Source organism: Ochotona princeps, chromosome 15 (genome assembly GCF_030435755.1).
Source record: "Ochotona princeps isolate mOchPri1 chromosome 15, mOchPri1.hap1, whole genome shotgun sequence".
NCBI classification, from domain to species: domain Eukaryota; kingdom Metazoa; phylum Chordata; class Mammalia; order Lagomorpha; family Ochotonidae; genus Ochotona; species Ochotona princeps.
In genome coordinates, this window is record NC_080846.1 from 7,468,463 (window position 1) to 7,608,356 (window position 139,894).

Here is a 139,894-nt window from a genome sequence, read left to right on the forward strand (position 1 = left end):
AGACTGCAAGTCCTACTGGGTAAGCCACTGGTGCGGGCCTGATGGGAATGGGGGCACAGCAGGAATGTGTGTGGAAGCAAGAGATGAAGGGTATCCTCTCACGAGAACTCAAGGGTCCCTTAACCGTTCCTGAAGGCCCCACCCTGATAGGCCCCACCTCCTAATATCACCACACTAAAAGCTAGGCTCCCATTACAAGAAACCCAGGTTGAAGGCTGAGCCCCGCACAAGCCACAGCACTGGACAAACCATCAGTCCTTGGGACACACTGGCCAAGGCACAGTGATCTCAGCAGACACTCCAACAGAATACCTCTGTTGTGCTAAATCAGCATGGTTCATTTGAATGCTGTTAGGATTGAAACTGTGTTTCCTAGGTCATGTTTGTATTTTACGATTGTATTAGGGTTGTAAGCCTGAGAAATGCATGCTTGTGCTATGTTTTTACATTTAAGCAGAAAGACAGGAAGAGAATTTTCCATCTACTGACTTACTCTCCAGATGGTGCCAACAGCCAGGGCTGGGTCAGGCCAAAGCCAGGAGCCAGCAGCTTCTTACAGGTCTTGTACAAGCCTGTAGGGGCCCAAGCACCCAGGACACTAGCAGGGAGCTAGAGCAGAAATGGCACAGTCAGGACATGAACTGGAGCCCAAATGGAATGATGACACCGCAGGCTATGCCACTATGCCACAAGGCCAGCTGCCCACATCCAGTTTTTTCAAATCTGTCATCCTGTGTATGTGTGACACGAATACAATTCATCACTCATCTCCATGTTTGTCAAGTTTGAAGAGTCCTAAGGTGAGGGATTGAGCCTAGAACTGGGGGCCTGGCCCCAGCTGAGTTTTTGCCTCTGCCCAGAGCCATCCTGTGACCTGGCTGGTCCCTTAGCCTTTCTGGGCCTCCCAAGTTGACCATGAGAATTTACACAGAAAGTTCTAGAAGTCTGTCACCAGCCCTTCTGTGAGTTGCAGACTTAGCTGCATGCCCCAGCTTCCATTTCCCACCTTCTCCCACCACCCTGCAAGCCAAGGTCCAGGATCACGGCCTCAGTCAGTGTCAGGGCAGCTCCCGCCTGGTCAACATACATTGATTTCCTCCTTCCTGCCTTACCAGAACTGCAGGCAGGCAAGGTCTTGCGGCCAGCAGGAAGAGGCAAAGAGGGCACTTGGGGTCCACTGCTGCCACCTGCCTCCCCAGGAAGGGGAGAGCCAGCTCTCAGGCCTGGCAGCAGATTGGGGCAGCCTCTGCGGCCCAGGCAGTGTCAGAGGAGCAGCCGCCTGTGAGAAGCCCCCGCAGGCACACTTGGCTGATCTCCTCCGGGCTTCACCCGATTCCAGGCCAGCTGAAGACGAGGCCATATGGCAGCAAGCTCCTCTTTGGGAAGAGAGGGGAGGTCAGGCCTCCAACACCCGGCAGGGCAAAGACACAGAGCAGAGACTGGCAGTGCCCTGGACCCAGAGTCTCAGAACCAATCCAGAGCTGCCAGGTGTCACCAGAACAAAGCACAGAATCCACCAGCTACCTGCCCCTGCCCCCTGCTACCTCCTCCACATAACACTCACACTCAGCTGTGTTTATTGCTCAGTTGCTGCTATGACCTGATGTTGGTGTAGGTGTTGAATGCCACCCCAGGCCCAGGATGATAAGGGTCTTCTTTTGTTGCAATTAAGAGAGGGGGAAGTTAGCTCAATCACAGTGGACGTTTGGGAGGTGATGGATTGGATTCGGTCATTAGGATGGGCCCAGTGATTAAATAAATCCTCTTTCAAGGCTGTTTGTTTTGTGGGCAGAATTACAGAGAGAAAGGAGAGAGAGAGAGCCTGCCTGTTGATTCATTCCCTAATTGGCTGTAACAGTCAGGGCTGTAGTGGGCCAGTGGCAGGAGCCTAGAATTCCATCTGGGTTTCCCATGTTGGTGACAGGAACCCAGGTACCTAGGCCATCTTCCACTGCTTTCCCAATACATGAACAGGGAGCTAGACTGAAAGTGAAGCAGCTGGTACTTGAACTGGTGCTCATATGGGAGGCCAGAGTCCCAGTTGGTGGTGGCTTAACCCACTCTGGCACAGTGCCCACCCCATTCCAGAAGGTTCCTCTCCCCCAGAGACACAGTCCACACAGGCTTCCTCCTGCCAAGTGCCACCCTGCACCTCCTTGCACTCTGGCTGAAGGAAACTGTCACCAGAGGTCAAGCCAGTGGGGTCTTATTGATCTTAAACTGTGAATCTCCAAAACTAGGGGCAAAACAACAACAACAATAAGAAAAAACCCTGAGGTACTTCACTATGATGACAAATCTGACTCGCATAGCTCCTCTGACCAGATAGGCAGATGTGCAGCCCTTGTGTGTGTGTGCTCTTGGCAAGCAGTTGGCACACAGAGGGCATCTACGTTTTTTAGATCAATGGTCAGCCATTAGCAGCCCTGATGATGTGGCAGGAGGTCCACATTCATGGTCTTGAAGAATTTTCCAAGAAATCCTCAAAAGCAGGAATTGTCACTCACTTCCATAGGGAGAACCGAAGAGGGGTAATGAAGTCAGACTTCCAACCCTGACCTGTCTGGTTCAGAAGCTGTATTCTCTCCACCACAGGGCACTGGAGGGGGAAACAAGGCTGACATCTTATTGAATACCTACCAGGTACCAGCAGAAGGAATTTTTAAAGATTTATTTATTTGTATTGGAAAATCATAGTTACAGAGAAGGAGAGACAGAAAGATCTTCCATTCGCTGGTCCACAACAGCCTGAACTGAGATATCTGAAGACAGGAGCCAGGAACTTCTTCCAGGTCTCCTATGGTGGGCGCAGGGACCCAAGGCTTTGGGCCATTTTCCACTGCCCTCCCCAGACCACAAGTAGGGAGCTGGATGGGAAGTGAAGTAGCCGGAATATGAACTGGCACCCGTATTGGATCCCAGCGCATGAAGGCAAGGACTTTAGTCACTAGGCTACCATGCCAGGCCCAGTGGAATGGATTTTTACAAGGTTTTTTCCCTCTGTCTTCATAATAAGCCTCTAGGGTAGATGTGACTAGATGTCTTTTTCAGATGATGAAACAAATTCCAAGAGACCACGTAATGGGCTTAGCATGAACTAGCTGGTAAAGAACAGAGCCAGGATCCAACCCAGGTCGGATGTCTTCCCTCTCCCAAGCAAATGGCCAGATCCCAGCATGCCCAGAATGACTGGGTTAATACATTTGCTGCACCTGCCATCACTCAACCCACAAAAGGCACTCACTCTGCTTTCAGGCCTGCCCTGGCCCTGTTACAATTTGCTTCTATTCCTAGTGTTCCGGGAGCAGTCACCCACATGGAGGGGCATGTGACACGCACACAAGACATGACCTGGACAGCGGGCCGCACTCATGGGCTTCGCTGTGTGTGCTGTAGTGGGCATGTAGCTGTAAGTCCTTTACCCCATCCCTTTCCTAGGTGGCTGGTGGAGAAGGTAAAACACACCCAACTGTGTCTGTTCCAAAAACAGGTATCTGCTAGAGAGGCAAATGAAAGTAAACCGAGTCTCCATGCTTGGTGGCAGAGGTGCTTGTCATCCAGCTGGCACTGGTCAAAAGGGGAGGCAAGGACAAGAGAAGTTAGGCAAAGAGAAACTGGCTCTGCCTCCAGAGCTCTCCCCTGCTCTTTGGGCAGTGGGTCCAGGCCATTGGTCAGGGCTGCCAATTTCAGATCTCAGCTGGCGTTGGGGCAAATGAACCATTGCAAAACCATGGAGAGTTTGCAAACTCCATTGGCCTTGACTATTGCTGCCGTGGGCTGCACTAACCCATCACAATGGATTGATTGCCCCAGGCCCCACTAAGTATCACTGCTAGCAGCCTGTCGGCTCTCTGTGGCAGTGGAAACAGAAGCAGGTGGGCAGCCTACCTCCTGCATGAAGACTTCTGGTAAACACAGTACCCCTTCTAGGGGCTCATGCCCCCAGTGAAGGAGATAGCATGAAAGCAAGACACTAAGTCATTCCAGCACTCAATGTGTGGATGTGGAGGGTTGTGGGAGACAGTTTTTGCGGTGATGATGAGAGGAGAAGTCTCACCTAAAGCCTTTCTGGAGCAATTCAGATGTTGACAGAACACTAAAGGGCCAGGAGGAGGACTCCAGGAGCCAGGCAGAGAGAAGGGAGAGGGAAGGGCGGGATGGGCAGGAGCCACATAGAAGAATCCAGAGATCAAAATGAACACAGTGAATCCTGGCAGGGAAGCTAACAGGAGCAAGGCAGTGGCCAATTCGCGCTGGATCCCATGGGCCTCTGCACCCTGCAGGAATGGGAGGCATCCAGAGAGAGGCAGGCCAAATTTCACCTTGTGTAAATCAGGTGGTTGCGGAGTGGAGCTAGCTGGGTAAGAGGGAAGCAGGGATGTCAGCTGGGGACTTGGACAGGGTGACAGTGAAAGTTGGTCATGGTCAAGCATTCACCTGGGGTGGAGAGCTAAATCAGCCGTGAGTGCCAGGTCTGCAGCTTGGACCCAGGGCTGGATGGAGGTGTGCTTTGTTAAGAGTGGGCCTGTGGGAGGGAGCTGTGGGTGGCACAGAAGGCCACTCAGAGTGAGGTGCAGATACCTGTGGGATGGGTATCCATGGGGGAACAGCCAGCACACCAAGTAGTTGTGAGGGGGCGGCAGGAATAGGTCTGGGCTAGATATAGGGGACATGGACCATCAGTACATAGATGCAGGTGAAGTCATGGAAGGGGGAAAGGTGTTGGTGCCAAAGGGGAAAGAGGTGTTGGAAAGCTTTGTACTCTTGAAACTCAAGATTAATTTAGGACCATGTTTGCCAAAGGGTGTCCTGAAATTTCCCTAATGAGATAAAAGATGCACACACAAACACACAGAGCATCTGTAGTGAAGTGGATGTCACAAGGATAGTGTACTGCTCTCCCATGTTGGAGCTCAGTAATGACGATTTGCAGAGTAAAGGTTCAGAAAACCCTAATGTAAGGAAACCTATTTGACCCAGAATTTCCCAAACTCATTTGGCACCAGAACCCTTTGTATTGTGGCTCCACCTCCAGGGCTGGCATCAGCAAAACATACCTCAGGAACTTCAGTCTGAGTGGAAAGAGGTGTCTCTTCCTGTTGAAATGACAGAGCTGGAAGCCCATCGGAAAACCCCTGGGGAAAGACTGTCCTCTTTGAACTGAAAACAGAGATTTCTGGAGTCTGGGTTCCTTCATCCACTCTTTCACTAATCTGAAATTCATAAAGTCCCTATTAAGTTGTGACATAGGCTTCTCAAGGTGACAGAGAGGGTCTGTTTAGGGACATGAGAACAGAAGAGCCCTAGGCAGGCATTCTTAGGACAGATGTAGGATGCTCATTGTGGTCGCTGCCACATAACAGGCAGGTGCTGGCCACTTGGGAGAGAAAAACATTGCCATGAAGTGGTCAATAACAAATATTAGTCAGGCTCAGGGTTCTAGGGGGTCCAGGGGACTGAGGGATCTTACTCCAGGCAGAGTAGAACACCATTCTCAATGTACTTGCAAGTGTTACTACTTACTAAGTGCCTACTGTATACCAGGCACTTACATAATAGTAATACAATGATAGCTACCATTTCTAAAATTTCCTACACTACACCAATATTCCTCTAAGTCCTCTTCAAAGGTGATCATATCTGTCCTCCCAGCAACCCATCAAAACTCATTACAACACTCTCTGTTAAGAAAGTAAGGCATTGAGGGGTAAAATTTCTTGCCCAAGTCATACCTAGTTAAGTGGCAGTGCTGAGATGGGCACCCAGTCCTGTGCTCTTCAACACTGTATTCTGTGCACCTGAAAATGTCATGCTGATACTTGAACTTGGATTGCTGAAGTCTGAATTTAAAGTGCTAGCCGTTACACCCCAAACCACCCACATTATTTATGTTCTTTAATCTTCACAACCAGCATTTTACCATAGGCGTTGTCAACGGCACTTACAGGGGAGACTCAGAGTATTATTAACACAACTCATAGCAGGCAGTGCCGAGACTCCAGAATCCAGAGAGGGTGATCTAACTGCAAAGTTCATGCCTCCAGGTCTCCACTTTGCTGCTGTCAGTTTTAGGAGCCAGAATGAAGGCAATAGTCCATGTATTTCACTGCGAATATTCATGTCTGAGCTGGGCCAGCAACAGGGCACTGGGCAGGGTGCTGGGACTGTTTCCTACGGCCATGCTGAGACAAGTGCTCCAACTCTTTAGCTGCCTGGGGGGGTTCCAGAAATCCTGAAGGAGGGGGCAGAGTTGGGGTGGGATATCTGGAGTGGCTGCAGCAGCAGGCATTACATCAACTCCTGTCTGACAATCTGTGTAGCCATATTGGTGCATACCTGTGTAATGCTGGTCCTGGCTGAGCTTGAGAATACAGTAGTTTACCAGTTTCTCTCAGTCTTGACCTTCAATGCCCCTGTACCCAGAGCCAGTTGGGCTTTAAGACAGTTCCTCTGTCCAAGCTGGCTTCTGAGGAGCCCTCACCTGATCCATGGTCACGGCCTTGAGCCTCAAATAGGTCAAGTTCATTTGCTTCATGCTACAGTCATATACTGCAGCCTAACGCTAGGTTCCCAAGCACACACTGGGCTAGCCCCCTTCATCCCCTCCTCCAAAACTGCCAGAAAGCAGGTGCCCTTGAGGCTGGAAAGAGCCATGCAGCACTGCACTCCCCCCACCCCCAGCAATCCCTTCAGGCACTGCAGATCAGCACACACAAGACCCTTAAGTAGCTCCTAACTGAAGAGCTTGCAAAGCCCTCTGTGTATTGTGGATCTAATTAAGTTCCAACATCATATCCAATTGAATCCTTTTATTAAACATTTATCTCCAGATTCCAGTGTGTCACAACACCACATTGTTCTAAATGACAAATATGTGTGTGTGTGTGTGTGTGTGTGTGTGTGTATACAAACACTGTTGGCTTCCCAAGAAGCCACCGAAGCAGTCACTGCAGGCCGGAGTCGGATGCCATGCCTCTTCCCAGAGCCCACCCTGCGAGGGGAAGGGCCAGGGGCCTTGGCAGTGCCCCTCCCCCAGTCTCGCCAGCTCTCCCCAACATGTGCAGGGACTGGTGCAACCAGCCCATCCCCCTTTGTCCTCACTGCCCTGTCTCATCAGCTCCTCTTGGTAATTTTCCTCCTCCCTCAGGAACTCCTGGCCACTGGAGACTGTGTGCAGAAGCAGAGGTGGCTCGGCTGTCTCACCTGCTGCTCTCTCTGCACAGCCTAACTTTAGGGGAGCAGGATAGAGTTATCTGGGGGCCCATTTCTCTCTTTGCCCTCCCATCACACTACCCTCTCTCCCTGTGATGGCTTCAGAATAAAAATTCCAATGTCCTCCTCCTTACCCACAGTAAGTGTTAGCAGCACCTGGGCCAAAGATGCCTGCCAGGGTGTTCTTATTTAGTTAACAAGATTCGGCCTCTTTGCACTTGCTTCTCCCCACTCCCCACATTCCGAAGCAGGTCAAGTTCTGGGAGAACTGATTGCTGCCAATGAGGTTCACAAGAGACCCACATTTTTATTTCTCCAAGTAGCTGCTGGGCCAGGATGTCCTTTCCCGGAGAACAGGATGGAAGTGAGCAGAAGCTCTGCAGGTGGACAGCCCCTCTGTCCCCTGCATCACCCATATGGGGCCATTGAAACACAGACTCGCCTTCTGTCCATCTTTTGTAAATTTCACAAGGCTCACCATCCTTGTGATGGCCACTATTGTCATCACAGTAACATCACAGAGCTCACCCAGTGCTCTATTCTGGGAGTTTTACATGTATGTTGACTCCCTTAACCTCCACAAGACACTGTGCAATAGGCAAGTAAACTTCCAAGAGGGGAAGTAACCTGCTCTACCCCCACCCAGGTATTCTAGCAGCATGGATCCTAAATTTCTATCAAAAACAGCAACTAATATGTGTCAACTTCCAAGAGCCTCCAGTGCCTCACCTGTAAAATGGAACCCCTAAAAGGACCTACTGGATGCACTGGGGTGATAATGAAGTAATACATGGAGTATTAGCACAGATAGGGATTCTAATAAATAGAAGTCTCCCACCCACACTGAGAAGATCATCACTGTCCTCGATGTGATTCTGTTGGGGAACTGACACAGAAACTCATGAGGTCTGAAGCAATCAGCAAGACAGCAGTACAGGGGCTGACACAAGGCTGCCTGGGGAGTGATCTGAATGGTGCTGTAGAGACGAGAGGAGGGAGGAGTGGGTCCAGGCTATGAGGTCTGGGAAGGCTCCTTCCAAGGGCAGCTTCTAAGGGACAGAAGGAACCTCAGAATCCTAGGCACTGCGGACAGTCCCTCTTCTGCATCCCTAAGCACCAACAAAACCTTGTCCATGAGTCCCTCCCTTGACAGGGAGCTCATGCCCATCAGAGACAGCTCTGACAACCCCAACACTCACCAGGTTCTTGAGCTGGCACCAGGCATCTAGGTGCAGCCAGCGAGGTACTTTACACACAAGGCTTAGATGTCGTGTCCTGAACATGGCCAGAAATGGCTGGTGCCAAGCAGCAGGCAAGGGATGTGCTAAAGGACCATGTCAGTGCCTCTGACTGGGGGAAAAAACGGTGTGCTGTGGTGGGCTGACCAGGCCTGGGGCTCTTGGTGGCCTGAGCCATCCCCCACACCATGGCTCAGCAGTGGAAGTGCCACATGGCCGATTTGGCCTGGCTCTGAGCCACCTTAGTGATGAGGATGAACTGGTGGGGGCTGGGGAATCTGTGCTCAGAAAATTGGGTAGATTTTGTCAAGCAGAAAGGACTGCTGGCATTTGCTCACTCCACAGAGGATCGGGCACATGGCTTCTGGAATGGCCTTCCCAGTACCTTCCCCACACTGCCAGTGGGGCTGTCACCCTGATGCACAAATCTGGTCCCAGTGACCTTCTATTGAGAACTTGAGGGTGACTCCCTGGTGTTCCTAGGTTCCTATGCTGGATGGCTTCTTAGTACCTGAATGCTATGACCACTGCTGCCTTCTCTCCCAATTGGAGACATAGCCACATACCCACACATACCCACACATACCCACACATACCCACAAACATGCATACAGCACATATACATACATGCTCTTGACCTTGATCTCCTGTCCCCTCTGTCTGAGCATCCTTCTCCTAGCACCTCTGACCCCCCTTTCATCTGCCAGTTCCTACTTAGCCTCTAACCATCTGAGACCCAGCCTCTTCACGGAAGCCTTCCTGACAACTCACTCCAGGAGGTTGAGCCACACCCACTCACACTCCCCGGTCGGCCTGTGATCTGCACAGTGGTCACCCCACGCTTGGATCCCTGGCACTGGTGACAAATCCTCCGCTGTTTCCCCTCACTCCCTGCCCCTCCATGTCCCCATAAAGCAGAGATAACATTGGTTCCCACTCCAGCCATGTGCAGGGCTTCCCCCAGTGCCCAGTTCATGACGGCCTCTCCACTGTCGCTGCCCACATGGTGGTCGCTCTGGGTCACAGGCATTGATCACTCTGCAGGGGCCTCCTTTGCAGACAGACTTAGGGGCTGGGAAGTCCCCCTCTCGCATGGCAGCTGACTCCACTACAGCATCTAGTAGTTCCCTGATAAAAATTCAGGGAATGGGGGCACAATAGCCTAGTGGTTAAAGTCAGTGCCTTGCATCCACTGGGATCCCATATGGGCGCCAGTCCATACCCTGGTTGCTTCACTTCCCATCCAGCTCTCTGCTTGTGGTCTGGGGAGGGCAGTGGGGGACGGCCCAAGGCCTTGGGTCGCTGCACCCGTGTGGAAGACATGGAGGAAACTCCTGACTCCTGGCTTCGGATCAGCTCTGCTCAGGTCAGCTCAGCTGCAACTGTTGAGGCCACTTGGGGAGTGAACCAGCAGACCAAAGATCTTTTCCTCTGTCTCTCCTCTCTGTGAATCTGTCTTTGCAATAAAAATAAGTAAATCTTTTAAAGGGGAGCTGGATGGGAAGTGGGGCCACCAGCGTTAGAGCTGGCGCCCATATGGGATCCGAGGACATTCAAAGTGAGGACTTTAGCTGCTTGGCTACCACAATGGGCCCAAAATTTTAAAATCTTAAAAAAAAATTCAGGGGCTTGCTGGAACACTGGGTGGAACAATGAATGACTTGCCTAAGATCACACGGCATACAGTTGGCAGAAGCTAGGACTCGGCCTTCACAGCCATACCACAGAGCCACCAATGAGCTCAGAGTTGCTGGCCTGGGACAGTGCTGCTTCACTGTCAGCCTCCTGCAGGGACTACGGTCGGTCATATAGCATGCATTCAGAAGTTGTGTTAAATTAGCAGCTTATAGTTGCAGCTGCCCTGAGGAGGAAGGGAACATGAGTAACCCTGTGCCATTGTTACTCAGTCCCGTCAGAGTGGAAACATTTATATACACATTACAGCTATAGTAGACATTTATCAAATATATTACTACAACATCATAGTGCATACTTTAAATACACACCACCAAATTTTACAATAGGGTTTTAAAAGACTATTTTAACTCAAACAGTTGTGCTCAATAGGATTAAGTTGGGCTGTAAGTTTTTTTTCCTAAGATAAAAATGATGGCTTCCTTCTTTCACTGCACAGGCTGTGCAGGCCCAGGGTAACTCCCTGGCATTGGAGCCCAGACACCCGCTCTTGTCCTGCCATCCCTCAATACCCCATCCTCATGGTTGTTTATGGTCTAGTGTGGCAGCTGGTATGCCACCATCCACAATGGCAGCAGGAAAGGACCAAAAAGGGCACGGTCCATGCTCTGAAGGTCATTTCTCTCAAGCTGCTCCCCCCACCCACTTCCACTTACATCCCATTGGCCAGAACTTAATCACATGGCTGTATCTAGCTGCAACGGAACCCAACAATAAAATCTCCATTCTGAGAAGCCACATGCCCAGAAAGATGGAGAGAACAGGATAGGACAAGACACCCAGTAGGCTCTGTCACAAGCAGGTGCAAGGAGTAATAACATGTCCCCTCTCCACCAGGAAAGCATGGGGCATTCCAGGTGCCTTGAAGCATTCTGCCTCCTTCCTATTCATGCAAATGCTCTTAAATGTTGCTGTTTAATTACTCTTCGGTTTGACCTCACAGTCTTCCCACATTCACATGGACAGTTGGCCCTCTCTGTCCACAACCCAACCTCTGCTGGCAAGTGAGGAAAGTTGGGCATCCTCCTGTTTTTGTATCCTTGGGGATAAGGGCTGGAAGGCAGAGGGCTCGGGGGGGGGGGGTGGCGGAGGGGGGGATAGCCTATGTTTCCAGCCAGACTAGAACCTGGTGGTTCGTGTGTGCTTTCTACAGCTGGGTGCTGCTGTAAATTGGTGTGTTTGTGACATCCTTCCTTGTTGACACAGAGAGCCACAATCAGCTCATTTTCTCTGATGTTCAGTATCTCATTATGTGAAACATTGTCTAAATGGAGTTAAAGGATAGGTTTATCCTACTGCCAAAAAAAAAAAAATGTTTGAAGCCTTCACATACTACAAGGTACTAGCATTCTTGTGACAACAGAAATGGGGTTTGTTCCCAGGGTTGTTTGTTTTAAGGTTTACTTGTGATGGGACTGACATCGTGGCATATTAAGTAAAGCTACCACCTGCAATGCCAGCACCCCACATGGGTACTGGTTTGAATTGCACCTGTTCCACTTCCAACTCTGCTCCCTGCTAATAACCTGGCAAAAGCAACAGAGGATGGCCCAAGTGCTTGGGCCCCTGCCACCCATGTGGGAGACCCGGATGAAGTTCCTGGCTCTTTCCTCTACTGCTTTCCCAGGTGCATTAGCAGGGGGCTAGATTGGAAGGAGTGCAGCTAGAATGGCGGCCTTGCAGGTAGCAGCTTAAGCCACCATGCCACACTGTCAGTCCCCTGCTCCAGGCTCTAGGCAGCGCCACTGTGAGCATTCTCACTTACATCTCCTTCTGCATTTATGCAGTGAATTCTCCGCACATTTCAGAGCGTGATCACTAAGTACGAGGTGTCAAACAGGCTTTTCAGAGGGCAGCCACAGAGGATCCTATGTCTCCAGAGATCCCAGTATTTGGGCTTGATGTCCCTCTGCTTAGGAGACTGGAACTCTGCAACGCACCCCACGCTGACTCATTCATGGGTACATTCGTCTGTTCCATAAGCTTCTGCCAGGCAGCTCTCATCCTTCATTAAAAGTCATCCCAGGTGCCTGGGAGTCCAGAGGCCGCTTCAGTGGCTGAGCTGTCATTCTCAGGCCCACCCTGTCGTGGGCTTGAGAACATCGCAGAATCAAGGACAGCCAAGCGAACTTTCTAGAATTAATTGCGCCCTCGAGGGACTTGTAGACCTGCAGCTGTTTGTTCCTACACAACAATGCCAGAGTGCAGGCCAAGTGCCTAACAGCTTTGTCACCCACCCAAAGAACCTGCAGCCTGGGCATCACCCTGGGGCTTTGTCTCAGGCCCCTCCCTGGGCCACAGAATCAGGCTCTGGCTGAGCAGGATCCTGGTATACTTGATATACTTATATACCTGAGAAGCTTGGCTTGGGAGGAGCCCGGGGCAGGAAGAAACTCTTTGTAGCTGAGGGCAATCAAGAAAGGCTTCCTGTGGGCCATGTCCATCTCTGGCTCCATTTTAACCCTGTGCCGGGGGCTGCCCAGCACCTGGCACAACTTAAGCACTGAAAATTGTCCAGGAAACAAATGAAGGAAGGAAGGAATGAGGAGTTAATGGTTGCACCTTCGGCTGCTGCACGGGCTATCACTCAAACCATCCAACGGCCGCTGATGGCGACGCGGTACTGGTGGAGCTGGGAGGATTGGGGGGAGGCTGAGGACGCGGGGGAGGGCTCTGAATCCGGAGGAGCCTGCAACCTGCTGGGAAATGTTCACACGCAACTGCCACCCAGCCCTTCATTTGCTTCACTAACAAATTCCTGGGCCAGCCCCCTCCCCGGGTCTGGCGTGTTGCTCTGCCGCGCCCCCTCCTGGCTCCGCGGCTGCTCTTGCGGCTTCTCGTGCCCAAGTGGGAAATCAAACCGCGTCTCTCAGCCCCCTAATGACCAGGTACGCCGGGAGCTGATTGTAGCTGCGGCAATGAGGCAGCAGTTGGCATGGGGAGATATTAGTGTGCCTTTGTACAAAGCCGAGGAAATCTCCACGGAAACGACTTAGCACCTGCGAGGCCAGACGCCCAGCCCTCCAGGGCCAATTCCTAGAGGCAGAGCGGGAGCTGCCGGAGGCGCAGCCCTCGGGAGCTCGCTGGCTCTGCTTGGGCCTGAATCCCTTGGCCTGGAGGCTGGTGGGCACCAGTGCCCCCGGGAGGGGAGTTCAGGGCAGATCCCAGGCTGTAGGGGGTTGAGAGGGTGGACAAAGAGATGTCCCCTCCTGGATTCAGCATGAATCTTCAGGGTCTGGCCCCTGCCCTCATCGTGACTCACTCAGCCCTCTGCATGGGACCCATCTTTTGGCAAATCCCCACAGCATTCATTGGCTGGGACAGAGACCCATGGGGTCACCCTCTATCCAGGGCTGTGCTGCTAGTTAACGACTGGCTCTCGGACAGGCAGTGGAGATCTTATTTGTAATGCTGGTCACAGCCCTCAGAGCCATCACTCTTTCTCCCACCCCAGATGATTTCAAACTCCTACTATGAGTCAGGAAGAGAGACCCCCGTTTGGCCGCCCTGAGCAGACGCAAGCCAGCTCTATCTGGCCCATGCCACCCTCACACTACCTCTCAAGTCTTGCCACCACCCCACCCTCGCCCCGCAACTCTACACTGGGAGACCCCCTCTGACATCCTGTGTGTCCAGCCCATCCAGACTGCTATTGCTTGCTGATCACTCTTCCTAGAAAATGTTTCTCACCCACACCATGTCCTCAGCCTGCCCCAGAACGCCTGCGCACACACCCCCTTCCTGCTTCACCTGGCTGACTCCTCCTCTACCGTGTCTACACCCACATGCTCACATACCCAGGCAGACTCTGTGCTCCCCTCTGTCCCAAGGGGCACCTGCCATGCCATGTGTCCATTCCCACCTCAGACAGCCAAGAGGACAGAAACAATGTTTTTCCTGTGTCCTCAGCAGGTGCATAGTTGTTCTGACACACAGCAAGAGACACCTGTGCTCCCAGAAGGCTTTGTACCCTCCTGACACAAGGGCACTTCCAAACGTTTGCGTGGAGGAAATGGAAACAAAAGTTGTGTTTGTTTTGGTGGGAAAAAAAATTGAAATTTATGCTTAGATTTTTTTTTCCGTGACAGACACTTCTCACGAAATGTTTAAAATATTTTATTTCTTTATTTGAAGAGGCAGAGAAACTGTGTGAAAAAGAGCACTCCCGTCTTCTAATTCACTCCCCAAATGTCAGCAACAGCCACAGCCAGGGATGGGCTGGGGGGGGTGGCAAATCCAGGAGACCCAAGTACTGAAGCCATCACCAGCTGCTTCCCAGAGTGCATGGGCAGGAAGCTGAAATCAGGAGCCAGTGCTGAGCATCACACTGGGCACTCCAAGGTTGAGTTGAGGGCAAAAGCCCACCCTTTCCTTGCCCTTGCCGGGCAGCTCTCTTCCTGAGAACGTGTGCGCCAAAACAAGCTTCCCTGCTCACTCCCTTCCTCGCACAAGTGTCAAAGCCCCGTCTCACACAGCCAGGGAGACACTGTGCTCTGGACATCCCCTTCCATCCGTGTCCCCTGGAAGGGCAGAGGGCACGAGAGGGTTACTCTTACCTCCTCCCTGCCCCCCACCAGCCTTCAGGTCCCACACCGCAGGAGAGATCCTGCCCCAGAAAATGCCAACTGACAGGAGAGCCGACCAGAGACGGAGACGGACACCATGTCCATCTAAGCCTGGAGCCAGCACTGTCCCATGGGGCTCTGAGCTGGCATCTGGACCACAGCGTTGTCCACCAGCTGCCACAAGGCCATGCCTCCCCCACTGGCCTTCAAAGCCAAGTTCACCGGCAGTGATCAGGTGCCTCCAGTGCATCCCAGTGCCCTGCTGAGCCCCAGCACCGGCAGCCCTCAGTCAGCCTGCCTCCTGGGCCCCTGGAGACCCCATGCCTTTCCTAGCCTGTCACAATCAGCCTCAGAGGGCCCTGGGTCTTCTCTCATCCTCACCCCATCTCCCACTCCCCAAGTCCTAGCCCTGGGCCCTGTCAAATTTGTGACCCACAGTCAGCAGTGTGCTCCTGCCTCTCAGGTGTAAGAATTTCAAAATAGCCCTCTCCATTGAACCATCTCACACTGTTGCCTCCACCCCAGAACTACTGCTGGAACTCTCCCCAAGGAGTACACAGCCAGGCAGGCAGCCCCCTACTTCTGCCCTCGACCCCTCCTTCTCACCATCTTGAATGCAGCCAACATGTTCAGGTGCTGACTCGCAGTGGTTAAGCACTGCAACACTGTCCCAGGTACAGGGAGAGGGTTGGGGATACAGGTGGCTCCTGGCTTATGATGAGCAGAAAGGAGGGGCTAGGCTAGGACTTCCATCACCTCTCCCTCTGCCCAAGGTTAGATCCGGCCCTGGTGCACCTGGCTCTGCAGGGGCAAAAGCAGCAGGACCTTCATCATGGCTGAGGTCTCTGCCCTCCTCCCCATTCCTGGCTGGCCTCTAGGGAGAGGTCAGCCCCTTGGGCAACAGTCCTCCTGGCAGGGCAAAAGTGACACCTCCTCCAGCAGGAGTCTCCGTGTAGTTCCCTGAACACAGCCGGTCCTGATTTGGCTCGTGACAACCTTTCCATCCAAAGATAGTACCAGTTTTTTCTGAACACTGACCAATGGACCATGGGGGGCTGCTTGGAATCCCAGGTCAGTCATTTACATTTGGGCATTTAAGAGGATGGGAAGTCGTAACACACATATAGAGAAAACCAGAGTGAGTGTATCTCTTTGTCTCATTCATTCATTTCTGTGACTTTCTTTGGGTATCACCTCACCTCCATCTGGCATGAAATACCCAAGTTCAGGGTCTTAACCCCTGACCTTGGATTCACCAAAAACCATGCCCCCTCCACACTCTGTCTACTGCATCTTCTCCAAACACCATGTCCCCACCCCAAGATGCCCCGGCTCTGACAGTTCTTTGAGCCCCTCCACAAGGTTCCCACTGCATGGACAAGCCCCCACATGTGCTTGCACATGCACTCACACATGCACGCTCACACACTCCCGGCGTACACATGTGTGAATGTGTGCCATGCCTCTTGGGTCCCCTCAGGTTCTCACTTCCCCTTTTCCCAGCTTGGAACCTGGGATGTGTCTTTATAAACACCTTTCTTTCTTCCTGCTTCCCCTCTAAAGGGCACGCCCTGCCTGTACCAACCCCAAAGCACATGAAAGTGCTTTAAGGTGGAGGTGCCGTGATTAGATCTGTGCAATTACCGTGTAGGGAAGGATGGGAGTGGGTGCAAAGTGACAGGTGGGAAAGTCACGCAGTTATCTAGAGGAACAGTGACAGTCGCTTGGGTGTGGGCACTGCTGCAGATGGAGAGACACTGAACAACTGACCCAAGCAGGACATCACAATGGAGCGACACCATTGGCCACCTTGCCTGGACTTGGGCTGGCCTACAGGGAGCCTTGGACAGGCATTTGCTGAATCCAGGGCCTCCAAGTCATCAGGATTAAGCTAGAGTACAACCTGCTGAGCCAACAGTGCCTTGGCCACAGCTCCCAGGAGATGATCAACAGGCAGCTGGCGCCCCAGATTGGGCCTCAAAAGACAGTACCACGCTCCTGTCATTCCCCAAGGCCTCCTTCTGTACCAAGCCCTGTGCTGGGAACTACAGGTGTCGCAAGTGCTTCAACTCATGAGGGGCCCCTGGGACATCACCACGTGAGCATCTGCCCAAGGCCCAGTCCTGAGAACAGGTGCTGACGAAACAATTGTCAGAATGGACTGGAAGGAAGTGAAAGTGCTTTTCAAAGGTGCTGATTTGTGATGAGAACAATAGGGAGGGTTTCTTCCGCTCTTAGTAGCTGGTATGAGTGCAGAGCATGATGTGTGGCAGGATGGGCAGAGTGAGTCACTCACCAGGAGGGGAGCAGGGCACCTGGGAATGTCCCCAGACACAGGCGGGCTTGGGGGGGAGCTGTCCTCAGGGCCACAGGGGGTGGGTAAAAGGAGAGAAATGGGGAGAGAGTAGGGCACAGGGGCCAGCAGAGGGAGAGTTCAAACAGCATAGTAGGGACCATCCCCAGTGTGTCCAGGTTAAGAGACCCTCCAAGGCTTCCCTGGTACTCTGGGAATTGTTTTTCTCACAAAATCAAGAAAGTTGGTGAATGTGTGAATGGGGACCAGGGCTTCACCGCCACAGGTGGCCTCATCAGAGCAACTGGGCAGTGTGTACATTTGTACCCAATATCTTCCAAGAGTTCACAGGAAATGCACATCATGAAAAAAAAAAATATGCGTGGATTTTAACATTTTTTGAACCAAAATATACTTCTTTGTTCTGTTTTCCCATGAACTGTACATGGTAGGCCATGTGCATATTGACAAGGCCAGCTAATTGATCCAAGTAAGAATGCCTTGAGATGTCTCCAAGGTATCCATCATCCATCACCAAACCTACTGCTCCATCATGAGAAGCAGACTCTCAGTACCGTGTGGACAGATACATCACAGCAGGGACAGAGGCCTGCAGCAATGAGGCGCAAAGGTTGCCAGTGTCGTGGCAGCCTAGTGGCTAAAGTCCTTGCCTTGAACATGCCAGGATCCTTTATGGGCACCAGTTCTAATCCTGGCAGCCTTGCTTCCCATCCAGCTCCCTGCTTGTGGCCTGGGAAAGCAGTCAAGGACAGCCTAAAGCCTTGGAATCCTGCACCCACGTGGGAGACCTGGAAGAGGCTCCGGGCTGCTGGCTTTGCATTGGCACAGCTCCCGTCACTGTGGCCACTTGGGGAGTGAGTCAGTGGATGGAAGATCTTCCTCTCTGTCTCTCATCCTCTCTGTATCACTGACTTTGCAATAAAAATAATAAATAAATCTTAAAAAAAAAAAAGAATGCCAGTGTTGGGGGTTGAACACGTCCAAGTTCATGCCTCCCCTACGTCATGACCCCTGAGCACCAGGCTGCAGTCCTCACACCGTGTTAACTCGGTGCATTTCCCTGACAATCCTCGTGGGAAGAATTCTTATTCTCTCCACTTTCAGCAGAGGAAGCTACCAGCTCAGGGAAGCTGAGCGGAACCCAGGCTGCAGGGCCCACGTCCCTCCTGCCCTCTGTCATTGCCCCGAGGTTTGATTACTTTTCTAAACCACAGGCGCCATTTGTGCCTGCAGCTGGGGCCGGGGGCTATGACAGTGGACTGGGTGGCTGCACGCTTTGTTCCATTCATTGGTTTCCAGGAAGGCTGCGCTCCATGGTCCGTGCGTTTGCTCAGAGTGGAGCACTGTGCCTGATGGAGTCGGGTGGTAAGGCGGGGCTGCGCATCCATCACCAGGAAACGTCCAGAGTGGCCTCAGTCTAGACCCTGATGCCATCAATTTCCTACCACAAACCCTTATTCAGATCATTTGGCCTCTGCGAGCCTCAGTTTAGTCATCCATACAGTGGGGGTGATAGGATACCTCCTACAAGCCTGAGGTCAGACCTAACAAAGCCAGAATTTGACTCCAGGATCGGACCCAGGGCCCCATGCCCATCTCTTGCCTTCAGGATAATCCAAGTCAGAGCTGTCAAGGGCTCAGAGGTGCACACTAGCAGCAGCTGCACATGGAAAGCATGCAGCCCCAGTGGCAGGCATGGAAGGGGTTCCTGGCAACAGTCCTGGCTCTGCCTCCAGGGATAAACCACGGCTGTTTTCTCACCTTCAAAATGCACCATGACTCCTAGGCATGCCAGACATCCAGGCAGGCAGATGTTCATGGTGCAGCACCCTTAACGATGTCATCCCCGACCCAGAATCAAACCATAGCCAAGCTCCAGCCCGGGTCAGGCAAGGGAGGGGACAGAGGCAGGGTTTACCGGAACCTCTCTGCAGTGCTGGGAAACTGACAGGGGGAGGTCCCCCCCACCAGGCAAAAGTCCAAAGAGTACTGAGAAGCAGAGAGAAGCAGGTACACTGAGGTCTCATGCGCCCCCTCTACCCTTGCCTTGCAGGGAACTTCAAAGGCCTATGCAAGCAAATCGACCACTTTCCTGAGGATGCGGATTACGAAGCTGACACGGCCGAATATTTCCTCCGTGAGTGTGCCACAGGTTTTCATCTAACCCCTCTCCTGCCTTCCTGAGAGCCAAGGACCAGGCAGACCCAGAGGGCACTGTCACAGCAGAAGGCAGCAACATGCTTCCATGGGGGCATGCTGTTTTTTTCTGCATGCCGTGCCCACCCCTACCCTCACCCACGGCCTGAAGCACTCTTCCTCCCTTTCCTTGCCTGACAAACTGTCATTCATCTTAACTGAAATATCACCTTCTTCAGGAAGCCCTCCCTACCTGCTAAACAGGTTTCCAGAGCACAACACAAGATCATGCTTTGTAGATGACCAGCAGGGACCTTCCCTATCTCATAGACCACTGTTCCCACCATCAGCAGCCGCCTCGGCACATAATCAATATTTCTTGAGTAATATGCATATCAACAAGGCCAGGAGACACTGCGGAGGAGGACCTTCCGCTGGCCGCTGGGCGGGGATGGAGCTGGGGGAAACTAGTCCAGGGGAAGCTAACCCCAGGGGCCACCACTGCCATCTTAAATCTGCCTGAGCCACCTGCCTGTCAAGTGGGAGCATTTTTAGGCCCCAGGGAAATTTCTCAAGCATCAGCAAAAACTAACACAGTTACCGGCTCCCAGAGGAAGGGATTTCCCAGAGAGGGGCCAAGAGAGCCCTTAAGCGTTCAAGGCCCAGGGCCCGCTGAGCCTGCAGCAGCAGCTGCAGCTGGGTTTGCAGCCCAGCTTGGCCCTCCTCCCTGCAGCACCGCTGCCTCTGCCCTGTCTCTCCTCCCCCCTTCTGTCTGTCCTCCCCTTTCCACATAGCAAGGTTGGGGAGGGGAGGAGAGATGAACAATCTACAAGCCGCTTTGTAATACAGCTCAGGCCATCTCAGCCAGCTTTCAGAGGCTCAGCCACAGAGAGGCCCACACAATGTGAACAAGGGTGGCCAGGCAACTAGGAAGGCAGAGAAGGGATCAGGAGGTGATTTGTAGACTTAGTATTTTTTTTTTAGGAAGGCCCTGGGAACATAGCTCTTAAAGGCAGGGTGTCGATTCCTGTAAGGGCTCTCACCAACCCTGATCTTACAGTTGCAGATGCCTGGCAGTGCAGGAACCGTGGGTTGGGTACTGGCCAGATGTCTGGCCATGTGTGTGTCCAGCACCAGTGTCAGAGGTTGCCAAGGTAGGACACAGCACGGCCCCTGATCCCCAAGGAGAAGCTGGTGGCTGAGTGGGTTAGAGAACTGGCTAGACCCAAGGGATGCAGCAGGGATCAGAGGGCCAGCTTCGAGTCAACTTAATCCGGGGATTCATTTAGTTCTTCTGGACAGAACTAGACCCTGAGACTTTGTGGCCTATCTCCCTCCACTCATCCCTGCATGAACACAGCCACCATCCGCAGGGGAATGTGGTGGCTCCAGGGCAGCTCCACTGTCCTCAGACGGCAGCAGTGGTCTGAATTTGGCCGTGTGCTGAGCCAGCTGCGGGTCGTGCCCAGCCTGAATGGACAGCAGCGCCCGAGCTCTGCGCCTGGAAGACATGCACTCCTCTCCTTCTCTAGTAGGCTCTGTCCTGGCCGGTGAGAGAAACCAGAAGATAGAAGTTGTCTTTCTAGAAGGATCTCTGAGCCCTGCTCCCTACCCTACCCTCCTTTATCTGGGTTGGTAGCTGCCTTGGGGGCCTCCGCCACTTCCCAGCCTTCACCACACTTAGCTGTCATCAGTACACACTCGCATACTCACTAGATCCTGAGGTTTTGCCCACTCATGTGGATACCACAGGCACCAAGCTCAGGATCTGGCAGGGAGCTAGTGCCCCATCAAGTGCATTGTCCTCTCCGCAAGTGGTTAGTGAGTCATGATCAAGGGCCATGGAAGCCAGTATGGGCCAGGCAAGCTTGCAGAGAAACAGGGTGGGGGTGGAGCTTCTCCCATAGGCCCGTGGGGCTTCACTGAGGTGGGCAGAGCCTCCACCAATGGTTAGGGTATGTCAAGCCTACCTTATTTGCAAAGTTCACCAGCTACGTGAGAGGCTTTGAGAGAGACAGAAACAGGTTCTGTGCCTGAGGGCTAGCATGTAGAGACAAAACCAGGAACCTGATATTTCATAGAGATAGAAGGAGGCATGGGGGTCCACACCCAGGGGACTGCTTGCCCCCTGAGCCAGAATGACAGAAATCATTCCAGAAGGGCTCCTAGAGAAGGTGGCACCAGAACTGATTCTCAGACTCAAGGGATCCACTTAGAAGAGACTGAACAAGCACACACCCAGGGCTAACCACCACTGTCAGTACTGGGTGGATTATGGTGTCAGTATGGGATGGGACCTGGGGCCTCAAGGGAACCCATGTGCTGGCCAGGACATGGGGCAGGATCCAGTAGCAGCCCTGGGGACTAGGGTGCCCAGCAGAGGAGTGAGCAGAGGGAGGACAGGTATTTCCAGTCATGGAGCTCTGTGCACCCACCTAGGAGAGGCCCAGACACCAAGTCTTGGACACAGAGGTTTAGGCGAGGAGGCCCCAGGAGGGGAGGCATGGTCAGTGAAGGGTGACACCTGTTCACCTGGCATCACAGCTCAACCCAGCATGTAGGGCCAAGAGGGAGAAGAGGAGATGCCAGAAGGGCACTCTGGTCGGGCATCCAGGGTTTATTCTCCCAAGCCAGAAGCTGACGGAGCCACCCCATGGCATCTGACCAGTGAGTGAGTAAATGACTGATTGAATGAATGAATGAATAAATCAGTGGATGAATGGGTGAATGAATGAATAAATAATGAGTGAATGTATGACTGAGTGAATGAGTGAGTGAGTGAGCACTCACTCCCCACAGCCTCTCTTGAACCAGAGTCCAGAGGCCCCCTGAGGACTGAGGGAAAGAAACAGCCAAGACAGCCTCTGGATCCCTTGGGGGTGTGGCCAGTGCGGTGCTGAAACCTCTTCCCACTGGGGATGGGTCCAAGGCCTAATGGATGTGTCTATTCCCTCTTACCAAGGAACAGGTGAAGGATGGAGATGGAGGAGACTGGGGGTGACCTCGTATGAATTTCAGCCAGTGTCCATACATGTTGGCACATGTGGGTTCCTATTGGCATGTGTCCACACCAGTGTGTCTGTGTCCATGCCCAAAGTCATCACCTCAGAGCGTGTCACGTGGGCATGTGTCAGCATGTCTACAGTCATGCTCACAGGGTTGTTTTCCCATAGCCACATATCCCTGTATCTGAATGTGCTGGTTGCCTATATGTGGGTCCCTGCACATTGTGTCCAGGAGTGTGCAGTTGCCTGTCCCAACGGTTTCCAGCGTGGTTTGGAGGGGAGAGAGGATTCAGAACTTTGCCGTGCCCTCCCACAGTCCCACGTTGTCCCACATCTACTGTGCGTCAGAGTCCCACATCCCCTGTACAGCGGCCACTCCTCCATCCTAGGGTGGGAGAGGGCCTTCCATCCAGCTCTCAGAGCCCAGGTGGCAGCTACAGGTGGGGACTCTTGGGCTGGCTGCTGTTCCTACCCCCAGTCTCCAGGGACGCAGTAGAGGAGGATGGTGCCCACAGCACACAGGTGCACACACACAGCCTCAGTGTGGCTGTCACCAGTCCCACTGGTCCCACCGCAAGGTCAGAGTGGACAGAGGGGAAGGGAAGGAGGGTGGTGAACCAGGCCTCCTCCCTCCCCATGCACCAGACCACACCTGATATCCTCTGACCCCCCAGCAACAAGAACAGGCAATTGGAGAGGTCCCGGGGGCAGCAGGAGGCAGCCGGACGCGAGAACGGAGCAAGGGTTACTTGGTGGGAAGATGAAAATGTGAAAACAGGAGTCCCATGAGAGCATGAGGACTCCAGAGTCAGCTCCCAGACTCCAACACAGCTCTGCTTCTTTCGGAAAGGCTTCTCGGCCTGGGGGTGAAGGTCATGGTCATCCCTTCAGGGCTGTAATATGGACTAAATGAGCTAGAATGAGGCTGTGGTTCACACTGCTCAGTAAGCATCAACCATGGCTGCTGCTTAGCATGGTGCTCCATGTGGCTCAGTAGTGAGTGCAGAGGATACCCAGTTGAAAGAGCTGAGAGGTCAAGGTCACAGGATGGGAGGGGGGAGTCAGCTGCCCTGGAAGGGCACTTTGAGCAGAGCGAGCACCAGTGCAAAGTGTCTCGGCCCCACAGATTACGTGGCCTTGAATTTCCTGTGTGGGAACCAGGGGACTTGACACACTCTCAGTGAGCAGGCTGCGCCCAGACACCAATTTTACTAGGTTTGTTCTAATTCCTCATTACTTATTACAAAGATCTGAGGGTCTTGTAAAAACAAAAGATCATAGAAACATAGTAATGTAATTAGCAGGGTCTTGTTTATCCTATCTGTCCAAAGTCGGGTTGAAGGCAATCGAATTTCCTTCTACCTCCAGATTAGCACTCACTCAACAACAAAAGACTTCCCTGACACCCCAGCCAGCACACAGGTCGGCCACTCAGAGCCTGGGAATTCCCATGCATCTGATAAGGCTGCCAAGGGCAGCCCTGTGAAAAAAAGAGTGCCCAACCTTGAGAAGACAAGAAGAGGCCTCACACCTGCTCCCTACTTGCCACAGCCTCCTTAATTCCTAAGCCTAAGTATGCTGAACTGTAGAGCATTCCCAACAGCCCGGGTCTCCTGGCTCCTGCTGTAAGCTCTGTCCTGCTGTCCACCTGCTGTACCATTAGGAAAAGCCATGTCACAGCACCATGCGCCAGGGTCCCTTGGCGTGAGATCACAACTTGGTATGTCTGTGGGACTGGGCCCAGACAAGGGTTAAGACAGAACCTACCACTCGGGACATCCCTCCAGAGGACAAAATGTGATGTCATTTCTTTCACCCACCCCAACCCTACCCCCAGCGCCTGGGACATTCTTCCTGTTACTAGAGTTGAAAACTGTCAATCCATCAAAGGTTGCCAACAATCTGCATTTCTGCTAGATTCACATTCTTCTTCCTGGTCTATCACTGTAAACTGTAAAGTAGACTAGGCTAGGATTATCTTTAAATGATATTTTTTAAAGTATTTATTTGAAAGGCAGAGTTAGAGAGAGCAGGAGAGAGAGAGATCTTTCATATTTCTTTACTCTCTCAAATGGCTGCCACAGCCAGGGTTGGGGTCAGGTGAAATCCAAAAACCAGGAGCTTCTTCTGGCTCTCCCCACATGGGAACAGGGGTCCAAAGACTAGGACCCCCAGCTGCCTCCCCTCCTGTGGTGGTCCCAAGCCCCCTACCTGCCAGCTCCTCGGGATCCAACCTCTCCATCCTCAACTAGCCCTGACCTACGCTGCCCTATCAAGCTGCCTCCACCCCACCTAACTTGCCTCTCTGTGTCCATTCGGGTCAGCTCCACTCTCTCAAAGAGGCTCCCTCCCCTGTAATGCACTGAAAATGGGGCCTGGCCCCCAGGGGCAAAGCTGCATGTTTTTGCAGTGATAAAGGGCCAGGTATTCATTCATGGGTCACTGAATAAACCAGATGCCTTCTGCCCCTCGTGATGGGTCTTGGACCCTGCAGGAAGTCAGGACCAATGGTGAGGGAACTGTATCTGGAATGAATGTGAGGGTGTTGGGAGAAATCCTATACACTGCTGCCTTTAGCTGTGGATCTCCCAGGGTGAGAGATGGCATCCCGTGTCATCCTTACACTGGTGCTTCTCAGACCTTTATGTGCTTGCTACTCTTGTTTCGGGAATCTCACTAAGATGTAGACTCTCGTTTGAGAGACCCAGGGTAGGGCCTGGGAGTCTGCATCTCTAACCAGTTCCCAGCAAGGCAGGAGCACCAAGGCCTTACCAATGTTCCTGTGAGCTGCATGCAGTTTTCATCATTATTCCTGAAGCCCAGTGAGGTAAAGCCACTTGCCCAAGGGTCACACAGTCAGTAAGTGACAAAGCCAGGTTCACACTCAGGTGTGACTTGCTCTGAAATCCTCCATGCTGTCTGTAACATTGCCAAGGGACACTTTCCTCAGAGAGGCCCGCTCTCAAACCAGCTTCCTTCCCAGCCTGGCCCGGAGACCCTGCCAAGTCCAGCCTCCCTGGGTGTGCTGCTCCCCTTCTGGGAGAGGCTGCCAGGGTGGGGGACGGAAGCTGTCTGCTGTTTCCCTGCTGGTGGCAGTGATTTGGGGCATCCCAGGGACTGTACCTGTACCCCAGAAGCTGCTCTGCTCCCTTCCCACCAGACTACAACACATCAACCCCTCCCCTTGCCCACACGTGAACCCACACAGAAATGTATGTGTAGGTGTAGATACACACAGGTGCATCATGTGTGTGCACAGCTGGCATCCCAGCTTCCTCCACGGCTGCTGCATGGCTGGCATCCAGGCCTCCCAGCAGGAGAGGCTGGTGGCAGACACCCAGCCTCAAGCTGCTCCAAGGTTGCTCACTCTAAAAGTGCAGCCCGGGTCCGCTCCTTGCTGGGCAGGGAAGTCCTGGGCCCTCCCTCCACCTGGCCCATCGGACCAGCTGCTGTTGCACCCCAAGAGCCACAGCACCCTCTTCCTTGCTTGCTGGCATTCCCCCTTGAGCCAGCTGAAAACCTTCTCCATATAGAGAAGGCACAGCTTCCAGAAATCATTGGGCAATTCACACCCCATCTCACACCAAGGAAAACCAGAGAGGGTCAGGGACCTGCCTTAGCCACACAGCCAGGGAGGAGCACAGCCAGGCCCTAAGGCCCTGAAGCCCCCTTCCCAAAGAGGAAGTACAAGTGCTCATCTGATTCCGATCCTTACCAGTTGGGTGGCTTTGGGATCATGATCTCAGCTCTCCGAATCTGTTTTCTCATCTCTAAACTGGAGCAAATCACACAGCCTGTGGCACTGTTATGACGCTATTACGTAAACTTCTGTTTCAGGGTCCACTCAAGAGCTGAGAGTGGGGGGCTTACAGAGATTCTCTTTCAGACTACCTTCGGCAAACTCTCCCCAGCCCTATGTGATAAAGATGAGGATCACAGCAGCATTTAGCTATGCATATGTGTGTGTGTGTGTGTGTGTGCTGGCCGCTCAGTACACTGTCTTAGAAATGCTTTGCAGTGGCAGAACAGCCCATCCTTCCCCGGAGGGAGAAGGTACTAAGAATACCTGCTGTCCTGGCTGTCTGTGCCCTTGACTCCGGCCCATTGCTTCCACATTGGCAGCTGGGTTCTGCCCTGTGCTGCCTGCCTGGACACAGAGCCCTGCCCCTCAGGTCCCTCCCTCAGGTGACACCCAAGACCTCCACAGCAGGACTATGGAGGGGCAGACACAGAGCCGTAGCCAGCACGGAAGTCATCCAGGGAAAAGCCGTCCAGCTCGTCCCTTCTCACCCATCTGCTGGGCCACATCCATGGGTGGCAGGGACAAGCACTGGGAAAGGCTGAGCTCCTGGCACCTGTGCACCCCACATGCACCTTCCCAGATAGTCCTTGACCTTGGCCCCAAGGCCACCTCTTTGGAAGCCCCTTCTGCAGCCAAAACAGGCACCAGAGAATGCAGGCCTCATGCCCTGCCTGTGACACCCCCAGGAACCCTCAGGTCTCCTCGTGTCTGAATTTGCACAGAGACACACTTCACTCCGCACAGACACTTCCTCAGCGGCCTCACTCAGATACAACCCCACTGCCCACCTGCCCCAGCAACGTCTGCGCCCTCTGCCCATAAAACGGCCTTCTCGTCTCCCGTCCTGCCGGTCAGCTGTTCCCTCTCAGCTTGCCCCAGGGAGGTTTTGTCTCCTGTGTGCTGTTTTTGCTCTCTCGTTACAGCATGCTATATATCCATCAGACAAGCTTGGACTGGGGGCCTGTGATGTCCTTGGCCCTGAACAAGGTGCTGGGGATGGGAAAGAGGAGAAACTTAGCAAAAAGACAGCCCATGTCCCGGCCTCGTGGCTCAGGGTAGAAGCAAATATTTATTACAACATTGTTTTCCGGTGTGCCCACTGACTTACCCTGGTAAGCCTCACCTGAGTCAGCTCACTTAACCCTGGCTGCAGCCCCAGGAAGCAGACTCTTACCAACCCCATTTTACAGAAGAGAAAACTGAGACCAATGGTCCCAAACTTACCCAGCTTGCAGATTCCAATCTAAGTCCACATTGCCACACCTAACCACTGTAGTGCAGTTGTCTCTCCACAGTGCCCCACAAAGTCCTGTAGAGGGTGCTAATATGCTCACCAAAGGCAGTAGGGAGGCTTCACGGAGGAGGGGACTTTGTGGTGGGGTCCTGACAGATGGATAGGAGCTTGCTGAGTGACAGCAGGAAAGGCATTCCAGTGTTGGGAAGTTTGCCGAGGCTGGGGGTGGCTGAGTCCTACTGATCCCTAGTGCCCGGTGAGGAGTGGCTGGCTTCCTCCCCTGTTCCGTGGCTGCTCTGGGACAGCACGCAGGCTCACAGTCACCTGTTTGCCTCAGCCTGACCCTCTCATCGTGTCCACAGGGGCGGTGCGGGCCTCGAGCATCTTCCCGATACTGAGCGTGATCCTGCTCTTCATGGGCGGCCTGTGCGTGGCGGCCAGTGAGTTCTACAAGACGCGACACAACATCATCCTGAGTGCCGGCATCTTCTTCGTGTCCGCAGGTAGCCATCTCCGGGGTGTCTGGTGGGGTGTCTGGTGGGGCCGCAGTGCCCGTCCCCAGCACTGCCATGGTGACCCCAGAGACCCCTGCCCTGGCCCTCCTTCCACCTTCCTGCTGCCCCTGGAAAAGAGCCCCCCGAAAACTCACAGCCCTCTCAGATGCCAAGGCATGTGGCTACCTGCTGTCACCCCTTCCTGGTGCCAGAAAAAAAGGTGAGAAGGAAAGAGGGGTCAGCCAAGCTGTCCCTCCTCTCCCCTCCCTGCAGCCCCTGCCCAGTGCCCAGCTCCATCATGCCCTCCCAAACGTGTCCTCATGGGAGCAAGCAGGCCAGGCCACTATCCTGAGTCACTCTGGCCCTCTAGGCTCCGTGGGCACCCAGGAGACTGGCATGAAAGGAGCCCTGGCCACACCCATCATTAAGATGCACAGGCCCCAAGGACCGAGTACCAGGCCTGTCATCCCCCCCATTCCACCTCATCCCCTCAAACCCCCACCCCGGCTTTGCTAGATCCCAGAACTCCCCAGGCCAGCTTACCAAGGCTTTAGGTTCAGACACACACCTGAGCCGCTGGCTCAGCCCCTCTCCACTTCTGTCTCCCCGTGGGCCAAGTCCTGAGTGGTTGGAAGACCACAGCAACTATCTGTCTTGAGGCCCCTCCGAGGGTGGAGCGGCAGCGTCCTCACCCTCCCGGAGCCTCACTGCCTTCCTACCTGCCCCCCTACCAGGGCTGAGCAACATCATTGGCATCATCGTGTACATATCCGCCAACGCTGGGGACCCCTCCAAGAGCGACTCCAAGAAGAACAGCTACTCGTACGGCTGGTCCTTCTACTTCGGGGCCCTGTCCTTCATCATCGCCGAGATGGTCGGGGTGCTGGCCGTGCACATGTTTATCGACCGGCACAAACAGCTGCGGGCCACAGCCCGCGCCACGGACTACCTCCAGGCCTCGGCCATCACCCGCATCCCCAGCTACCGCTACCGCTACCAGCGCCGCAGCCGCTCCAGCTCGCGCTCCACCGAGCCCTCCCACTCCAGGGACGCCTCGCCCGTGGGCATCAAGGGCTTCAACACCCTGCCGTCCACGGAGATTTCCATGTACACCCTCAGCAGGGACCCCCTGAAGGCCGCCACCACGCCCACCGCCACCTACAACTCCGACAGGGACAACAGCTTCCTCCAGGTCCACAACTGTATTCAGAAGGAGAACAAAGACTCGCTTCACTCCAACACAGCCAACCGCCGGACCACCCCCGTGTAAAGACCCCGGGGAAGCGCTGGCGGGCTGGGGGGCGGGGAGCCCTTCCCAAAGCAAAAAACAACAACAACAACAACAACACACAACAACAACAAAAAACACAGACACACACAAAAAAAGAGAAAAACATAACACGTAAATTAAACAAAAAAAAAAAGCTAAGAGGAATCAACAAGTAAACTAACAGGAAATGTGGAGGAATAGAGAGAGAAGAAAAACTTTAAAAAAAAAAGCGAGAGAGATAATAAAAAATTTAAACTAGAAAATAAATCTAAAAGAAAATGCATGATTTCCCATGTACCATTATTTTAACATTTAAGAAAAAAAAAAGAAAACCATTAAAATGGAACACTAACGGGAACAGCCGCAGAGCGAGGGGCTGTTCTCCCGGTGGTCAGCCTTGGCTTCCTTTGCTTTCTTGAGTTTTTGGTTATTTTTATTTTTCAATGCGGGAGAGATTTCTTTCTTGTTCCCTTTAACCCCCAGTGCGGGGTGGAGCCTCAGGGGGTCACTGCCAGGTCCCTGGAGCCCGACCTCCCTGCCCCCCAACAAAGCCTGGGTGCCCCAGAAATGCTGGGAAAGCTCAAGGGGCCAGTGCAGGCCTCCAGGTGACCGAGTCTTGGGTCTCTCCTGTCTGTCCCTCACGTGCCTGGAGGGGGAAGCCCTTGTGGTGTGCCCAGCCCCAGGTGCCCAGTCCTGAATGGTCCTTAAGCCACTGTGATGACTTTCTAGGCCTTGAGGGAAGGGAAGGAGAGGGGGGTGGCTGCTGGGGACTTCCTGGGAGGCCAAACACCCCCCGGAATCCTCAGGGTAAGCCTCTTGGGGCCACTGTCCCCCTAAGCCCCTATCCTTGGGGCCTTCGGGGACATCCGCCCTCCAGGGGGTTACAAAGCAACTCTCTCTCCTCCCCCCTCACCACAGGGCCACCTGGTGACCCTGGGGTGATGGTGGACTCCTCCCACCCCCACTCATAGGCCCGCCCTGTCCCCTGGGAAGGAGCTCCAGGACCCTTTCTGGGGAGGGTCCTGGGACTCGCTGCCGCCCCCTAGGGGCCCTGGGCGGGTCCAACAATGACACTGCAAAAAGGTTTTCTTTTTACAAAAGAAAAAAAAAGGAAAAACAAGTGGTGATTTTTTTTAATAAAAAACCACAGACTATACATAAATGTAAATATATAATAAGTGGATTTACTTGCAAGAAAATCAGATAGTATTTTTCTTTTAATTCTTTTCCAGCTTTAAACTGTGAAATCAAAAAAAAAAGGTGGGATGGGGTGGGGTGGGGGACTTAAAAAATTTAGCAGGGAACTTGTAAAGAACAAAACAGAAAACAAATATACAAATCCATTTTAAAACAATAGAAACAATGCAGTGAGAGCTCGGAGCTGGGCGTAAAGCTGCTGTAGAGAGGGGAGCGAGGCCCCAGTCAGCTTGCAAGGAGTCTCTGGCCCGGAGGAAGGCCCTACCGTTGCTGAGGGGGGCAGAAACCACACACCCCGTTCACACACACAGCCACAGTCCTCCCAAGCCAGCGCCGTCGCGTTGATGGCTCATACGGACACGCGCTTGGCCCCAATCCTTCCATCACATTCACAGTCAGGGGCACGGCTCAGAGAAAGCAGACTCACCCCTCCAAAGCCATGGCCACAACCACAACTCCTTCACTTTGGCCTTTACGCTCATACCTCTCACCATGTCTCACACATCACACACACACGCACACACATACATGCTCACATGTGTTCTGGAACTCCTTGCTATGTGGTCTCAGCCTTCCCCCCTACCCTGACCCCCCACTGTGGGCTAACCCAATGAGCTCCCAAGGCTCATTTTCATTCTAGATGTTGGTGACTTTTCAGATCAGCCACCTACCCAGTGGAAGACACCAGGGAGGACCGGACAGCTGCCACCCAGGCCCCAGACACCAACAGTTCACCTTGTCCATCAGCCACACACACACACACACACACACACACACACACTGTATGCCTCCTCACTGTGCTCCCCATACCCTGCCCCCACATTCAGTGTCGAAGCAAAAATACAACCCGTGAGCCAACGTATGCTGCCCTCCCAAGAAAGGAGGTGGCAGAGGTCCCCAAACCCCCCGTTCATTTTGCATCTCCTTTCTGTGCTGCCATAGCCCCAGTCCCTGAGAGGGAGGGAGGCATCCAAGATGGGCCAACAGGTACTCTCACTGCCTTGGGGAGTTGGGTGGAAAAGAGGGTCCCCGGATGCTTGCCGGGAAGAGTTAAGGCACCCCTGGTGCTAAAAAGAGGGCTTCAACAGAAAAAGTTCAATCCCAGGATGAGAGGCCCAGAGTCAAATCTGGGGGCGCCCTTTGTATCTCCCCTTGTATCCCCCCAGAGGGACAAAAGCATCACTCCAACAAGGCCAGGCACCTGCTACCTCCCCTGGTTGTCTCTAGCGGCTCTAGGGAGGGTAGGGGGTTGGCCACAAGGTTTAGGGCGTTTGCACTTTTCCAGCTGCAGGCTGGCAAGTCAGCCAGAGAAGTGCTGTGGGGAGGCTGAGGGTCCCAGACACAGCCCCTGTGCTCACTCAAGACGGGCTTCTCACTCCTGGCACAAGCATGGACTGTCCCTCCAGCACCCGAGCCTTGCCGGCTGCTCCACCAGCCTCCACACTCGGACTAGAGGGGAGAGTGAGGCCCCAAGGAGGCCGTGCCAGTTTCCTGGCACTCCTGGTTCCTTCCAGGCTGCCAGGAAGAAAGGGCAGGGGGGGTTGGGGGAGGGGGTGGTCACCGAGCGTGGCCAAGTAAGGGCTAGGGGCCCTGGAGGAAAGCAGCTGGGACGGAATGCAAGGGCCCTGTTTCCGGAGTGGACGAATGCTCGTGTCCAGCTCAAATCGGTTCGAGAAACCAACCTCCATTTTATTTTCTTGGCGGGTCCTTTTTTTTTTTTTCAGACTGTTAACAGAAAAAATTTTAAAAAGCTGAAAACTTAAAAAAAAAAAAAATCCTGGTACATGAAATAAAGATCTTTTTTTATAGCCTGGTCTTCACTTTAGTGGATTTCTTTCATCGCTCCCCAACTTTGGGCATTCCATATCAAATGACCCTACAGTCACAGTCTTGTGATTGGGGCTGGGAGTTTCCCCCTCTGTAGGCCAAGAGTTCCCTCTTAGCAGACACTTGCATGCCACCAGTGACGAGGGGCTCACCCCTCCAAAGTCGCGGGCAGCATCTCTCCCATTCCCACACGAGGAACCCCCTCTACTCCCCAGAAGCTGGAGACAGAGAACAGGACATTCTCCTCTCTTGGAATAAATCAGTTGTTAATCCTCTACCAGCAAGTGCCAGGATCCCATATGGGCGCCAGTTCATGTCCCAGCTGTTCCACTTCCCGTCCAACTCCCTGCTTGTGGCCTGGGAAAGCAACAGAGAACAACCTGAAGCCTTGGACCCCTGCACCCACGTGGCAGACCCTGAGGGGAATCCTGGCTTTGGATCGGGCACAGCTTTGGCCATTTGCAAGCATTTGGGGAGTGAACCAGTAGATGGAAGGTCTTTCTCTGTCTCTCTCTATATATATAAATCTGCCTTTCCAATAAAAATAAAATTTTTAGAAGTATATAATAAAGAGCAGTTCAGCTGCTTGAGACACATACTTGGCATAGTAACTTAGTCACTGCTTGGATCACCCATGGCCCATGACAGTGGAGCTCCTGGTTTGAGTTCTGCGGAGACTCTGTATCCAATCTCGCTCCCTACTCTTGGGCACCTTGGAAAGCAGCAATGATGGCTCAGGTGCTTGTGTCCCTTCCAGCCACAAGGCAGCCCTGCATTGCAGCCCAGGCTCTTAGATTGGGTCTGGCCCAGCCCCGGGTATTCAGGGAGTGCACCAACAGATGGAAGAGCTCTCTCCTCTCTCTCTCCACCTCCCACCTCTAAGGTAAAAACAAACAGTACACATTACAGATTAGTAATTCCAAAAATGTTTTTAAAAATATTAGATTACAAAAAGACTTTAACAGAAGAATACTGCCCAGCCTGCTCACCACACCAAGCACAGCCCTAGGTTCCCGTTGTCCCCAGCACTCAGCAGACAGGGAAAGGAGTGAAAGAAAGTCAGCCCAAGCTTGATTCCAAGGGAAAGCCCTTCCTTCCACCCCACCCCTCATGAGTGCTTGTCATCAGCCTGTCTCGTTCGAAGTTTTCCTCTGGATATTTGGAGAGGGAACTAAGGCAGCATCCAGGTCACTCCAGAAACAGACCTGATGGCACAGCTGCAATGACGTGAGTACCAGATTCCAGGTCCAGCCCTGACCATGACCTTGGGCACTCCGGTGGGAGGAGTGGGCAGTTCACTGGGGACTCATGAGCAAAGCCTGCAGGGGAGACCTGTGCATACACAGACCTAAGGGGAGGTCATCCCTGCCCTGCCCCAGGCCCAGAACTGACTGAAGTTCTCGACGCCCTGTTCAGCTCAGCCCCAGTGCCCAGGGTTCCCGCTCCCAGCCTCCTCTGCCCTCTACCCCACAAAGCCCAGGCCTCTCCCTTTCCAGATTCACCCCCTGGCACTTGCCAGGCCCCGGGCACAGCAGTACAAACGGAAGCCAGTGTGTGGCAAGTCTAAGAACTGTACAACCACAGACAATGTCACAGGTAGAAAACAGCCCCCGTTCTTCACCTTCAGGTAGCCACCTGGACATGGGGGAGGGGTGGGGACACTGAAGCTTCGTTCTTCCTTCTCCATTCATGGAGTTCCCTCCCACAGCCCCTCTCCAATTGCCTCCCCTGAGAACTCTCAGACCCTGCCCCCATCTGCCAAGGGGCGACTGCTGAGGTGACAACCAAGTGACAGGGTAACTGGGAAAGGTGGCTAGTGGCCAACCCATGCCTGCTCAGTTAGTGCTCCAGCTCTGGCAGGAGCTGACCCTAATGACCGGAAGAGGCCAACGGAATGTCACTGCGTCCAGTCCGGCACCCAAGTCTGTGCCGTGAGCTCAGTGTACCTCCTAGGCTCCTACAGGTCATGCACACACACACACACACACACACACACGTGCACACATACACACACCTCTCTTCATCTCTTCACCACTGTGTTTAGGAAGGCCACTTGGGCAGCTGGCAATGGCCATGGTGGGACCAGCGGAAACTGGGGTCGCCTGTTATGGAGGGAAGACTGAGACCTCCCTCTTACTGCAAGAGGTCTGGGGTGACAATAGCTTCAAGCAGCTCAGACCCCAGTAGTTCACAGGGAGACAACAGGCAGGACTATGGAAGTCAGCCAGCACTCTCAAGCAGGCTGGTGGGGCAGGGGCAGAGGAGGAACAGTGCAGGACTTGGGCTTGTGTCGCTTTCTTACTCAAGAACCTTCTGTGGCTCCCTAGCCCTCTCTGTGAAGCCAGGAGCGCTTCCTCAGCCGGGCCCCTAGGGTTTGAGATTGCCTGTGCTGTGGGGAGCAGCCATGAGCCCCACCTTTGCAAATGTGACAACTGGGGCTCCAGGGCTAGGGGGTGACAGGCATTGGCCCCTGGGGATACCATTGATCCATCCCTTCAGCTCCTGCCGGGACACTCACTGAGCTCCAAGCTGAGAGCAGCTGTGATCCACAGACATGGCCGCTGCTTCCAGGAGCTCATGTTCATGGGGAGACAAGGACATTAGCCAGAATTAAATAATTATATCATTGCAGATCATCATGAATGCTGCAGAGGAAATGCCTGTGGAGCCATGGTTCAGATGACACCAGGGGAGCTGGCGTTTGGCACGGTGGTTAAGGGCCTGCGTGGCGTGCTCACAGCCCATATGGGCGTGTGTGGGTTCAAGCCCCAGTTCCAATCCAAATTCCAGCTCTCTGCCAGTGTGTCCCCTGAGAGACAGCAGGGCTGGTTCAAGTCATGGGCCACCTGCCACTCATGTGGAAGACCTGGACCGAGTTCTGGGCTCCTGGCTTTGGCCTGGCCCAGCCCCAGCTGCTGCAGGCACTTGGGGAGGGAACCAGCAAATGTGCCCATATCTGTCTGCTTGTTCTCTCTCTCTCTCTCTCTCCAACCTCTGGTCCCCCACCTCCCTCCCTCCCTGGAGTTGACCTTTCATTTCCTAAAACTCAGTAGCTTAAAACAACCATAACCAGGTTGTCAGTTCTATGAACGAAGCAAGTGGCTCATTTGTGCCACACAATTGGATAAGGACTGTGGATCCTTCTCGAGGCGGTAGCAACGACATCGGCTGATGCACCTGCCTGGAGTCAATGCGGACCATCAGTGGGGCGCTCAGCTGGGGTGCAGACCTGCGCACCTGTCTCTTCCTCCACTGAGCTCTTCCTCCACTGAGGTCTGTCTGCCTGACCTGAGCTTCTCCAAGCAGGCCAGCTGGGTCCCTGGGGGCAGAAGGTCAAAGCTGCTGATCATCTGAAGGCCTCGTTTCAGCTCAGCAAGTCGCCTATGCTACCTTCTGGTGGCCTCAAGTCAGTCCCAATGGCCCAGCCCAGTCCCAGGTACAAGCAGAACCAGACATACAGCCCAGCTCCTGAAGAGGGTTGGGGAAAAGCAGCAGCACGCATGAGAGTTGGGGAAATGTGGGAAGGCATCTCAGAAGCCCAGCTGCTCCCATCCCTGAAGATAGGGCAGTCATGGGAGGCCCCTGCAAGAAGTTGACCTTCACGTGAAACTGGTAGGGTTCAGAGGCTGACCAGGGCCAAAGCAGGGGATCAGGGAATTGGGAGGACTCTGGGCAAGGGGAGGAGCCAGGGTAGGAAGATTGTGGCAGGCGAGCATACCTGAAAGGTCCAGCTCTACTGGGGTGGACGGGAAAGGGGTGGTATGCAGGATGTGGCGGGAGAGTGACAGATGTGACCGGCGTTTTCCAGGACGGACACAGCATGCACCAGGAGCAGGAGCTGGCCCTGGAAGAGAAAGGCACACTTCTTTCCTGAAGCATTTTGTTTTGTTTGAGTTATTTACATGTCACTTGCAATCTGCCTTTTTCCCCTGAATTCAGCTTCCATTTATTGCATTCCTTCTCTAAGTGGGACAGCTTACAGTAAAAGATAAATAAATAAAAAGGCCTTTGAAGGCAGAAAACCAGGGCCAGCTCTGTGGCACAGCAGGTTAAACAAGGTTGGCATCACACATCTGAGGGCTGGTTTGACTGGGAAGACAGCAGAGGATGGCCGAGAGCTTGGGCACCAGCCACACACATGGGAGACCTGCTTGGAGTTTTAGACCTGCTTGCATTCATGTGGGGAGGGAATTAGCAAATGGAAGATCTCGTCCCTCTCTTTCTGTTGCCTTTGCCTTTTAAAAAAATAAAACTTTTGTTTAATGAGGCAGAAAACCAAAGCTGTTGAAAACACAAGAAAGTAATGCTATTAAAAAGAAGAAAAAAAAGATGAGCTTCCTGGCAAGCAAGGAGAAAGGGACCATCATCCATCCTGCATCTTTTATCATCTAAATCAACACTTGAGGTCTACAGAGAAGAAAATTTTTTTTCTTGACCTCAAGCTCTCTGGGGAAGAGCAAAAACACACAGGGAACAGTAATGACCAACTCAAAGCCAAAATTTAGGAGGCTGACGGAGTACCCCAGACAGAAACTGGGCCGGAAGTCTTAGCATCTCTCCCTCTGGAAGCATTGTTCCTTAAGAGGCACAGACATGAGCAGGCAGGGCAGTGGAGGCAGCCAAAACAAACAGGCCTGAATTTGGACTCAACTTCCCCCTTCACCAGCTGTGTGATGCACACAGGGATGGCCTCCTGTCCTTCATGTTCTCATCTACGAAATGGGTTCAGTGATCCCCACACAGGCCCCACAGCTACGATGCAAAAGAGACAGTGGCAGCCCCAGGTCTGTGCCTCCCCGCTGTGTCTGGGATGCCACAGACGCAGGAATACCCTCAGCTGGAGCCTTCCGTCTGGGCCAGGCTTAAGTGCGAACCCTTCACCTGTAGGTACGTGTTCGCACCACGTCACAGACGAGTATGCTGAAGTTCCAGGAGGTGAAGCTCTGTGCCTAGGTCCTCCCACGGAACAGCTGGGTCAGTTAGTCAAGTCCCCGCAGGGGGATGCAGCATGCCTGACTCCGCCTCACACTGGCTTGGCTGTCCAATAGTGCTGTCCTTGCCTCCTGCTCTTTCTCCTCCCGTAATTCCCACGCAGGACACTCCCCTGTTGAACTACTGTGCCTCCCTCAAGGGGCCAAGGGACCTGTCCCACTAACTTGTCTCACTTTCACATCCTTATTGCCCTTTGTGTCCCTTCCTGCTTCGGTTCTGTCCTGTGAGTTCAGGAAAACCAGTCCAAAGATTCTTCCACTGCAGCCCTCTGAAGTCTGTGCCTTCTGTGCAGCGGCTGGCGGGGGTTAAGAGGCTGAGAGGCCATGAAGGGCAGGGAGGATTCGCCCGCGGACTCCTCGCAAGCACAGGCATGCCTCACTCGTCCCTGGCGTGGCGCAGAACAAAGCCCAGTGACCTGATTCACTGCATAAGGGTGAATGAAAATGGATTTCACTGAACCAAATTTAACTGAATCAAACTGAAGTTCAAGTTTGAATGGATGGAGGCTAGAAGTGGGTGAGTGAAGGGGAGGAAGGAAGGAAGGAAGGAAGGAAGGAAGAAGGGGATGTAAGACAAATGGATATTTCAGTGGGATAAGTGCAAAAATGTTTGCGCGTTGGATGACAGAATGGGCAGGTGACTGGGTGCCTGTAAGGAGGGAGGAAAGCAGACAGGACTGGCTTACTGATCACAGCTGATAAGGAAATCCACTAACAGAAGACACAGAAGTAGGAATGCCCACAACACGTGTGTGGCTGACAGGTCATGCCAGAGAGAAGCAAGAAAAGACTAAACACCCACATTCTCCCTCGTCTAGGGAGACAGGGAGGCAGAGGGTCAAGCAATGTCCAAGTTGCGTACTCATTGCCTGGTGGGAAGAGAGGAGTTAACAGCATGATGGCTCCCAGGCCAGCTGCGCCCAGGGTGACACTGACAGATTACAGTGTGTCCTCCGCACTAAGAACACTGCGGCGTCCTCCTCCTGCTGCTCACAGCCAACTCCAACCCCAGCGGACCTCTACCCAGAGGCACGCACCAAAAACCTTCTGCCAGTTGCCCCCGAGGCTCGGCACCTTCAGAACCACAGAGCATAAGAGGAAACAGAGGGGAAGCTCATCGCTTGGAGCTGGTGCTCCTGGGGGCAGGGGAGGGGTCCCATTCACCTTAGCACCCCCTGCCCCAGCAGAGACCCAGTCCTCATCTCCTGTGGTCAGATGACTGCGGAGGGAGAAGAGACTCAACCTGCCTTGTGGAGGCGCCACAACAGGCGCCATCTCACCTGGGCTCCCTGAGTGCCCTGTTAGCCTCGCCTCACAGATGAGGACCTCAAGTTTCAAGGGGGTTACATGACACGCTCAGAACCACATAGCCTCACACTGGCAGAGGCGGCACCGGAATCCCAGTCCGCCAGCATTCACTGTGTGCCACTGAAACCCAGGGGGCTGCAGCCTGAAGGCTTCCCACATCTTCTCCACCAGCCTCAGACAAGCCCAGAAGGGGATCACATGGTCTTTGAACACCCCACCCCCAGGGAGTTTGCAGGACATGCTCAGAGCTAGGGGACTGTCCAAATCAGGGGCTCTCCTGAACAGCCTCTACGCAGACAGCAGCCTTGCTAGGGCTCCTTGGAGACGGGTAATGGCTTGGGGAGGGGAATGGACAAGATGGGGTGGGAGCACCTGCTCCTCCAGAAAGCCCGGAAGTGACTAGAAACTGAAGAGCAGATTGGGAAATTCAGCACTGAGGCTCCCACCTGAAGGGGCCATTTGCTTAGCAGAGGGTGTGAGGAGGACGTCAGAAAGCAAAAGGAAGAGGTGTGCCTGAAGCCACACCCTGCAGTACATCTTACAATGCATCTTCCTTACTTCTTGTGTGACACGCCATGGGGACATCAGAGGTACCCCAACTTGCTCAGCAAGCACTAAGACACTTGCACATGGTGGACACATGTGCAGATGCAGTGCCAGCCCGTGCCAGCCCACGCCAGTCTGAGCCCTTCCAGGGCCACTCCCGTCTTTCCCTCCACAATGGAAACTGACAGGTGCACCCCGACTTCCACATGGCCCTAATAAGCACCAAAGCCTAGGGGTGAAAATAATTGCTCAGAAGCCCCTCCAGCACTCAGCTCCTGAGACCTGCCCGTCCCAGGCCTCTGCTCTGGGGCATAGCCGATGGGTTGCACCTGCTCCTGGAGCCAGCAGGGGCCTCAAAAGGCCCTGTGTCTACTCACAGCCTCTCTGAGCGCCTCCAGCCCTGCCCAACACCTGCTGGCATGCTGGTGCCTCTCCTCTCATCGTGTCTTACCCTCCAGACCCCACTGATTTGCATGTCTTTGTCTCCATCCTGTCACCCCAGCGGGGGTGGGGAAGGGGCAGCCTCCACCATCAGACAGGTACAGGGGTCTGCTGACATTCACATCCCAGTTCTTACACGACCTCCCACCCTTGCTCAAACCGTAACTGAGTGATAACACATGCAAGCTCATGCTTAAAGGCAGCCCATTGCGCGGGCCACACCTACGACTGGCGTGCCTGGCTTTTTTTTTTTTTTTTACCATGCAAGCCTGTGTCTGGATAGGCCCTAAGAGCAGAAATACGACAACAGAGCAGCCTCCCTCAACCTCCTTTGAGTGTTTTGGATTCTGTGCCCCATGTGGTTGGTTCGCTCACTTTAGTAGATGTGACCATCACAACAGGAAAGCTGACATGTCTGCAGCAGCATTGGTTTGGTGACTTTGCACAACTTACTCCAGCACTGCGAGCCTCGGTTTACTCATCAGTACAATGGGGAGAGGTAATGGTGCCTGACTCGTGGCAGCCGGCCGGGGCTCAGGGAACGTGAGGGACAGCCCTCTCCGTCCACCTTGGCCAGAAGGCTTGGAGCGGACGAGGAGAACCACAGCTCTGACGCTGGGGCCCAGAGCTTGGCTCGGCTCCCTGCCTGATGATTCTGACAGCTTCAGGACAGCTGCCAAGGTCCTCTCTGGCTGGCCCTCCCTGCTACACCTCATCCTTAGCTGCAAATGCATGACAGTGGTTCTGGGACAGTCCTCTTTTCCCCTCCTCTATGGGGACTTCCCTTGCCACTGCCAGCCCCTGCCCCTCCCCCATGGTGACTGGTACCAATTTCAGATCAGCAACCGCACTGTTAGCATCTGGCCTCCCTTTGACCAGCAGGTAGCTGGCGCTTGGAAGATGCTCACTGAGTGAATGAATGAACAAATGAATGATCATCCCTGCCCACTCAGCCACCTGGCAGCCTGCAGGTGAGTCCCCAAGATCCTGCAGTCACCCCCACAAGCTCCACCCGGGAAACTGCAGCTCACAGCCAGAGTGCACCCCCAGAGGTTTCCAGGCCTGGCAGGAAGGCCATGGCAGCTCATCACTCAACCTCCCCTGGGAGCCAGGCAGCTCAGGGGGCCCCTGCCTCCCTTCCACCTGCTGCAGGGCTCTGCTGAAGATGATAACTAAGACCCAGTGCCTGACCTTGTAGACAGAGAGGGCGTGGAAGGGCCAGACTCTGGGTCCATCCCTCCCATCTACTACCTCCAATGCAGAGTGCCTACTGGGTGCCAGCCACTCTCACTCTGCAAGTCCTGTGCCTCCGTCTGCCCCTGGAAGGAGGGTGGAAAGACCCACCCCTTCTCATGTGTCAGGATGACACCACACAATCAATGCCCACAGCACAGGAGCATGGAGGCAGTGTCACACCCCAGTGCAAGTCCTGCTGCCACTCTTCCTGGGTCTCCTGGGTAGCCGCAGCTCCGTCCTGCCAGCAGCCCCGTCCTGCCAGCAGCCCCCAGGGGTTGCACACAATGGGGGAGAGAATGGGATGCGGTGTAGCCTGGAGCAGGCGGTGACTTTTCATGACTTGGGGGGCAGCGCCACCGTGTGGCCAGGGTGCAGGATCCCCGTTCAGGGAGGGGCTGCTGAAGTCCCAACCCCACAGAGGCAGAACAGATTGCTCCAACTCTGGTGGTGGCACCCCCAGTCCACAGAGCGTGGGTAGCATGCTGCATTGCCTCCCTGCACTGGAGTCTGGGTAAAGCAGTGCCCAGAGGGGCCCGGCGGCGTGGCCTAGCAGCTAAAGTCCTTGCCTTGAAAGCCCCGGGATCCCATATGGGCGTCGCTTCTAATCCCGGCAGCTCCACTTCCCATCCAGCTCCCTGCTTGTGGCCTGGGAAAGCAGTCAAGGACGGCCCAATGCATTGGGACACTGCACCCGCGTGGGAGACCTGGAAGAGGTTCCAGGTTCCCAGCTTCGGATCGGCGCGCACCGGCCCGTTGTGGCTCACTTGGGGAGTGAATCATCGGACGGAAAATCTTTCTCTCTGTCTCTCCTCCTCTCTGTATATCTGGCTGTAATAAAATGAATAAATCTTTAAAAAAAAAAAAAAAGCAGTGCCCAGAGGGCAGTCCAGTCATGAGTTCAAGCTGCCTGGCCAGACCCTGTTTGAGGGGCTTCTTGCTTCCCATCAGAGAAGACTTGAACTTGGCCCTTCCACTCACACACTGCATGACTCTGCTCTCTGGGCTGTTTTCTCAGGTGGACCCTGAGGTCACAACCCTTGCCCTGGTTCCCTCAGCAAATGGCAGAGCTCACGTAGGGAAGGGCAGGCGGGGTGGCACAAGTAAAGCTACTGCCTGCAATACTGGTGTCCCATAGGAGATCTGGTTCAAGTCCTGACTGCTCTGCTTCTGAGCCAGCTCCCTGCTAATGTGCCAAAGAGAGCAGCGGAAGATGGTCCAAGTGCTTGGGCCCTTGCCACCCATGTGAGAGAGAGCTGGATGGAGCTCCTGGGTCCTGGCTTCAGCCTGGCACAGCCCAGACCATCGCAGCCATTTGGGAAGTGAATTAGCAGATGGAAAATCTTTTTCTTTCTTTCTTCTTTCTTTCATTCTTCCTTTCAAATACACAAATAAAAATATTTCTTAAAGATTCATTTATTTTTATTACAAAGTCAGATACACACAGAGGAGGAGAGACAGAGAGGAAGATCTTCCATCCAATGATTCACTCCCCAAGTGACCGCAACAGCCGGTGCTGCGCTGATCCGAAGCCAGGAACCAGGAACCTCCTCCATGTCTCCCACACGGGCCGTCCTTGACTGCTTTCCCAGGCCACAAGCAGGGAGCTGGATGGGAAGTGAGGCTGCCAGGATTAGAAGCGGCGCCCATATGGGATCCCAAGGCGTTCAAGGCAAGGACTTTAGCTGCTAGGCCACGGTGCCGGGCCCAAATAAATATGTTTTAAAGATTGAGATAAAAATGCGCAACAGGTGTACAGGAGATTAAATACAGCACAAACATCAACTGTGGGTGGCTCCCAGGACACCTGCCAGCCACAGCAATGACAGGCAGGTGCTCAGCTTCATGCTGCACTAAAATTCACAAAATAAAGACTCGAGGAAGCCCATTTTTCAGATAGGGCATTGAGGTTTAGAGAAATTGGAAATGTCAGTTCCACCACAGTGCTCTGCGGACTTAGTGCCAGCCACTGAGCAAGGACATCACAGAGCCCTGGCACACACAAGCAGGTGCCTTGAGGTTACTGGTGCAATGATCACTGCCAGTTCTCCTCTGCCAGGAAACCCCACGTGCTTCTCATCTGCAGCCCAGCAGCCCCTCTGACCTTGGAGTCTCCTAAAATAGGGAAGCCCTTGGAGGTGAGAGAACCCCAAACATTCCATCAGGGGCCTACACCTGCCAGAAGGCCACATTCGCTCCCACAGGAACCTGCAAAGGCAGGAGCAGGTCTCTGTCAAGATCAAGCATGGGGTCCCAAATCGCCGGGCGCAGGTGGCTCTTTCCTTGGGAATTGTGATTGCCTCTCATGGGTCCAGAGTCTCACCAAGCTGGTGAGCTGTCTCCTGACCCACTTCCTTATTCCGCAAGCCCCGAGTCCCCCGCCTCACAGGAGAGGACATGGGGCCAAGGAGATGAGGTGTCTTCCCCGAGGTCCTGCTGCAGGCAGGTGACAGACAGGAGACTCCCAAGGACGGACCCTGGTGGCAGTTCCGGCTCTAGCCCTGCCCTGCCACCAGCCACCCATGTGACCCCACTGGAGCCACCAAGCCCCAGTTGTTCCACAACAAAGACGCCTGCAAGTTCTGTGTGTCCTTCGCACACACCAGCAGGGTGTTGGCCACTGAGGGCCACGTGAGAGGCAGTGCTGACTCCTCAGCTCTCTGAGAAGGCTGCTCCTGGTGGCCCAAGGCTCAGTCCTCAGCAGTCACCGCACCCTCACAGCACCTACAGGAGCACATTGTGCCTTGGCTGTGAGTCCTCCTGAGACCCAGGCTGCAAACACACATGAATCTCAAACTGGTTGGGTCGGTGCAATACGGAGCAGAGAGACGACTGGCCAAACAGGCAGCTCCTCTTCTACTCCAGCTTCATATCACTACACAAGAAGGCAAGCCTAATGCTGCTTGATTTTTAAGAGAAACCAAATATCTGGATTATCACGTCAAAATCTGCCTTTTGGAGAGTCCCTTGCCTTGCCACTAGCAGCCAGCCCGAGGTCACATGCCGGTGGCCTGGCTAAGCCACAGCTTGCCTGCATTGCCTGCATCCCCTCACCCCTGCCCTGTGCAGCTCCCTTCAGTAACTCCTGCAGCAACTCAGCACCCCTGTGCACCCCCACCCTGGGACAATGGGGATCACGGCATGACAGGCAAACAGGAAAGATCAATGCTGATGTTGGTTCAGAGAGGAGCACCCACTAGCCCAAGGCCGCACAGTCAGGTCAGTCACAGCTTCCAACAGAGGGACATGAGCAGGACAGAAAGAATGGGTCAAGGAGAGGCATGGGGACTTGCTCAGGCCATGGACCCGCCGACTGCTCTCTAAAGTAGGTGAGTGACTCTGAAGGAAATGAAAGTCTATTTTGTCTCCCGCCGCCAGAGCTGCAAATCCTGATCTATCTCAGGCTGCGGCGGAGAAGCGGATGGCTCAGCATTTGGACAGGTGCCCGCACGAGGCAGGAAGTGGGAGGGAGGCTCAACAGGTGCCCCTCTATTCTGAGAGCTGGTCCTGTGATGGGTGAGTGTAGTTCCAGCTGAAAGAAAAAAAATAGCTTTGAATGGCGACCTCTGGGACAGACTGTAAGCTTTCCATCCTGTGGGTCATGGAGCAGCCTCTGGGGGCTTTCATTCTTCCAGGTTTTCTATTTTTAAACTTTTGCTACGACTCTTGGGAGGCGGGGGTGGGGGGCTGGGGACTTGAAAGTGTCCCTTCCCACTAACAGCCTCTAGCAGGATGATGAAACAACTGTAGTTCTGCCTGGACACCCAGCCCCCACCCTGTCTTTATCTGTGAAATGGGGCCAGTGGTCTCTGCCTCCACAGTTCCTCATCTGAAACTCGATTCTAGAATGGTTTAGCGTGGCTCTACCTCACTATACCGCAGTAGAATGTATGAATATCCACACAGATTGAAATAGCAGGGATGGGCCCAGCACCGTAGCCTAGCAGCTAAAGTCCTTGCCTTGAACGCCCCGGGATCCCATATGGGTGCCGCTTCTAATCCTGGCAGCTCCACTTCCCATCCAGTTCCCTGCTTGTGGCCTGGGAAAGCAGTCGAGGACGACCCAAAGCTTTGGGACCCTGCACCTGCGTAGGAGACCTGGAAGAAGTTCCTGGTTCCCGGCTTCAGATTGGCGTGCATCGGCCCGTTGTGGCTCACTTGGGGAGTGAATCATCAGACAATCATCTCTCCTCCTCTATGTGTATCTGACTTTGTAATAAAAATAAATAAAACTTTTCAAAAAACAACTTCCCTTAAAAATCTTAAAAAAAGAAAAAAAGAATGAGTAGCAGGATCAGCATTGGCCAGTGGGCATCTAGCAGAGTGGTTAAGACCCTGGCATCCCCCACTCCCAGCTCCAGCTCCTGACTCCTGTTGCCTGCTAGTGTAGACCACGCCACAGGCAGCAAGAGGTGGCTCAAGTTGTTGGATACCAGCCACTCACATAGGAGACCTGGATTGAGTTTCCAGCTGCTGGACTCAACTCCACTTCCCTAGTCACTGTGGGCATTTGGAGAGTAAACCAGCAGAGAAGATCCCCCTCACCCTCTCTCTCACTCTGCTTCTCAAATAAAATATCAAGAGCAAACCCACTAACTGGCAGAGCAGCTGTCTCCGGAAAGCAGAAGCTCTGCCTCGGCAGCAGTTACGTGCCTGCCCTGCGCGTGCCTGCCCTGCGCGTGCCGCCAGCCCTTCCTCCTCTCCCTGGCCCGAAGGGCTCTTCCACACACTCCTTCTCTAAAGACAGTCTCAGGGAAGCAACCAGGGTTCCCTCTGAGCAGAACCCAGGCAGCTGCTTCCTCCCAACTAGACACCCCCCGAAACTGAGTCTGCCATCTGAGGTGTCTCAGACTCTTCAATCACACATTCCAGGCAACTTGAGTTGAGAACATACAGCAAGGCCCATTGGTGTTCCTCAAACGGCCTCAACTGTCACATGCTTCTCCCCGAACCTGGGCCTCACCTGCAGGAAATCATGCCATCACCCTTTTCTCTAGACCTCAGGCAAGCTTGTGACTCAGTGGTGACCAGCAAGTCCCAGAGGCAGATGGCAGTGCAGCTTCTGGCTAGCTCATGGGAACGCTTGCTCTCGTATCTTCAGCCCCTGTGTAAGGTGATCTGATGTCCCCAAGGCCCGCATCTTGTGAGGAAGTCCAACTCCCCAAGTGGACTTCGGAAAACCCAGAGACTAAATAGGGGAAGGGAGGCAGAGCCAACAGCCAGCTGATCCAGCTCCTCCCACACCTACCCCAGAGTTAGGAGAGATTCCAGGCCAGAACCAGCCAGCTGGATCCTTCCCCTAACTCCTGACCCACATAAGCCAAAGAGCTAACCAACGATCATTGTTGTTCTAGCTTCTAAATTTCAGAGTGATTTGTTACACAGCAGTGGACAGCCAGAAAAAAGGGCTATTTCAACTTTTCTCCCAAAGGGCGATCATATGCCCCCACTGAACAGGGGCTGGTTCCAGCTGACACTTTTTGTCAGGCATAACTATTTTCTCTATAACAAGATTTTTGGTACTTTTTATCTTTTTAAAACTTTCATATTTTGTTTATTTGCAAGACACGGAAACAGAGATGGATCTTCCATTCATCAGCTGACTTTCCAAATACCCCAATAGCCAGTGCTAGGCCAGGCCTAAGTCAGGAACCTGGCACTCAGTCCTGAATCTCCCATGTGGCTGATAGGGACTCGTACTTGAGCCATCACCTGCTGCCTTCTGGGGAAAGCCCCAGCTGGGACTAGGACCAATGCAAAGTGATCGTGGGGCATGGATGTCTCAAGCAGCTTTTTGGTTGTTTACATTATTACTGCATTTTCATTTGAGAGAGACAGTAACCATTTGCTGCTTCTCTCCCCAGCTGCCCACAATGACCAGGGCTAGACCGAGACCAAAGCCCAAAGCTGGAAGCTGCACCCAGGTCTCCCAGTTGAGAGCCATCCGCACTACCTGCCCAAGATGTGTATCAAGAAGCTGCAATCAGGAGGTAGAACCGGGACTTGAACCTACATACTTCAACGTTGGATGCAGGTGCCCACCTCTAGCATACCGAGTGCTAGAGACTCCTCTTCCCAACTTCCCATGTGTCCCAGTGCTTGGCCAAGTTCTCAGCACCTTAGCAGGGACTGCTGGGAGCAGGAAGGAAAGAAGTCCCTGGGACATGACATTGACCAAGAGCTAGAAACTGGGTAAAGAACAGAGGAGCCATCCAAGCAGAGACAAGAGCTGGTCGGGAGGCCCTGGGGATGCAGCCATTAGAAGATGTGGACAGAGAAGTGGCTCCAAGAAGATGCCCAGGGCAGCAGCGTCAGCAGCTCCTCAGCCCCTGCCAGCTGACAGCACAGAGGTGCCTGGAAGATCACAAAGAGGAGGCTCATGAGAACCTGTGAAAGCAGGGAGGCTCAGGCGGGACACTGCTGGGAACATTTCTGGAGTTGGGAAGAAGTGGGAGGGTCATTTTGATAGACTTCTGAGCGGGAGGCACAGCAGAACAGAGATCCTGGGGCTATTTATCAAAAAAAAAAAAAAGAGGCCTGTCTGAAAAAAAAACCCTGGCCTGTCTGAACCTTATTTTACCAGATGTAAAGCTGATATTACAATATTGTAGTCATGAGGCTCAAATGAACTCAGGACTTTGTCGCATACACTGTCATGCTAAAGCAAGCCATTATTCTTCATAACAAGAAGCCATTCAGGGGCCAGCACTGACAATGAATATTTTATTTTAATTTTTTTTTATTTCAATTTTCTTTTTAATATTGTTTACACAGTTGAGAGAGAAACATACCAATGTGGGCCTCTGATTGGAGTGGGGAGGCCAAGTATGGAGGAAGGTGGGAGGAACAAATTTCCAGGTTGTTTTCTTCCTCTATCCACAGGGAAAGGGAGGGGGCACTCCTTGCTGTCAAACTACATCAGCACCCATCCCTGATTATGCCTTAGAGATTCCGGTGTGGGGAAAAGTATTCTGAGGGTTACTGGAGTGGTTTTGATAGTTCTGAAATGTTGTTGGTTTTGTTGCTCCAGAGTTGAGAAAATCTTTCCAAGGTCTACTGACTGGCCAAGTCCACCTTAGCGCATCCACAGCCCCAGACACTTGCTGCAAAGCTTGGCCAGGAAAACTGTCCAACCTGTCCTACTTTTCATCCTGTGATGAGGCAGTCAATGTCCCCTGCTGGCTAAAATGGACTAGCCATAATGTCACCAGTGTTCATCTGGGCCTGATTTCCACTGCACAGCCATCACCAGCTGAGGAGGTGATGCAATCCAAGGTTGGACCACATATGTGATTTTCCCTGTGGTTGGAGTCTGAGTCCAGCAGTCTAGTTAGGCAGACTCCCAAGAAACCTCATCTGGAGTGTGCGCTAGTCAGTGCAGAGTCAGGCTTGGTTTGTCACCCACACCAACCAACACACATCCCAGTGGATGCAGCTTCCTGGTCATTCTGCCCAGCACCGTAAGTCACGCAAACTGACAGGGGCTACAGCCCAGCCCAGCCAGCCCACCACAGACCCGATCCTCACGCACACCAGTGGGTGCTGCAGCCTAGTCGGGGCCACCCCCAGTACTTCCACCTGGCCCATCCCTGCCCTGGTTTTTGAGTGTGCCAGCCTCTGCTGGGGCCTAGCCCACATCTCTGGCTCTTGGGCATGCCCATGGATGCTACAGCTTAGCTCAGCCTGCTCCGCCCCCAGACGTGGCCCTCACATACGCCAACAGGTGCTACCGCCTTGGTCATCCTGACCCATCCCCAGGCCTGGTTCTCATGCTCACCAGCAACAGGTACAGCCTAGCAGAAGAGTGCCCACAGTTCCCCTGCCAGGCATACTCAAAGCCCCAGATCTTGCCAGGGGGTACTGTGATCCAGCCTGACACTTGCCAGCTTGTGCTGTGACCTAGCCCAGCTGGCTCACACCCATCCTGGCTTTCTCTCACATCAGCGGATTCAGCAGCCTAGCTCACCTCAAGACCCAGCCCAAATGCTAGCTGATGGGTGCTGCAGCCTTGCCCAAACCAGCCCCCCCAGTCCCAGCTCTGAGACTCAACAGTGGAAGCAGCTGCCTAGCAAAGGAGTCCCGGAAGTTCCCCAGGGGAGCTATGGGGTAGTCTGAGATAGCCTGCTCTCAGGCTCAGCATTCAACAGCAGGTGCAGCAGCCTGGTCCAGCCTGCCCCACTACCAGCACCAGCCCACATGTGAACTCACAAGTGTTGTGGTCCAACCCAGTTGGGTCTGCATCCTGTCCTGGCTCTCATTCGTGCCAGAACGTGCTGTGGACCTGCCCAGCCCACCTGCAGACCTGACTTACACATATGCCAATAGGTGCTGTAGTCCAGTCTGGTCTGGCCTGCTCCTAACCCCGCTCTCATGCGCTTAATCAGTGAGAGCTGTGTCTAGGAGGAGAGTTCCCCAGCTCTTCTACCTCTAACCCACTCGGTCTTCGTTTCCTCACCTATTCATGAGTACAGTGGTCTAGTCTGTGGAAGACTCTAAAAGTTGTTCCTCCCCTGTCAAACTGTCAAACATGCTCAACTGCTCCCACTCCAATACAGTGCCAGAACCCCTTCCTCGGGCTATCCCCCTACACACCTGGGGGCCGGGGTGGCATATCCCAGCCCAGTATTCCCTGTCTTCCTCACATATTCTTTAAAAAATTAAGGTGAACAATAAGAAAAAGCAACTATGCTGGCATACTGGTATAATTAACACAAATTTGGCTTTAAGCAGGCCAAGAATGCCCACCAGCTACTGGCTGCTTTTCTCCCAACATTGTAACACTTGCCTAGATACAAGGCAACAATAAGGGATACTTTTTTTAAGTTATTCTTTTGTGCAGCTACACACTAGAAGGAGCGGACTGTAGAGGAAAGGGCCTAGCAGCGTTTCTGGCTGGAGTGTCACATTTCAGATTTGACACTTCCAACTCCCTACATACTCTAAGAACCTCCTGGGCATGTTCTGCATACCGAGTACTGTGTACCGAGCACTGTGTGGGGCCCTGAGAGTTCACCCAGAAATCACAGGGACCCACGCTATGGAGACTCAGAGTGTGGTTCAGGGATGGTGGGGAACTTGGTAACAGATGAAGGTGGGGTAGCAGATGCCAAGGACACACGGACGAGGAAGCCTGGCATCAAAGGGCACTCATGCCTCCCACACCCAAATTCCAAGCACTCACCTATGGCAAGCACCATTGCTGGTGCTGGAGACACAAGAGGGAACAAGACATGGAAGTTTCCACCCATCAAGAGACAAGCAGACCAACCAGCCTAATGACGCTCAAGCAAGGAAAACATGAATGGGCCATGCAGGTCACTTGGGAGCCCAATGGCTGCCCAGGGGCTTGACCCAGACCAGCTCCCCCTCAGGGCTGAAAGGGGAGGATAGCACAGCACTGTGGAGAGAAGGCACTGAGCTGCTTTATGCCCTCAGCATAGCTCCAGGCACATGGCCAGCTCAGCCAAGCCCGGAGAAGGAAGGAGGGCAGAGTGAGGCTGCTGGAAGCCTGGGCAGGGGTGCAGCTGGAGGGCAGGAAGTGGCTGCGTAAGGAAGACTTATGCTCACACCACAAGAGGAGCTTCCCCTCAGTTCAGCAGGGCCAAGGATGGGATTATTCTTGGGGTGGAGGTGAGCCACTCAGGATTTGTATTAAATTCCTGTGTCTTCACCTTTTAAAAAAAATGCTGAGAGGCACTGATTGAAAAAACATACATCCCTCTTCTGGCTCACCCCCAAATGCCCACAATGACCAGGACAGCATCCGGCTGAGTCCAGGAGCCAGCCACTCCATGGGGGTCTCTCATGTGAGTGGCAGAGACCCAAGGTCTTGGGTCATCATTGCCACCTCCCAGGGTCTGCACTGGCAGGAAGCTAGGATTCATACCACAGCCAAGACTGACACCCAGGCAACCCAACCAGGGACACAAGCAAACTATGCAGCAGCTAACCCGCTATGCCAAACAACTGCCCCCACGGAGCTCGGGGGTAGCGGGGTTGGGGGCACATGTTTTGCTTTAATGTAAAGGCAAATGATTTTGGCTACTGCATGAGAGAGAGAGGCAGCGAGGTTGTCACCTGGGAGGAAGACATCTACCCAAGCCCAGGAACCTGCACCTGAGAAAAGAGTCTTTCACTCTCTGGGGGGTGGGCAGGCACATCTGGGCCAAAAAATGGGAAAGATGATTAAACTCCAACCCAAGAGAGGCTGCAGCAGATGGCCTGTGGGTCCACAGCAAAACAGAAACGCATGCCAAGCAAGTCAGCAGAAACGCATCTCCAAAATTCACTACTGATCTCATCCTAACTGAATGCAGTGAGGCGCCCAGGAGAGTGGGCTCAACTCATTTCCGCATCTAATTCTCCCAGAACTCTACTTATTCCACAACAGATACGTGCCACCAGGTGCTGTTCCAGGTACCAAGAAGTCCTATCCTTAGAGAGCTGACACTCCACAGAGGAAGGCAGAGCCCCAACCCAGAAAACTATCCCAGAGAGTGATGAGTACCAAGGAGACAGATTGAGATAACAGGGAGGGACAGAAGCAGGAGCAGGAGCACCAGGTACAAGGGTCAGCAAAGACTCCTGTTTTGGAGAGACCCAGATGACGGGACCGAACCAGCCTGGCTCGATCTTGGTGGGGAGAGTGTTCCAGAAAAAAGAAACTATAAGTTGGGGAGGGGGCTCTCCTAAGAGGGAGACGAGCTCAGGGTAAGATATAAATGGCAGGCAGAGGGAGACCACAGGAAGATATCCATGTCTCACACCAGGCATATTAACAGGAAGCTGCTAGAAGGGGCTAGAAGGTTCCACAGGCTGTTCTGACCACTATGTGCAGCAGGTACTCTAGAAGAGCAAGTGTGGCCAGGCGTGAGATGGAATGGGGTCTACAGCAGTACAACAAAGAGGACGCAGCAGACAGCAGAAAGTGGGGAGAGAGAAAGGGCTCCATGGCTGAGGACCCCAAGGCTTGGCAGTGAGCCCAGACCCTCGGCACAAATCAGAAAGACTGAAAGATGAGCGGAGTGGGAGAGAACACATGGAAACGGATGTGCTTTACTGGGTCTTAGAGTTGCTGAGTTGCCTGTTTATGTAACAAGACGCAGCCTTACTCAACCAGCTATTTAATCATTCTCAATTCACAGATGAATAAGCAGGTGCCGAAAGGTCAAACCACCAGGCCAAGTTCACCACACTGATAAGTGAAACTACCAGGGTGGAATTTATTTCCACACAGATTTTCAAAAAAGATTTATTTATTGGAAAGAGAAAAAAGTCTTCCCTGCAACGGTTCACTCCCCAAACAGCCACACCAGCCTTCTCGGGACTGTAACGCAGCCAGGAGGCTGGAGCTCCAACTGGGCCTCGCACACGGACGGCAGGGTCCACACACATGGACCTTCCCAGGCACATGAGCAGGGAGCTGGGTGCGAAGTGGAGCTGCCAGCTGAACTAGCACTGACATGGCACCCCAGCTTCCCAAGTGGGTGGTTAAATGTGTGGCGCCAGCCCCCTTCCTACACTGACATACCCTCACAACCACATCTGCCACCTCCAGCTTACAGAGAACCTGAAGCCATATAGCCAGGGAGTGGCAGGGCCTAGACCTTAGATCTGCCTCCTAACAGTTACTGTCCGATGAAGGCGACAGACCGAGACCCCAACAATGAAACCTAGGAGGGTAAGTACAGCAGGTCTGGGGGTGAACTAAAATCAGGCCCCCCAGACTCTCTTTCAAGGCCTGCAAATCCCCCAGGGCCTACTGCTGTGGCATGGTGGGTTGGACTGCAACCTGAAGCCAGCATTCTACATGAACACCAGTTTTGGCCCCGGCTGCTCCACATGCGATCCAGCTCCCTGCTAATGCCTCTGGGAAAGCAGCAGAGGATGGCCCCTAGTCCTGGGGCCCCACGCGGGAGATCAGAATGCGGTCTGCCGCAGCCTCCTCCGTCATAGCTCCTTGGGGAGGGAACCAGCCAATGGAGGACCTCTCTACCCCTCTCTGCCTTTCAAATAAACAAATGAAAGGAAGGGAGGAAAGAAAGAAACAGGAAAAAAAATCCCAGGAAAGATCCTCGGGAGGGAGAGCCGCTGGCAGTCCGCGTGACTGTCCACTGTGAGACTCGGCGGTTCCTTAAAATCAGCTACTAAAATACAGAGTCCTCCTAGCAGGCACCGAATCTGAGTAACCATCGATGGATATGGAACCTGGAATTTGGGGATTTATTTGTTTATTTAACTTAGCGCTGGAAAAATCTGACAGAATCAACTTTACTCTAACCTGGCAGCCACCCCGTAAAGCAGCGGTCTGAACCGCGCAGGTCCCGGCTGTGAAACAGGTGGGAGTGACCAAGGCAGCCGAAGACGCCCCAGCTGCCTGAGCACCCGACCCGGCGCTGGACCGCAGGCCACGGGGGACTCGGCGAGACCGTCAGCTGTTCCCCAGGCTCCGGCCGCCACGTTTCCTTCGCGAACACCGTTCCGTGGGCGTGCCCGGATGCTGCCTGACGTCACCGTGCCCAGAGCCAACCGAGGCCACCGCCCCTAGAGCAGTGACGCACATCCGGGTGTGCTTCCTTTTACGGCTCGGCGCTCTTCCGCCGGATCCTGGGAAAGCCTGAGCGCACTTTACGACAGCGGCGCCCCGGTTTACGGCACCGGCAGCTGCGCGCGCAAGGTTCTCTCCTTTCTCGGTTTCTCCGAGCGCGGGGACTGTTGCTGTGTCCGGCCCGGATCATCTGTCACCATCCGGGCCGGTGGAGGCCGTTGCAGGTGAGTGGCGCGTCTCGTGGAGTCCTGCGGAGCTTTGGAGCCCGCTCGAGCTAGTCTCGGCCTTTGGGGGTCCTCCCGGAAGAGGGGTCTCGCGTCCTTTCGTACCGTCGCTGCTCTTCCACTGGGCGGGGCAGCAGTCCGGATTTCGGGGGTCCCCAGGCCCGGCGCGGTTTAGGGGGTACGGGGTATGGCTTGGTGCATGAGGTCTCGAATGCGAGGCTCAGTGATCACGAACTGGACGGATCTGATTCTGTCGCTTTAACTCAGATGGGCCCCAGGTTGCTGCTCCCAGAGTATTGAGGAGTTGTGAAGTTTAGCGGGGTTCGGTGCCTGCTAGGAGGACTCCACAGCCCGAGGTGGGAGGCGAGGGCGGGTGGGTTTAACTCTGATCCGGTGCCTGCCGCCTAGTGGCCGCAGTGACTTTGGGGCACAGCAGCCTGTTAACCCCAGGACCCCCTGATTCCCCTGATTGGTGTGCGCTGCAGGCTGGCCACCTCTGCCCCCTGGGTCTGTTGACTTGTAAAGCTGACGGAGCCGAACTTCGTCAAAGACTGTGTGTTTGGGGACATGGTTGTGGAGTCATGTCTGGGGTGCTTACCGCCAGCTGTCACGCAGTGGAAAGAAAGCTGGATTTAAAATGTTGGGGGGCCATGGGAGTTTGCGTGCTGGAGGGTCTCTCTCCGTAAATGCGCTGAGCCCCTACCCCTTTTCTGCCTGCCTCCAGTAGCTGACGTTGAGTTCAGACTTTGGGGTGGGGGCGTGCGTCCACAGAGCCCTTGGTTGTAACTGTCCTGTGAGGAGCTGCAGCCTCAGGGAGCCTACGGCTTCTGGCTACTCGAGCCATATGGTGACTTCAGGCAGTTTCTTGTCTGGGAAGTGGGGTGGCGCCAGCCTGCCACCTCGCTGGCTGGGTGGAAGGATTCAGTGGGTTACTCCGCGGTGGGTTGCTACCTGGTGACGTTGGTGAGAGTGAAGCTGTCAGCTAGTTCAGGCCTGAGGTCTGTGCTGACCCCCGGGGCCTTCACACGAATGTGTCGCCAGGCTCTGGCCACCTGCCCAGCACACAGGCATTGCGCCATGACAAAAAATCGGAAGGACAGGAAGGGGGGACTTGAACCTCTATGTGTGGGAATCAGAACAGTCACAGTGCGTTTCTGTGTGTGAATGGACAAGGCCTAGACACAGGTCACCTGACAGCGGATTCTTGCTCATCTTTTGGGGCTGAGGGAAGCTGCTGTGTGTGCCAGAGTGATTGTTGTAGGTGAAAAGATGTTAGTCTGAGCTGTGGGAGGTACTGAGTTCAGGAAACATCATTACTGCACGTGACGCTTGTCCCGCCAGCTGCCATTGGCTGCCGTATTGTACTCGCAGCCGTCCCAGAGGTGTCTCAGGGAACTCATGGCAGAGGGTAAGTCAGCAGTTTGGGTGAGTTTTGGGAACCTTGAAGTCACAGGTACCCCCCAGTGGAGGAGCCCGGTTTGTCAGGCGTGTTTTTCCTTCTCGCATCTGTGTGCCTCTGCTGAACGTTATTTGCATTTTTGAAGGTCTTAGAAGATGGCGAAGTTCATGACGCCGGTGATCCAGGACAACCCCTCGGGCTGGGGTCCCTGTGCTGTGCCTGAGCAATTTCGGGACATGCCCTACCAGCCCTTCAGCAAGGGGGACCGGCTTGGAAAGGTATGTGCGTGCCCAATGGCCGGAGTTGGAGTCCGCACACTGGGGCCGCTCCCAGGGGTCTTGTAGAAGGGTTGTGAGCCCTGGAAGCACAGGCAAGCCGGCAACCTCCAAGGGCACTGTGAGCCCCGCCTGATGCTTTTCCGGGCTGCGTCCTGGGCGGTGCGCTTGGCCTGAGCACTCCCCTTCTTGTCGGCCCTCACAGGTCGCGGACTGGACAGGGGCCACCTACCAAGACAAGCGGTACACGAGTAAGTGCTCTTCCCTCCACAGCGGAACTCGGGGGACGTTCTAGAGCATTCTGGAATGGGGATGAAATGCCAGCAAGTCCTGCTTCTTAGGGATGTGTTGTGGAGTGTGGACAGTAAGCACATCTTAGGCAGGAGTGCTGCTGTTGAACAAGAGCAAGAGCTGGCCTGCTGTGGTACAGTCACACATGCACACACACTTTAGGCCTGTGAACTCCAGGCTCACAGTCTCTGATTTTCAGGGCTGTGGAGGGAGGGGGTGGGGAAGTAAGGCTTGGTGGAAAGGTTTCTTCCCTGGTCACGAGTGGGTGCCAGTGGGAGGAGTGTGGTGTGGTCCCTGCGATGGGGCTGCCCCTTGCCCAGTGGTGGCACCGCACCCCTGAGGGCTGTGTGCCCTTCTGGCTTCCCACCTGGGGAGGGTGAATAGGCCATGGTGCCTTCTGCAGAGCAGAGCTTCCCAGACATGCATGTGCGTGTGAGCCGCTTGAATTGCGAGTTCTGGTTTGAGGGACCTGTGCAGCAGGGCTCAGGCCGCACTGGAGAGAAGTTTCAGCTCAGCCAACATGCTGTTCCCTCTGCCTTCAGATAAGTACTCGTCTCAGTTTGGGGGTGGCAGTCAGTATGCCTACTTCCACGAGGAAGACGAGACCAGCTTCCAGCTGGTGGACACGGCGCGCACGCAGAAGACTGCCTACCAGCGGAACCGGATGCGCTTTGCACAGGTGGGCCGAGACTAGCAGCTGGCACCTGCTGCTGAACAGGCTAAATTCTAAAGAGAGGGCAGCCCATTGTCGCTGCTTGGTGACACCTGTGCTCTGTCCAGGGCGCATTTCAGCAGTTCAGCTTGTTATCAGTTGGGCATTAGGATGTCTTAGCTCTGCTCCCTGAAAGACAAGGTGCGCTCTGTCTGAACTCCTGAAGTGTGCCTGCAGCCTCGCTTCATTGCTGCATGCAGGCTTTATTATGTAGCCGGTCCAGTTGGGCTGCATCTCATTACATAGAGAGGCAATCCTGACGCGCTAGTAAAATCCAGTGCATGTGCTTTGATGAAGATTCTGTGGTGGAAACACACATCGGAAACACACATCTGAGCCAAGCCCAAGTACGTTCTCATGCCGAAGCCCCCTCAGAGTTTAGTCCCTAGGTACGCTAGCACATGTGCCAGGTGTCAGGCCTGAGGCTGGGCCTCTTGTTTGCACGTGGCCGAAATCTGTCCTCACCTGTTTTTTCCTCCACGCAGCGGAACCTCCGCAGAGACAAGGATCGGCGGAACATGCTGCAGTTCAACCTGCAGACCCTGCCTAAGAGCGCCAAGCAGAAAGAGAGGTGAGCACCTGCCACCCTCCCTCAAACCCCGGGGCAGAGCAGGAGACAGTGTCTTCCCCCAATGCACCCACAAGACTCCCTGAGCCAGTAACACCACCTGTCCAGCTTGCCTTTCCCATGGGCCTGCTCAGGCTGCTGCCCGAGGGCCAGGACTAAGTGCGCGTAGGTGTACATGCTGAAAGGAAACGGGGGCCCAGCTCCCAAGGACTGAGTGGCACAGTGGCACAGCAGCCACTGTCGCCAGGTGGGGCAGCTATGGGCAGTCACTGTAGGCGGGTAAGGGGACCTGGCTGGCGTGCACCTGTTGGGCTGTTCTTTTCGCAGAACGCCCATTTCTGGGAGTTGAGAAGCCCACAGTAAAGTCGCAGCTTTGCTCTGCCTCAGAGCAGAGAAGGCCGTGCCCTTGAGCAGCTATCGTGAGATCACACCTTCTGTCTTTCAGAGAACGAATACGGCTGCAGAAGAAGTTCCAGAAGCAATTTGGAGTGAGACAGAAATGGGACCAAAAATCACAGGTAGGCTTTGCATACCAGGACTGGAATTGGTTCTGTTTGCCTTTTGAATTACTTTATGGAGATATATTGAAGTTTTTTCCTGTTTTCGGAGTTTTGCTAGTGTTCAGCCCACTTTCATATCCTGATGGAAGCCTGTACCTCACAGCACTTCCTGCTCCTCCCCCGCCTTGGGCAGCGTGGTCCATCTTCTGTCGCTGGGTTTTCCTGCTCTGGATGTTTCTTGAAGATTTATTTATTTTTGTTGGAAAGCCAGATATACAGAGAGAAGGAGAGACAAAGATCTTCCGTGTGCTGGCTCATTCCCCAAGTGGCCTCAATGGCTGGAACTGAGCTGAGGTGGTCTGAAGCCAGGAGCTTCTTCCAGGTCTCCACGTGGGCCTAAGGTGCCAAGGCTTTGGGCCATCCTCTACTACTTTCCCAGGCCACAAGCAGGGAGCTGGATGGGAAGTGGAACAGCCGGAACACAAACTGGAGCCCATATGGGATCCCTTGCTTGCAAGGCCAGGATTTAGCCATTGGCTAAGGCGCCAGGCTTGAGTCCCACAGTGTGAGACAATGTAATGTTTTTTGTTTTTTTGTTTTTTGTATCTTAGGAGGTTTATTCCAATGGAGCAGGAACAGGGTAGGAGTGGTGAAGATCAGGAAAGAAGAGGAGAGAAGAGAGAGGAGAGAGAAGAGAGACAGAGACCAGAGAAGGAGGGATAAGAGAGCAAGCCACACCTGGGGGAGCCTTTTTGTCTGCCAGGTTTAGGGGGTGGGGATTGGGAGGGATTGAGGGCAGGCCCCAGGGGATTAGTGCCTGGGGATGATTGGTGAGTGGGCAGGGTTGGGGGAGACAATGTAATGTTTATGTGACCAGTGCCTTCTGGTTAACATGTTTCCAAGGTCCATCCACACTGTAGCCTGTGCTGGTCTTTTATTCCTTTCTGTTGTTACACAGCACTGCACTCTCACAGCCTGGCTGTTGCGGGCGGCAGGGAGATGTGTCTTTCTCTACTTTTCAAATAAATACATTTGTAAAGAATACCACAAAGAAGCTGCTGCACGTGCCCATATGGGTATAGTCCCATTATTTTTGAACTGTCCTATGGAGGCCAGGATTCAGGGGTTCTGTCTTCTGAAATAGCCAGCACTTAAGTGTCATGCATGAGAGCCCTCAGGCTCTCCACCTGTCTTTGGCTTGTGTGTCACGTGAGCTGTGTGTAATAACTTTCCACGGATGGGTTGTCCACAGAAACCCCGGGACTCCTCGGTGGAAGTCCGCAGTGACTGGGAAGTGAAGGAGGAGATGGACTTCCCTCAGTTGATGAAGATGCGCTACTTGGAAGTGTCCGAGCCACAGGACATGTGAGTTGCATCCTGTCCCTCCCCGCTGCACACTCTGGTGCGTGGGTCAGCCCATGAGTGTGGCTCCGTAGTAGGGGTTAGCACTTCCAAAGCGTTCACACAGACACCACATGGGAGTAACAGACCATTGGAGAGAGCAGAACGACACTGGCTGACGTGAAACCTCAGGTTTCCTTCATGTCCCTGGTCCCCTGAGCAGAGGAGGAGTAACAGTAAGCAAGATACCTTGCTTTTGGACAGAGATGGGTAAGGAAGAAAACAGAACAATTGGCTGAAGCTGAGCTCCAGGTTTCTGCCAGTTCCCTGGCATCCTGAGCAAAGAAGTTAGGAAGCTGGCTTGAAGAATCCCTGGGAAAGAGCCCTTGGCTCACAGGGCAAGGAGCCAGAACTAGCTCCGTGAGGAGCCGGAGTGTCAGAAGGCAGCCCTCACGCATGCTCTGCTCTGCTATGCCCTTGCTGCTGGATAAGCCCCCATGTTCATGGTTCTGAGGGCGGGACCCTCCTCAGCTTCACCCTGACTGTGGCTGCTCTCCTGCAGCGAGTGTTGCGGGGCCCTGGAGTACTACGACAAAGCCTTCGACCGTATCACCACGCGGAGCGAGAAGCCACTGCGCAGCATCAAGCGCATCTTCCACACCGTCACCACCACAGATGACCCTGTCATCCGCAAGGTGGGCCCCTCCCTGGGATCGGGACTGTGGCCGTGGAATGGAGCCATCACGTACCTCTTCTGAGTGACAGTAAAGGTGGAGGCAGCTGGGACGTGGGTGTGTGAAGCGGTGCCTGGCTCAGGCCCTGCTGCGCTTCATCTCTGGTGCCTTAGCTTTCCCGTCTCCAGAAGGGGCAACTTGTATGTGCCATGCCTCCCAAGGGGCTTGGGTTAGTGCATTGTGAAGCAATTGCTCCAGCAGGTGCTCCAGGCAGCTGGGGTCTGCCGTGGCCTGTCAGCCGACTTTACCTGGGAGAGGCAGGGCTTGTGACAGGCAGGGATCCATGTCATGAGCAAAGGGGTCTTTTTCCATCAGTGGGAATGAGCAGTTAGACTTCACAATGCCTTGTCTTCATTGCAGCTGGCAAAAACCCAGGGGAACGTGTTCGCCACAGATGCCATCCTGGCCACACTCATGAGCTGCACCCGCTCTGTGTACTCCTGGGACATTGTGGTCCAGCGAGTCGGCTCCAAGCTCTTCTTTGACAAGCGGGACAACTCGGACTTCGGTGAGGAGCTTGTCCCGTTGTCCCACTGTGTCACGGAGCCGGCAGCTCTCAGAAGACAGCCTGTGTGCTGTGGCTTGCCACATCTCCCCAGGGTGCTGTGCATGTTGCTAGGGATGCCCTTGCCCAGGCGGGTGACAGGGCCACCACTTTTGCAGACCTGCTGACCGTGAGCGAAACAGCCAACGAGCCACCTCAGGATGAAGGAAACTCCTTCAACTCGCCCCGCAACCTGGCCATGGAAGCTACTTACATCAACCACAACTTCTCCCAGCAGTGCCTGCGGATGGTGAGCACCCAGGCACCCACTCACATGTGGCCTGCTGGAGCTTGTGTTTGGGCTGGGGTCCAGGGAAAGTGGGGCTGCACAGGACAGGTGGGATCTGGCCCCATAGCAGAGGCATTTCAGGCGTGGGCTGTGCAGTCAGTCTGACTTTGAGCCCCACGTTCCACCAGTTAACAATTTTGTGCCCTCCAGCATGTTTCTTGTAAAATTACAGCACACAAGGACTTGAAAAAGGTTGTGGAAAATTATCTAAACGGTGTTTATTTTGGTGCCAAAAAAATTGAAGTTGATGCATTTTCAACACATTTTCCATGCATGTCCTTGTATGCATGGATTTCAACTTTTTGCACCAAAATAGACTTACCTTTTAATTTGAGGTTCTCTCGTACTAGTTGGACTTGTCTCATGTGGATGTGTTAGAGCCTGTGTGCCCTGCTGTAGGTGGCGAGGCCCAGCAGCACACACAGGCGTCCCTTCCCTAGGAGCCCATTGTGTCAGGTGCTCGTTTGTGCTATGGAGTGGCACATTGACTGGGTGCCGATGTCAGGAAGGGTGATGGCCACCCCAGACCTATGGTGGGAGCTGTGACAGGCCACAAGGCCAGCCCTGCCTCCTGACACCTTCCCTGCCTCTGCAGGGGAAGGAGAGATACAACTTCCCCAACCCGAACCCGTTTGTGGAGGACGACATGGACAAGAATGAGATCGCTTCCGTGGCTTACCGGTATGGCCCTGTGGGCAAGAGCGCAGGCTGTGTCCTGGCTGGGGTGCTGGCTCTCAGATACGGGCTCTCACGTGACCCCATGCTTTCTGCTGCCTTGCAGCTACCGCAGGTGGAAGCTTGGAGACGACATTGACCTTATCGTCCGGTGTGAGCACGATGGTGTCATGACGGGAGCCAATGGGGAGGTGTCCTTCATCAACATCAAGACACTCAACGAGTGGGATTCCAGGGTGAGGCCCCCCGCCCCGACCCCGCTACCCTCCTGCTGCCACTGCAGTTAGGTTCCCTGTGGAGCCATGGGCAGCTGTGAGAGCTGCTGCTTCTGCCCTCATTATCCGGGTTTTGTTTTTGTTTGTTTCTTTGTTGTCCTTTGAGCTTTTTCTCCAGTTAGGTCTTTGCCAAGGTAGGGCATGTGTAGAACCACCTTCAGTCTCGAGAACTTTCCTGTGGCCCCATTCATCCGCCCAGTGGCTTCTGTGCCCTGGAAGCCCAGCAGCCCTTGCTGCCACCCTGCTCCCTGTCTGGCTCCTTCACTTGCTCAACTCAGAAGTGTTCGCTCAGAAGGGCTCCTGAGGGGCACCTTGCCAGGAGCTGTCACTCCAGGTGTCCTCCCTCGGGCTGGGCTCTGGACTGTGGGACTCTCACTCCTCAGACTGCCCCGGCCATGGGTGCTGCTCATGCTTCCTGTGGGAAGGGCAGCCTTGAGGCCCAGCCCTACCGAACGAGTCCTTCCGCCCCGAGCACCCGGGAAGCAGCGGGATTTGCTGCCGCTCTGCGTCCTGTCTCTGGGCTCCCCCCCACACACACACACACACACATACCTTGGCGCCATGTCTGTGCCCCTGCCCAACTCTCCCTGCCAGAAGCATTTCTTGTCATTTCTTTGGTTTTTTGGAAATAGCTTAGTGGAGTTTCCTTTGTTATTATTTCTTTATACAGCCTTGCTAAGTTAGCTTTGCTTCATAGCAGAAACAGCTGCTCTGGATGACACTGTGACCTCCACTGGCTCCTAGTTCCCGCAGTTCCTGTAGCTCCCGTGGCTCCCGTAGTTGTGCAGGCCTGAGCTCTATGCATTGTGGCCAGATTCTCTGCCATGGCAGAAGCTTCTGGCAACGCATCAGAATTGAACTCTCATCTGGATGTTCTGGAAGAAAACCCACTCCCAGGATCTTTCAGTTGTTGTCAGAGTTCAGTCCCTCTTGTCACCCGGCCCCCACAGGCCATTGTGTTCGTGGCCAGGCAGCAGCTCATGGGGTCTGGGATGTTCTGCCTCTGACCTCACTTCTGGGGTTCAGGCTTGTGAGAGAGTGCAGCCCACCCAGTATTCATCTGAAGGTCAGCCAATTTGGGGCCTACCCGTCCTATCATCATGGTAGCAGCAGCCCCTCGGGCCACAGGCTCCATCCACTGCCTAGGGGAGGGATTCCACAAGGGCAAGGGCACATTCTGTCTGCGCTCATCTCGGCTAGAAACTATACAAGGACTCAGCAGCTGACCTCTGGCCCGCAGCCATGGATGGCCTGCCACACCCCTTCCCGCCCAGCGTCCCACTCTGTCATTGCTGCCTGTGTCGGCCCGGAGCTCCCAGCCTCTCAGCCTCCTGTGCCCTGCCATCTTGCTGGGGGGTACAGTCCTCTCCTCGGTCCTGGAGGTCTCCACCATCCTCGCCCATGCTCAGGACCCCATTCATTAGCCTCCTGTCGCACCCTGATTCACTTCCTCTACTTGTCCCAAGCGCTACTTCCGTTGTGCATCCTGGTTTGGTGGAAGGCTCTGCCGTGCGGTTCATACAAGCGCTACAGGGCACGTTAAATGTGGAAAGAAATGGAGACGGCAGTCAGAATACACCTGCTTAGTGGTGTGGACTGAACTGCCTCACCAGAGGGACTCTGCGTGGTTCCTTTGGCCTCGGGCTGCCAGGAACCCAAGTTCAGGGGCCTTTGCTGTACATCCCCACCATCCCCTCGCCCAGGTGTCTGCCCCGCCTGCACACGGCATCAGTGCTGCTGCCCCACCCTGGCTGACCTTGCCTGTCCTTGCTACCAGAACTTCTGTCGCTATTGACCTGGCCGTGGTTGACTGCTTATGTCTGTGCCGCCATTCCTGCCTCAGCACCTGAGAGACACTCGCCTGTGCTCGTCGTGTGGAGCTGTAGTTAACATGTGGTGACCTCCCTGAGTAGGCAAGCTCTGACAGAGGGCTGCCATGGGCATACCGGCCATGGGGAGCTGTGTGAGGGCAGGGAGTCAGTCTTGGTTCCTAAAGTGTCTCCCAGTTTTAGGCTAGCAGATGCAGTTCCTTCTAGGCCCTCTGGCCCTGCCTTCGCGCCGTGACCAGGGCTCTCCTTCCATAGCATTGCAATGGCGTTGACTGGCGTCAGAAGCTGGACTCCCAGCGTGGGGCTGTCATTGCCACCGAGCTGAAAAACAACAGCTACAAGTTGGCGCGGTGGACCTGCTGCGCCCTGCTGGCAGGCTCCGAGTACCTCAAGCTTGGGTGAGCATCTGCCCAGGGGCTGGGCAGATAGGGGGGATCTGGTCCTGCCCCACCACCACTACTCACACCCCCTTCCCCGTTAGCTACGTGTCCCGCTACCACGTGAAGGACTCCTCACGCCACGTCATCCTGGGCACACAGCAGTTCAAGCCCAACGAGTTCGCCAGCCAGATCAACCTGAGCGTGGAGAACGCCTGGGGCATCCTGCGCTGCGTCATCGACATCTGCATGAAGCTGGAGGAGGGCAAGTACCTCATCCTCAAGGACCCCAACAAGCAGGTCATCCGCGTCTACAGCCTGCCCGACGGCACCTTCAGCTCCGACGAGGACGATGAAGAGGAGGAGGAGGAGGAGGAGGAAGAGGAAGGTGTGCAGTGACCTCCTCTTGGGGTCTGGGGCAATCCATGGCAGGCAGGGGAGCAAGCACTCTGGACACCGAGCACCATGACCCAGTTCACCAAGACCAGCTGTGCCGAGGCATGAGAGCAGCTTTACCTCGGGCCCCTGGAGTTCCTGCAGAGCCTTGGATGGCAGTAGAGATGTGGGGGGTGTGCTTCAGAGAAGCTTCTAGAATAAGGCAGCATCCGGGAAGGACTCTGGCAGGTCCTGAGTTTAGCTAGGTATTGCCCAGCCTAAGAGCTGCCGCACCTGAACCCTGATCAGCCCGCTGAGGCTTATTAGCTCGGGGTGGGGGGCAGGGATGCAGAGCACCCAGGGTTTGTAAAGGAAGGAGGCTGTCACTGCACACAAGCGTGGCTCATTTCCATCACCTTTGTGTCTTTCAGAGGAAGAAGCTTGAACCAGTGACGTGCGCCTGGAGGCCAGCTCCCCAGGCCTAAAGGGCCTTCGCGTGTGCAGCAACGGGGCTCTGGCGCCTGCTTCCTGGTGCTGGACAGATTGGAAAGGTGTAATAAAGCCCAAGTGTCGCAGCCCCTTGCTTGTCATCTGCCTGCACTCTCCAGGGAGCCTCAGGAGTCAAGCTCCTGTAGACTCAGTCCCCACAGCATGAGGGCCTGTGGGCTGCGCCCTCAGCTTCCTGTCTCAGAAGCAGTGGGACCTGGATCATCTGTAACCCTGAAGGGCATGTGGTACAGGCTGCGTCACTGCCTCAGAGCTGTTTGAGACACTGCCCGCTGGCCAGGGGTTGGGATGGTATGTTGTCTTCAAGCCCAACGTCCACAACAGCCACAGCTGGCCAGGTGTCAGGAGCAGTCTGGAGCTTTAGGGTAAACCACCTGCTGTAAGTGATAACGACTGGAAATGCTTCCTGTGAGCATCCAAGTGGTGGGAGTTAGGCTGCTGTGCAGATGGCTGAGCCTGGAGTAGCAAGTCTAGAGCCTTGGCCATTTAATCTAGCCGGAGGGCCAGGGTTCAGCTCCTGGCTCAAGCTCTTGGTTCCAGCGTCCTACTACTGAGAACTCTAAGAGGCAACCATGGTAACTGGAATAGCTAGGGTCCCGCTACCCACCTGGCTGAGTGACTAGGCCCTCTGGCTGTCCACCTACCCCCGCAACAGCAAGGCCATCGGGGGGGTGCTTGGGCACTCCTAAGATAGGCTGGTCTTTATTGTCATGGATACTGGAAAGAGCAAAAAGTATGCCTACGGAGTATGACAGGTCAGCAGTGTTAAAACATTCAAGTGGTGGGGCGGGTATTTTCAAGGCTGGACCAGTGTGCACTGAATCGGCCCTTGCAAGGCCGTGGCCTGATCCTGCAGGATTAACTGGGCAGGTGGGCAGGTGGGAATGACTTCAGGTATTCTCTAAAGCGAGTTACATTACCTTCCATCACTTTAGCTGTCGGTATGAGGCCAAACAGGCAGTGAGCGCACCCCGCCTCCCACAGGCCCAAACCAGCCCTGGCATCTGGGCCCTGCAGACCCCTAACTCCATGGCATGCCATACCAGCAAGCATGACTCCTTTACCTGCTCAGCCACCTGAGTCTTCCTTATAGCCTTAATTAACCAGTGAAAAGCACACACCGCTCCCCTTTGTAAGGGACTGCCTCACCTGTGTGGCTGGTCACCTGTAGACAAGAGCCAGCTCTCCCCTCCTCCCCTCCCCCCGCCAGAGGTATTCCCTGCAGTGGATAGGGGCTGTGGGAAGACCGGGGAAGCAGCTGGCACACCTTGACACAGAGGGCAGGGAAGGTTGCCCTCCCTGGGGCTCTTCTATGGAAGGAGATTTCAGCCATGCGAAGCTGGCAGAGCACCGAGTACTCTCCACGCTACCTTAACCCCGTGTCACACGACCTGGCAGTGCTGTGTGAGGTGCCCATCAGGCCTCGGGCAGGACCACACCACCCGTTCCCGGGAGGTCAGCCTCTATCCTGGCCCCACTTGTTATGCACAAGTAACAGCCACATGCAATCATGGGGGATTTTTCCTAGCCGTGTGATCTTGAGAAAACCACTCCCCCAACCCATCCCCCCCTCCCCGCACATAAGCAGTCGGCTACAAAACGATGGGCACGTAGTCCCTGGCGAGGTTCTGGTGACAGCTGTCAGCTGTGGAGTGGGACCGATTCATCGTCTGCTTCACCGGCCTGGTTTCTAGTCCGCCAAACTGGGGTCATGGCCAAAACACACATGCTCCCTTCCCTCAGCAGTGCAGATCTCGTTAACCCGGCGCAGCGCGTGCCGCACGTGGGCCCCTCTCCCGGCGTGCCGCGCGCGTGATCCCGCCCCCTGCCCCGGGTATGGGCGGGGCCGCCGCTGCAAGAGCAGGACGAGCTGGCCTCGCTGGTGTCCGCACACCACCGGCGCAGACAGCCAGGACAGATCGCTGCGGGAGCGACCGGCGAGGACACCACGCGCTCGCCGGCAGCCGACGCCGACCCCGACCCCCGGAGCGCACGCGCCAGGGCGGCAGGTGTGCCAGGACATCCATCGCGTGGCAGAGGAGGCTGGAACGCGCGGCACCTGTCAGGAGGCGGGGCCCGTGCAGACCACGCCTCGGGCGAGAGACTCGGGGCCAGAGCAAACTGCACCTTAGCGGGAGAGCTGCGGGGTGCCCCTCAAATTGGGGTGAAGTTGGGTCGCGAGCTGTCCTTCCCCCATGGTGGTGGTTACCGTGGTTACAAGGAGGGGACTCTCTGCCCTGGGAAGGGATGCCCTGGAGGAGATGACATGCAGGGATCGAGGACTCGCGCGGGAAACCCCGCATTCCAGCGGGACAAATGAGCTCCAAGGTCTCCGAGTACAAGTGCTGGCTCTGCCCTAAATTGCGGTGAGAGCTCAGGCGAGCCGCTGCTTCTTGCGGGACCCCAGTCCTCTGGAAGAAGCTACTGCGCCCGGCTGTGCAGGCCGTCGGCAGTGCGAGGCCTGAGCTCCCCAGCCTGCAGGATGTGGGGCACCCCGGGGCTGCTGCTGGCCATCGCGCTGCACCCAGCACTCGCCCTGGCGCCCCCCGCTCGGGACTACTGTGTGCTGGGCGCTGGGCCCGCGGGCCTGCAGATGGCTTACTTCCTGCACCGGGCAGGGAGGGACTACACGGTGTTGGAACGCGCCCCGGGCCCGGGTAGCTTCTTCACACGCTACCCGCGGCACCGCAAGCTCATCAGCATCAACAAGCGGTACACGGGCAAGGCCAACGCCGAGTTCAATCTCCGCCACGACTGGAACTCGCTGCTCAGCCACGACTCCCGGCTGCTCTTCCGGCACTACTCCACCGCCTACTTTCCCGACGCCGACGACATGTTGCGCTACCTGGGCGACTTTGCTAGCCGCCTGAGGCTCCACGTGCAGTACAACACCACTATTGTGCACGTCACCCTGGACAAGGACCCACGCGCCTGGAATGGCCACTACTTCGTCCTGACCGACCACAAGCGCCAGACATACCGGTGCAGGTAAGGAGCCTGCGCAGAAGCCCATCTGCTCAAGGTGGGGCCTCCCCAACCCAAGGGAAAGGGTGTTTGTACCACCCTTGACTCCCACTCCAGGTTCCTGCTTAGAGGTTCAACTCAGCCGCTCCCGTCCGTTCCCAGGATGCTCTTCACCCCCCGGGGTCAGGTGGGTTGGGATGTTTGCCAGCTATTTCTTTCCTGCAGGATTTGTCGGTCTTTCCTGTCTTCTGCTGCACCCAGCGTTGGGTAGAGCATTCTGTGTAAGCACAGTTTATGTGCTGCCAAACTCCCTTTGCCCTGGAGCAGCCCCTGTAACTCGTGTTCCCCAGTGTGCATTCTGGGAAATTTGGGTCAAAGGGGGCTGGGCTGGTTGAAGTTCAGACCAGAGCTGGGGAAGGAAAGCCCACCCCCACCAGTCCCAGCCCTCCAGCCTCAGCCCGCAGTGTGCTTCCAGCCAGCAGTTTCTGCTTTCTTTGACTTGTAAGATGGCTTAACAGTGGGTGGTCACCCCCCCAACTCCCAAACTTGTGTGACTGTCAGCCTCCCCACCCCCCCGCCCCCCCGTTTTACTGGTGGAAGTCTGGGGCTCTGACAAGTTGAGTAACTGGGGCTGTGACCACCCAGCAAAGACGAGGCCGGGTTCTGGCCACTCAGCAAGAATGGAGTAGGGCTCTGGTCGCCTAGTGACCACCCAGCGAGGACGGGGCAGGGCTGTGATCTGAGTCTATCCTGGCTGTACCACATGGCCGACTGTCCTCGCTCCTGACGTTTAGCCCTGCACTGGCTACACACATGGCTTGGCTCAAGCTCATCTTCTCAAGCCCTTAACCAAATGCCTTGCTCCTGGCCTTGCTCTGTTACATCTCGGAGAAAGAAGGCCCATGTCAGCTATAGGCTGCTGGGCTGCAATGGAAGACCCTTGGATGGGAGCACAGTGGCCTAGGGACAGAAAACAAGGACTGGTGGGGCTGGTAGGAACAGGTGCCCTTGTATAGAAAGCCAGCCAGGTCTTTTTGTTTTTTTGCAAGGCAGAGGGAGAGAAGAGGTCTTCTATCTGCTGGTTCATTCCTCAGATGTCTACAATAGCTGGAGCTGGGCCAAAGCCAGGAGCCCAGAATTCTATCTAGGTCTCCCACAATGAGTAGAAGGAACCTAAATGTTAGTGCCATCACCTGCTGCCACTCAGGGTGCACATTAGCAGGAAGCTGGAATCGGAAGTGGAGCCGGGACTCAAACCCAGGCACTTGGAGATGGGGCACAGATATCCCTTGTAACTGCTGTGCCCAATGCCCACAGCCTATTCTAGCTTGAAGCCACCTTGTGGACATGCCATTCTTCTGCAGGCTGCTTGCCTAAGCTACCTGTCACCTCACCAGAGATCTAAGGGCAGGACCTAGAATGCCAGCCTGCCTGTGCTCAGAGCGTGGCTTTGCCAGATCCCATAACACCAAATCAGGGTGGCTTTAGCAGGAGGGGGTGTAAATGAGGTGGTCCACAAGGCACTCGGCACACCTGTCCAGCAGCTATGTGCCTCTGCCGGGCCAGCCAGAACAGCACTGTCTGCCCTGGGGCGACACTGGGTCCAGCGTTGGCTCACTGTAACACCACCTGCTCTATGAGGAGCAAAACTGCCCTCCCTCCCCCAACCTGCAGTGGGCATGAGCCCAGGGAAGTATGAAGGAAAAGGATTCACCAGAGAGGGTACTCGGGGGTCAGCCAGTGAATGAATGCATGAATGTTCTCCTGTGTGGGGAGCTCCAAAGGGTGACGCTCCCCTCCTGAGCTGCCCACTGTTCCTGTGTGCCCGCCTACAGAGTTCTATTCGTGGCCACCGGCTTGTCGGTCCCCAACCAGGTGGACTTCCCCGGCTCAGAACACCTGGAGGGCTACGAGTCGGTTTCGGTGGACCCCGAGGACTTCGCCGGGCAGAATGTGCTGATCCTGGGCCGTGGGAATGCAGCCTTCGAGACAGCTGAGAACATCCTGGGGGTCACGAACTTCATCCACATGCTCAGCCGCTCTCGTGTGCGCCTCTCCTGGGCCACCCACTACGTCGGGGACCTCAGGTAGGGCCCGCTCTGCCGGGGCTTTCCACCCGCCCACTGATGCTGCCGTCCTCTGAGGCTGCCCCCTTTGCCTTCCCATGCACCCCCAGGGCCATCAACAATGGCCTGCTGGACACCTACCAACTGAAGTCCCTGGACGGGCTGCTGGAGTCGGACCTCACGGACCTGGCCATCCTGAAGGACCACAACGGCAAGTTCCGCGTGACCCTGAGGTTCTTTGTGGAGGAAGCTGATGCCAACGAGACTGCCGACTCCATCACCCTCCCCCAGGATGACAACGACAACTTCGCCATGCGCGTTGCCTATGACCGAGTCATCCGATGCCTGGGCTGGAACTTTGACTTCTCCATTTTCAATAAGTGAGTCCAGCTGGGTGGGGCGGGGCGGGGAGCGCTGGCCACCCCTTCTGCCCTCTCTGGAGGAGGGTGGCAGAGTGGCTGCTCAGCAGGTGGCAGCAGGACACGGAGGGGCAGTTTCCCGCCTGGGATAGCAGCTCCTGTCTGCTGCAGCTCCTCCATCTGTACTAGCCATGGGCAGTAGCCACCTCTGGAGTCTCCGTTGATGTGCCAGGCAATGTGCTCAGATGGGTGCAGGGGCAGGCATGGCGGCCCAGGGCCAGCCCAGAGTGCATGCTCACCGCACCCCAGGGGCTCCAGCATGCTGTGCCCCACATTCCTCATCTCTACAATGGGGGCTGGCCATGCATATTTCACAGGTATGTGTGCTACCTGCTCAGGGAAACATCAGGTGCTAAGACTATTTGTCATTTCTGTTTTGAAGACCTGTTGACTAGGGGCCTGGTCTTGACCCAGTGAGGCTTGCTGTCAACACTGCCCTCCAAGCTTCTCACTCACCCGGGGCCAGGACACAGGAGGACAAGGAGCAGCCCAGTTCCTCTTTCCCATCAGGATGCAGCGAGACCAAGACTTCCACCTGAGCCCAACCCCGAGGTCAGGCTGCAATCCTGGCTGTGTCCTGCCACGACCTTGACCTAAGCCCCAGTTCCATCCTGGGCTCACTGGAGCTGACGGTGCCACCTGCTGAGGTGTAGAGGAGAGAGGGACTGATGGCCATTCTTAGTGACCATGTCGTTCCCAGGTCCCTGAGATTGTCCTCCGGGGGTGAGTTCAGCAAGAAGTACCCCCTGATCAGAGCCAGCTATGAGGCCAAAGGCAGCCGCGGGCTCTTCGTCCTGGGCACCGCCAGCCACTCTGTAGATTACCGGAAGTCAGCCGGGGGCTTCATCCATGGGTTCCGGTACACAGGTGAGTGAGATGGGACGGCCACTGGCCGCACAGAGAATGACCTGTGTTGTCCCCGGGGCCCGGAAACAAGCAGCCAAGTTCTAAGGGCATGAGAGGGATCAAGCAACAGTGCTGGGCAGATGCAGGCATCCGGGTGACAGGGGCTGGTGACGGGCTGGCGATACGGAGTTTTCCCTAAGGTTTGCTGGGAAAGTTCTAAGTAAAGTCCAGGCTGCCCGTGGGCTGTGTGTGCAGAAGATCAGGGGACGCACACAGTGGGCTGTACCTGTGTTTTGCTCAACTGTCAGTTGAGAAAGTCCCAAGGAAAGAGGGATGCAGGATCACCTGGCAGAGAAAAGTGACAGGAGAAAAAGACACAGATAGAAACCACGCCCCTGCCCCTCCTAAGTGCCTCGGTAGCCATGCCTCACCTCCCCGGAGCTGGCTGCTCTTGCCTTTGCTTCCCATCCAGCCACCACGGCCCCTGCCCAAGCCACTGTCCTTGACACACAGCCCCCTACCTTCCCCTGCTGGCCCTTCCTCAGTGACTTCCACTCCCCTCCCCGTCTCCTGCCCCAGCGCCTCTTCTCTGCTTTCCAAAGCATTTCAGGTGCACTTGAGACCTCCTCCATCCTCTCCTTTGTCTCCACACCTGTCATCAGCCATAGCTTTACTCCTGCTGCCCCTGGGGTGTGCATATCTCCAAGCAGCAGGGGTCTGCTGGGTGCCCCCTCCTGTGAGCTGTCTTCGGAGGGCTTGGGGTATTGCTGCTGAATTTGGGGAGGGGATCCAGCACCTGCAGGCAGTACCCCGATCCTGCAGCTGTCTGTGGCAGCCCCAGCTATGAAGAAAGCCCTCTTGTGATATGGCTTTAGGTGGCAGCGACCTTAATATCCTCGCTTGGACATACAGAGCATCTCACAGCAGATGGGGCCCAGGCTGTGACAGAGGAAGCAATCAAAGAGTTGCAATGTAGGAGGTTCCAGGAGAAGCAGGGACTGCGAGACGAGACCTCTGAGCAAGGCTGCATGGCTGTTTTGGATGGGGTGGGCGAGTCTGGCCTGAGTCCTAAATCCCCATTCATGCACCTGTTGTCCATACCTGCTTCCATGCCAGGGGCAAATTTGAGTGATGCATGGTTCCCAAAGCAAGGAGTGCACAGGGCCCTGCAAAAGTTTCTAGAAAATGCACACTCTGGAAAAACTATGCATGCATTTCAACTTTCCATGCATCCAAAACAAATATCCTCTCTTGGTTTTCATTTATGTTTTGTTTTCTTTTGTTGTTTTTGTCCCCCTCCCTGCCATCCCCCCGCCCCCGCAAACACAGAAAGAGGTCCTGACCACCGATTCAGTTCCCAGATGGCTGGTAGCTGTGAGCTCCATCCAGGGCTTCCACATGAGCGCCCCCTGCTCCCTGCCAGGGTGCACATCAGCAGGAAGCTGGAACCAGAGTGAGGCCCAGACTCAAGCCCAGGCTCTCAGATACAAGGTGCCCCTGTTGCAAAATGGGTGTGCCAATTGCTCTACCAAATGCCCACACCAAAACTTGCCTCTTAAGAACAAAAACAAACTACTTACTTAAAAGGTAGAGTCACAGAGAGAGAAACAGAGGCTTTGCATCTCTGGTTTACTCCCCAAATGGCTGCAAGGGCCAGCCAGGAGTCAGGAACTCCCTCCGGATCTCCCATGTGGGTGCAGGGAGCTAAGCACTTGAACCATCTTCCACAGCTTTCCCAGGTACCTTAGCAGGGAGCTGGACTGAAAGCAGAACAGCTGGACTTGAATCTGCACTCATGTGGGATGTGGCACCATGGTCTGCCTAACCCTCTGGGACACCATCCAGGCCCCTGGATTCATCTTGCAGCTGCATCTTTTCATGAAGCATTCTCCTGTTTACCCTTTGGTCCTTCCTTGACACAAAACAGTGTCTGAGTCCTGCTCTGGGGACAGTCTTTGCTCTCCCTGCCCTCTCTCACCCATCTCCAAGAAAGTGCTGGTTTGGGGGAAGGAGAGGAGGCCCTAAACCCACTGATTAACAAAAGGCAGCACCGAAGGGTGGCTTCTCCCTGTCTCCGGCCCTTTTAGCACGTGCTGTGCACCGACTCCTGGAGAAGCGCCACCACGGCGTGGCCTGGCCCGCCACCCAGCTCCCCATCACACAGCTGACTAGCTCCCTGCTCCGGCGCATGAATGAGGCATCTGGCCTGTACCAGATGTTTGGGGTGCTGGCCGACGTCATCCTGCTGACAGAGTGAGTAGCCTGTCCCTGTCCGGCCATTGGCACACCCCCTGCCCAATGTAAAACAGCCTGGTGGTTCCTTCTGGGGAGGTGGGGCAGGGCAATACCGCCCGGTCTGCAGGCAGAGTCCTGGCCGTGAGTGTCTTACTCTGTGACCCCAGAAAGGTTAGTACACCTCTCTGACATCATCAGCAAAGTGGGATAACAAGGCCCTCCCTACAGAAGGAAAGAAAGGAGAACAAGCACTTGGGAGAGTGCCAGGCAGAAGGGACTGAGCCCCTCGGGCCAGCACCGGTTTGCTCACAATGCTTCACTCCAGCAATAAGCAGCAGACCCCCCAGAACAAGCGGTGCCCGAGAAGGGCACAGCGCACAGCCCCGGGGAGGAGGGCTGGAGGCAGAGACCCGTGAGGACCTCGGGGGCAAGTGGCAGCAAGAACAGGGAACAGCCTGACCCTTGGCTGCGGTACACCAAGCCCAGGGACATGTGAGCCCCACCACTGGGCTCAGCCCTGAGGACCCTGTTGGACACTCGGGCCTGCGGACCAGGCAGGTCATGAGGTTACCCCTTCAGTTACGCCTAGAACAGGAGGAGCAGCCCTTGCTAACCCCACTCTTTGCCTTGCTCCCAGTGCTGAGCATCTGTTGTCTGCCCGTGTGTGACACCTATAACTGGTGGTCTTGCTCTCCCCAGCAACCAGAGGGGTGCAGTGACATCACAGATGTCACTGAGATTGCCCTGCTCAGCTCCCAGCACCTGCAGCATCACTTCTAACTCCAGGCCAGACCCCGAATGCTAATTGTGCCCCCTAAATCCCCCACCTCCCTAGGGATTCTTTTGCAGTCCTCAGCTCCCCCGAACACACTCTTGCCTAGGTCTCTATTTCAGGCCACACAGAATTTTCTGGAAGCTGTCACACATGGGTCAGAGAGGGCCAGGCTTACCACAGAGCAGTCAAGGGAGTCACATGGAGCCCATGCAAGTCTGCACTGGCCCAACTCCACAGGCACTTCTGGGAGGGTGAGATGCCACATGCCCAGCTCTGCCTGGGCCTGCCTGCCTCTCACCTGGGTCTGACCCTCCCTGTTCCCTGCAGGAATGCCACAGCCTTCGAATACCTGGAGGAGATACCTGTGCAGATGTTGGCGCAGCTGGAGAGCCTGACGGGCAGGCAGGCAAAGCATGGGCTGTTCGTCATCACCATGGAGTACGGCAGGAACTTCTCCGGCCCCGAGAAGGATGTCTTCTTCTACGACCGCTCCGTGGGCCACACGGAGGACGCCTGGCAGTCCAACTTCCTCCACCCCGTGGTCTACTACTACAGGCATCTTCCCACTGGTAAGCCAGCCTGCCCTGGCTGTGGAGAGAGCGGTTCCAGCCCACTGCTGCATCCAGGTGTTGTCCAGTGTGGTGTCATGGTCTCCCTCAGGACTGCCGTGCTGTGACATCCCCACAGGGCTGACCTCAGTGGGTGGGTGGGGACAGGTGGCTGGGACACTGACAGGAATGGAGCTGCTGATCTCAGAATAACCCAGGACCATGACTTTGTCTTTCGGAGTCTCAGCTGTACGATGGGGCTGACTGCAGGACTGTCTGAGGATCAGCGTGATCGTGTACACAGGCTGCAGCCTAAGGAGCAGGACTCTGACCTCGGAGCTGGCCAGGCTGTGGGGTGGGAGGGCGTGGTCTCCGCAGGGGCTTGCCCGGGCAAGAGCACCTCACCAGAGTCACAGCAGCCGCTGGAGTCTGCTGTCCCAGTACAGGGATCGTCAGACTGTGGGTTGGAGGCCACCTGATTGGGACACACCAGCCAAAGGGTGTCTCGGCTCACAGACACCACAGTGCAGGGCCAGAGCTTTCAGCCTGGAGATCAGCTGGACAGCAGCCCTGAACCACCAGAAACAAGCCTACTTCCTCTTTCTCATAGCGCACGGTGCCCTTGAACAAGCTGACCACATCCTGTGCAGGATGCAGGAGCTGCCCTGGGTGGACCCGAGACCCAGGGACTTCCAGGATGGGAAGCCGTGCCCCTGGGCAGTGATCTGCTCTCTGTGTCCTCCCCGTCCCCCAACAGAGCAAGAGGTGAGGTTCCGCCCTGCACAGTGGCCCCTGCCACGGCCCACAGCCATCCACCACATCGTGGAGGACTTCCTGACTGACTGGACAGCCCCCGTTGGCCATGTCCTGCCCTTGAGGCGCTTCCTGGAGAACTGTTTGGACACGGATCTCCGAAGTTTCTATGCAGGTAACAAAAACCCCTGAGCCAGAGGCTGAGCCCCATTGCATCTCAGGACCTGTTTCCAGAAGTGCAACTCCACCTGCTGTTTCCTGCAAGGTGGGGCACTAAATGTGCAGACACTAGGTTCTAGCCCAGCCTCGGGACCCGCTGCTGAACAGTGGGCCCTCTTAAAGAACTGCAGGGAGCTAAAATGTGCAGCCAAGGCTGGACCTGCCCGGGGCCTAGAACCTGGGAGATGGTTTGATGCAGAGTAGGAGGGAGGAGACAGAAGGAGAGCTCATCCTTCCTCTGGTTCACTCTGCCAGTGGCTACAACAGCCAGTGCCAGGCCAGGCCAAAGCCACAAGCCGAAAACTCCATCCTGCTCTCCCATGTGGCTGGTAGGGTCCCCAACACTTGGAGCATCTTCTGCTACCTTCCCGGGCTCATTAGCAGGGAGCAGGATCGGAAGCAGAGCAGCTGGGAACTCAAACTCATACTCTGATATGGGATGCCTGTGTCACAAGCAGTTTAATCTGTGGCACCACACCATTGACCCCCCCACCTTGCCTGAGTTTTCACTGGTCAGCCCTTGGCATCAGAAGATGAAGCCTGGGAGATCTGATGGCAGGCCCTGAAATACAGCTTGCCTGCCGTTAGGCAGAAAACCCCCACAGGAGGAGGGAGGGTGAAGGCTGATAGGCCCTGGAGAGAGTAGGGGGAAAATCAGCTGGGAGGATTTCCAGCCACAACTTGTGCACATCTGGGGCCAGTCTTCACCCTGTTCAGGGGAGGCATTCCCAGAAGCCAATGCAGACTCCTCTGGATAACTGACCTTTAGACGTAGGCCCGGGCGTGGATATTGTGCTGCAGCCGGTTAAGATGCTCCTTGGGATGCCAGCATCCCACAGCAGGGCACCAGAGTCCCAGTTCTCTGCTTCTAGATCAGCTCCTTGCCACAAGGCAGCAGAGGACAGCCCAAGTGCTTGGGCCCCTGCACCCACGTGGGAAACCTGGAAGAAGCTCCTGGCTCCTGGCTTCCGCCTGACCCAGCTCCAGCGATCATGGCCATCTGAGGGGTAAACCCATGGATAGATAGATTCCTCTGTGTCTGCCTCTGAAACATGTTTTGAGATTCATGGAAAAATAGTATTTAAAGAGAAATTTATTTTCACGTAAAACATTTGAAATCCACGCAGTTTTTTTCACAATGTGCGTTTGTTTCCCTAAGTATGTTTGATGTAGCCGTTGAAATTAAAAAAGATTATTGAAAATAGAAGGAACAGAAACTACCAAAATGAGGTAGTTTTGGAAAAAGATACAACTTCTGGAAACTATTTAAAGAACTAGAAATTAGAAACTCAGTGTCAAGATCAGCCAAGACGTAAGACAGAGATGAAAAGACAGTGGGCAGAGTGGAAGAGATCTGACGGCTAGACCCAGAGACCTGGCGGGCAGAGGCGGCGTGCTCCAGTGGGAGAGTGCTGGCTTCCTGGGGCCCGCACCAGGCTCCGTGCCCAGCCCCCACACTGCTCCCTGATCTCTGAGAATCACCGATGCCATTCGGCTCACCTTTGGATCCTTGACCTTCACTTCCAACATGCCCAGGCAGCCAGCTTCCTGTCTTTGGAGCCTCGTGGAGGTTCATGACCCATGACCTTCTGAGGTTAGGCAGGAGACACACGCGGTAGTGAGCCCCTGCTTCCCGAGAGCTCGAGGGTCCCGGATGAAGTGACCCCTGGTGACCCCTGCCCCAGTGGCAGCAGCTCCTCTTTCCCACTCCCCAACCTGACACGGTCCCCCCTCTCTCTCTCCTCTTTGGCTTTCCTCTAGAGTCATGTTTCCTGTTTGCCCTCACGCGCCAGAAGTTGCCGCCCTTTTGCCAGCAGGGGTACATGAGAAAGCAGGGGCTCATGGTCACTGAGAGCCTCCGGCGGAACGGAGTGGAGAGCGGGCTGCTGCGGGACTATGCCACTTCCAGCCAGCACCTGAAGGACCGTGGTCAGCAGCCTGCCAACCCCGGGCCAGTAGGTCATCCCTTGACCACAGGGACGCTGGTCCAATCCCTTCACAGCAACAAGGAGGAGCTCTGACTGGCCCTTCCCTGGCCTTGGGCTCTGCAGCCAGGCCCACAGCCAACCTTTTTCCCCTCCACAGCTGCCTGCACCACCCACCAAGGTGTGATGGCTGAAGACCACATCCCACCTGCTGCACCTGCACCCAACAGCCTACAGGGCACGTAAGGGCTGAGGCGAGGCCATGCAGCGGGCTCCCCTGCCTTCCCCAGCCCTGGGGGTAGGGGGAGGAAGGCACCTGTGCTAGGTGTGGGCTGCTTGCTTTCCACAGCCTGCACACCACCTGCTGAACTGGCACCATGCAGCAGGCTGGCCTCCCTCCGTCCTGTGCCCTCCCAGGGCCTGCCCACTCCTCCCCTTCTCTCCAGAAGGCCTTGATTCTGCTTGCAGCCTTTCACAGCTGGACACACCCTTCATCACAAGAATCGCTGGCAGGCCCTTGGAAAGCAAAGCTTCACCCAAGATGGTCGTGGCGGGCAGGTGGCCATCCCTCTGCTGGACTTGGCAGGGCCTGGACTAAGCTGTGGTGTCCAGGGGGCTGTGTAGCTGACCGTGGGGCCCGTGGCTGTCACACGGCCCTGACTGCAGTCTCCTCTCAGCAGCTTTCTCCCTGAGTGGTGGAGCTCAGAGCTGCCATGTCCCCAGGATCACACCTACCCGCCCCACACCACCTTGTCTGCAGCATCTTGGGTTCCCTGCGCTTCTGCTGCAACCTGCCAGCCCTGGCCAGGCCTTGCGTCCCACCTGCTCCGCCCAGCACTCTGCACAGCTTTCCTGCTGCTTTTCCTCGGTGTGCGCTGGCCGCAGTGTGCACTGTCCAGGGGCAAGGAGACACGGGTGACCACATGGACAGCGACGGTGAACCTGACCCCAGACCCTTGGCTCCCAGCATGTCAGTGTCTCCTCTGAGGAGGCCAGGGGGAAGCACTTCTATACGCAAGATGGTCAGAGCCACTGATTTCCCGGGACCCTGGGTGAAAGGCGACTGCTACCCCCTGGCTCTTCCTTTTATCTGCTGGGAACTCTCCACACAAAGGCAGGCTTCCTGGGCCCCACACTCTACTGGGAGCACCCCTGCAGCTGTGGGGAATGGAAACCTTGCAGCCCCCCTAGCCATGTTGTGTGGGGTGGGAGTCTTCAGTGCCATGTTCTGGCCAGGTCTAATGTGCCCAGGGCTGCACTTCTACAGTTAAATGTTCCACCCTGATCCCCGACTACTAGACTGCCCGCCCGTGAGCAGATTAGAGGCCAAACTGCACACTGCTGTCCCAGCCTACTTTTACCAATGCATCGCTTAATACAGCTTAGTTAGGACTGCACCCACAATTTCAAGTCTTCCCACACACCTATTACTGTCAGAGTTTGAGGTTTTGCCACTGGAGCAGGTGTCCTCCACTTGCCCTGCAGAGCCCCCACAAGCCTGGAGCAGACGCAAGGCACGTTCCCAACCTCTGGGCTGAGAGAAGAGGCCAGCCCTGCTCTCCTTCGCCTGACTCAGCTGGTTTCAGAGAACTCCCCTTTCCCATGAAGATCACTGCTGCCTTAGCCGAGTGCCCTCCAGGTGGTTCCCTTCCCATGTTTTCCTACCAGTGCCCCTGGCTTGGAGCTGCCAGCAACCTCCACTGTACTGTTCCACCTGGAGCAGTTTCCCCTGGAACTACTTCAGGGCTGGCCTCCCTGTGCCCAGGCCATACTATCTGTGAGCAATGAGTCACGCTGACCCCTGCACTGCAGCTGGACCAGTTCCTCTCCCGGCTACAGCTGGATTTCAGGAATTCCTGCTCCTGTCAGCTTCGCACAGTGATGGTGTGAGGGAGACTTGGGTGAGCCAGGCAAGTATTAAAATGGAATCACATACAATGGGAAAGAAGCAACCTGGGAAAAGAGAACTAGCTGTGTGCTTTGGACGATAGCCTTAGCTACAGGGGGGTCACCTGAAGCCGTGCGACACTGAGGCTGAGAAGGACTTGGTAAGCTTCAACATGGTTCCCGGGCAGCAGGATCAGCCTTTGCAGGCACACCCAGCTGCCCCCACATGGGACTGATAGGATGAGTTCAATGAAAAAGATTCATTTTTAAACTGCATGAATGGAAGTAGTTACAGAATAAACACAAATACTTATTTTGCAAAGCACCGAATGAGGGGCGGGTGCGATCCAGTCCCTCCTCGGCGTCTGACCAAGCTCCCTGCTCGGGCTCACCCCAGGGGCTTGAGCTCAAGCACCCGGATGGAGTTTCTGGCACTTGGTTTCTGCCTGTCCCAGAACCAGATGTGAAGATATTTGGGAAATGAAGCAGCAGATGGAAGTCTCAGTCTTCTTGCGTTTCAGATAAAGAAACTTTGAAAGTATGACACACAGATGCTTTTTAAAAAAGAACTGATTGAAAGAATTTTTAAGTGAAAATTACTTAATTCTTTCCTGATGGATGGTTACGCGGCTCTACAACGCCTGGTGAACAGCTGTGATGCCTGTGTGCAGGTGGGAGGGAAGTCAGTCTAAGGGCAGGACATGAGGTTGTACTTGCCATTACTTGGATTAAGTGCAACCCTATAAAAACAAGAAACCACAGGGCCAGCGCCACGGTGCAGTAGACTAAGCTGCTGCCTATGGTGACAGCATCCCTCCGAGTGTCCAGCTGCACTGCTTGTGGCCTGGGAAAGCAGTAAAGGACTGCCCAAAGCCTTGGGACCCTGCACCCGCAATGGGAGACCTGGATGAAGCTGCTGGCTCCTGGCTTCCAGCCATTGCGACCATTTGGGGAGTGAACCAGTGAATGGAAGATCTTCCTCTGTCTCTCCTTCTCTCTGGAACTCTTTCAAATAAGAAAATCTTTTAAATTTTTTAAAAATGGGAAACTGTTGGGGCGACTGGAAAGGAAATGTCACAAGATGTCAACAATGGCTATGTCCTTGTTTCCTTTTACACTTTTGTCAAAATGTGATTACTCTTTGGTACAATAAATGCATTTTTTTTTAAAGATTTTATTATTATTGGAAAGCCAGATATACAGAGAGGAGGACAGACAGAGAGGAAGATCTTCCATCCGATGTTTCACTCCCCAAGTGAGCTGCAACGGGCCGGTACGCGCCCGGGACCAGGAACTTCTTCCAGGTCTCCCACGTGGGTGCATTTATTTTTAAAAAGTAATCTCTTGGGCCCAGCACAGTGGCCTAGCAGCTAAAGTCCTCGCCTTGAATATGCCAGGATCCCATATGGGCGCCAGTTCTAATCCTGGCAGCTCCACTTCCCATCCAGCTCCCTGCCTGTGGCCTGGGAAAGCAGTCGAGGACGGCCCAAAGCTTTGGGACCCTGCACCCGCGTGGGAGACCTGGAAGAAGTTCCTGGTTCCTGGCTTCAGATTGGCGCAGCACTGGCCGTTGCAGTCACTTGGGGAGTGAGTCATTGGACGGAAGATCTTCCTGTCTCTCTTTCTCTCTGTACATCTGACTTTGTGATAAAAATAAATACATAAATAAATCTTTTAAAAAAAAAAGTAATCTCTTGCAAATTTCACATCTCTGGAAGTAAGTGGGCTGGGATTCCTGCCAGGAGCTGTGCTGTGCTTGCTTGGTCCTGGGCTACTCACACACTGTCACCTCCCAGGTCACTCTCCTCCCCGGCGGGGAGGCAGCAACTGCCCCTGCTAAAGAAGGGGATCTGAAACCACACGCATGCCTGTCCTAGTCCGAACGATCCAGCACAGCCAAGGTTTCTGAAAGAATCCTCCCTCCCAAGTGATAAAAAGTGGAAGGTGGGCCCAGCACGGTGGCCCAGTGACTAGACCCAGGAGGCCAGCATGTCTGCCTGACATCCAACGCTGCACACCTACTGTGTGCCAAGAACCGGACACCATGAGTGTCCTAAAATGCAAGCACGCACGCTTTGACATCTCCGCCTTAGGGGGAGGAGCCAGGCCCCCGTCTGGCTCCTGAGGGCTAGCTGCAGGGACTCACTTCTGAGCCATGATGGTAGCACAAGGGATGACTCAGCTGCTCCAAGGGGAGGTTATGAAAGCAGCAGAGTCACATACAGGGAGATGAAGTGACACACACTGCAGAGGGCCCCAGCTGGCAGGGACAGACCCGAGGTGACCACCACCCCCCCGCCCCCGGTCAGTCAGCACCTTCAACACAGCCCTGCCAGAGACCCTGGGGCAGAATCACCCAGCTAAACTATGAGATAAGGCTTGTTGGAGGGCAGGGGAGCTTGCCACACAGCAATAGATCACTAACACATGTGCTATGTAACTGTTCCTACCCGAATCCTCACTACAGGTGGGTATTATAACCCCCATTTCACCACCAGAACCCAGGAAGACAGGGGTGCGATCCTTAGGAAGTGCAGTCATTCAGCCATCCTCTAGGTGGCAGTCATGAGCATCACCATGGCCCTGTGGGTCTCCATCCTTCAGACCCCAGCCAGCACCTCCTATGAGCCCCTAGTTTTTGTACTGGCTGCTCTACTTCCAACCCAGCTCCCTGCTAATGTGAGACAACTAAGAATGGTCCAAATCCTTGGTTTCCTGGCACCCACATATGAGGAATGAATCAGCTGGAGAAAGATCTGTTTATCTGTTCCTTCTCCCCTCTCTGTAATCCTGCCTTTCAAATAAATATCTTTTTTAAAGATTTATTTTATTTTTATCACAAAGTCAGATATACAGAGAAAAGGAGAGACAGGAAGATCTTCCGTCCAATGACTCACTCCCCAAGTGACTGCAACGGCCAGTGCTGCGCCAATCTGAAGCCAGGAACCAGGAACTTCTTCCAGGTCTCCCACGCGGGTGCAGGGTCCCAAAGCTTTGGGCCGTCCTCGACTGCTTTCCCAGACCACAAGCAGGGAGCTAGATGGGAAGTGGAGCTGCCAGGATTAGAACTGGCACCCATATGGGATCCTGGCATATTCAAGGCGAGGACTTTAGCCCCTAGGCCACTGTGCTGGGCCCATGAATATTTTTGTTTAAAGGTCCAAGGCAATGGCTCAATTGGCTACTCCTCCACTTGCAGGTGTCAGGATCCCACAGGGGCAGCACCAGTCTATTTTCTGGCTGCTCAATTTCCCATCCAGTTCTCTGCTTGTGGCCTGGGAAGGCAATAGAGGATGACCCAAGGTCTTGAAACCCTACACCCACATCAGAGACACTAAACAAGCATCTGGCTCCTGGTTTCAGCTCAGTTCAGTTCCAGCCATTGTAGCCTTTTGGGGGAGTGAGCCAGGGAATGGATAATTTTTGTCTATATATCTCCTTATTTCTGTAAGATCTGCCTTTCCAATAAAAATAAATATCTGTTTTTTTAAAAAGAAATCAGAAAATCCTCATATTTATATAGGTGATTGTCACCAGAAAGACAGAGATTGGGAAATGACACACCAGTTACACATGACAAGGGCTCCAGAAACAGAGCCTGGTCCATCCATGAAGATACCTTGATATGGGGCAGTGGGGCAGGGCTGACTCAAGTAAGAACAGTCCTGCGGGGCTTCAGCCTCAGACCCTTGGTCCTCTGCCATTCCCAGAGAAGTCCCAGAGCCAACTTGGATCTTCCCCTGGGGAGTAAGCCACAGGCTGCACCCCCTCTCTGCAGCTGCTGCTTTTTAAACTATGGTAAAAATACTCACGTCTTGCCAGACTGCGAGCTTTCAGAAAGCATTTAATTCAATCTGGCAGCCCAGACAGGATGTAAATCTCCAAAGTGAAGTCGATGGGCAAATACAGGGAGTGCTTCAGCCCATCAACCCGTCACGCCACCAACCCATCAACCCTGAAGCGAAGACACAGAAGGCGCCATGGCCAGTGCTGCGCCAATCTGAAGCCAGGGACCAGGAACTTCTTCCAGGTCTCCCACGCGGGAGCTGTTTTGGAATGAACAAGCAGATGGAGACCTCTTTCTCTTTCTCCTCCCCCTGCCCCTTCTGTAACTCTACCTTTCAAATAAATAAAGTAATAAAATAATTTAAAAAAAACAACTTCTGTTTTGAAAGCTCCTTTAGCGTATGTCTACTATGGGCCAAGAATTTTTGCAAATTTATGTTGACAAATTACAGTGAAAGACTGAAATTTTGAACTCTACACATAAAAAAAAAAAAAAAAAAAAAAAAAAAAAAACAAGAATACAAAGACAAAATAGGGCCTGGCACAATGGCCTAGTGACTAAATCCTCACCTTGCAAACACTGGGATCCCATATGGGATCATGTCCAGGTTGCTCCACTTTCCATCCAGCTCTCTGCTTGTGGCCTGGGAAAGCAGTAAAGGATGGCCCAAAACTTGGGAACCTGCACCTGTGTGGGAGACCCAGAAGAAGCTCTAGGCTCCTGATTTCAGATCGGCTCAGCTTCAGCCCTTGTGGCCAGTTGGAGAGTGAACCAGAAGACGGAAGACCTTTCTCTTTGTCTCTCCTTCTCTCTTCTAATCTGCCTTTCCAATAAAAATAAAATAAATCTTTAAAAAAGAGAGAGAAAAATAGCCCATTCAGTAATCTTGCAGTCTAAACCAAGGTAGAACTCTGATTTTACCAACTATAATAGCTGGGTACTGTATAGTCCAGTACCAGCATCTGCTTTTACATAGGTCTGTTTCTGCTCTGGGAAAGCTCTCAGCCTTGCCCAGAGTGGGCCACCAAGAAACCCTTGTGAACGTGAGAACAACTGTACCAACCCTGGATTCTAGAACAGAAGTCAAATGCGCTCCTGGCAAGGTGACCACTCATCCCTTGGAGGACAGGCCTGGGTTCTACACACCCAGGCAAACGCTCTATGACAAACACATGCCTGCCACTGCCCCTCAAAGCTGCTGCTCCTTCCGAGCACTGTGCTGCACAGGCATGGGCTCAGCCGAGGGGCTGGCCTCCACCTGAGCTCAGCCGAGGGGCTGGCCTCCACTGGGCTCAGCCGAGGGGCTGGCCTCCACCTGAGCTCAGCCAAAAAGTCTGAGGGAAATTCCAAAGAGCAATCACTTTTTCCCCAGAGATAAAAACAGTTCATCACATTCTCAGCAAGAGACAACTTCATGTCTTAAAAGCTGTGAGTTGCAGGGAACATCAAGTTTAGGCAACAGATCATGCATGTGTGAGGGAAGAAGAAGTAAAAAATAAAGGACATGAAACTTGCTGCCAACTTCTGCTTCCTGTGGCATCAAGCTGGGGACGTGCCATCTGCTGTGACATCAGGGAGTGCCCTGCACGCGCTGGGGAAGTTCTCAGGCCACTCAAACGCCTGTGCTGAGCACTGCCGGCATCCAGTTTCTGCTTCTCATAATGGGGGCACTACCCCATCGAACTGCACCAGACCAAGCCTTCTCACCAAGGACAACTCTGGATAAGCATGTATCTATCTTCAAACCTAAGTGTGTGCAAATGACCTGAAAGCAATGGGAGGACCAAATGGGGCAGAAACTGGGCAGGTGGGCCTAGTACTGTAGCCTAGTGGCTAAAGTCCTTGCCTTGCATCCGCCAGGATCCCATATGGGCACAGCTTCCCATTCAGCTCCCTGCTTGTGATCTGGGAAAGCAGTCAAGGATGGCCAGAAGCCTTGGGATCCTGCACCCACACGGGAGATCCGGAAGAGGCTCCGGGCTCCTGGCTTCAGATCGGCTCAGCTCCAGCTGTGGTAATCACTTGGGTAGTGAATCATTGGACAGAAGATCTTCCTCTCTGTCTCTCCTCCTCTCTGTATATCTGATTTTCAAATAAAAATAAATAAATCTTTAAAAAAAAAAAGAGAGAATATGGTCAACACATAAAAAGTTATATTCATGATAAGTAAATAAAGAGAAAAATCTCAATAGATAAATAGAAGCTGTTAAAAAGGACTAAGGGGGTTAGCAGCAGGTTAAGCCTCCACCTGCAATGCCAGCATCCCACAGAGACACCAGTTAAATTCTAGGCTGCTTCACTTCTGTAGCTACATAACATGCCTGGGAAAGTAGTGCAAGATGGCCCAAGTACTTGGGTCCCGGCACCCACGCGGGAGACCCGGATGCAATTCCTGGTTCCTGACATGCTCCTTGCCCGGCCCGTTTGGACAGTGAACCAGTGGATGGAAGATCTTCTGTCTCTGCCTTTCAAATAAATGCAAATAATCTTCCCAAAAAACAAAAATCTAACCAATGGAAACTTCAGAATTTAAAAACTGCAATATCTGAAATTAATATTTTCCCTAGATGGGTGCAACACCATATTGGGGAGGACAGAAGACTGCAATACATTTGAAGATAGATCAATAAAAACAACGCAATGTGAGTAAAACCTTTGGGAAGTGAGGGCCTCAGATGTGGCAGCCCATAAGCAGATGCCTTCCATGTGTGAAGACCACAGAGGTCATGGAAGAGAAAAGTCTTTTGGGGAAATAACATCTTCAATTTTCCTACATTTTGTGAAAGTGACCATTGCGAGGAGCAGGTGTGTGCCCAACACAGTTAGCCACCACTGGGGACACGGCATCCCCTTTTGGAGGGGCGGGGCTGAGTCCTGACTATTTCACACTTTTGACCCAGTTTCCTGCTAAACCACCCGGGAGGCAGCAGATGAAGGCCCAAATACCTGGATTCCGGCCACCACGTGGGAGACCCAGCTGGAGTCCCTGGCCTTGCCCTAGTCTAACCCACAGCTACTTAGGGCATTCAGAGGATGAACCAGAAGAGGAAAGATCTTTCTCTCTCTCTCTCTTCCTGTCTTTCTCCATTGCAAATGTAACCACATACTTTTTTTTAAGATTTATGTCAGTGAGGTGGTCACAGAAGGTGGCTAGGAACTCGCATTTACTTTTAGCATATTGGTTACTCATTACTATGTCAATTAATTCCATAATGATGTAAATTTTTGCTGATGGTATGTTGGAGCTTTCAATTGACTGGGATGATACTCTGCTGGCTCTGTCTTCAGACCAGAAAGGGTATACCTAAGAAGCCGTTGAACTTGACTGGACAATAAGATGCTGGACTCTATGTTTGGTATACGCTTGCAATGGGGGAATCTCAACTGAACTTGAGCTGTGGTTATGCAACAAGGTGGAGGAATCCACCATGGTGGGAGGGTTTGGGGAGGGGTGGGGAGAACCCAAGTATCTATGTAACTGTGTCACATAATACACAGAACCAGCACCTATATGAGATCCCGGCACTTTCCAGGCAAGGACTTTAGCTGCTAGGCTACGGTGCCAGGCCCATAACCACACTTTTAGACAGAAGAAGACATACGTTAGTTTACAGTCTCACTGAACTCCAAGCAAGAGAATGTGCCACCCCAGAGCATGGCACATTGGATACTGAGCCAACATCAGAAGGAGGAAGTTCTAGTTGAGCTTCCCTCTCCCTTCCCCAAAGACCCTGCCCCCTCTCTGGAGCAGAGGACATTCAAGGACACCAGGAAGAATCTGAACACAGGCGTTGCTAAGTTCCCCCTAGTTCATGGCCATTCGATCCATCGTTAGGAACACGACTGCCCTGGTTTTTGGGTTCTGCATTTCCAAAGGCTCCCAAGTCACAGAAAAGTGACAGTTTGTATGCTTTTCCCTTGTTCATCTGTTTTGGTTCCAGAGGTCTCAGCCACGAACAGCCTTCTAGGTAAGACATCTTTTCTCCTTTACAAAACCATGCCCATGCCCATGGACCTGACACAGGGGCCCACAGGTAACGCTGCCGCCTGAAACACCAGTCTAAGTCTTGGCTTTTCTGCTTCTGCCGCAGGTCCCTGCTAATGTGTGGGCCTAAGCAGCAGAAGGTGTTCCAGATTATTGGGCCGTGCACCCCCAGAGCAAACCTGATCCAGCCATGACCATTGAAAGACTCTCTGGGCCAGTGGCCCACGTGTGATGCCAGAATCCCATACGGACATGGGTTCAAGTCTCCACTGCTTCACTTCCTATCCAGTTCCCCGTTTATAGCCTGGGACAGCAGCACATAGTCCAAGTCCTTGGACCCTGCACTCATGTGGGAGACCTCAAAGGAACTCCCGGCTCCTGGTTTCACATTGGCCCAGCTTTAGCCATTGCGGATATTTGGGGAGTGAACCGGCCGAAAGAAGACCTTCTGTAAATCTGCCTTTCTGGTAAAAATAAATTTTTTTAAAAGATTTATTTATTTTTATTACAAAGTCAGATATACAGAGAGGAGCAGAGACAGAGAGGAAGATCTTCTGTCCAATGACTCACTCCCCAAGTGACCGCAACGGCCGGTGCTGCGCCGATCCGAAGCCGGGAACCAGGAACCTCTTCCGGGTCTCCCACGCAGGTGCAGGGTCCCAAAGCTTTGGGCCTTCCTCCACTGCTTTCCCAGGCCACCAGCAGGGAGCTGGATGGGAAGTGGAGCTGCCGGGATTAGAACTGGTGCCCATATGGGATCCCGGGGCGTTCAAGCCTTGGAATTACACAGCTCCGCTTACACCAAAGTAACCTTCAGGTGGTGCCCCCACTCGCCCAGCAGAACCCTCTCTGCCAGGAGGAATCTCACCTAGTTCCCACCCAGCAGGCCTCCTTTCCGGAAGAGGGTGGGGTGCAGCAGAAGACCCGAGCCCCCTATTCCCTCAGTAACCCCGGTCTGAGAGCACGCTGTGCACAGCTTTCAATTCCTTCCTGGGGGGTGCACTTGGCCTGTCAGGTGGACTCTTGTTTAAATTCACTTATTTATCTGAATGGCACTGTTACAAAGAAAGAAAGGTAGAGAGACAGAGAGGATGGATTCCATCTGCTGGTTTACTCCCCAAGTCACCGCAGATGCTAGGACTGGGGTCAGGTTGACGCCAGGAGCCTGGAACTCCATGTGGGTCTCCCACGTGGCCGGTTTTCACTGCCTTTCCCAGACATATTAGCAGGGAGCTGGATCGGGAGCGGAGCAGCTGAGACACCAAACCAGTGCTGACGTGGGATACCAGCCTCGCAGCCAGCCAGCCCTCTGTGTCCCCGGCCATTCAACTCTGACGTCTGAAATTCTCTGACTTCTCCCCAAAATGTCCGACGAAGACACTCGGTGTGACGTTTATCTCCCGGACATCCTCTGGGAGCCAGCTTGGCTCTGGGCATGGGGACATCGAAGTCGCAGCCCTTAGTCTCAAAGCCGTCCTCCCGAACTACCTTCGGTTCTCGCCTCCTCCTCTTCTTCCTCCTCCTCTCTCCTCCTCCTCCTCCTCCTCCTCTCTCCTCGCCCTCTTCCGGTCCTCTTCCGGTCCCACCCTGACCCGCTCCAGCCGCCTCTTCCGGCGTGTCCCTGAAACCCCGCCCCTGGTGCGTACCTCCTAGAGTCCCGCCTCCTTGGGCGGGAAAAAAATCACCCGCCCTGCCAAGGCCGTGCTCCTGGGAGAAGAGTGTCTGCTGTTCGCGGAAGTGACGTAGGCTCCGCCCAGGGATGTGACGTCTGCGTGCCCTTGGCGGGCGGGGCGGGCTGGGCAGGGCGTCCCTCAGCTCGCGTTTCCCCGAGGAGGTAGGAGTGCCGGGGGACGCTCGAGGCGGCGGCCGGCGGGGCACGGGAAGCGGCCCCGGGTGGGGGAACCCGGGCTTCCGGGGCGCTCGGGCCCCCGAAGCAGTCCGAGCCAGCCCAGTTCCCTCCACGCACGTATGCCTTGTGTTTTTGATTCCCGCCACACTCCGACTCCTGAGTTTCTTAGTTCCTCCTGGAATCGTTGAGGTTCCCGGTTTCTGATCCTCCGACAACCCCTTGTTAACTTACTAGATTTCCCCCACTGAGGCAGTTTTTAAAATAGTGGTCCGTAGAAACGGCCTTGGGTTCCAGTGTTGACTGTCATACTAGTTGGGTTGGTCCGGGGCCCACTGAACCTCGAATTCGCCCCTGAAGTAGGGACAGGTGCCGTGGGGCCGCCCTGGTCATGCCAGCTGAGTCCTTTTGGGCTGCCAGCTCCGTGTTTCTGTGCTTCCGGGTTGCTTGCTGGTTCCATCCTCCCCTGAATTCCAGAAACCTGTGACTTACCTGCCTTTTGCCTTCAGCTCTGCACCTTCCCTAGCCCCCCCAGGGCCGTCCCATCCTTCTCTGGTAACATTGTTTCCGCCTGCCTCTTGTCCTTACAGATGGCTCAGCGACTTTTCCTGAGGAGGCTCCTGGCTTTCGTCACCCCCAGGAGGCCCCCTCAGAGTGGGCACGTGTCCCTCACCTTGGGCATCCTGCACACCCCGCCATGCCGACCTGGTGGTAGCTACACAGTAACCCCCAGCCCCACCCGGGCACTCCACACCAGCCGTGTCTGCGCCACCACCTTTAACATCCAGGATGGATCTGACTTCCAAGACCGAGTGGTCAACAGCGAGACACCCGTGGTCGTGGATTTCCATGCCCAGTGAGTACTGGGCCCTGCGGGAGTCCAGCATCAGACTCACGTGTTTACTGAGTGCCCACTGGGTCCCGGCACCAGGATCCATGGGGAGTTTTAAAGATTTATTTTTTATTGGGCCCAGCGCAGTGGCCTGGCAGCTGGGGTCCTCGCCTTGAATGCACCGGGATCCCATGTGGATGCTGGTTCTTATCCCAGCAACTCGCTTCCCATCTAGCTCCCTGCTTGTAGCCTGGGAGAGTGGTCGAGCGGTTGAGACGGCTGGGGCCTTGGGAACCTGCACATGTGTGGAAGACCAGGAGGAGGCTCCTGGCTCCTGGCTTCGGATTGACTCAGCTCTGACCATTGCGGCTGCTTGGGGAGTGAACCATTGGAAGGAGGATCCTCCTCTCTGTCTCTCTTCCTCTCTATATCTGACTTTCCAATAATGATAGAATAAGTCTTAAAAAGGATCCTCCTCTCTGTCTCTCTTCCTCTCTATATCTGACTTTCCAATAATGATAGAATAAGTCTTAAAAAAAAAAAAGATTTAACCAGCAGGTAGATTCATTCTTCCAAATAATTTTAAAAATTTTATTTTTTATTGATTTGAAAGGCAGAGTTTTTGGGGGTGTTTCGGGGGACACAGAGAGATCTCTGCACTGTTCACTTCCCAAATTGCCCCAATAGCCAGGACTATGTCGTTCAAAACCCAGGAGCCTAGAGTGTCTTCCAAGTCTCCCATGTGGGCAGAGGAGCTCAAGGACCTGGGCTCCCTATGCTGTTAATAGGGAGCTGGATCTAAGTGGAGCAGCCAGGACTGGTGACCGTATGGGATGCTGGTGTTGCAGGCGGCAACTTTGCCGGCTATGCCACTGTGCCAACTCCTGATTAATGCTTTTTATACAGAGGCCCGTTACAAAGGCGTTGAGACCCAGTCTTCACTCTCAGCACTGACTGTGCCCCAAGTCCCTGCTGGGGGTGTTTCTGTTCTCTGGCCCTTCCCAAGGCCCCACCTGGCTGTTGGCTTCACTCAGCACGGACCATGCCCCCAGTCCCTGCTGGGGGGCATTTCTCTGGCACTTCCCAAGGCCCCACCTGGATGTCAGCGGGTACCTACACCTGGCACTACAGATGAGTGGATTTTACTTTAGCACGTCTCCCCCAGACCTGCACGAACTCTCTGGCACAGCATAATGGGTGCCACAGCAGTGCTGACCGAGCAGGCAGGCTAAAGCTTCCCTTTGCAGTGCAGTATGGATTTGTTTCCGAGATATTTGAAGGCTGATGACCTTGTGGTTGGTTGGTTGGTTGGTTTAGCCTGGCCTTTGGTTCTAGTCTCTAGGGATCTGGTTGCCAAAATGTCGACCGGAGCCCTTAGGATGAGGTCCCCCGAGGAGAGCCAGTGTGGCGTGGCCTGAGTGAGCAGCTGGGGGCCTGTCTGGGCAGAGTCTCTGACAACTCCTCCAGCCTTCGTTTCTTTTTCACCGCGGCCCCTGGGCAGCCTGCCGTGTGTCTTCATGTTCCCTTTCCTTGCTGGGGTAGGAGCTGTGGCCTTGCACGCTGGGGTGTTTGTTTTTGTTCTAAAGACTTATTTGTTTTTATTTGAAAAGCAAGATTACAGATAGAAGGAGAGACAGAGATCCTCCACTCACTGCTTCACTCCCCAAATGGCTACAGTAGCCATAACTGGGCCAGGCTGAAGCCAGAAGCTTCTTCCGGGTCTCCCAAGTGAGTGTCCAGTCCCAAGCACTCCACTTCTTTCCCAGGCCATTAGCAAGGAGTTGGCTCAGAAGTGGAGCAGCCGGGACTCGAATTGGCACCCATACGGGATGTTTGCGCTACAGGGCAGAAGATTAGCTTACTGCACCACTGTGCCAGCACGCACCCCTCCCATTCCTCTTTCTAAGAAATTAGTGTTTTTTTTTTTTTTAAGCTTGAATTAAAAAAAGAGAGAAGGACAGTTCTCTCCCATGTGGCTGCAGAGGCCCAAGGACTTGAGCCAGCCTCTGCTGCATTCCCAGGCACATTAACAGGCTGTTGGATCAGTAGTGCGGCATCCAAGGGATGGTGGCGCCACCAGAGGAGGATTGGCATGCAAGCACTGGCGGCCCCATTAGTGGAAAATCTCAGAGTCAGAAACACACTGGCTCTGGCTAACCCACAGCGTGGCTCAGCAGCACAGTGTCCTGTGGAGTGTCAGGCGTGTTCCCTCGACTTGGAGCCAGGTCTGCTGCTGCTGCCCAGCGCCACAACGTCCAGTCACGTGTCTAGCCGAGGAAAAGGGCAGGGGCCAAAAGTGGTTTGTGCAAGTGCGTGTTCCTTTTGCACCATGATAGAGTTGCCAGGTCAGCCTAAACACTCCTAAGCCAGGCACTATCTGTGACCGGAAGTGAGTGGACACACTTCCGTGGAAGTGACAGGACACAGGCAGGCGTCCATGAACCCTGACCTGTGGCAGTCTCTGGTGTTGCTCCCGGGGATGTCGACATGGCAGGTTAATGTTCAAACAGGACCGAGGGAGGGCAGAGCCCCCTGGTGACCGCATGCCCCTTGCCTTCCCAGGTGGTGTGGCCCCTGCAAGATCCTCGGGCCGAGGTTAGAGAAGATGGTGGCCAAACAGCAAGGGAAGGTGGTGATGGCCAAGGTGGACATAGACGATCACACAGACCTCGCCATCGAGTATGAGGTACGGGTCAGAGGGGAGCTGGCGGGGCGGGGTCCAGGTAGCCCGCAGGTAGCTGCTGTCTTGGGGACCAGCTGATGGCCAGCAAGGGGAGCCTGGAGGGTTTCGGGAGTGCTTCAGGAGGAATGCAGAGCCCTTTGCACATGTGCCCGAGACCCAGAACTCAGTCTTCAGCTCCAGCATAGATGGCAGGAGCACCGCTACTTGAGCCATCACCCACCGCCTCCCAGGGTGGACATCCGCGGGATGCAGGAGGCAGGCTTCCCAGCAGCTGTACCAGCTGCCCATTCCCCTCTGGTAGCTGACGTCAGCCGTCAGTCAGGGACCAGGTGGCTCAAGATGGGAGGGGCTGCAGGGCCGTGGCCTCTGCTGCAACCCCTCGGCACTCCTGGAGGTAGGGAGCAGCTGGAGAAGATGTGTAAATGAGCAGGTGTGACTGTGCCAATAACACAGGCTTGATTCTCCTGTGGATCCCAGCTCACTGACCCCTAATCCGGCATCCAAAGTGCTATGAAGTCCCGAAAGTTTTGTTTGTTTGTTGTTGTTGTTTGTTTTTTTAAAATATTTGAATGCACAGAGAAACAGGGAGATCTTCCCCCCCCACTGGTCCACTTACAGCAGCCAGTGCAGTGCCAGGCCAAAGCCAGAGTGCAGAAACCGGTCTGAAGCTCCCCTTGGGTGGCAGTCTTGAGTGCTCAAACCATGCCCACTACCTTCCAGCAGGCAGTTATCACTAGAAGGGTGTGAGAAGGAGGCTAGCCTGGACCTGAACCATGCAGTGTAGTATGGGGTGTGGACGTGGCCAGCAGTGCCTTACCACTGTGCCCGATGCCCCCCAAGGCTTGGGCAACACTGACGGACACTCAGTTTGGGGTTTTGGAGCATTTCATAGGTCACACTTGTGGCTTTGGGGGTGCTCAGCCTCCGTGAAGTCTGTACACACATTCCAAGCAGAAGAGGACGGTTTATTTGTAAGGGCTGGGCTGGGGAGGGCATGGCTGAGAAGCTGATGTTGGAGTGGAAAGCTGTGGGGAGTGATGAGGGACACGCCGGTGTGTCCAGGAGCCTTCGGGGAGGGCAGACTGAAACGCAAAGACCCTGAGCTTGTGTGTGGGGCTCCCACTGGCTCACAAGGCAGCAGGAGCTGGTGCCTGGATCTGGGATGTCTCAGCCTGGGGTGGGGTGGGGGTATCCTTCTGGCCTTGGAGACCTTTGCAGTTGGGGAAAGGTGGGGAGGGTTCCAGGATAGCCTGGCCAGAGAGGCCTTCTCCAGAGCCAGGACCTTGTGAAGAAATGAGAGACCACGTGCTAATTACTTGCAACTCAAGATCTCGCAAGAGAAACCAGCTTCCCGGCTTCCTTGCCATGCCCTGGTCTGCCCCAAGTGAGTGTACCCCTCCCTCCTTCCTCCTTTGGGGCCATGTCTTCTAAGGACTTAGGAAGGCCTGGCTTGCTGCTCCCTGGAGGAGCTGGGCAGGGGCCAGCCCTAGGGGATTGGCCCCTGGGGGAGTGGCCACCCAAGGGAAAGGCAGGCAGCCCTGACTAGAAGCTGGTGTGGTGCTGCTGATGGCCACTGAGGGCCCCTGTCCTGGGGACGTGGTTACACAGGCCCGGAGGGAGAAATGTGCTGATGGTTTAGTCAGAGAGGCCTTGTCTGACCATCTAGATACCCTTGCTTGCCCGCTGCTTGTCCATCTGTCACCCTGGGGCCATGGCCACAGCTACCTGTGGGGGCAGGGAGGTGAGCCCTGGGCCCAAAATCCTGTGGCCAGCCTGGGGAGGGAGGACAGTTCACCCACTCTGTCCACCGGTCACTTGTTGCACTGTCTCCCAGGAAGGCCACTGGACAGCACCTCCTGGCCTCCGCCTCCTTGCTTGCCCAAGCCCGCGGCAGCCCCATGGCAAGGCATGTAAAACACCCACAGCACCTCTTCCGACCCCTTCTCTACCTGCCCTGCCTTCCTTCCTGAATACCTGTTTCCAGGAGGGTCGTTTCTGCTCAGACCTCCACAGAAGGGTCTGGATGACTCCCGCCAAGGCCGCAGACCCCTTCCAGGGGTCGGATGTGCTTGCTTGGAGGCAGCTAAACTGCTGGGGCAAAGCGCCTCTCGCCAGCTCCCCTCCGTCCGGCCCCCTGATACCTCACCATCTTACTCAGATTCCCTGCCTTGAACCATTACGGGTTTTGTTCATTTTTCCAAAAAGTGACAGAGGGAGAGAAATCTATCCACTAGTCCGTTTCTCAGATGGCTGCAGTGGCCAGGGCTGGGTCATGCCGAAGCTAAGAGCTAGGCAGTCCACTCCATCTGGGTCTCCCATATGGGTGCGGGGCCCAAGCACTTGAACTGTGTGCTGCTGCCTTCCCAGGTGCGTTAACAGGGAGCTGGATGGAAAGCAGAGCAGCAGCTGGGACTTGTGCTCCAGTATGGGATGCCAGTATCACAGGCAGTAGCTTAACTCACTCTGCTGTAATGCCAACTCACTCCCCAAATGACCACAAGGGCCACAGCTGAACTGGTCCAAAGCCAGGAGATTCCTCCAGGTCTCCTGTAAGGGTAGCAGGGTCCCAAGGCTTTGGGCCATCCTGTACTGCTTTCCCAGGCCATAAACAGGGAGCGGAATGGGAAGTGAAGCAGCCAGGACACAAACCAGCACCATATGGGATCCCAGTGCCTATAAAGGGAAAAAATGTCATGCTTTGGTTTCCCATCTTAGATGAGGTCTGAGTGCCCCCCTTAAGATGCAAACATATAGCCGTGACAGGGGAAGATCACCTGGCCTCCTGCTGTCCTCCCATGGGGCAGCGCTGCCAGACTTTTTCACTGGAATTTTCTGCTTTGCTATCACGTACAGCCTCAGCTGACAGTTCAGGGGACAGCAACTCCTAGTGGACCACTCCCCTTGCTCTCAGTTGTGCAGATGTCCTAGCAAGAAAGTCACCAGGACCTTCGTTCCCCACGGTGGACTGGCTGCACTGTGCAGGAGGGCCCAACGTGTGGCACTGCTTTTTTCTTTTTCTTTTCTTTTTTTTTTTTTTTTAGATTTATGTATTTTTATTGAAAAGACAGAAAGACCTTCTGTCTGCTGATTCACTCCCCAAACAGCCACAGTGGCCAGAGCTGAGCTGATCCGGAGCCCAGAGCTTCTTCTGGGTCTCCCACACAAGTGCAGGGTCCCAAGGCTTTGGGCTGCCCTTGACTGCTTTCCCAGACCACAAGCAGGGAGCTGGATGGGAAGCAGAGCAGCCGGGTTACGAACTGGCTCTTACGGGACCCTGTGTGTGCAAGGCAAGGACTTCAGTCATAAGCTACCATGCCAGGCCCACGATGTTGCATTTCTTTTCTTTTTTTTTTTTACATGTTTGTTTATTTTTATTGCAAAGTCAGATATACTGAGAGGGAGCTTCTTCCGGGTCTCCCAAATGGGTGCAAGGTCCGAAGGCTTTGAGCCTTCCTCATTTGCCTTTCCAGGTTTATCAGCAGGGAGCTGGAAGGGAAGTGGAGCAGCCAGAACCTGAAGGTGTGCCCACGTGGTTTGCCAGTGCCATGGGCTGTGGCTTTATCTGCTCTGCAGCAGCGGTGGCCCTGAGATTCCATTTTCCTTAGAGTAGTTCTGGGGTCACAGCAAAACTGAGAAGGCAGTCCAGAAATTTCCCGCGTCCTGCTGTGCCCAGATAGTTGCACAGCCCTCTCCAAAGCTGAGCAGCCTGTGTCGTGCAGTTGGCACCCCAAGCCTGAGGTTCACGTTAGGGTTCACCAGGTGTTGCCCAGAGGGGGTTAGGGCAGATGCCTCCTGGCATACCCCTCCAGCAGAATCACACGCAGCTCTTGTTGCTGCCCCACCTGCTCACCCCGTGCCCGTGCCACCCTGGCCCCTGCAGCCACTGCTGCCCACACTGTCTGTGTAGGTGTGGGTCTCCCAGTAACCTTCCTCTCTCTGAAAGCTTCCACCCTGCCGGGACTCCATGTTTGTGTCTGACTCTGTGTACCTGGGTGCAAGCGCAGCACGATGAGACCTCACAGACAGCAAAGCCTGAGCCTTTCCCACCCCAGGCCCTCCCGTGGGCCAGCTGTCAGGGACACTCCTGCAGGGCAAGAACACGCCAAGGCAGCAGGTGAAGGCGACCAACTGGCCATGACCACTGCCTTTCTGTTCTGCAGTCAGCCGAGGGTCAGGCTGCCAGCAGCCGTGGCACCCGGTGCCCTGCCTGTCCTTGTCCTCTGCTAGTGGATGCGTGGCCTGGGCTGGGGTGAGATGGGAGGAGACCTGGTGGTATGTCACGAGGGCTGTGGGAAGGTGGGGAGAGACCACAGTTGCACACAGCCTCCTGTCTGGAAGTCCCCGGGGGCTGCCGCCCCTGTGGTTGCGCCAAGCAGGAGGACACACAGCAGGAATTGACCAAGAAGCCATATTTGTTCCCCAGTGCAGAAGAGCATGGCCCTCAGACTTGTGTGTCTCCATTTAAGGCAGTGTTGGCAGGCACAGCCAAGCCACATCTTCCTTTTTCCTCCTCCTGCTGGGTGGAGGGGAAAGCCAGTCCCAGCCCAGATATCCCTGCAACAGTCAAACATCCAGCTTCCTGCCACCCTCTGGCTGTGAACTTGCACACTTACAGCTCCAACTTGAAAGAATCCCCTCAGTCGCAGGGGACTAGACCTCTGTTGTCCTGAAAATGCAGCCCCCAAGGCCGGCACTGTGAAGTAGTGGGTTAAACTACTGTCTGCAGCAATGACCCTCCCAGTTGGGTGTTCAAGTCCCAGCTGTTCCACTTTTGATCCAGCTCCTGCTAATGCTCCTGGAGAGCATTGGATGATGGCTCAACTGCTTAGACCCTGCCATCCACGTGGGAGGACTGGGGGTGGAGCTCCTGGCTCCTGGTTTCAGCCTGGCCCAACCCTGGGTGTTGGGGCCATTTGGGGAGTGAATCAGCAGATGGAGAAAAGACTTAAAAAAAGTACATTCCTGGGGCCTGGTGCGATAGCCTAGCAGCTAAAGTCCTTGCCCAGCATGTGCTGGGATCCCATATGGGTGCTGGTTCTAATCCCGGCAGCCCCTCTTCCCATCCAGCTCCCTATTTGTGGCCTGGGAAATCAATTGAGGATGGCCTAAAGCCTTGGGATCCTGCACCCCCGTGGGAGACCCAGAAGAGGCTCCGGGCTCCTGGCTTCGGATCGACTCAGCTCCAGTCATTGTGGCTGTTTGCGGAGTGAATCAGCAGACGGAAGATCTTTCTTTCTGTCTCTCTTCTCTGTATATCTGACTTTCCAATAAAAATAGAAAATAAACCTTAAAAAAAAAAAACCCATTCCCGGCATATCTACTGCCCACCTGCCGCCAGCACAGTTTGTACATGTACATGTATGTGCAGAGGTTTACATGGGATCATCTCGTGTGTGTGTTTCCGTCTGCTGGTTTACTCTTCAGTTGCCTTCAGCAGCCAGGGCCTGTCACTGAGCCCAGGTCTCCACCGCGCATCCTTGAGCCATTGCCTGCTGTCTTCCAGGGTGGCCATTAGGGAGCTGGACTGGAGGGCAGCCGGGGTATACCCGTGCACTCTGACACCAAGTGTGGGCATCTCAAGTGGTGGTCACACCGCTGTGCCAGGCACTCCCTTACGTACAGTTCTTGAGGGAAAATGGGTCCTTGCTGGGCCAGCATGGGGAACCCAGAACCCTGCTTAGCAGATTATAAAAGAGTGCCTCTTGCATAGGAACATAACACTTTAAAAAAAAAAAAAAAGATTTATTTATTTTTATTGGAAAGGCAGATTTATAGAGAGAGGGAGAGAGAGAAAGACCTTCCATCTACTGGTTCACTCCCCAAAGCTTGCAAATGGCCAGAGCTGAGCCAATCCAAAGCCAGGAGCTTCTTCCAGGTTTTCTTCGCAAGTGCAGGGTCCCAAGACTTTGGGCCGTCCCCGACTGCTTTTGCAGGCCACAAGCAGAGAGCTGGAAGGAAAGCGGAGCAGCTGGGATATGAACCCAGGCTCAACACATTTATTTTCTTTTTTTTTTTTTTTTTAAAGATTTATTTTATTTCCATTACAAAGTCAGATATACTGAGAGGAGGAGAGACAGAGAGGAAGTGGAGCCACCGGGATTAGAACCAGTGGCTATATGGGATCAAGGCGAGGACCTTAGCCACTAGGCCACGCTGCGGAGCCCACAACACATTTATTTTCATAAAGAAACAGGACAGCAAGCGCCAAGTTGAGAGCTGCCCCAGGGAGGTACGCAGCTGCGTGCACAGACCACTAGGGGGCAGAGGATACCGCTCTTTGAGACCCAGCAGCTTGCAGTCTCAAGCTGGTTTTGTGCCTCTTGGCACTTCAAGGACAGCATCCCATGGGGAGCTGCACATCAGCCTGTACCAGCTAACCCCCCGACATGGGCAGGGATGGTGTCAGCCCCACGCTTGTCCCTGGAATGCTCACTAGGGCTGGGGGCGTCTCTGCTAGATATACAGATCACAGACGTTCTGGGTCTGACTTCCTAAGCCCAGTGCTCCAGCTGTGTGTACAGGGGCAGACCCCCGTCCGCATCAAGCTCTGCTTTGCTGGCTTTCTCTGGGGCTCCTGAATGCCAGGTAGGGAGCCCAGGTGGCAGGGAGGGTGCAGTGCCAGTGCAGTGCCAGCGTGGGCTGTGGCCCCATCTGCATTCCGTATCATCTGTATGTGGGCCCTGATGAGGTGGGGTGCCTGCCTCATTCACTAGGAATGCAGCTTTCCCTTCTGCCTCTGGCCGCTCATCATCGGCTGCCGCCCCCATCACACACACACACACACATACCCGTGCATGCGCTGTCCATGAGCACTTGGTGATTTTTCTTTTTCAAAATTTTGTTTTTCTTTGGGAGACAGAATTACAGAAAAGGAGAGACAGAGATCTTCCATTTGCTGGTTCACTCCCCAAATGGCCACAATGATCTGAGCTTGACTGGTCAGAAGCCACGAGCTTCATAGGTTCTCCCATGTGGGTACAGGTGCCCAAGGTCTTAGACCTGCTGCTGCTGCTGCTGTCCCAGGTGCATTAGCAGGGAGCTGGGTCAGAAATGGAGCAGCCAGGACTTAAACTGGTGCCCCTATGGGATGCCGGCACTACAGGCAGGGAATTAGCCTGTATGCCACCAGGCCGGCCCCACAATCAGTGATTTCTAGATCTGCTAATTGTCCAGGTAGCAAGCAGGTGCAAGAGAGCTTCCATAAGTTTGCAGGAAGTAGGATTGAAGGCAAGCTTATTTTGGTGCCTCATTCTTTCCGTACCGCTCGCCCATGGGGCTCAGTGCCCAGCTTTTCTACTGCAACCCTCTGTGGCCACCATCTGGGGCCCACTGGTTGCCTTCCACTTAGCGCCACACAGTCATGGCGAGATACGATTTGGAGCAACTCCTGCAGCTTCCAGAGCCCCTGTGTCAGTGCTTGCTCTGGGGACCCTGAGGCTGGGGTGACGGGATGGCCTGGGCTCCTGACTATTCCGCCCCCCACTCCCACTTCCCTTGCACATCTTAGATCCTGTCCCAAAGCTCCGGCAGATCTCAGCAGCCCAGCCTGCAGCAGAGGGCTCAGGCCGCATCTCCACCAACCCAGCCCTTCCTGCAGCTGCCTGGGTTATTTTCATCTGCCCTGTCTGTTTGTGCAGCCAGACCACTGCTCCAGTGACTCAACCGTGTGGTTGGGAGGGAAGGGTTCTGCTGGGAGCCCGTGGGTGGAGTGTGACATGTTCTCCAGCACCCCGCACCAGGATAGGGGGTGATCAGAGGCGGAGAGGAGGCCACCTCCCAGTAACATGGGAGGGAAGGGTTCTGCTGGGAGCCCGTGGGGTGGAGTGTGACATGTTCTCCAGCACCCCGCACCAAGATAGGGGGTGATCAGAGGCGGAGAGGAGGCCACCTCCCAGTAACATGAGCTCCCTGTCCTGCTCTCTGCCAGGTGTCCGCTGTGCCCACCGTGCTGGCCATGAAGAATGGGGATGTGGTGGACAAGTTTGTGGGCATCAAGGATGAGGAGCAGCTGGAGGCCTTCCTGAAGAAGCTGATTGGCTGACAGGCAGGGAGGGGTCCTGCTCGCTGGCCCCTGTCCTCCCTGACTGACCCCTGTGGGCCTGTGCTCCCTAGCTGGCCCACCGCTCTGGCCGCCGTTGGGGGTGGTGCTGCGGCAGCTGGAGGCGTGGGGACTGCGCCCTCCAGCCCTGTCCTCTTGTCTGCTCCTGTAGAGTTTACCATAGCAGCTCTCCCATTGGAGAGCATCCAGGCCAGCTACACCACAAGGCCCAGGCCGTGGTGGCGGACACCTCATCTTGGTGTCCCTGGTCCTTTCTGAGCAGAAGCCTCCCAAGTCTGGCTTACCTGCTGTCTTCTGCTGCTGTTGGTGTAAGGGACCGGGACCCGGGAGGGAGGTTAGTCGCCAATGCTCTAAGTTTTTGTAGGTCTATAGTAAAGGACTTTATGTGATCCCTGCTGCCTCCTGCTGTGAAGGTCCAGGCCCCAGCCCCTCAGCCCTCCAGCCTCGAAAACCTGTGCTGGGGCAGGAGCCGAGATCGTGTCTCGGGAGGGCTGCAAGGCCAACCATGAACAGACAGTAAAAGCAGGCCCCACGCTGCCTGCAGCTGGCATTCTGTCTGGGCTCTGAGTGCACGCTGCCCTGTCCGCTAGTGAGGCCAGCCCCTACGCTTACTGGCACCTTTGTCAGTGGCAGCCACTGTCCTGATGCCTTCAGTCCCCAAGAAAGGCCAAAGTGTGTGGTCCCTGTTACCCAGCTGAAGAAGCAAGCTGATGGCGGTCACATCCGACCCCCTGAGGTCTCCTAGAATGCCCTCCGCTGATGACTCCTGGCCGCCCCAACAGGTGCCTGGGACCTGAGGGTCTGTACACGACCACAGGGCCTGGCCTCTACCCCCCTGCTCAGTTGTCCCCCTTGGCAGCTGGGGTAGTACCAGGCAAACCAGGCCCTGGCCCTACCTTCCCCTCCAGGGCCCCGCTGCTGCTTTGGCTCAGTAGCCCAAAGGAGGTGCCAGCTCCCCACCAGCCTTGGGGCCCTGACAGCAGGGCCATCCTGACCACTGCACTTGGGCCTCGGGGATGCTATGCCCGCTGTGTGGGTGTTGACCTCACCGACGCCCTGCTTCTGGTGACTTGCTGGGTGTAGGCAGGGTGGGGAGGAGCTCTAAGACTGCCTCAGGACAGCTGCTGGGAGCACTGTTGAAGCGAGCGGTGGCTCCCCATACACTAAGTGCTTGGCAGTGCCCTGCAGGAGCCTCAAGCCGCATGTCAGCTGAGCAGTACCCACGAGAGCTCCACTGCCCCCCGCCATCATGGGGCACAAGCATCTGCATGTGAGATGCTGCCGGCAGGTGCAAGGTCACCACACCCTGGTGGCTGGGGTTCAAGGCTAGGAGAAGCTGGCACCTGCCGCTGAGCATCCCCGTTGCCTCCTTTTTGTCACCATCACTGTAGAAAACATCTCAGAGTGGGAACATGTGGAAGCAGCCAGGGAGTCAAAGCTGGGCCCTGCCCACTGCACCCACTGCCACTCCTTAAAAGGCCTGCTTGCCAAGCGCCGCCTGCACGTGTTACTTCACTTCATTCCTCTCCCGTGAGGCCAGCACTGTTTCCCTATCAGGTGAAGCAATTGGTCCAGAAATACTGACTTGCCCAAGGTCACATCTTAAAAAGGACCCTGCCAGGTGAGGGCCTGGCCGCTCCACCCGGGTGGGTGTGAAGAGCAGGCGGAGGCCCCTCCAGGCCAGAGGCTGTGAGGAGCCTGCTCCTTCTCCTTAAAAGGCCCGACACGGAGCCAAGGTGAACCCTGACGGAGGTCATGGCTGTCCCTCCCCCGACCCCATTGGCAGGCCCTGAGCCATGAGGCCCTTCAGGGTGGTGAGTCACTAGCCCCAGCACAGCCTCCTAGGGGTGACCCTGTCAATGTCGATGCTAGGCCAGGCTGCAGGCCTGCAGGAGGGGTTGCAGGGGAAGGCACAGAAGAGCCAAGGGATGGCCAGTCCCGGCAAGAAAACCTGGCTTCCACCTCCACCTTAGCTGCAGGGTGCAGGCCTGGCTCCATCCATCCTCATGGGGATAGAAGCTTCAGTTTGCTTTGCTAATCTTATTATTATTATAAGATTTATTTCTTTAGAGAGACGTTACAGAGAAGAGAGAGATCGTCTATCTGCTGGTTCACTCCCGAAGTTGCCCCAATGACCAGAGCTGAGCAGATCCAAAGTCAGGAGCCAGAAACTTCATCAGGGCCTCCCACACAGGTGCAGGGTCCCAGGCTTTGGGCCGTCCTCCACTGCTTTCCCAGGCCACAAGGCAGGGAGCTGGATGGAAAGTGGAGCAGCTGGGACATGAACGAGCACCCCTACCCACCCCAACCTCACAACAGCTAGGTAGGCCTGGCAGAGCCCAGAGTCCAAAACGTATCCCAGGTCTCCCACCAGTGTCAGCTGACTGCCAGGACACATGCCAGCAGGGAGCTGGCATTGGAAGAGGGCAAAAACTAACCCACACACAGGTCCACCTCTGCCCTGCCGCTTCTTCACTTCTTGCACCTGGGACCCTGCCCTCTCCCTTGCCAGGCACGGGTCCGTCCTGGCTCACTGAGGGAAGGGAAGCCGTGGATTGGCTAAAACGCTGTTACAGGCAGGGATGGCTCACCACTGGACAGTGCAGGCATTTGGGGTTAATGCATGGTGGGCACCGGCAGGCACCCTTTTATGCAGGACATGGGAGGGAAACTGGCCACACCCTCTGGAACTTAATATGCGCTCACCACCCCCTCCCCCGCAGGACACCTGAGTCAGGACTGCAGGATTGTAGCTGGATTGAAACCGTTGTGTCTCACCTCCCACAAGCCTATTATCCCCTTGTTCTTGGGAGGGCCAGCCGCGACAGACCAAGCACTGCCCTTCCCAGCCAGGGCCCATTCCTACCCCTAGCCACCGGAAAGTGAAGGTGGTTCTGGCCAGGCTGCCGGAAATCCCTCAAGTGAGGTCTCTGAGCTGCAAAAGGCCCAGAAAACAATGCTGGGGCCACAGCCACAGGCAGGCAGGATGCTGGCAGCAGGTCGGCTTCCAGGCACGCTGCTGCTGTTCCAGGCAATAGAGAGGAACTGCGTGACCCTGGCCCCTGCCAGCACCCCAGGGCTGGGTCTGTGGCTCCCCTGGAAATGGGGCCACAGGTCATGCCAGGGAGTTCAATCTCGCCACTTCTCAGAGATCCTTTGACATGGGGGACTGACCACCAAGCACTGTCCAGTGATGTCAAAGTGGGAACAGCAGGAATCTGGGCTCAGAGCCTGCCTCTGCCACCTGCCATTGCGTGACCTGGTGCAGGTTGCTTCATCATGCAGGGGCTTGGTCTTCACATCAGGAGAATGGGGGTGGTAAGGAGAACTGGGAGTGAATGTTCTCCCTGTGTTACAGGTAGGGAAACTGAGGCTCCAAGCGCCGGAGCTCAGATGTGAGCTGGATGAGCTTTGGTTGCAGAGTCTGTTAGCTTCGCTGCTTTCCTTCTGGGTTTCTCAGCATGAGCCCCAGCTGTACCACCTGCAGGTGAGGATGTGGCACCTTGGAAAGCTCCTCCGAGGTGGCTACCTGAAGTGGTCCTTGTCCCCACCTCCTGCCCGCCTGTCCCCCCATGCTGTGCCCCAGGCAGGAAACAACAGGTTTCCTGAGATAAGGTTCCCAGCACCCCACCACCATGGGAGGGGACCATGCTGTGGCAGCAGGAGGACCTCCCGCCTGGCCCCGTGGCCTGGCCCTGACCCTGCCACTGCCCTTCCCCCTCTAGAGCTGGCTCAGTGCTGCCCATACTAGGGAGCAACAGGTGGTGACCTCACCCTTAGAGAATGCCCACTACCAGTCCTGTGCCTCCCAGCCACTCTCTCCACCCCCTGCCCTGTCCCTCAGCATGCCACTTGTGGCAGCCCATGGGAGCCCCTCTTCTAAGCTGACACCCCCTGCTCCACAGCTGCCGCCAGTGGCCCAATGGGGACCAGGCAGTTTCTCATCTCCAGCTGGCGCACTGCCAAGTGTGGGTACAAAACTGTCTGCTGTGACCTGCTGCCCTCCTACCACCACACCCAGCCACATGTCACCTCACCCTCCCAATACCCCCTGAGCCAGGATCGCTGTTCCCATTCCACAGATGAGAAGACTGAGGCCTTGAGAGGCCATGCAACCTGCAGGGCCACATTAGGAGGGATGAGCCAGGGCAGATGTGCCACACTACTGGGAAGGTCAAAGGACCCCTCTTTGGACCTTAGCCAGCTCTGACACAGTGTCAGGCAACTTCCGGAGCTGGCACTGTGGCTTTATGGATTAAGCTGCAGCCTGTAGTGTCAACATCCCACATGCTCATTCAAGTCCCAGCTGCTCCACTTCTCCAGCTCCTTACTAATGTGCCTGGAGAAAAACCAGCAGCAGAGCTCCTGGCTCCTGGCTTTGGATGAGCCCAGCTCTGGCCCTTAGAGCCATTTGGAAAGAGAACAGGTAGATCTCGCTCTGTCTGCCTCTCTGTAACCCTGCCTTTCCAATAAATAAAACCTTGAAAAAAAAGAAGGCTGGAAGAGGGTGCTGAATCCCCCCACCCCTGCCCAACGAAGGCAGTCTCTTATTTGCATTTATTTATTTCCTTGGTTCTGTGGCCCAGCAGCAGCGGAGGACTGAAGCTGGTGCGGTGTGCAGGGAGGGAACCTCATTGCTGCCTGCCAGGTTCTGCAGTAGCGACTGGACTGAAGGGCTGGGACCAGGGCTCAAATCCAGGCACTCTAACTTGGGATGCAGGAGACTTGATCTCTGCAAGGACTGTGTCCAATGGGCCTTGGAGTCCCACCGACCCTGCTCCAGTCCCAGCCAGGCCTAGCTTCTCATCTCTGAGTTGGGAGGGCACTGCTGAGATGGCCATGAGCTGCAGAGTGTAACGGGAGAGCCCTGCACGGCTGGGCAGTTAAGCCTCTGCTGCTGTGAGGCAGAGATCAGATGAGCAAGGAGGTAAGGCAGCTTCCGATCAGTTCCAATTTCTGGATGACAAAAATCAAGGCACAGAAGGCTTCCAGCTGTAGCCCCAAGTCACAAAGCCACAAAGAGTCAGAGAGGGTTTTAAATCCAGACGATCAGGGTCTAATGGCGCAGTGGATTAAGCTGGCACCTGCCGTGCTGGCAGCATTGGCACCCCATATTGGAGTCCCGGCTACTCTACTTCCAATCCGGCTCCCTGCTAATGCGCCTGGGAGAACAGTAGGTGATGGCCCAAGTGCTTGGGCCCCTGCACATCCACATGCAAGACCCACGCGTAGCTCAGGGCCCCTGACTTGGACCTGGCCCATCCCTGACAATTTTTGTATTAATTTGGAAGTCAGTCACAATTACAGGGTGGGGCAGGGAGGCGGTGGGGAGAGGAAGAGATTTTCCATCAGCTGAGTCCCTACCCAAATGAGTGCAATGACCAAGGGTTGGGTCCACCAGAAGCCAAGAGTCAGGAGTTCCTTGTGGGTGTCCACATGGATGCAGGGACCCAATCACTTGAACCGCCTGCTGTTGCTGTCCCAGTATTAGCAAGGAGCTGGATCAGAGTGGAGCAACCCAAACACAAGCTGGTACTCATATGGCTTGTCAGTGTTGCAGGTGGTGGCTTTACCAACTATGCCACAGCTCCAGCCCCTAAAAAATGTAATCTTTTAAATAAATAAACCCAGACTGCCTGACGCCAAGGCCGCATTCCTCCTACAAGGTTGCCTGCATCCCAGCAGTCTAAGCACCACCCTTCCCCAGCAGCTCTGCCTCCCTCTCCTCACCCCTCAGACCCAGGAAGGCCCTCGGCCAGAGGGTCACGTGGTCAGCCTCCACCCCCCACCATGTTGCCTGTCTGGGTATCTGTCAGTTAATTCTTTCCCTTTTATAAGCCGGGTTGGAGCAAACATGTTGGGACACAGGGCTTCTTTTATAGACGTGGGACTTCCAGGCCCAAAGAAGCCTTTTATTGTCCCCAGAGAGAGTGCTGAAGGAGTGTCCCCGGGCATGAAACCCGAGCTCCGGTGCACCTGCGCCTCCCACTTGCAGGTTGACTTTGGGGGAGGGGAGGCACCCACAGGAATGTCCTCTCACCATGGGGCCTCCCTCAGCCAGGGCCCCACCCCCAGGCAGCTCTTTGTTCCAGCCGCCTCTGCCTTGGAGAGTTCCAGGCTCCGGAACTCTGAGCACCCACCAAAGTGGCAGCATCTGGTTCCTGCCTCGGAGCAGGGGTGCAGCCTAGGCCTGCGGGTGGGCCTGAGAATGCATTTGCAAAGCCCAGGGGGTCCTGAAGCAGGGGGAGCTGAACTCCACCTGGAGAGAGCACAGCCCATGTGCGCCCCACCAATGTAAGCCCAGACCTCCTCCACACCCCTGCCCTTCCTGGAAGGCTAGCACCTCTGTACTTGCTGTGTGGCTTTGGACGCCCAATAGTGTTCGAACCCCCAGGGTCCTGCCAGGTGAATGAGTTGATTCCATCTTGTAGGGTCCCTCCCGCTAGTGTTGAGATGGGGACAGAAGCCAGTGAGTCTGGGCCAGGAAAGGGAAATGGGAGCCCAGTCTCTAGCAGGAGCCCTCAGGGACCACCAGCAAGCCAAAGGCAAAAAATCCAGAGGTAGCTTTCAGCTCCCATGGCCAGGCCTGGGGTGGTTGCTCTTGACCGAAGCTGTCAGGGAGATAGATTATTTCTAGGGGAAGGGGTTCCCCAGGAAAACCCTCTCTTTTTAGCCAAGTCCCAGACTCAGGCCCGGATGCCCAGCTCGACAACCCACATAGCCCAGGAATGACTGAAGCCTCAGGTGGGCACCTGGCTGCCCTGTGGGCACACTATTGGCTCAGCACTCCACCCTGGTGCCTGAGCCACAGTCAGACCAACTTTAAACCTGTAGTTCTCAGGCCACAAGAGCAGGGGCCACCACCTCCCCTGGTAGAGGGGAAGTTGGTGCGGGGAGGCTGGGTTGGGCTAAGGCCAGGCCCTGCTGCCCCGGCTCTGGCCCCTGAGAGCTGTAGGAATCAGGCAGCAAGCGCAGCTTCCTGGACAGGCCCCGAAGGACGAGAGAGTCGGGCAGGAGCTGGGCTCACCAGGGCGGGGGTGTCCTGGGAAGAGGAGGCCTTGTTTGTGCATGTGAGCCTGGGGTCACCCCTGCTCCTCCTCGTGCCCATTCCCTGGAGGCCGTGTTTCCCAGAACTGCTTCCCGCCCTCCCAGTCATGGCCCTCAGAGAGCAGCTCCAGGGCCTTTTGAGGGGGTGGGAAGGGGACAGGCCTGAGGTCAGCTGCAGCATGGCCGGCAGGAGGGGTTCTACCCCCAGTTATTCCCTCCCTCCCTCCACTGGCCCCCAGCCAGACCATGGGCGTCATGTCCACACTCCTGTCTCCCTCCCCAGACCGCCAGCTCCAATGGGCGGGCCTGGCAGCTTGGCCCAGGAGGGGCTCTCAGCAGGACTCTGGCGCTCCAGATCCGAGCCCTGCTCATACTCCAGTCCTCCTGCTCCTGGCACCACCCGGCGGTGGGTTTTCTTAGTCTTCTAGACCTTCTGGGCTAACACAGTCTTGCCCAACTGCATCAGGAAACTCGATGCAAAGTTTGGACACCAGGGGAGAGAGGCTTTGGGAGCGGGGAGAAGGGACGGTCCTCTGGATCTGAGGTTTGAAACTTAATCAGGGTGACCACAGTCCCAGGAGGCCTGAGGCCAGAAGGAGCCCTGGACATGGGACTTTTAAGGGCTAAAAGAAGCAGATGAGGGGCCAGCGTGGTGGTTTAGCAGCAAAAGCTTCTTCCTGTAGTGCCAGCATCCCACAGGGACACTGGATTGAGTGCCAGCTGTTCCACTTCCAATCCAGCTCCCTGCTAATGTGTCTGGGAAAGTAGGAGAAGGTGGTTCAATGCCTGGGCCCCTGCACCCACATAGGAGACCAGGGTGAAATTCCAGGTTCCAGGCTTATGGTTCCTGGCTTCGGCCTGACCCAGCCCTGGTGGTGGCGAGCATCTGGGGAGTGAACAGTGGATGAAAAATCTCTGTTCTTCTGTGCCACCGCTGCCCCCACCCTATAACTGCTTTTCAAATAAAATAAATCTGAAAAGAGAAAAACACACAATTGTCACGGTAGTCCAGCCTCTACAGGGCTAACTCATGTTACCTCGTTGTCCTCAAAGCCATAACACCCAATGTTCACGCCTCACCACCAACCACCAGCGCACACCTGGGCCCTGTGGAACCAACAGCACATGTGTGCCATGAAATTGCTTGATACTCCACTTTCTCAGGGGTGGCTGCTGCTTGTCTTAAGAATCTTAGCAGACGTCCACTTCTCAGCACAGCTGAGTGGCTGACTGCTTTGTCCCCATTTGACAGATTCGGGAACTGAGGCTGAGGAAGCTGAAACACTCGGTGGACAGTCAGGAAGGACACACAGGTGTCTGTGTGTAAGACTGGGTGGCAGGGAACAGCATGATGGGGATAGGGAAGGGAAGACTCACAGAGCCTGGGAGAGTTGGGCTCAGCTGGGGGACTGGGAAGTGGGTGTGACCACCTTAGGGAAGGCTCATCCATCCACCGGATCCTGCAGCTCAAGGCGGGCCCCAAAGTGGAGGTGGTTAGAAAGTTGCCAACCCTTGCTTACTGGAAGATCTGCTGCATGTGGGACGCCCACGATCGAGGGGTGTCAGCGACCCAGCAGGGCCATGGGGGCAGGTCCCAGGTTTGTGCAAGGGAAGCCTCTGCAGGTTAGGGCTCAGCTTGGGCAGAGAGAAGTCTCCCCCAAGAATCCTTGAGCCTCGGGCGGGGTCAGCAGGGTGGGGCGCCACGCCCACGTCTGCTCCGCCCCTCCCGCGCCGCGCCTGCCCTAATAAGGAACTGGACTGCGGTCGCCGGTTGGCTGCGGTTCCGTACGCCCGCCCGCGGCGCCTTTCCAAGGCTGCTCACGGGTCACCAACCCCCCGACCTCATCCCGCCTTCTTGCTGGGAAGTGCCACCCTGGCCCGCCCTGCTGCGGGCGGGGAGACTGCTTGGGCCACCGGCTCAGGCGCGAGACCCCCCAACCTCTTCCCCGGCCACCCTCCGGCCTGGAACCCACGCCTGCGCCCCTGTGCCCATGCGCCTTCCGCCGTCCGGAGCGCGCAGGGCGGACTTGTGGATCCTGAAGGTGGGAGGGAGGGCACGGGGAAGGGGCTCTGCGCCACCCCCTTTCCGCACTGGCTTCTTCAGCTGTGAGATGGGGCCTTGCTTGATCTTCGGGTTGCTTTCCCAGTCCTTGGTGAACAGCTGACCCTGGAGGACTGTGTCCCCACGGGCCATGGAGCCAGCAACCCGGTGTCCCGAACTTAGCTCAGCCTTTGCCCTTTAGGCTGCATTGATGCCTCTTTTCAAATTTTATTTTTAATTTTTGAAAGATTTATTATTTTTAATAAAAAGGCAGATTTACAGAGAGAACAGACAGGAATATGTTCCATTTGCTGGTTCACGCCCCAGATGGCCTCAAGAGTCAGAGCTGAGCTGATGTGAAACCTGGAGCTTCTTCCAGGCTTCCCATGAGGGTGGAGTCCCAAGGCTTTGGGCCATTCCAGGCAGATTGTTGGATGGGAAGTAAAACAGCTGGGATACGAATCAGCACCCTTATGGGATGTTGGCGCTTGCAGGTGGAGGGTTAGCCAGTAGAGTTGTAATGCCAGCTCCAATTTTATTTTTATTTTTTGATTAGCATGTAATACCAAATATAGCTTTTTAATTTTCTTAAAATTTTTTTAAGCCACTTGTTTGCCATACCAGTGTCCCATATGGATGCCGATTTGTGTCCTGCTGGCTCTACTTCTGGTCCAACTCCTTGCTGATGTGTCTGAGAAAGCGGCTGAGGACGGCCCAAGTGCCCAGGCCCCAGCACCCACATGGGAGACCCAGAAAGAAGCTCCTGGCTCCTGGCGTGTCCTGGCCCAGCCCTGTTATTGAGGCCATTTGGAGAGTGTACCAACAGATGGGAGATTACATACTCCGTGTGTGTGTGTGTGTGTTTCCCTCCCTTTCTGTTACTTTGCCTTTCAAGTAAAGAAATCTTAAATATTTTTTTTTAAGATAAGTACAAAGGGCGTGAGGGCAAAACCTACAGGTGTGCTAATAACAGTAACAGCTTGAGCCCCTGTTTCCCCAGCTACCTTGGGCAGGACGGGTGAGTAAGGCCAGCAAGGCAGATCTCTTGTTCCTTCCTGCTCTATAGCATGGAGGGCAGAGCCTGGAGGGAGGGGAAAGTGGGAGGGCTGTGTGCCCCTGGGAGCTGCGGACACCAGACACACATCCGAGGGTGGCATGGGGCTCTTTCCGCTGCTGGTGGAATGCCAGCTCGAGGACTTCTGGAGCATGGAGCTGAACACCTGTTCCTCTCCTGGGTGGACCATGGCTTCCCAGAAACCCATTCCTGAGCTTGAGGCCCCAGACACTGGTACCACTTCCTCGAGGCGCTCAGGCCAGCCTGAACCACAGTTTCCAGAATATTCCTCCGGTCGACACTCAGCATTCAGCACACAGGGCACTGCCCCCTAAGTCATGCTGGACACTAGAATGGACGTGAGAATGTAAGAATGTGTAATGTGTCAGCATGTAAGAATGTGTGCATTTTGCCACCAGGACCCATTGGGCCCGGTAAGATTCAGGACTCATTCCTGACCAGAGATGGTTTACAGAGAATGAGTCCTGAGCTGCCACAGGTCCTGGGCCAGCCTACAAGGAAGGGACTGTCTGGCCTGGCCCCTCTGCAGGACAGGTTTGCTTGGGTGAAAGCATGGGCAGATGCCAGGAAGGGAGAGGAGGATTTTGAAGGAAGCGCAGGGACATGTGAATGTGGCCAGGTATATGAGCCAGGGCCTGTGAAGGTGACCCACAGCCAAGTGGGAAGGGCTGTGCCTGCCAAAAAACCTGGACCCATGATTTAAGGCGGTGACTTTCCAAGGTTTTGTGACCATGACAGGAGTAAGACCGTATGACATCATGACCTGGCACCACACACAGAGTTCAGCAAGACTTTGATAAGACGGTTACTCTGTGCTTTTTTTTAAAAAAAGAATATGTATTGTTAAAATGTTTATTTATTTTACAGGTGGAGAACAAGAGGGAGAGAGAGAAAGAACTCAGCTATTCAATCATGTCCCAAATGTGCCTTGAGAGCTTGTTTGGAGGTTCTAGCAGGGGAGTGCAGCTACTTGTATGCCCTTGACCAAAGACCGGTCCTCCTCTAGCCGGGATGGCCGTCCTCTTCAACCGAGCGCGCAGCTTCAGGAGGGACGCACGTGGAGCAGTAAGGGAGGAAGCGGACACCCGCCTAGCCAGCCAGATCAGCCGAATCAACCCTGGCGATCAATGGGGTGACAGATGTCGCCCTCACATCCAATCATGTCCCAAATGTTCAGAAGTGTGGGGCCTGGTCAGAGTCTGGAAGGGAATGCAGGTCTTCCATGTGAGTGGCAGGAATCTCAATCCCGGAGTCATCACAGGGTCTCGCTGAGCATGCAAGTGACAGGGAGCTGGGGTCAGAAGCTGGAGGTGGGCGTGGAACCCAGCCTCTGTGCTGTACAATGCAGGCACCCACGCTGCCAGGCTAGATGCCCTCCTTGACACTCACTGTGACTTTCCAGGGGGCTCTGAGACATTCTCTTCCATTTTGTGATCATCATATACTCATTACTCAACTCTGGTGATGACAGAGTATGTGTGGACTTATCCGTTGAAGGTCAAGGTGCCCCACTGGGTCACCACCTGCAGTTTTTTTTAAAAGATTTATTTATTTTTGTTGGAAAGTAAGATATACATAGTGGAGGAGAGACAGAGAGGAAGATCTTTCATCTGGTAATTCACTCCCCAAGTGACCGCAACGGCTGGAGCTGCACCGATCCAAAGCCAGGAGCCAGGAACTTCCTCCAGGTCTCCCACACGGGTGTAGGGTCAGGTTTCCCACACAGGTGCAATGTCCCAAGGCTTTGGGCTGTCTTTTTCTGCTTTCCCAGGCCACAAGCTGGGAGCTGGATGGGAAGTGGAGCTGCCAGGACTAGAACCGATGCCCATATGGGATCCCGGGGCATACTCAAGGCGAGGACTTTAGCCACTAGGTCACTGTGCCGGGCCCAAGCTGCTCCACTTCTGATCTAGCTCCCTGCTAAGTGCCTGGGAAAGAAGTGGAAGATGGCCCAAGTGCTTGGGTCCCTGCCATCCATGTGGGAGATCCAGATGGAGGGCCAGGCACCTGGCATTGGCCTGATGCAGTCCTAGCTGCTGCGGTCACTTGGAAGGAACCAGTAGATGGAGGATTTCTCTTTATCTCTCTCAGGAAGGAACTGTACAGGAGTTATCAGACTGAGGACTGATGACTCGGCTTCCAGGTACACATCAAGCATGGAGTCTGAGTTCTCCCTGTAACCCAGTGGTCATTGGGACGGGATGGTAAGGGGACTGAGACCACCCTGCCCCGTGGGAGTCAGGGCTGTGCACTTGCCAGCACCCCAGCCAGCTGCAGTGGGAACTGTACATCCTGGCTTCACTTCTGTCATGTCCTGCCTGAGGCCCTGCCCTAGCTGGGCTGCAGGATGAGGACTTGGGGCAGGTGGAGGCCTGTGCCACCTTGGCTTCTCATCCATATGTATTGGGGGGGCTCTCTCCCCACCTAGAAGAGGCAGCAGATTAAGCCTGCAGAAGATTAGACCTGTGGGAACCTGTTTTCTCCCAGGATCTTGCAGCCTCTCCTGAGGCCTTGGGATTAGGGTAGCGGCTTCCAGCCCTTTCTCTCAGCAGACACTGGATATGATCTGAAATGCCCCACCCCAGAGCCCTGCTTATGGGCTCTTTGGGCTCTCACAGCACACATCACTCACCTTGCCAGTTCCCTGTCTTTTCCCACGTGGCTCCCATGGCCAGGGCTGTGAGCCTGTGCCTGCTGCCATTCATGGGCATGGACTCAGGTCCTAGTTAAGACCTGGGCCTCCAGTTGCCCTGCTGGCCTGCTGGGGAACTCTGTGTGCTCAAAGTATTCTTCTGAGCCACGAGAGGCGGGACCATCCCTAAGCGAAGGCCGGCAGGTGCTGCTCTAGGTGCAAACTGCGCACACCGGGTCCTGCTCATCATGGATGCAGGCACAGATTCATCTGTCCAGTTTCCTGCAGGTGCCGTGGACACCCTGCCAGGAAGCCCTGCACTGTGCCCTGCACTGTGCGAAGAACCTTCCTTGTACAGCACACCGGTCCATTCACCCCTTTCCACATAGGCTCAGACAAGGAAGGGGCTTACACAGCCCAAGGGGAGGGGATCCCACGGGCCACAAGACCTTCATTCCTCCCATGAACACCTCTGTCATCCTGTCCTCAAGTTCTACGCAGAGATGTTCCGAGATCGTGATTCCCAGCCCCGAAAGTGGCCTCTCTGGGACGAAGCAGGGTGAAGATGGTGCTTGGGTACTGGGCGTCTGGCTCTCTGAGAGCCACAGGAGGCCCCATGGACCCCCAGCCCCCGGCCCAATGGATCCTCAGGTGATGGCTGCAGGGTCGAGAGTGGCGCTGCTCAGTCCCAGGTGCCCCCTCTCCCGGGGGTTGTAATAGCTCTCCAAGCTACTGCTTCTTCTCCCTGGCTGGGTGGAGCATCTCTCCAGGATGTGGCTGCCAGGTACTGTGACCTTTTGTCTGTTTAAGTATAAAATTGTTATTGAGTCTATTTATCAGAAAGGCTGAGGTACAGAGATGTTCCATCCATCAGTTCACACACCTCGCCCCTACAAATGCCGCTAACAGCTAAGGCGGGGTCAGGCCGAAGCTGAGGAGCCTGGATCCATCTGAGTCCTCCACCTTGGTGGCAGGAGTCCAGGGACTTGAGCCATCACCTGCATCCTCCTGGGCTGTGCTTGAGCAGGAAGCTGGGGTGGGGGAGCTGAGCTGGGATGCGAATTCAGCCACTCTGATACGGGACACAGAGGTCCCCAGTGGAGGCCTTAAACCACAGGCCCAGATACCTGCTCCCATACCACAACTTCTGTTGCTTTCTCTCCCTCTCATGATGCTTCAATTTCTGCCTTGGGAAACAGGCCTACCCATGGGTAAGACCCTGTGCCTGGCACGTGCCACCTAACCAGACGGGACAGGGGCAGGGAGAGTTTCTGTAAGGGACCACAGCAGAATCCTGTGATGGAATGCTAAGCCCTAGGATGGCAGCATTCATGGTTGGGGCTTTTGGGCCTCTCTGGCCCAACTAGAGCAAGGCAGGCATTGCCAGTGGATCAGAGCACACATTCTCTTAGAACCTTGGCCCAGCTTTGAGATTCTCTTCTTCAGGGAATTTGGAGCATCTTTTTGCTGGACTTAGCCAAACATTCTTTTTTATTCCATAACAATTCTGCCTCTAAAAACAGCAATATTCCCCAAGGAAACTTCTTCTCCTTGGGGTTAATGGGTCTTGATGCCTTCAATTCTTGACCCTGTTCAGCTGTTGACTCGGCTAATGCTCAGGGTGTGAATGCAACTTCTGCAGACACAAAGACTGCATCTGGTGGCCACAGCACGGTTGGTTAGGCTGCCACCTGCGACACTGGCATTCCCCGTGAAAGGCAGTTCAAGTCCTGGCTGCTCCACTCCTGATCAGCTCACTGCTACTGCAGCTGGCAAGGCAGCAGAGGGCCAAGTGTTTGGGTCCCTGCCTCCACAAGGGAGACTCCTGGCTTCAGCCTGACCAAGTCCCAGCCGTTGCAGCCAACTGGGGAATGAACCAACAGATGCAAGATTTCAGAGTGTCTTTTTCTGTCATTTTGTCTTTTAAATGTTTCAAAAGATTTGTATATTTTTATTGGAAAGTCAAATCTACAGAGAGAAGGAGATAAAAATCTTCTGTTTGCTGATTCACTCCCTAAGTGCCCGTAATGGCCAGAGCTGAGCCAATCTGAAGCCAGGGAGCAGCAGCTTCTTCCAGGTCTTCCAAGTGGGTGCACGGTCCCAGGGCTTTGGGACATCCTCTACTGCTTTCCACAAGCAGGGAGCTCGATGGAAACTGGGGCAGCCAGGATTAGAGCCGGCACCCATATGGGATCCTAGTGCACGCAAGGCGAGGACTTTAGCCATTAGGCTAACATGCAGGCTCAAAAAAATTTTTTTTTTAATTGGAAAGGCTTATCTGATTTTATGAAGAGAAGAAGAGACAGATAGAATAGATCTTCCATCTGCTGATTCATTCCCTAAGTGATCTGAAGCCAGGAACCAGGAGCTTCTTCCAGGTCTCCCATGCAGGTGAAGGGTTCCAAGGCTTTGGGTCATCCTCCACTGCTTTCCCAGGCCAAAAGCAGGTCCCTGGATGGGAAGAACAACCAGGCTACGAACTGCACCTGTATGTATCCTGGTGCTCACAAGGGGAGGATCTAGCTTTTGAATCATCATGCCCTCAAAATATAAATAGGCTGCATTTGAGTTGAGTCCTACCTTTCCTTCTGCTCCTTCCCGAGCCTTGGGCAGGGTGACTTTCCCACAGTCCCTGGAATATTTGACGATGTTACCAGTGCTACCATCCTGGAGGTCAAAAGTCCAACGTGAATCCTGCAGGGCCAAGATCAAGGTGTTGGCAGCTTGTGTTGGCCTGGGAGGCTCCGCATGAGGACCCGTTGCCTTCCTTCTCTAGGTCCCTGGGCTGTCCACACCCCTGGGCTGTTGGGCCTATCCTCTATGCCTTAATTCACTTACTTGTAATTTGAAAATTAGAGAGACAGATCTCTCAGCTGCTGGTTCACTCCCCCAAATGCCTGCAACAGCCAGGGCTGGGCCGGGCTAAAAACAGAATGTGGGAATGTCATGGAATCTCCCACTTGAGTGGAGGACCCAGGCACGGGAGTTATCACGTGCTATCTCCAAGGGTGTGCATTAGCAGGAAGCTGATCTTGGGAGGGTTGCAGGAACTTGAAGCCAGGCACCACAGTACGTAATGTGGGCATCCTAGGTGGCATCTCAATGACTAAGCCAAGTGTCTGTCCCTTCCTGCATCTTTTTTTCTTTTAAAGATTTATTCATTTTATTACAGCCAGATATACACAGAGGAGGAGAGACAGAGAGGAAGATGTTCTGTCCGATGATTCACTCCCCAAGTGAGCCACAACGGGCCGATGCGCACCGATCCGAAGCCGGGAACCTGGAACCTCTTCCGGGTCTCCCACGCGGGTGCAGGGTCCCAAAGCATTGGGCCATCCTCAACTGCTTTCCCAGGCCACAAGCAGGGAGCTGGATGGGAAGTGGAGCTGCCGGGATTAGAACCGGCACCCATATGGGCTTTCAAGGCGAGGACTTTAGCCACTAGGCCACGCCGCTGGGCCCCCTTCCTGCATCTTTTAAGCCTCTGCATGCATCATATTCTCTCCTGACCTCTGACTCTTGGTGTCTCCTCACTCCCGCCTTTGTGATTGCAGGTCAGAGGCCCATCTTGGACACTCTGGACTACTCCAGTTCACAGTTGTTCCCCGACGTCCTAACAGCCAGATCCTAAGATTGCAGGGTGGGACTGTAGCTACATATGGAGGGTCTTGCAGGGTCTATGGCTCCTGGTCCCCTGACTGTAACTTGGGAATACTGACAGCATCACCAGAGACTTGGGGGGCAGGCAGGGACGCTGTGAGGTGATTTGCCTGTAGTGTTCAGCAGAGCACCTGGCACATGGCAAGCCCGTGGCAGTAAGCAATTCAGGGCTGATGTCAGCACTGGTGGAGGGTGCCAAGGGAGTCCCCCTACCTTGAGAGCATGCCCTCCCCTCTTCCTGACTGAGATCTGCCAGCAGCACAGACAGGAGCTGACTTTGTTGCAAAATAGGCCAATTGCGTCTCTCTCAGCTCCCTAATCACCACCCCTGGTCTCCTAGCATTTCAGGGAGCCCCTTGAGTCTTAAAGAGGAAGGATCCCAGCACAAACAGCCGGCCAAGCTCTCGAGAACTTGTAGAGAGGTTGGTGGGCATGTGCTCTCTGCCTCCTATTCCCGCTCCTGCCAAGTTGACAAGCAGCCTCTCTGGCGGAGGTGGGGTGGCCCAACAAACTAGGTTTGGTACTGGCACATTCTAAGCCCCCTCCTGTGCGAGAAGTCTCAGGTGGAGCATCTGGTTTGAAGGAGTCCCACCTGCAAGGTAGCCATGGGGACCCCTCCCGCCATGTCACAGGTGACGCTGCCAAGGCACCTGGCATGAGCAGCTTGACTAAGGCCATGCAGGTAGGAGGCAGGGCTTAGCTTAGATCCTGAGCACAATGGGTGCTGTTTCCCTATCACCCTAACCCTCCACTTTGGATGCCTCCCTTCTCAGCACCACCTCCAGGACAGGTGCTAAGGGAAGCCCCACCCACCCAGCCTCTCCTAGGCATAGCTAAGCCCTGGAATCTCTTGCTCCTCCACTCCCTGCCTCCCTGCCTTGTGTCATTCTGGGCAGGGCCTTCTATTCACCTGGTTCTCTCTGAGTCTTATGATTACTTAATACTAAGGTGTAAGCAGTGATCTGCTCCTTTTCAGGGGATACTCCCCTAACTGGGAAATAAGAGATTACAGGTGGATTTGCATCCACTTGTTAGCAATGTCTGAGGGAATAGGAAAGCAAGGACAGGGACGCAGCACAGGACCCTGCTGGGACTGGATCCTGGTTGCCTATGGGGCCGTGGGAAAGTGCCAGAAGTGGGCATGATTTCTCTGTTCTGATCTCACAGGGCAGGACTGCGTGAGAGCCTTTGTCCAGTGCACCTGTCTGTCCTGAGTTATCCTAAAAGGCTGCTGAGAGCTGAGCCCAGCTAGGGCGTTCACCCAGGAACGTTGCAAGGCACCACCTGTGCAGTGGTCACAGGGCCTGGCCGACTCTGCTTCTGGAAGCCCTGCGTTCGCAAGCCAATGGGAGTGGGTTGGGGCTATGTGAAGAGTATGGACCTGGGAGGCAGATGCCCTGGCTTTTTGGCACTGATTTGCTGTGTGACCTGGACAGTTTTTTGTCCCTCCCTCTTTGGGCTGGATGCTTTACCTGGAGAACCAACATGAGATATAAGGGTGACGCAAGGCGTTTTATACAGTAGTGTGGGGCCAGCCAGCAGTCCTGCTGGGCCAAGGTATGGAGGCTGCTGGGAGCACTGCTCTTCTCCCCCATGTGACCGTAAGTTCCTGGCTGGCAGGAGCAGAGGCAGCACCTCCTTGTTCTGCCTTAGGGCCTGCACTCTGTAAATTAAAGCCCCACTGACTTGGACCAGGAAAAGCTTCTTCCTACAACTGTAGCATCCCATGTGGGCGCTGGTTCGAATCCTAGCTGCTCCACTTTTAATCTAACTCCCTGGTAATGTGCCTGGGAAAGGAGCAAAAGATGCCCGGGTGCTTGGGATCCTGTCATCCAAACTAAGTTTCTAGCTCCCGGCTTTGACATGGCCTAGCACTGGTCATTGTAGCCACTTGCAGAATGAACCAGTAGACAGAAGATTCTCTCTCTCTTAAGATTTATTTTCATTTTTATTGGAAAGTCAGATATACAGAGAGGAGGAGAGACAGAGAGGAAGATCTTCCATCTGTTGATTCACACCCCAAGTGACCACAATGGATGTAGCTGCACCGATCTGAAACCAGGAGCCTAGAGCTTATTCCAGGTCTCCCACGTGGGTGTAGGCTTTTGACTGTCTTCGACTGCTTTCCCAGGCTATAAGTGGGGAGCTACATGGAAAATGGGGCTGCCGGGACATGAATTGGCGCCCATATGGGATCCTGGTTCATTCGAGGCGAGGACTCCAGCTGCTAGGCAACTGTGCCAGTCCCAGAGCTACTTTCTAGAACATGCCCCTGTTGAGCCACCTTCCCTTTCAGACCCAGGTCCACTCTGCAAGACCTCAAGCTCTGGGATTCTAGTTATGGGCACCTTCCCACTCTCAGCTCCCGGGACCTCTGCTCATCCTGGCTCCTCTGCCTGGAATGCCCTTCTCTCCTCAGCTCCCAAGACACCTCCTCCCTGAACCTTCCGAGAGCCACTCAGGAGCAAACACTGATGCATGCCCCCTGTTTCTGCCCTTGCCTTCCTAGTGACCCGTCCCTTACAGATTTGCCAGGGTGTCGCCAGTGTTCCTAGCACAGTGCCTGGCACACCCGGTAAATCAGGATCAAACTCACTTGAATGGCAGGGCAGGGAGGTGGGGAGGGATATGGGAAGAGAGGGAGAGAGGCTCTTTCCCAAGCAGGACTGTCAACAGCTGGCAGCCTGGGCTGTAGTGACTCACCCACCCCTGCGGACCGGGGGATGCTGAAGCTGCGCTGAGTCAGAAGTCGAAGGCCTACAGGCATCCTGATAAAGGAGAGTCTGGCCCTGGAGTATTTCTAGAATGTGGGAGGTTAAGTGAGCGGGAGCCAGGGCAGGACAAAGCTGCTGGGTCATGTTACATCTTTATTTTATTTTTTTCAGCTTGAATGAGACCTTTGCATGGTTCGAAATGGTTCAAAATTCACAGGGTATGGGCCTGGTGCAATAGCCAAGTGGCTAAAGTCCTCACCTTGTATGTGCCAGGATCCCATATGGGCACCAGTTGGTGTCCCAGCTGCCCCACTTCCCTTCCATCTCCCTGTGTGGCCTGGGAAAGCAGTAGAGGATGGCCCAAAGCCTTGGGACCCTGAACCCACACGGGAGTCCCAGAAGAAGTTCCTGGCTCCTGACTTCAGATCGGCTCAGCTCTGACCATTACTCCACTTGTGGAGTGAGCCAGCAGATGGAGGATCTTTCTCTTTGTATCTCCTGTATCTCTCCAATAAAAATAAATAAATCTTAAAAAAAAAAACAACAACAAAGTCATAGGGTACATGGGGAGGTGTCTTCCACCCTGCCCTGCTCCTGCCACTTGAGTCCCCTCCCACAACAGTCTGTTCCTTGGTCCCTGTCCTCGTAGCGTCCTTCTTGGGCTATTTTTTTGAAGTTTTTATTTTTAAATGTTTCTATTCTTTTAATTTAGTCATTTTTACTGGAAAAACAGATTTACAGAAGGAGAGACAGAAAGATCTTCCATCTGCGATTTACTCTCCAACTGGCTGCAGTGGCTAGAAGTGAGCTGATCTGAAGCCAGGAGCCAGAAGCCTATCCTGGGTCTCCTACGTAGGTGCAGGGTCCCAAGGCTTTGAGCCGTCCTCTACTGCTTTCCCAGGCTACAAGCAGGTGTCTGAATGGGAAGTGGAGCAGCCAGAACATAAAACCTATGTCCTTATGGGATGCTGGTGCTTGGAGGTGAATGATTAGCCAATTGAGCCACTGCACGAGGCAATACTTGTTTATTTCTTAGCCTTTTTTCTACTTGAGAGGCAGAACAAGAGTGAGAGTGAGAGCTGGGGAGAGAGAGAAAGAGAGAAAATCTTCCACCCACCGATTCACCTGCCAAATGCCCGCAACAGCTGAGGCTGGGCCAGACCCAAACCAGGAGCCTAGAACTCCATCCAGGTCTCCTTGTGGTAGAGGGACCCGAGGACAAGAGCTGCTCCCAGGTGCACGAGCAAGGAGCTAGATATGAAGCAGAGCCACTAGATCCTGGCACTTGATCCTGACACTTGGACGTGAGCTGCCAGGGTCCCAAGCTGCAGCTCCCCTACACACAGTTGGAAGCCCAACATTTATGCTGTCCTTCACTGCATGGTTGGTTGTCAATTGTCCTTTGAGAGTGTGGTGCTCTGCCAGGGCGCGTCCCTAGCATTTGTATGTCCACACCGGGTTCCAGTGTGATGGCATGAAAGAGGAGGGCCTGTGGAAGGCTCCACCCTCATCAGTGGGATTTGTTCCCCCTATAAGAGAGGTCTGGGGTATTCATCAGTTGTCTGCCCTTTCTGTTACACAATGCTCCTACAAGGGATCATCTCAATGTTGCCAGAGGCGTATGTTATGAAAAACCATATGTGGCTTTCAAAATGTTTTGCGTTAAAAGAAATTTACCTTGCAACGCCATTTCCCATGAACTTGCTGAAGTCCCTGCCTGGAAGACTGACTCTGCGAGGTGCAGGTCCTCACAGACGGGGCATCTAGCTCCCCAGGTCTGGGAGCGCTGGTTTCTGCTGCTTACACTTCACCCCGGCTGAGGGAGTTTGATAGCATGGTTAGGATTCCAGTTTTATTGAGTGATTTGAGAGGCAGTAAACAGAGACAGCACTCCCATCTTCTGGCTGCTTCCCCAAATGTCTGCAAAGCCTGGGGTGGATAGGAACCAGGAGCTGGGAACTCCATCCGAGTCTCCCAGTTGCATGGTGGGAACCCCGGCTCCTGTGCCATTCCTGCTGCCTTCCAGGGTGTGTGTTAGCAGGAGGCAGAAGTCGGGAGCTGGACAAGGACTCACGCACAGGGACACCTGTATAAGCACATGGGCATCTTGACTGCATGGCTAAATGTCCATTCCCTGTGGTACTTGGCTTGGCCCAGGGAACCCAGGGAGATGGAGGGTGTTCCAATGAGAGAGAACTTTTCCATTATTTTCTTCGACTGCTTTCCAAATTGCCAGTTAAAATACAGCCCATCTAGTTAAATTTTTTTTTAAGATTTTATTATTATTATTGGAAAGCCGGATATACAGAGAGGAGGAGAGACAGAGAGGAAGATCTTCCATCCGATGTTTCACTCCCCAAGTGAGCCCCAACGGCCGGTGCTGCGCCGATCCGAAGCCGGGAACCAGGAACCTCTTCCAGGTCTCCCACGTGGGTGCAGGGTCCCAAAGCATTGGACCATCCTTGACTGCTTTCCTAGGCCACAAGCAGGGAGCTGGATGGGAAGTAGAGCTGCCGGGATTAGAAGTGGCGCCCATATGGGATCCCAGGGCTTTCAAGGCGAGGACTTTAGCCGCTAGGCCACGCCGCCGGGCCCCCATCTAGTTAAATTTTAAAGAGAAGGAGAGACAGAGAAAAAGATCTTCTGTCCACTGGTTCATTCCCCAAGTGGCCACAATGGCTGGAACTGACCCAGTCTGAAGCCAGGAGCTTCTTCCCAGTCCCCCACACAGGTATAGAGTCCCAAGGCCATCCCCAGCTGCTTTCCCAGGCCTCATGCAGGGAGCTGGATGGGAAGTGGAGCGGCCAGGACATGAACCAGCGCCCATATGGGATCTCAGCGAATGCAAGGCAAGGACTTAGCCAGTAGGTCCTCACACTGTGCCCTTGTTTCTTCCAGGTCTTGCATGTGGGTGCAGGAGCCCAAGATTGTGGGCAAGCCTCCACTGCTTTTCTATCTCAGGCACATTAGCAGGGAGCTGGATCAGAAGTGGAATAGCTGGGACTCCATTGCCATATGGGATGCCGGCATTACAAACCGTGGCTTAATTGCTGTGCCAAACCCCCACCCATTCCCCTGGAGTTACTGACCTGGATGGTCCCTCTGGACCCCTTTTCAGGGGAGCAATCTGAGTGCTGTGACTAGCCCCTTCCTTGTAACCACATTAGTTTCATGAGGACCTGAGGCAGGTTGCTCTGACAGGCAGGAGGACGACCCCTCCCCACCAGGCTTGCTCCCTCCTCCCTTGATCCTTGCTTCCCGTGGCAACTGTCCCCATCCTTTTCTCCCTGCCCATCTGCCACTCTTCCGGCCGAGTCCTCAACCAACCACCCACTTTCTGAATACCTTCGCACTGCCATGTTCTGACACATTGGGTCAAGTGAAAGAACTGGGTCAAAATATTAGCCTGACCATGTTCTTGCTGGGTGACCTTGGGCAAGTTGCTGAACCTCTCCAATTCACTTTGTTGCACTGTAAATTGTGAAAAGCTATACTTTGGTCTCACTCTGGTGACGGGAGGGGTGGTTCATGTGCACTGGTTGAAGGAGGAGAGGTAGGCATTTACTGTATTCCTACACTGCCCAGGGCCCCATGAGAGGCCCTGAGGACACAGGGAAGGGAGGGTGAGAAGGGGGCCGAGGCAGACCCAGCTGGAGAGGTGAGTAAGCAAAACTCCATTCCTCTGGTCAGGCTTTGTTGTGAGCCCCAGACAAGGGCATAGTCAGGAAGGAGGACGGGGAGGAGGGGAGCTAAGGATCTGCTCTCTTGACTCCATGGGTTAGCAAGGTTGCACTCCACAAAGTACAAGATTAAAGACACAGGAGCCGGGCAGGGATTAAAGGTGGGGAGAGGTGGGGCCCATCTTAGGCTCGCATGAAGGAATGAGTGAATGAATGAATGTACGGGGAAGGGTGGAGGGGCTCAGAGATTATGGGGGCAGGTTCACATCCTAATCCCTGTGAGTGGGCAAAGGGTACTTGGGGCTCCAGACTGGGTCCTGTCTCCTGGTGAGGCCCCAGGCAAAACCGGGCTGGGCCTCCCTCCTGCACCTGTGAGTGGAACCAGCACAGGCAGCCTGATCTTTGTAGTTTGGCCTGAACTTGAGGCCCTTCTAGAGCTTCTTGAACCCACAGCTGAAAGGGGATGGTGAGGAGCCTGCTTGGCACTTCCTTCCGATCTTTCTTGTTTTTCTAAGGAACCCGTGCCCACTGTGTCCCACACCTGCGTGCTTCAGTCGAGCCTGCTTCCCTCCTTTTCTGCCCAAGAAGAGTACAGCAACACAGACCACAGTGGGGGAGCACACCTGTTTCAAGTATGGCGCATCCAGCCCTACAGGGCCCTGTACAAGGCTGTGGGGGAGCCCACCTGCCCCAAGCACAGTGCGCCCAGCCCTGCAGGGTCCTGTGCAAGGCCGCACCAGGCTCTCCTCCCTCCAAACAGCCCATCTCTTCCTCCCCCCATCTCACAAGTTCACCCTGCCACAGGTCCTCTCCATCCCCAGCCTCCCTAAGTCACCCTCCTTCCCACCCCCCTTTGGCTGCCTAGTTGGATAGGGAACTCCTGGGGCGGGCAGTGCGGCAGGCTGCCAAACTCGGAGTCCTCAGCTCTCGGTGCTGGTCTAGCCTCACCTGCACGAAGATGTTATTTTGAGTGACGGAGTGCATGAATGAGCAAGGTTGGGAGGGCCTCAGGTCATTCTGCTGTGGTGTGCAGTATGGCCCAAACTCTGCCACCTGCGAATGTGTGCTGTTATGTGGCAGAAGGAGCAGCGGGTGGTACGAAATTGAAGATGTTGAAGCAGACAGCTCCTCTGCCATTGCCTGAAGCTCCAGCCTACCCTCTGCTGGCCTGGCCCTTGGCGGGGTGGGGGGGAGAAGCTCTCCCCCCCTACCCCCACCCACTTCTGTTTCTCCAGTTGAACCCAGACTGACACTGAGGCCAAGGGTCAGGGCTCTCTGGGATCGGTCTTGGGGACGTGTGGGATGTGGCTATAGCCAGAAGGGCAAAAGGAAAGAGCTTAGGACCAATGCTGGACAGGGAATGGGGTACTGGAGTCTGGCTGGCCCCCAGGGCTTCAGGGACAGGAGGCTGGCCCTGCTGACCTTGACTGTGGGCCAGCAGAGGGAGGCGGGAGGCAGAGCACAGCCCCGCCTGCCTCCAGGCAGCTGAGCAAACACGGGAGTGGGGAATGGATGCTATGGCCTTGGAGAAGGGGCTCCGAGAGGAGGGGTGTGGGCCAAGGGGGTGCAGGGGAAGGTCTCTCAGGGAAGAGAGTGGGTGGAGGTGCTGGGAAAGCCGGGCGAACCCTGCTGAATCCCACAAGGGAGCTTTAACAAGTTCATGGAAAAATGCGATCCAGAGCGACCTGGGAGGGCGGGCACTGGCGCACAAGTTCCCTCACTAGCAGCCCACAAAACAGTGTCTGTCCTGGCCTCCCATTCCAGCCACCTGCTAATGACGACCCTGGGAAACAGCAGGCCCTGGTTCTGGTTCCAGTACTTGGGTCCCTGTACCCAAGTTGGGAGGTCCAGCTGTTGTGGCCTTTTGGGGAGCAAAGAGACATCTCTGTCCACCTGTCTCTTTTTCTGTCCCTCTGCCTTTTGAACAACAAGTGAATAAAATTTTTCCCCCTAAGGTAAATTTTGGGGCCAGCGTTGTGGTGCAGCTGGTAAGCCACTGCTTGCAATGCTGGCATCCCAGCTCTCTGCTAATGTGCCTGGGAAAACAGCAGAGGATGGCTCAAGTGCTTGGGTCCCTGTGTTCACATGAGAGATGTGGAGAAGCTGTGGCTTCTGCCTCGTCCAGCCCTGGCTGTTTGACACCATTTGGGGAGAGTGAACCAGTGGATAGAAGATCTCTCTCCATCTCTGCCTTTCTTTGTGAAACTAACTTTTAAATTATTCAATCTTTTTATATAAGAAAAGCAAGTTTCTTATGGCTCCTGAAGATTTGAAATCCATGCACATGCGGAGAATTCAAAAGGTTCATAAAAATGCATTGTATGAAAAAGTCAGGTGTGGAGTTCAAGGTTTTGGGCCTCCAAATCAACTTCTGTTTGAATTCTACTTCCCATATGCCATTTTAGGTACCTTCACAGGACCAGACCGTTGGCCAGGCTGGGCCCTGGGGATGTCCCAGAGGAAAAGACACAACCCACAACCCCTCGGACCACATGGTCCCCTCTCCAAATTGTCTCCCCCACACTCGATGAGTGCAGCGTGCAGCCCATGGTCCTACCACGAAGCCATGCTCTGGGAGGAGGGAGACCTGGTGAGGACACAGAGCAGGAAGCTGCTTAGAGACCAAGCTGGCCGAGGGCTCCGGCTGCCCACACATGTCCCTGCTGGTCAGCACCGTGGCCATGAGAGACAGAGTTCTTGTCTCACCTGCTCTCCCCTCGACCCTAGTCTACTCCCTCCACCATGGACAGCTGTCCTTTGGAAGGGCAGCCCATACCCCAAGACTGCAAAGTCAGATCCTGGCTGGATTTCCCAGAAGCCATTCCCACCCCCATCTGTATCCACACCTCTGCTGGGCTTTGGGTTTAGCAAACAGTTTAGAACTTTCTAGAGCCTGGGAGAGGAGGCCTCCACCCTTCCCCTCTTAACAACATCAAGAAATGCCCAGCATTCCTGGGGTCATAGGTGCTGTGCCTGGTGCTTAGCTTGGGTCAGGCCCAAAGGAGCCAAACAAAACTGGAACTCAACTCCTTCTCTGACTCCCTGCTTCCTCCCTGCCCACCCGGCCCAGGAACGCCCCTCTGGGCTGTGCAGGGGTGCTGGCAGGTGAGGCCTGGCCCTTTCAGCTTCTGGAGGAGGTGATCTTGGACAGCTCTAGAAAATTAGAGGGCGAGTTCCTGGGGCTTCCAGCCAGAGGGACCCCGGCTGAATCCTGCAGTCTCTCTGAGCTGCACAGCCTAGCCTAATGCCCAGGAAGCTCCTATAAGAGTTCAGTGAGTAGATGAGTGAGGGCAGGCGGGGGTGGGCCATAGGGGGCTGGCTAGAAAAGGCTTCCAAGGGCCGACCTGCACTATGTATACTGGCGGCCAAGTACACAGACTCCGTTGACTCCTCACACAGCCATTGGAGGCCCGCAAGACCGGCCATGTTGGCCTGGGGCTGTGTCATTTGAAGCTACCAAGGATATGGTCATTGGTGCCGACAGCAGGAGATGTATAAATATTCCAATCTCTGACTCCTTTGATTGATTATGTCAATGCCCAAGGTGGCTAGCCTCTGCCTCAGCTCCCTCCCAGCTGCTTTCTAACACCACACCCAGGGCCGGTCCAAATATCTCCAGGGCCTGCAAACAGGCAGGAGGGGTTCCCTGCACCCAGCTGGAGGCCCCGCCCCTGGTTTCAGTCCTCACTACCCCTACCCCAGGGCTGCTGGCCACCAAGAGTCCTTCTGGCTCCCAAGAGAAGGGACTGTGACTTTAACACCCTCCCTCCCACGACCCAGTGCACAGCCAACTCCCCAGGAGGCACTCCATGAAAATCGGGTTCTCTTCCGCTGACCACCACCCACACACAGGTGGTTTCGCTCCTCTCCAGCCTCAGAGGGGAGAGCTAGAGACACAAAGGGAACAGAAAGCTGGAGCCTGAGGGACCACCATGGATACAGTGAGAAAAAGGGGAAGAGAGCAGGGGACAAGGAGAGGGGAACTCAGAAATGAGCATCCCAGGGAGGAAGCACCCAGAAGGGGCAGAGACTCAGCCAGCTTCAGCCCAGCCACGGCGGTATTGGATGTGGACACCATCGCCACTGTGCCAGACGGTGCCCTGCCATTCTCCATCTCACTGCTTTCCCAGCTTCTGGGGAAGTCTTGTTACTCCTGAAAGCACACGTTCACCCCTGAGCCCATCAACCCCAACAGACGCCTGGGGAATTCTGATTGGCTGAAATCATAGCCAGGGGTGGGAATCAGCCTCACAAGAACTAGACAGACCAATAGGGAAGAAGGACAGGGCACTATGTGGACATTGGGTCGGGTTACAAGAACCTGCTGCAGAAAGGTAGGTTGTGGAGGCCAGGCGGTCAATGGGAGGAGGGCTTGGCAGGGAGGCAGTTGCTGGCATCACTGTTATTATCTGTGGACCAGGAGCAGAGCTCATCTGTTGGTATCCATGCACCACGAACAGAGCGCACCATGATCCCCCATGTTCCCTGGGACTGCATCCCAACAAGGCTCGGTTGGAGAAGGGCCCACGTGATGGTCTGTGGAATTCTGTTCCCTGCTGTCCCTGTCTCTTGATGACTGGCAGCCACAACCCTCCCTCCGTTCTTTGTTCTGTGGGCTTTCCTACTAGACTGCCTGTTTTCCAGAAGCCAGTGAGGGCTGTTCAAGTGTGACCCAGTTGAGGACATCGCAGCTGCTTACCCTTGGCTGTGAGTGGAACATGCACCAGGGCTCTGAAGTTTAGAGCATCACCCAGGATGTGCACACCAGGAGGTGGGGGCCCTGGGCTGCCCTGACTACTACACCTGCTGCCTACAGCATGAGCAGCAACAGATGAGGTCTATTTTATTTATTTGAAAGGCAGAATTACAGAGACAGACAGAGATCTTCCATCTGCTGGTTCATTCTATTTTTTTTTTTAAAGATTTATTTATTTTAATTACAAAGTCAGATACACATAGAGAGGAGGCAAGACAGAGAGGAGAGAGAGGAAGATCCTCCATCCGATGATTCACTCCACAAGTGCTGTGCCTGTGCTGTGCCGATCCGAAGCCAGGAACCAGGAACTTTCTCCAGGTCTCCCACATGAGTGCAGGGTCCCAAGGCTTTGGGCTGTCCTCCTCTGCTTTCCCAGGCCACAAGCAGGGAGCTGGATGGGAAGCAGGGTTGCCGGGATTACAACTGGCGCCCATATGGGATCCTGTCATGTTCATGGCAAAAACTAGCCACTAGGCCACTGCGCCAGGCCTAGCTGGTCCATTCTTTAAATGACCACAACAGACTGGGCTGGGTGAGGCCAAAGCCAAGAGCCTGGGACTGCATCCCAATCTCCCACAGAGGGAGCAAGGGCCCAGGTACTTGAGCCACCACCAGGCAAGTTAGTGATACAGGCTTCAGTGTTCCAGCAGGTCAGGTTCTTGTGCCCAAGAGGAGTGAGCACAAGGGCAAGGAAAAGCAAAGTTGATTGAAATTTTTTAAAGCCTTCCCCAGAGCAGAAAAGGGAGCAGAAAGCTATTGTGAGGGGAGGGGTCTGGGATTTTATAACCTTCCTGTAAGTCTTTGAAACTGGAGCCTCTCAACCAGGTTGCTGACTGGGCAGGTATTCTCCCATTCTTGCCCTCTCCCATCCAGGTTCTTATCTTTACTTCTCTTATCTTGATAATTTCCAGTCTTCCCAAGACTTGTCTTTCTGCCTTTTGTCCCTGATTAGCTGTCTGCAAGGGAGCTGGATTGGAAGTGGAGCAGGTAAAACTCTAACCTGCTTTCAGTGGGATGCCGGCACCCCAGGAGGCGGTTTCACTTCCTGCAACTATAATCCTGGCCTCTGAGGTTCGATTTAGTATGAGCAGTAAGAAAGTACACGGACTTGTAAAGAGGACTGCAAGGGAAAGTTGCTCACTGTTACGCCAGAAGCTCCTATGAGTAAGAACGATTGTCTTGGCCTCAGCATGATAACCTAGTGGCTAAATCATCACCTTGCACAACCATGATCCCGTGTGGGCGACAGTTTGTGTCCCAACTGCTCCTCTTCCCATCCAGCCCCCTTTTTGTGGCCTGAGAGGTCAGTGGAGGATGGCCCAAAACCTTGAGGCCCTGTGCCTCTGTGGGAAACCCAGAAGAAGCTCTTGGCTCATGGGTTCGGTTCGGCTCAGCTGTGGCTGTTGCGGCGACATCCATTGAGACTGAATCAACGGATACAAGATCTTTCTGTCTCTCCTTCTCTCTGAAAATCTGCCTTTTCAGTAAAAATGAATAAATAAATATTTTTAAAGATTTATTTTATTTTTTTATTGAAAAATCAGATATACAGAGGAGGAGAGACAGAGAGGAACATACAGAGAGAAAGGTGTTCCATCTGCTGGTTTACTTCCCAAATGGCTGCAATGGCCAGAGCTGAGTGGATCCAAAATCAGGAGCCAGGAGCTTCTTCCAAGAAGAGCTTCCACATGGTTGCAGGGTCCCAACACTTTGGGTTTTCCTCTACTGCTTTCCCAGGCCATAAACAGGATGGGAAGTGGAGAGGCTGGGACATGAACCTGTGCCCATATGGGGTGCCAGCACTCACAGGCAAGAGTCTAAGCCAATTGAGTCATCTTGCCAGCTCCACTCCCTCCATTTTTTTTTTAAAGATTTATTCATTTTTATTACAGCCAGATATACACAGAGGAGGAGAGACAGAGAAGAAGATCTTCCGTCCGATGATTCACTCCCCAAGTGAGCCGCAAGGAGCCGATGCGTGCCGATCTGATGCCGGGAACCAGGAACCTCCTCCGGGTCTCCCATGCGGGTGCAGGGTCCCAATGCATTGGGCAGTCCTCGACTGCTTTCCCAGGCCACAAGCAGGGAGCTGGATGGGAAGTGGAGCTTCCGGGATTAGAACCGACGCCCATATGGGATCTTGGGGCTTTCAAGGCGAGGACTTTAGCCGCTAGGCCACTGTGCCGGGCCCCACTCCCTCCATTTTTAAGGCCTCTTATTATAGGTCCTTTCTGACAGATTTGGGGTTCAGTGGGCTTTGCTTGATGACATTTCTGACTCTCACACATTCACTCACTCATTCATTCATTCATTCAACAAACAGTGGCTGATCTCCAACTGTGATGCCAGGTTCAGGGACAGGACGTCCCAGGCCAGGTTCAGGAGCATGATGCGATGGAAGGACGGGGCTTTGCTTCCTAGAGGTCTCTGGATTAATCACTTGCAGCTGCACAGCACAATTGTTTATGGTTTGTGGTTTATGATGCCTTTGTCCATTTCCTGTCCCGTGATGCTGACGTGTGGATGTTAGTGGAGAAATCCAGACAGAAATTCTGAAGGGTGGGCCTGGCGCAATAGCCTAATAGCTAAATCCTTGCCTTGAATGTGCCAGGATCCCTTATGGGCACCGGTTCATGCCCTGCCTGCTCCACTTTTGTTCTAGCTCCCTGTTTGTGGCCTGGGAAAGCAGTAAAGAATGGCTCAAAGTCTTGGGACCCTGCACCTGCATGGGAGACCTGGAAGAAGTTCCTCGCTCCTGGCTTCAGATGGGCTCAGCTCCAGCCATTGCGGCCATTTGGGGAGTAAAGCAGTAGATGGAAGATCTTTCTCTCTGTCCCTCCTTCTCTCTGGGTATCTGCCTTTCCAATAAAATAAATAAACAAATCTAAAAACAAATAGATAAATCTTTAAAACATAAGAAATTCTGCAGGGGCTTAGTGGACACATACTCCTGGAAAGAAGCCAACAGCTGGACTTCCTGCCTGATGCTCCCTGCTCAAGGACCAGTGTGCCTTTGTCCCTGACCTGGGCACAATTACTAGAGCTCCTTCTTGTCTGGTTGTGAGTTGAGGGCGGCAGGTACCCTGTGGGGGCCCCTGAGAGATGGAATGTCCTGGCGTGTGTCCACTACTTCCACTACAGACCTGATAAGAAAGTGACCACAGTCCTGTTTTGGCTCCCTTGCTGGGTCAAAAGAGGAACCCTCTCTTGGGTGAAGAGGAAAGATAGGACAGAACTGCCACTGAGCGACGTGGCCACAAAGGAGTGTGTGTGGGGACAGAGAAGTGTGACCTTAGGGTCCTTCCTCCTGGTGTCTTGGTTCACAAGGTTCCCTCCCCAGTTGGGATTTGCTACTGATTCTTGGCCTTTTAGAGATGCACTCAGTGCTCAAGGTCATGGGCAGGTCCACTCCCAAAGGAAAGCCACGGGTCAGGGCACCACTGCCATGCAGGCCGCCCCCAGGCTCAGTGTTGTCTTTAAGATTTTAACTTGGTTTGAATCAGAAGCAGATGCAGAGACAAGATTTGAAGATGAGTAGTGTATTTGGATAATGGTCCAACCTAGGCAAGGCAACCTAGGCAAGGGGATGGGAGAGAGGCCTTGGAGGGACTGGGCAATTCTTTCTCTTCTTTTTTAAGATTTATTTATTTTTTATTGTGAAGTCAAATATATATAGAGAGGAGGAGAAACAGAGAGGAGGAGAAACAGAGAGGAAGATCCTCCATCCGATGATTCACTCCACAAGTGAGCACAGCAGCCACTGCTGTGCCGATCCGAAGCCAGGAACCAGGAACCTCCTCCAAGTCTCCCATGCGGGTGCAGGGTCCCAAGGGCTTGGGCCATCCTCAACTGCTTTCCCATGCCACAAGGGCAAGCAGGGAGCTGGATGGGAAGTGGAGCTGCCGGGATTAGAACCAGCGCCCATATGGGATCCTGGCGCGTTCAAAGTGAGGACTTTAGCCGCTAGGCCACCATGCCAGGCCCAGGGTTGGGCATTTTATCTAGCAGTTAAATGCTAGATAAATCCCATGTGGGGGCTGTGGGTTCGATTCCTGACTCTGGCTTCTGGCTCCAGCTTCCTGCTACTGGAGACCCTTGGAGGTAGCAAGGATGGCTCACCTCATAGACATGCATGGCATTCCTGGAGTTCAACTCTTACCAGGGTCAGTCCTGGCTGTTACAGGCATTTGGAGAATAAACCAGAAGGTGGAAGTGCTAGTTACCTCTCTGCCTCACAAATCAATTTTTAAAAATTAAGTTCATGATAAGATAGAATTAAAATGGGAGTTTACTTTGGTGTAAGAAGGTTTTTGAAATCTATGCAATCTATGCAATCCAAAAATTCATGGGAAATGTATATCATGAAAAACTATGCATGCCTGGCATGGTGGGTTAATGGGTAAATCCTCCCCTTGCAAGCACCAGGATCCCACATTGGCACCAGTCCGTGTCCTGCCTGCTCCACTTCCCATCCAGCTCTGTGCTTGTGGCCTGGGAAAGCAGTAAAGGACAGCTCAAAGCCTTGGAACTCTGCACCCTTGTGGGAGACCTGGAAGAAGCTCCTGGCTTTGGATCAGCTCAGCTCCAGCCATTGTGGTCACTTGGGGAGTGAATCATCGGACAGAAGATATTTCTCTTTGTCTCTCTTCCTCTTTATATATATCTGACTTTGCAATAAAAATAAATAAATCTTTAACAAAGAAATAAATAAAAATAAAAACAGAAACTATGGATTGATCTTTATTTCTTTTGCACAAAATTAAGTTTATCTTTTATTTATTTTTATTGGGGTGTGAACCAGCAGACAGAAGATCTTCCTGTCTCCTTTCTATATATCTGCCTTACCAATAAAAATAAATCTTAAAAAAAGTTTTAGCTTAAAAAAAAAATAAAAAGAAACACTTTCTGTTCTGACTTGAGTATAGGTTGACAGGAAGTTGGGTAGTTTAAAGTACACAGAGGTCCCAGGAACTCTTCACCCCATTCCTCCGACATTAGCGTGTTGCATAACTGGAGTCTGATATCAAAACCAGGAAGTTGACATCAGCACGATCCACAGAGCTCATTCAGATCCCACCAGTCAAAAACACGCACATGTGTCTTACACGTGCGGTCTCTGCAAGGTTCTTCTTTTATGGTTGCCTCCTAACCCCTACCTCTAACCCCCAAGCAGCCTTCCACACTGCTCTTTTTTACAAGTGTTATACAAAGGAGCCATGCAGGACAGGCTTGGATTGGCTCGTTTTGGACTGAGTGATTGGCATGATGGTTAAGTTGTCACTTGAGGTTCTGGCGCGATAGCCTAGCACCCAAAGTCCTCACCTTGCACACGCTGGGATCCCATATGGGTGCCGGTTCTAATTCAGCTCCCTGCTTGTGACCTGGGAAAGCAGTGGAGGACGGTCCAAAACCTTGGGACCCCGCACCCAAGTGGGAGATCCAAAAGAAGCTCCTGGCTTCGGGTCTACGCAGCTCTGGCCATTGCGACCGGCTGGGGTGTGAATCAGAGCAACGGGAGATCTTCCTCTCTGTCTCTTCTCCTCTCTATATATATCTGACTTTGCAATAAATATAAATAAATCTTAAAAAAAAGTTGTCATTTGAGATGCCTGCATCCCATGTCATAGAGCTTGGTTTGAGTCCTGGTTCTCGCAGTTCAGATCCAGGTTCTTGGTAACACACGCCTTGGAGGCAACAGTGGTGGCTCAAGTTTTTGGCCCCTAACACCCAGGTGCTAGACCTGGATGGAAGGGAAGTTCCTGGTTCCTGACTTCAGCCTGACCCAACCTTAGCTGTCACAGGTGTTGGGGAAGTGACCCTACAGATGGAAGACAGCTCTGTTATGTCTGTGCGCCCACATGTGCGTGTGTGTGTGTGTCCTTTAAGGTGTCATCATTCCCAGGTGTTGATGTAATTTGACAACAAGGAGTGCCCCCTTCTCCTGCCCCCAGTTGACACAGTAGAAAAAAACCAAGTGAGACGTTTGTCCTACCTACCTACATTCCTCCATACCTTGACCCTCCCCACCTTAATTGGAGGCCAACATGGGCATGCAATCCTCTCAATTTTGTCAAAAATATTAAAAATAAAATAAAAATTTTAAAGGAAGTTGTGGACCTAGGGTTCTCCTAGCTGAGACTAGGAGAGTGATCCAGCAGATGTTCCAGCCAGTGACCATCCTAACTTCCTGGACCACCACGCCTTCCCCCACAGGACTGCCAACTGCCTTGCCAGAGAGAACTTGCCAGACACCCTGTAGGCTAAATCTACACTTTTCCCCAGTATAGTCCTGGCCTTCCACCTAGATGTACTAAATCTAGAACATTCTTTCCACCAATCCATTCGTTTGTTTGACCCTGAAAGCATCCTTGCATGTGCCACTTCCCAGATGTAGGAAGTGAATCTCAAACAGAGCTGGCAGGGAGGGGACAGAGAAAGGAGGATGGGTGGGGCGACAGCCTCATCTGTTTCTCCCCACAGCCCCATCCCTCAGCCCAGTGTATGTGTCCCTCTGGAGGGCAGGAACTTGCCTTGGTTTGCCCAAGTGTCTCCTGCATGTCCTCTAAGAGCTTGTTGAGTGAATAAATGAGGGCACTTGGGTTCATGAGTCCTGTGGAACCACAGGAAGAGTTCCCCAGAGAGGCCAGGCTGTCTGCCCCTTGCCCAGTCCCCACCGAGTGCCAGCCAGGTACATACATGCTGGCCAATGTCTGAAGCATTTGCCCTAGCTCAGTCCTGGTCCTGCAAGGCAGGTGCTATTCCTGTCCCACTTTTACAGAGGAACAAACAAAACAGCCTCTCCTCACCCTCGGCCTTCAGACCTATCCGGCCCCACTGGGAGACCTGAGTTTAGACCAGTTCACAGGCACACAGCCTTTGTTTCATCCCCAATATTAACAAGAATAATGACACGTGAAGACGGGCTGTTCAGCAGCACCATCTGGCTGAAGCTGCTGTCGTGCCAGTGGACGCCGTTGGCAGCCAGAGCCTCCCCCGTCCTGGTCGGCCCCAAGCAGGCACAGACCCGGGTCTCGCGCCTCAAGGAGCCTGTTTTGGACTCTGTGGGAATGTCCATCCCCTCACATTCCCTCCAGCTGCTTCTGGACATCCCTGGGGACTTTGCTCTCGGCTGGCTGCTCTCTGAGACTTTGGCGGATGAAGTCTTCCTGTGTAGTTCACTAGTGACAGCCCCTCCCATCCCTGTGAGCCCAGCTAGGGCTCAGGAGTGCTCCCCAATGCTTCACCCATTGGGAAGGCCTCTTTAGTTGTGTGGCAGTCCCTGGGCAGTCTATAGTACATATGGTAGCTTCTGCTTGGGCCTGCCCCCCTCAATACACCTTCAGCCCAGCAGGAAGTCATATGTCAAGCTAACAATTGTTAAGAGATGGAAAGGGGCTGGCACAGTGGTGTAGCAAGCTAATTCTCTACCTGTGGCACCAGTACCCCATATGGGCCCCAGTTCAATTCCTGGCTGCTTCACTTTTTAAAAAATGTATTTTATTATTATTTTTTAAATTTAGAAATGCAGATTTACAGAGAAATATTGTTTATTTTTGAATTCACTCCCCAAATGGCTGCATTGTCCAGAGCTGAGTTGATCCAAAGCCAGGAGCCAGGAGCTTTTACCAGGTTTCACACATGGATGCAGAGTCACAGGCTTTGGGCCATCCTCTAGTACGTTCCCAGGCCACAAGCAGGAAGCTGAATGGGAAGTGAAGCAACTGGGACACGAACCAGTGTCCTCATGGGATCCCTTGCTTTCAAGAGAAGGATTAGTCAGTTGAGCCATTGCACCAGGCCTAGGCTGCACCACTTCTGATCCAACTTCATGCTAATGGCCTGGAAATCAGTGGAGGATGGTTCAAGTCCTTGGGCCCCCTGCACCCATGTAGGAGACATGGAAGAAATTCATGACTCCCAGCTTTGGACAAGCCCAGCTCTGGGGTGTAAAATACTGACTAGAGATTTCTTTGTCTCTGTCTCCCTGTCTTTGTAACTCTGACTTTCAAGTAAAAATAAATACATTCTAAAAAGAGGGAGAGACAGAGATGCAACTTCACATCTATCCCTAATTAGAAAGATCAGAGTTCTCAAGCGCTGGAACCAATGTGTTGATGAGGAAGATGCCTAGAATCAGTCTGGGCATGCCTCATGATCCAGCAATGCCACTCTTTGGCCATGGTCCCTGAGAAACTCCCAGATCTGTGAGAGGACCTGGGCAGGAACCCTAACCCTAACCATAGCAAGCAGATCCATGCTGAGTTACTGAGGGAGGTGCAAGGAATAACAGACTAGGCATACGGTTGGTAACGAGGCCAGAGTAGCAAAGCAGCCAACAGAACAAGGCTGTGTTTCTGAAAGCTTAAAACCATGTAAGAAAGCCTTAAAAGAATATACACTGAACTCATACATGTTGGGAGCAGAGAGCAGGGGAGAAAGAAAACATGCAATCATGTGGAAAAGGGGTTTGCATAAACCACCAAGGTCATTCGCCACACCCTTGAAAGCTATGTAGGCTCCTGGAGACATTAAATACGAGCTATGATGGAATTTGATGGAGGTCAGCTGAAGACCACCATGGGCTGCTCCATGCTGTGTTCATGCCACTCAGCTCTGCCTTCTGGCCACGGCCCAGACCTCCAAGCAAGCTTCCGTGTTGGGATTCTCCTCTGACTTCCTGTGAACTCCCCCTCTCCTGCAGTGCCCTCATGTCTATGCACTTAGACCCAAGTTGAATGCTCCAAGGAGACCCCAGCTGCCTCTCCCCCACGCACCCAGTGATTGCTCACAACTCATTGCAAAGCGCTGGGGTTGACAATAACAGAGGGGAACACAGGGAAAGGTGCAGACCATGAAGGGGGCTCCCCGCAGAAGGATGAACTGCAGCTAGTGACACTGAGGAAAGCGAGGCAGTCCCGGGACAGGGGGGTCTAGGAAGACTGGAGCCGGAGCAGGAACAGTGAGTGGGCAGGGCATCCAGGCCATGTGGGTGCTAGAGTAGTTGACTCTACCCGGCCTGGAGGCTGCTAGAGTTGTCTGTAAGCATCTTTAAAAAGACATGTTCACTTAGGGGCCAGCACTGTGGCATAGTGGGTGAAACCACTGTCTGTAGCACTGGCATCCCCTATCAGCACTGGATCAAGTCCCGGCTGTTCCACTTTCAGTCTGTCTCCCTGATAATGCACCTGGGAAAGCAGTGAAAGATGGGCACAGGGTCTTGGAACCCTGCACACCCACATGCGAGATTCAGAAGAAACTCCTGGCTTTAGCTTGAAAAGGCAGAATGACAGAAAGGAGGAGATGGAGGAGAGAGATTTTCCATCTCCTGGTTCACTCCACAAACAACTGGGCCTAGCCAGGCTGAAGCCAGGAGTCAGAAGCTCCATCCTGGTCTCCCATGAGGGATGCAGGGACCCAAGCAAGCACTGGGCCATCTTCCGCTGCTTTCCCTGCATTGGCAGGGAGCTGGATCAGAAGCAGAGCAGCTGGGACTTGAACCGGCGCAGTAATATGGGATGTCTGCAGGCTGTGAATATATCCTGGTTTCACATCCTAGGCCTCCTGATCCAGCAGGTGTGGGGCGGGCCACACATCCCCAGATTCCCGTGTGACCTTCCTTTTGCGATTTCCTGGACGACATGTGTCCCAACATCTCCCCTCCAACGTCAACATCTTGGATTCTGGGGTCTAGTCATGTTGGTGGGAAGACTGAGTGGACAGTAGTTGACACAGTGATGGTCCCCAAACAGTTCACTCGGGGGCCCAGCACTGTCCTGCGTCCTGTTACTTAGGCAGAGCCTGGGAGGAGCTGGGCCCTGGATGCGGAAGTGAGTGAGAGGAACCAGTGTCCTGTGGAGCAGAAAAATCAGTGCCCCAAACTTGCGTTCCTTTCCCAGGACCACGGGGAACGCTCTGCACAGCAGACGCTGGCCCATGAGGGCACAGCAAAGCTTCCTCCCAGGAGAGGAAGGGCAGGAAGACAATCTAAGGCCAGGGGCCTCGGAGCAGCACAGCAGCATAGGAAGTGTGGGTGTGGACTTAGACTGGCCTAGGCTAAGGAGGGCGGAGCTATCACTCTTGGAGCAGGCACTAACCTTGTACACAGGAGTGGAGCAGTGACCCACCAAAAGTCCCTGAAGACCACCCAAAACACACACAGGCTTCCAAACTGAGCTCTGCCCTCCCAACGTCCAGGTGGCCCTGGCTGTATTCACACCAGTGGACAGCCCCTGCGTTTGGAGGTGATCTTTGTGGAGGTTTGAAAATATTTCCCAGGGCTCCTAAAGACAACCATGTCTTTGGTTTTCCCAGGAAAATTCTAGCACTTGTGAGCTAACTTGATTGTAGTTATTAATTATCTTTACAGGATTAAATCTTCGTGTTCTCAGTGTAAGCACTAGGCATTACCATCCTAAGAAATGAAAAGACAGAGGACACACAGCGAGAAGTAGCCCTTGTCCTTCAATACCTCAGCTCCTCTCCCAAAGCTGTTCTTCTTTTCTTTACTTATTTGAAAGGTGGCGTGAGAGAAAGGACAGAGAAAGGCTTTTTATCTGCTGGTTCACTCCCTAAATGGCTGCAACAATTGGGGCTGGGTTAGTCCCAGCTAAGACTTTCTTCCAGGTCTCCCACATGGGCTTAGGGGCCCAAGAACCTGAGTCATCCTCTGCTTCTTTCCCAGGCCATTAGCAGGGAACTGGATCTGAGATGAAACACCTGGGACATGGGCGTTAGTGCTGCAGGCAGAGGCTTAGCCTGCTGTGCTACCATGCCAGCCCCATTTTCTCCCCCCTCCCCTTTTTTTAACCGTTTAAATGTCAAAAATCATTCTTAGTTCACGGCCCACACAACAGCAGGCTGCATTTGGCCTGCTCTGCTTATTACTGACCTGTTTGTGTGTAAGCCTGCACCCCTCCAAATGTATGCACATAATATATATCCCAAGTTTTTACAACATGTTCACATATCTGCAAGTTCCAATAGGACGTAGGATGCTTGCTTGGGCAGGCAGGATGTGAATAACAGGCAAGGCAATCCACACTTCAGGTTTTCCTTTTGAAAGATTTTATTTTATTTATTTGAAAGGCAGAATGACAGAGAGGAAAGGAGAGACAGAGGTCTTCCAACCACTCACCAAAGCCTGCAAAGGTAAAGATTACAGCAAACCAAGCCAGGAGACTGGAGCTTTACTCACGTCTGCCGCCTGGATGCCAGGGCACTCGGACCATCCTCTGCTGAGCTGCATTAGCAGGGAGCTAGATCAGAAGTGGAGCAGCCAGGACTCAATCCAGTGCTCTGATATGGGATGTGGGTCCCTAAAAAAGTGTCTTCCATGCCCACCTGGCCAGTGCCTGCCCTATTGTCCACTATAGGAGGGGAATCTGACCCTTGAAGTGAAGTAACACCTTATTCAAAGTCGCACAGCAAATAAAAGGCAGAGCCGAGGGCCAAGGTCATGTTTTGTTTTTTAGGTGTTTACTCTGTTACTCAATCATTGACCACCACAAGTGCAGTGATCGGTTTATTTTTTTTTTTATTTTATTTTTTTTTATAATCCATTTTATTGTATTGTTGTTGACAATCTTTACATAGTTAACTATAGTTGAAGGAAAATCAAGAAAGAGAAGAAAAAAAAGAAAAAAAAAAAAAGGTTCAGGGGGATAGGGAGGTGGGCAATGCTATTATGTCCATATTGTTTCCATCATGTATCTGAGGTAAAAGGGGATATTGAGGGAGAAGCCCCACCCGGTTTCCCGCCCACCCCAAGTCCCGGATGTGGGGCATGCTCTGAGATATGTGCTCAAGTGGAGTTAATAGTTCTCCAGTTATGAGTCACTGCCAGTTTCGCTCGATGAGGTGGTCCACTGATTGATATGGTCCATCATGAAGTCTCCATTTGTCCCATATTTCGCTGCCAACATGTAGCTGAGATGAATGATTGTCCTATTCTGTCTTCTGTCTTTTCTTGGTTAGAATTCTGAGTCCAGCAGTTCAAGTGGGGAGATCTCCAAAGATACTTTGAGGTATTCCCAAACCAGATTCTTGTATGTTCTAGCAAGCACAGGGCCCGGCACAGTCCATCACCCTGATCAGCTGGTGGTTGCAATTGCTGGGTTGGTTCTGTTTTCAGTCCCGAGTTGCACTGGAACCAATGGGTGTTGCAGTCCAGTCTGGTTCGGCCCTTACATCAACCAGTGGGAGCTGTAGCCTAGTTGGGGCGACCCACAATAACCCCCACCAGACCGCCCCCTACCCTGGTTTGCCAGTATGTGTAGCAGAAGACCAATCTGTCCCCCATCCCATTTGGCTCTGGTACTTGTCAATGGCTATTAAAGCTTGGTTTTATCTAACCAACTCAACCATCCAGCCCTCACAGATATTGTTGAGTACCTCTCTATCTAGCCATCCCAGCCCCCGTCCTAGTTTTCATGCAGTGATCGGTTTATAAACGAGTGTGCTGCAGCAGCTAGACCCTCGGCAGTACTGGCCC

At 54.3% G+C, this 139,894-nt stretch overlaps 4 protein-coding genes across 5 annotated transcripts; all 4 read left to right on the forward strand.

The window, feature by feature from the left end:
- Positions 1-18,337: 18,337 nt before the first annotated feature.
- On the forward strand, positions 18,338-29,034 carry CACNG2 (calcium voltage-gated channel auxiliary subunit gamma 2). The gene is made up of 4 exons (XM_058673745.1): positions 18,338-18,389; positions 19,078-19,161; positions 27,564-27,704; positions 28,430-29,034. The coding sequence occupies exons 1-4, from the start codon at positions 18,338-18,340 to the stop codon at positions 28,963-28,965; spliced, it is 813 nt and encodes a 270-aa protein (XP_058529728.1). The 3' UTR covers positions 28,966-29,034.
- A 24,103-nt stretch (positions 29,035-53,137) lies between these two features.
- Positions 53,138-64,038, forward strand: EIF3D (eukaryotic translation initiation factor 3 subunit D). Of its 2 annotated transcripts, none has more exons than XM_004589544.4 (15): positions 53,138-53,279; positions 54,824-54,956; positions 55,159-55,204; positions 55,787-55,923; positions 56,442-56,527; positions 56,970-57,042; positions 58,277-58,389; positions 58,928-59,060; positions 59,460-59,607; positions 59,763-59,893; positions 60,528-60,613; positions 60,714-60,843; positions 62,967-63,109; positions 63,193-63,476; positions 63,895-64,038. In XM_004589544.4, the coding sequence occupies exons 2-15, from the start codon at positions 54,834-54,836 to the stop codon at positions 63,906-63,908; spliced, it is 1,647 nt and encodes a 548-aa protein (XP_004589601.1). In that variant the 5' UTR covers positions 53,138-53,279; positions 54,824-54,833; the 3' UTR covers positions 63,909-64,038. The 2 variants fall into 2 exon arrangements, with proteins under 2 accessions (XP_004589601.1, XP_058529774.1); XM_058673791.1 differs by having other exon boundaries at positions 63,901-64,038.
- A 1,898-nt stretch (positions 64,039-65,936) lies between these two features.
- On the forward strand, positions 65,937-77,870 carry FOXRED2 (FAD dependent oxidoreductase domain containing 2). Its single transcript, XM_012928287.3, has 8 exons — positions 65,937-66,958; positions 68,770-69,021; positions 69,111-69,380; positions 70,120-70,286; positions 72,353-72,518; positions 73,603-73,844; positions 74,581-74,751; positions 76,557-77,870. The coding sequence occupies exons 1-8, from the start codon at positions 66,453-66,455 to the stop codon at positions 76,814-76,816; spliced, it is 2,034 nt and encodes a 677-aa protein (XP_012783741.3). The 5' UTR covers positions 65,937-66,452; the 3' UTR covers positions 76,817-77,870.
- A 10,240-nt stretch (positions 77,871-88,110) lies between these two features.
- On the forward strand, positions 88,111-100,188 carry TXN2 (thioredoxin 2). Its single transcript, XM_004589546.2, has 4 exons — positions 88,111-88,213; positions 88,816-89,081; positions 91,620-91,743; positions 99,668-100,188. Exons 2-4 carry the CDS (start codon positions 88,816-88,818, stop codon positions 99,779-99,781), a joined length of 504 nt encoding a protein of 167 aa, XP_004589603.2. The 5' UTR covers positions 88,111-88,213; the 3' UTR covers positions 99,782-100,188.
- Positions 100,189-139,894: the final 39,706 nt, after the last annotated feature.

What these genes read in the sequence shown, in the direction of transcription:
- TXN2 (XM_004589546.2), top strand. Translation starts at nt 88,816, where the DNA reads ATGGCTCAGCGACTTTTCCTGAGGAGGCTCCTGGCTTTCGTCACCCCC. An exon ending in GTCGTGGATTTCCATGCCCA is followed by an intron (nt 89,082 to 91,619) that starts GTGAGTACTGGG and finishes TTGCCTTCCCAG; the next exon opens with GTGGTGTGGCCCCTGCAAGA. An exon ending in ACCTCGCCATCGAGTATGAG is followed by an intron (nt 91,744 to 99,667) that starts GTACGGGTCAGA and finishes GCTCTCTGCCAG; the next exon opens with GTGTCCGCTGTGCCCACCGT.
- CACNG2 (XM_058673745.1), top strand. Translation starts at nt 18,338, where the DNA reads ATGGTCCGTGCGTTTGCTCAGAGTGGAGCACTGTGCCTGATGGAGTCG. An exon ending in GTGCCTGATGGAGTCGGGTG is followed by an intron (nt 18,390 to 19,077) that starts GTAAGGCGGGGC and finishes CTTGCCTTGCAG; the next exon opens with GGAACTTCAAAGGCCTATGC. An exon ending in CATCTTCTTCGTGTCCGCAG is followed by an intron (nt 27,705 to 28,429) that starts GTAGCCATCTCC and finishes CCCCCCTACCAG; the next exon opens with GGCTGAGCAACATCATTGGC.
- EIF3D (XM_004589544.4), top strand. Translation starts at nt 54,834, where the DNA reads ATGGCGAAGTTCATGACGCCGGTGATCCAGGACAACCCCTCGGGCTGG. An exon ending in ATCGCTTCCGTGGCTTACCG is followed by an intron (nt 60,614 to 60,713) that starts GTATGGCCCTGT and finishes GCTGCCTTGCAG; the next exon opens with CTACCGCAGGTGGAAGCTTG. An exon ending in TCCGAGTACCTCAAGCTTGG is followed by an intron (nt 63,110 to 63,192) that starts GTGAGCATCTGC and finishes CTTCCCCGTTAG; the next exon opens with CTACGTGTCCCGCTACCACG.
- FOXRED2 (XM_012928287.3), top strand. Translation starts at nt 66,453, where the DNA reads ATGTGGGGCACCCCGGGGCTGCTGCTGGCCATCGCGCTGCACCCAGCA. An exon ending in GACTTCTCCATTTTCAATAA is followed by an intron (nt 69,381 to 70,119) that starts GTGAGTCCAGCT and finishes TGTCGTTCCCAG; the next exon opens with GTCCCTGAGATTGTCCTCCG. An exon ending in CTACAGGCATCTTCCCACTG is followed by an intron (nt 73,845 to 74,580) that starts GTAAGCCAGCCT and finishes GTCCCCCAACAG; the next exon opens with AGCAAGAGGTGAGGTTCCGC.